We start from the raw sequence: 144,179 nt of genomic DNA on the forward strand, positions 1-144,179 counted from the left end.
ATTTTACACATTCAATTTTTAACATAGATGCTTAGATGGATCTCACTGCTGCATACGTGCATCTGTGACTTATTGATTTTATTTTCTCGGGTGCATACCCACTACCAGTGAGCCCTCTGTCATGCACTGATGCCCCCTTTGCACTGCACTGCTGCCACTGCTCTGCATCACCGCTGCTGCCGCTACCCTGCATGCCTACAGCCGTCTCGCACTCTGCACCTCCCAAACCACCTCCTGTGTGCTGTTCCCTCTTCCACCTGCTCTAGTGTACCATTTTGTTGCCCTTCTCCCCTGCAGGTGGCCCGGTTTGCTCATCCAAACCCTGATAGTTAATATATTTGAAAAAAGCTATGAAATTCCATAGACAAAAAACTTTACGGTTTCACATGTCCCATGCTTAGACATGATCTGAAAATTCACAAAACCTATTGAATTTCTGCCACTCCAACTCCACAAAGCAATGAAATTACGTTCATTAAGGCTAATGCCTTAATGGACATGTTCCTTGCGTAATACAGATATGGTAAGCCATGACACCATGTGGTTAACTGCAGATTCAGCACTCTCACAGAGTGAGATTGCTGTCACTCACAAAATGGTTGAGCTGCTAATTCACAGATTTGTGTGCTCATTGGAATACACACATGCAGTCTATGCTACTGAGGCCTGAGCAGTTATGTGGTACACACATTTCATTCCAGTGCCCACAATCTTCCCATTCAATCACCACAGTAATCCCACTGGGTTCCAACATCCTTCTAACACAATACATCCATCTCATTCATTATACACATTCAGCTTCCTAATTGCTAAAACTATCATATTCTGTCTATGCATGTACACTAACTTCGCCTCCATGCTGCTATAACTTCCCCAATCCCTACAGCTGTGTGTTCTCCCAACTGTGCTAGTCTGCATGCCCTCATCCACACCAATATGTATTTCCCTATGTGCACCTCCCTGTCTTCCTGCATCAATGCCACTGTGTTTCCTTCCATCTGCACCATTGCCTTTCCCCCAGCCACATCACTCTGTCTTCCACCCATCTCTGCCACTCTTTCTTCCTCCATCTGCACCACTCTGTCCTCCCCAAATGTACCACTCTGTCTTTCCACTCCCACCCACACCAATCCGTCTTCCCCAGTCCCTATTGTTGTGTGCTCTACCATTGTGCTATTCTGTATTCCTCATCCACACCAATCTGTCTTTACCCATCTGCGCTGCTCTATCTTCCTGTATCCATGCTACTCTGTATTCCCCATTCATGTTGCTCTGTACCCCCAAACCATGCCACTCTGTCTCTCCCCCCCCCCCCATTGTCGAAGCCGGATAATTGGCTGAGACAGGATTGGTTTAAAATTAAATCTGTGCAACGCCATTTTGCAAATGGCAATGAGACGCCATTTTGCGACTGGCTGCCCAGCACCATTTTAGTGAATCCCGCCCATTATAAGTACATTCAGCGTTGCTATTATTTAGCATTGTGCGACTCCCACGCAATAGAAAGAAGTTAAAAGTCCTCACCATATAAATACAGACAGTCACTAAAACATATACAATGATTAACCCTGCAAAACACGTACCATGGTGTTCTCCACAAACACGTAGTCGCACAACGCTAACTAGCGTCTTTTCTCAATTCTCCAATACTTATACACTGCACACTTACATGAAAAGGTTCCCTAGCATTAGAGTGTAATATTTAAGGTTTATTCAGTATTATTAATGTTGTGAAATAAATGTAATTTGATATCTAAGGTTTAGTACATGGTAAGCAGACCGTGTTTGGTGTTGTACTGATCCATTGTGTCTTTGCAGATTTCCGGTACCATTGGTGAGAAGATCGCATGGGCTATAGAGAGTTAAACAATAAAATGTACTTTGTAATGTAGCCAGCTTAGATTTATTATGCAGCGGGAAACAGGACACAAAGAGCTGTTGGAGGCTGGTTTGTGTCCATATGAATTGACCTATGAACTATACTGTAACAGAAGAACCAGGAAGAAGAACCAATGGAATTATGCCAAACTGTTCTATTGTATTGCCTATCTCTGCTAGAGTATATATGTGGGCTCTCTAAACTTGGATGCCAGTCTTCTTGCCTTGCTGTTGACGGAGGTTTCTATATTGATGCCAGTATCTGGGTCCAGAGTGCATGCGTATGTAACAACTGTACCTTGGGTCTGTATGATTTATTTGCGCTAATTGTATTTAGATCACAGCATGTAACCATCTGCTTTTATATTGAATAATAACTTTTTGTGCTTTGGAGCCACACTCAAAGTCTGAAAGCATTTATTTCTTGTGCGACTCATAACGCTAAATAGCGACAATTTTAGAAGGTATAGACAGGCAGGAATCAATAGTTTGGGACTCGCAGTGTGAAAATCGCTACCGGTCACTTGGTAACACTCGGTCAGCGAACTCTCAGCAAAAGGGTGGAGGCGCCATAGCAGGAGAACGCATTGTGTCTTCAAAAATCTGCTACCACTTTGTTGCCGAGAGTCCGCTACCCGTTATTGTGGCTTAAGGAGTGCTGATTAGAATCCAGGGACAAAGGAGGAAAAAGCTTATTTTCCTTCATTGATAGATTTTTATGTTTAAAAGAGGAATCACACAATAGCATAAGGGTAATAATACGTTTTGTGTAATAGTCGCATTATTGTGTATGTGACTAGTCGCACAATAGTGTATACGTATTTCCTATATTGCTGCCACGTGTTTTAAATAAAGCCGTTGAGAGTGCACGGTGATATTGATAGATAGCATTGTTGTAAATACCTTGATCAGTGTTGCCATAGTGTAGGAAAACGTGTATTTTTCTGCGCAGGAAAATGGTGTGTAACAGTGAATATTTGTTGGTAGGGGTAACGTGTTCCCTAGTTAAGGGTATCGTAGGACCCTTAAGTGCTAGGCGCCTGGTGTCGGCCTAGTGGCTCGGTAGTAGATACCGCAGTATATACACATAAGCAGGTGTAGTTGTCTTTGTTGTAGTTTTGGCTCTCAGTGTGATTACAGTAGTCAGTGATCAGTTAGGGTTATTTGAGCATTGTAATTGAACCGCACAGTTTTGGCTAAATTGTGATTGTGAACTGAGTAGAGGGTGTACGAAATCACTGAAAAGGGTAGGTGTTATTGGACTTCCTACATGCTAGCAGTTGAAAGGTAGTCAAAAAGGGATTAGGTGCGTGGAAGCAGCCTGGTTATTCTTCCATAGGTGTGTGGGCGCATCCTGTTAATATCATCCACAGGTAAGTGAAAGTATCTTGACTGTCTTTCACCAGTCTAAATCTCTATTGAAAAGCTTAGGGTTCTCCCAGAATGGGAGCCAAGCAAACGGTAGAGATGTTATATGATGTGCTGCTGTTGGAAGCGCCGCTTGGGTCGGCACGGCATATTATGCATACTAAGTATGGTGCTTATGCGACTAAGTACTGTAATGTATGGTTTAAAATGACGATGAAGAGTGTTAGACCTTTCCCCAGAATTGGCAGCTTTGATAAGGAGGTATTGAACAATGTCCGAGATAGCATCTGTATGGTGCGCTCTCGAATGAAAAAGGTAAAATATAATGAGTGTTTAAAGTTATGGAAGCATGAGAGGGATGCGTAGCTTAAAGGTGTGCACGCAACGCAAACAAGTGTCACAAGCACATTACAGGAGAGTGCGCGTGCAGCGCTAAACTGCGGTGCGTGCTCGACGTGAGATAGCGTGCATGTGCAGCAAGGTAGCATTGTGGAAGGTATTGCCAGTGGTTCACGCGCACCACCACTGCCCTATGCGGATGGGGGTGCAGGTACAGTCATTGTAAAAACCCATAACTTGTACCCTCTCTTGAGTAATCACAAAGAAAATGTTTATGATGCGGATGATGAACCTGTTGAATTGCCTGCCATTTCCCATGCTGTACACATGTTAGATGCTCCATCACAACAAGCACAAGTAGTGCCACCATTTTCATCAGTGATAGTACAGGAAGTGTTAACATCCACTGCACCCGTAGACTAAGGCCCTGATTCAGAGCCATACGCTCTGACAGAGCGCTCGCTCTGAATCATGGCCGTCCCTCTGAATTGGCCGCATAGCTGTGGGTGACCACCCACAGCTATAGCGAGCGGCCAAAATGATGGTCACGATGGTCAAGACCATCGTGACCATCGGGCTTGCGACGAGACCCTTGCGGTAGGGTCTCATTGCCGTAAGCCCTGGAGTGCTTTTGGCTCTATCAGAGCCAAAAGCACTCCCACTGACATCACTTGTGATGTCAGTGGGGCCGGCCCCAGATGGTAGGCGTTCCCAAGAGAACACCTCCGTCTGGGCAGCCACGCCCCCGGCATGCCCACCAAAGGGGGTGTGCTGTCACTCACCATCGACAGCATGCCCCCTTTGGTGCGAGACCCATAATGACGGCTTGGCCGTCGTTATTCGGGTCTCGCGCATGCGCACGACGGAGCCTCCTCCGTCGTGCGCATGTGCACTTGGCCAACATCAACCCGCTTGCGAGCGCTCAGCGCTTGCGAGCGGGTCTGAATTAGGCCCTAAATCCTCAGCCAGGTAACAAGGTAAAAAGTAGCAGTGCGGCCAGTCTGCATCCCATCCGGACAATAACTGTTCCGAACGGGAATGCGGATGTGAACGGTGTAGTGCCCACAAGGGAGGTAGCAATGCATTGTCCTTGGATAAGAGCAGAGCTAAATTCCATAATGAATGATTTCCCTGATCCTAAAAAGGAATTAGCCAAATGCCAAAGATTTTTTTAAAATTTGGGTAGTGCCCACGAGCCAACCAATAAAGATTGGCGAGTGGTGATAAGGGCTTGTCTTCCACACAATACTGATGTAAAAAAGTTTATCACGGATTGCGTATTGGATGGAGATGGTCCCATAACAGACGAGAGTAACCAAGGTAACATTACCCGCATAATAGCTCAATTGGGTGTATATTTTCCAGTAGTAGTTAACTGGAGTAAAATTTTCACCATAAAACAAAAAGAGAGTGAATCTGCAGAGGATTATTGTAACCGAGCTCTGCAGGCTATCACCCAGTACACTGAGATAGAGGATATTAAAGATAGCACTCATCACAGGGTAATGATCATCACTGTACTTATGGATGGTCTCAAACAGAATCTAAAGACCCAAGTTCAGACCTCAATACCTGGCTGGAGAGGAGTTACTGTAGACACGCTCATAGAATCCGCTATTGAACATGATAAAAACATCCTCAAAAAGAGAGAGACCCAGAGCGAGCAGCTAATGGCTGTTAGTATTCAAGCTCTAGAAGGAATGACGGTAACATCACAGCCACCAGACACACCAGCACCTGCACAGCTACATGTCCTCACCAATCCTGCACCACCTCAAACACAACCCTACCCCACTTATCACACACAGCCACAAAACCCATACTATCCACAACCACCATATCACCCTCAACATCCTTATCCACACCCACCATCTTTCCCTTCCGCTCAACCCACACAGCAACCCTTTCACCTACCCCACTCACAAAGGTGCTTTAACTGCAACCAAGTGGGACATATAAGTAAGAACTGTAAGGTGAAGAAGGTAGGACCCCCTAACCAGGGAGTAGCTGGATATCTCTATAAGGGATATACACAGAGTACAGGAAATTCACAACAGTCACCAGCTCCAATTGTGGCCTTAAATGCTTTATTGGAGAGTGAAAGTCAATGCTAGGGGTCCGGTCATACCTGTAGTCTACAGATAGTCAGGTTAACGGGAAGTACTAGAGAAGAACCGGTAATGATGGTTGATGTAGCTGGTACTAAATATCCTTTTCTTGTAGACACAGGGGCGACCATATCAGTGATAAAATCTCCAGCTAATTTACAGGTGACCAGCGAGACAGTACCAGCAATGGGTGTAATGGGTAAAGTGCAACATTATCCTTTAACCAAATCCACAGAGGTCACTATCGGGCCATTGCATACCAGGCATTCTTTCCTAATGGCAGCAGCGGCTCCTGCTAACCTACTGGGAAGGGATTTGTTATGTAAGATGGGATGTGTCATATATTGTACCCCTGATGGTATATTTCTAGATATCCCAGAGAGAGTTGCGCATGAGGTGAGGGATATGTTGGACACTCCCCAAAAGGATAATGTATCACTCTACCGATTCAAGTAAAAATCCATCTCAGGTAGATCAAATGTTATCCCAAATTCCAGATTCACTTTGGACCAAGGATGGACAGGACACTGGATTAATGGCAAATGTAGCTCCCGTAATGGTAAACCTAAAAAACAGTAGGCAAGCTGCAAAAATTCCCCAGTACCCATTAAAACAGGAGGTAGAGTTAGGGGTTTATCCAATAATTGAGCGATTATTACAGCAGGGAATTTTAGTCTGTAAAGCAAGTGTAGCCAACAGTCCCATCTTTCCTGTGAAGAAGAGTGGTGGGAGGGGTTATAGGCTGATACAAGACCTTAGAAGGGTTAATAAGGTAGTAGAGAGCCAATTTCCCATAGTGCCAAATCCAGCTGTCATTCTTATGCAGATCCCACCAAATGCAACCCATTTCACTGTCATTGACTTCTGTTCTGCTTTCTTCTCTGTACCTCTTCATCCTGACTGTCAGTACATATTCGCTTTTACATACAGGGGTGTACAATACACATGGACACGATTGCCCCAGGGTTTCAAAGAAAGCCCCAGTATCTTCTCCCAGGCCTTACACGACTGTTTACAATCTTTTCAACCTGCCAATGGATCTGTTCTAATACAATATGTGGACAATTTATTGTTATGTTCTGATTCATTTATGTCATGTTTAAATTATACTAATCTTTTATTGCTTCATCTCTCACAAACAGGACACAAGGTTGCTAAGGACAAACTACAGCCATGCCAGTCCAGGGTTAAATGCATGGGACATTGCCTAACCCAGGGGTTATGACATCTGACAAATGACAGAATCCAAGACATACAGAACATGACACTGCCGCAGAATCAACAGCAAATTCGTACCTTCTTGGGAATGTGTGGATACTGCAGAATGTGGATACCAGGTTTTTCTATTTTGGCCTTGCCATTACAGGACTTAGAGGGTCATTCAGACCTGGTCGCAAGCACCGATGTGCTCACAACTGGGTTGAAGGGTAGCCCTGCGCATGTGCAGCGGCCGCACTGCGTGCGCGCAAGCCCCACAGCGAGAGATTCCTTAAGGAATGCCTACCGTTTTGTGGGCGGCGCACTGATGTCAGTGGGGAGCATCCTGCTCCATCAGAGCAGAAAGCTCCCTGGGGCTTGCGAGTGCCCAGACCCAACCTTAGGGTCTGGTCGCAAGCCCCGATGGTCACTAGCTAAGCTGTGGGTGGTAACCCACAGCTTGGCTTGCGACCAGGAGGCCGCACCAAAAAAAAGAAGCACCCGCCCTCATTCAGAGAGAGTGATCGCTTCTTGCGACTGCCTCTGAATGAGGTCCTTAGTCTCTTCCTCAAAGCCCAATCGTGTCATACACACAGAGGAATCAGAGCAGGCTTTCCTTAATCTTAAGGATAGTCTGACAAGAGCACCTGCATTGGGAAAACCTGATTATGAAAAACCTTTTGATTTGTATTGTACGGAAGCTGATGGTTGTGCAGCAGGTGTCCTCACACAAAAACATGGTGATGCCAGTAGGCCCATAGCATACTACAGTACACAATTGGACACTGTGGCAAGATCACTCCCAACGTGTTTAAGAAGTGTAGCAGCAACTGCTCTATTGGTCAGTAAGAGTGAGGATGTGGTACTAGGCCATGATATGATTGTGTATACTCCCCATGCTGTATCTGCTTTGCTAAACTCTGCCCAAACCAGATTCACAAAATGGGAACTAGCCTTAATAGCACCTGCAAACATCACCATCAAAAGGTGTAGTATGTTAAATCCAGCTACGTATTTACCATATGTGCAACATGATGCACAAAGGGTGGAGAGAGGTGAGCCGCTGGCAAAAGGTGAGTTCTGCAGGTATATTGATGCACATGATTGTATGGAATATCTAAATCAAACCTTTACTGCAAGACCTGACATACGGGATACACCTTTAGAAAATGTATAAATGACATTTTACACAGATGGAAGTTGTCATAGACAAACTGACACTGGAGAGTTATGTACAGGTTATGCTGTGGTAAATGACGAGGTCGTTATAGAGGCCGAACCTTTAGGCCCACCACACTCGGCCCAAGTGGCGGAACTGGTGGCACTAAAGAGGGCGTGCGAATTAGCGGATAGTAAATCTGCTAATATCTACACTGACTCTAGGTACGCCTTCAGAGTAGTACATGATTTTGGCGCTCTATGGCATCTGAGAAAATTTATGACAGCAGCAGGCACACCAAATGCGCATTCCAGACATATAAAAGGACTACTGACAGCAATCCAATTGCCTAAAACAGTGGTGATAATTAAGTGTAAAGCTCATACATGTGAGGATGATCCGGTGTCACTGGGCAACAACAGGGCAGACGAAGCTGAATGTACCAATTGAACAAATGATGACTTTTCAAACAATTGACATGCTGAAATTAATTGAGATGCAAAATTTGTGTTCCATTCAGGAAAAGGCAGTCTGGAGGTGCAAGGGATGTGGGCAAGAGTCTTCTGGACTCTGGAGAGATGGACAAGGTAAGCCAGAGGCTCCCAAGGTGTACTACCCAAGCCTGGCAGTGCACGGTCTGACTCATTTGGGAAAGCAAGGTATGTGCAAATTGGTGAGAGTGTACTGGTGCACATCGGGTTTTTCTTCTCAAGTGAAAAAGAGAGCAATGTCCTGTTTGACCTGCTTGAGGAAAAACATTGGAAAAACGATCTCTACCGAACCATCCCACATTCCTCCAACTGACGGACCTTTTCAGGTAATACAAATTAATTTCATCCAATTACCACCCTGCAGGAATCTCATGTATGTATTAGTGTGCACTGATGTGTTTTCTAATTGGGTTGAGGCATACCCAGCTGCCACTAATACTGCTGCATTTACTGCCAAGAAAATTGTTCCGGAGTTTGTATGCAGATACGGTATCCCTAGAATTATTGAGAGTGATAGGGGTATTCATTCACAGGTGATGTTTTCCAAAATATGTGTAAGCTGATGGGTATTAATAGTCGGCTTCATACCCCCTACCGAAAGCAAGCCAGTGCCAAGGTGGAGAGGATGAACGGGACTATTAAAAACAAATTAGGTAAAATAATTTCGGAAACTGGACTGGGTTGGCCAGAAGCACTACCACTTGTCCTACATAGTATCAGGACAACTCCTAGGCCTCCTCTTAATCTGTCCCCCTTTGAAATACTGTTTGGTAGACAACCTCATTTTATTATAAGTACGCAAGAAGATTTGAAAGGTAACAATGAGGTAACTGTAAGGTATCTTATAATAATGAGTAAACAGTTAAAACAGCAACAGCAGAAACTGAAATTGTTGCACATGATATGCCTAAAACAAACTGTCATGATGTTGAACCTGGAGAACTTGTTATGATCAGAAATTTCTTGCATTCAGGTTGTTTGACTGATCGGTGGGAAGGTCCATATCAGGTGTTGCTGACGAGTACAACCTCATTGAAGGTGGCAGAGAGAGATACCTGGGTCCATTGCACTCACGGTAAGAAGGTCAATCAACCGGTGGAGATACAAGGCAGAGACGAGGCAGATAACGTGGACCTGTCGATCACAAGCTTGTTCTGGGAGGGTTAAAAGGTTACAGTGAGATACCTGAGCTAAAGAAATTTGTAGATCCTTGCTACGGCAATGGACTGGTCTGCTGTGTTCATTTTGTATTCTCTTCCAGAGTTTCCATCATCCTGGTTTGTTCAGGGATTTCTGGTTTCTGTGACAGGGGACCGATAGAGGAGATGGGAGCTAATGGCAGTATTGATGGAGTGTAGTCGAAAGGAGGAGTGCTATGCCAATCGGGAGTGTCTGACCAATAATTGTTAAGAGATCTGCTATTCTGGATACTCGGAGACAGTGTGAAGGTCTATCACCTGAGGATTATTGTATGTGTGAGTTCTGTGTGTCCGTAATTGATGAGAGATGCATCCAACAGTGTCAACCTAAGTATAACCAGTATTGGGGTGGGTATCCTTCAGAGGATTATCACACCATGGTGGGCAAAATTTTAAACCAAACCGACTGTTGGGTGTGCTCTCACGTTCCCCAAAGACAGCATAATGTAGGATTAGTGCCATTCCCATTAAATGTCTCTGAGGTTTTAGAATCACAAAGAGGGCATGCACTAGATGGAAAATTTCCAAACCACCTCGTTTTAAACTCCACCAGTACCAAGTAGATATATCACTTTTATGTTTAAACATCACCAACTCCAATGACCATGAAGTTGGGAGGTGACTGGGAATAACCAAACGATGACCTTCTCACAAAGAGCTGACCGTGAGCCTAAGAATTATGAACTGTTACGCACAATTAGGTTAGGTGGAAGACTTCCGGTATAAATATACACTGAGTAACACCAAAGAAATGATTGGTAGGGTACCAGAAGGGTATTGTGCCAAGATATTACAACGAGAAACTTGTATGAGTCAAATGGGAGAACCTGAAGTAGGATCACTTGCCAGGGAAATGTGTGCGACGATAAAGATGTTTACTATTCCTTATGTTCTCCCCGATGATGTATATTTTATATGTGGAAGGAAAGCGTATAAGTGGCTCTCTCCGAGTTCCGAAGGTTTGTGTTATCTGGGAAGAGTAGTTCCAGAAGTTATGACCCTCACACATGGTGAAATGCTGGGTATTCATAAAAACACACCATCACCATATCTTCACACACAGTATGAACACAGAGACAAAAGAAATATGATACCTGGTGATGTGCATAAAGCCACAAAGTTAATTAGTGAGACAACTGGCTTTCAAGTTTTGGTAGCATTGGATCCCACCAGGATCGCTCGGGATACACTAAATTTTAGATATATCCTAGATCTTGCTAAATTAATAGATACTATCACGAGATGTATGATGACACATTCAGGTATACAGTTAGGGAGTTGCAAGGCTTACAAGAAAGAACTTTAGCAACATAGATTAGTGTTAAATTATTTAACAGCTGTCACTGGAGGGTATTGCGTAACTTTGGCCACCCAATTTGGAGTAAAGTGTTGCACTTACATTACAAATGATACCAGCGATCCCAAGGAGGTGATAGACCGGAAGATGGATGAAATTCTGCAGCTGAAATGGGAATTTCGAAAGAACCATAATGTTCAGTAGCTGAAATAGAGGAATAGGTAGAGGAATGGGTTTCTTGGTTGAACCCAGTGACATGGTTCTCAGGTCTAGGAGAGTGGGTCCAGGAAATGATTGCGAGCATAGGTAAACTCCTGATCCTCATACTGGCTGGCATCATAGTAATTGGCCTATGTGTCAGGTGTGTTCCTACTGTGTTGAAATATGGAAAATGTAAAGATAAGGTAAACCGAAAGAATTAAATTATGATGGTGGTCAGTAGTAACAATTTGAATACTGAGGTAAATGTAGGACTGCATTACAACCCTGAACTAGAAGGTACCATCATATGATATATAAGATTTAGACATGCATAAAATGTGTTATTACAATGTTATTTCAAAACATCTTAAGTAATATAAGTCCATATTCCCCCTCAAAACTTCCTTTATAGGATTGGTGCATCCCCACATCTTTCCCATGATCTCCCAAGATCCGCGGTGTGCGTATAAGGGTAGTTTTATGTCCCCTCCTAGAGACACATTATCGATGGATTAAGAACCACCTTGTGCCATCCCATAATATAACATTAAATATGTCTTAATGTAAGCCTAAATTAATTTTAAAATCAGAGTATGATAGCATGTTGTTTGCTATCAAAGGGTGGTCTGTCGAAGCTGAATAATTGGCTGAGACAGGATTGGTTTAAAATTAAATCGCAACAACGCCATTTTGCAAATGGTAATGAGACGACACTTTGCGACTGGCCGCTCAGCGCCATTTTAGTGAATCTCGCCCATTATAAGTACATTCGGCGATGCTATTATTTAGCATTGTGCGATTCCCACGCAATAGAAAGAAGTTAAAAGTCCTCACCATATAAATACAGACAGTCACTAAAACATATACAATGATTAACCCTGCAAAACACGTAACCATGGTGTACTCCACAAACACGTAGTCGCACAACGCTAACTAGCGTCTTTTCTCAATTCCCCAATACTTATACACTGCACACTTACATGAAAAGGTTCCCTAGCATTAGAGTGTAATATTCAAGGTTTATTCAGTATTATTAATGTTGTGAAATAAATGTAATTTGATATCTAAGGTTTAGTACATGGTAAGCAGAACGTGTTTGGTGTTGTACTGATCCACTGTGTCTTTGCAGATTTCCGGTACCATTGGTGAGAAGATCGCAACATGTGTCTGCAAACTATGGAATATAGAGAGTTAGACATTAAAATGTACTTTGTAATGTAGACAGCTTAGATTTATTATGCAGCGGGAAACAGGACACAAAGAGCTGTTGGAGGCTGGTTTGTGTCCATACAAATTGACCTATGAACTATACTGTAACACAAGAACCAGGAAGAAGAACCAATGGAATCATGCCAAACTGTTCTATTGTATTGCCTATCTCTGCTAGAGTATATATGTGGGCTCTCTAAACTTGGATGCCAGTCTTCTTGCCTTGCTGTTGACGGAGGTTTCTATATTGATGCTGGTATCTGGGTCCAGAGCGTATGTAACAACTGTACCTTGAGTCTGTATGATTTATTTGCGCTAATTGTATTTAGATCACAGAGTGTAATATTTTAATTACACGCTGCTTTTATATTGAATAATAACTTTTTGTGCTTTGGAACCACACTCAAAGTCTGAAAGCATTTATTTCTTGTGCGACTCATAACGCTAAATAGCGACAATTTTAGAAGGTATAGACAGGCAGGAATTGATACCATGTGCACCACTGTTTTCAACTCATCTGCATCACTTTGGCTCACCCCCATCTGTACTGCTTAATCTTCCCCTCTGCACGCCTTTCTGTCTGCCCCATCCACAACGCCCTGTCTTCTCCCCCCATCCACAATACTCTTATCTCATTTGCGCAGCTCTATATTCTGCTCAGACCTCAGTTGCATAGACTGCATGTGTGTATTCCAATGACCACACAAATCTGTGAATTAGCAGCTCCACCATTTTGTGAGTGACAGCAATCTCACTCCATGAGAGTGCTGAATCTGCTGTTAACCACATGGTGTCATTTCATACCATATCAGTATTATGCAAGGAACACATCCATTAAGGCATCAGCCTTAATGATTGTAATTTCAGTGCTTTTTGAAGTTTGAGTGGCAGAAATTCAATAGGTTTTGTGAATTTTCAGATCATGTCTAAGCAGCCTTAATGGGACATGGGAAACCGTAAGGTTTTTTTGTCTATATATATATATATATATATATATATATATATATATATATACACACACATACATATAGATATGCACACACACATACGTACATTCACACATACACACATTTACCTTGCAGCATCTGCTGACTGCATGTTGTGGATGGGATGGGGACAAGACCTGGCAGGCAGGCACCATGTTATTAAGCTCTGCCCCATTCATGTAAAAATGCTGCGATTCGCAGGTCAATCAGAAAAGGGCAGGGCCAAATGACACAATTTTAATGGAATTGCATCATATTGGCGCCGCCTCCAACCAACTGACCTGTGAATCATGGCAAAATGCTGTGAGGTGGACGGGGCTTAATAAAATGGTGCCTACTCTGGTGCAGCTGCTGCTGTGTGGGGGCCCCCTGCGAGTGAGTGAGTGGGAATCAGTATGAAATACCGCCGGCCGCATGGCCAGTGATTCGATTCCCGGCAGCGCCTGGCCGACAAAAGTAGAGTTCCCGGCAGCAGAAGCCCAACAGCGCTGGAAATCCCGATCGTCGCTAAGGTAAGTATAAACTAACCTAACCCCCTAACTTTCCAAAGGGGTGCCTAACCCTAACCCCCCCAAGTGCCTAACCCTAATCCCCCCTCTAAGTGCCTAACCCTAACCCCCCCCTTCCCAACTGCCTAAACCTAAGTCCCCCGGGGGGGGTGCCTAACCCTAAGTCCCCTCCGGGTGCCCTAAACCTAACCCTCCCCCCGCAGCTGTCAACTCGCGGCACCCGACATCCCTTCGATCGGGATGCCGGGCGCCTGTCTCCCGGCGTCGGGAAAATGTCAGGCGTCTACATCTAGACGCCCGGCATTTCACCCTCACCGGTATATGACAGTCAGGAAGCCGGCTGTCGAGATTCCGGCAGCCGGCTTCCCGATTGTGTACCAGTGAGTGAGTTATTTATTGTAATCCTATTGCTTTTTAACTTGCGACCAGGGCCTTCCTACCTCTATTAGGAGTATTCAATATGGGAGCGATAACATCGTTTTTGTGTTAATATCGCAATTATGATGTCATTATCGCAGGTTTTAGTTTTACACCCTATTCAATTTCAAAGACTTATCGCAGTTTTGAGAAGTCTTTGATAAAAAACGGTAATAACATTTCACCATTGAATAGGTGTTGAAAAAAAGTGCAGAATTGGGGTTTAGGGGTGCAGGCTTAAAAAAAATAGCCTGCACCCCTGAGATTGACATTTAAAAAAGAACTGTTTCAAAAAAAGTAAAAAAAAAAAAATAGGGACACCCCAGAAAATTAACTTAAAAATTGGGGTGCAAAAAAAAAATGGGGAAAAATTGTTAAACAATAGGGAAATAGGTTCAGGGCTATTCTGCATTTATGCGGCAGGTGTTTTGAAGAATAGAATTATAGCGGCAGGTGCACAAATGCAGAATTTTTAAAAACTTACTTTAGGGACATTAAAATATGCTAGTACCCATTTTCATGTACCCCAAATTTGATGAGACCACTTAAAAAAATGAAAAAAATAACCTAAGTGCTCTTCTGCATCACTTCTTCAAAGTCGTGAAAAAAACACCTGCTGTGGCTATTTAAATCCCCGACTTTCAATTAAAGGCTAAAACGGGGGTACCCATAGTGTTCCCCCATGTTTTTACAACTTTAGGGGGATCTTACAATTATTTTAAGGAAAAATTCGTAACTTTACTCAAATCCAACTTCGGAGTTTCCCGTTTTCGTTAATTTTATAGTGAATACGGGGATAAGCGGGAGCACGCACCAGACTTAACGCAGAAAAAAACTCCGATATGAAACGTTAACTTCGACAGTGAGTTAACTTTTCATATTGAATACCCCTCTATGTCTATTGTTATTACCCAGTTTTGTTGTATTAATGTTTCCATTATATTTTTTGCTATATAATAGCCTGTTAATAGATAAATAATAAATAAATAAAGATTTACAATATACAGTGTGGTTTGTTTAATATTTTTTTCACAATGGGGCTACGGGTACCGCCAGCCTGCTGGCACTTGTAGTTCTACAAGTTCCAAAGGGCAGGCTTGCTGGTACCTGTAGTTCAACTGTGAAAAACAATATTAACTCATTTAATCCAATACCCCTGCATCCACCACCTCCAGGGATGCAGGGAAGAGCCCTCAGCTGCTGGTTGATGTTTAAGAGGGGGGACCCATTTTGGGGGAGTCCCACTTTCCAAGGATTTCCAGCCCTGAGCTGACCAGTTTGGGGCTAGTTTATTGCTTGGTAGGATAATACCATGTTGTGTGTCCTGTTGTGGCATGTTGGTGCTAGTTAACGGAAAATAGGGGGAACCCCATGCTGGTTTTTCCCCTGATTTTCCGCAACCAGAACAAGCTAAAAGGTCCAGGACTGTTAACAGGTTTAGGGGGGACCCCATGCTGTGTTTTTTAAAATTGTCCACTTTTTAGCCTCTGTTAACCGTAAGAAGCATACACAGATCATAGTGATCTGTGCACGCTTCTCCCAAACTTGCCTTCCTCAAGCAAGTGTATTGTTTGGGTGCTTTTAAAGTCAGATTGGAAGTTGATTTTTACTAGATTTCTAAAGCAACTGTTCATAAATGAGGGGCTCCTGTAGTCTTCTATGGGAAAGTATAGATGTTTGGTAGAGATTTTATAGTCCATTTTATATACAATTTTGCCTTTAGTATTGTAAATCCCTATTTTGCAAAATCGACTTAGAATCACCTATAAATACACCAAAAAGCCAAAATCATTGGTAAATCAATGGTAAAACTCTTCCTGGCTCACGGTCCAATCCACGCCAGCTCGGCCTGTGTCCAGACTATCTGTGCTCCTCAGAGGTTTGTTTCTGAGTTCTCTTCTGCGGAAAGTGCTTTCAGCTCTTGTTCCAGTTTGGTCCAACGAAATGTCACCATTCCTGATCAAGCCAAGTACGGAACCTGTCCAGTTAAGTCCAAATCCAGATGCAGTTTGGTTCAGTCTAAGTCCGTATCCAGTCTGGTTCAGTCCAAGTCCGGAACCTGTCCAGTTTAGTTCACGTCTGGATCCAGGCCGGTTCAGTCAAAGTATAGATCCAGTCTGGTTCAGTTCAAGTCTGAATCCAGTCCGGTCCAGTCCAAGTCTGACACCAGTAGGTTACAGTCCAAATTGCCCAAGTCTCGTACATTTGTTCGGACCCCAGCTATTTAGTTAGTTCTCACGAAATTCTCCAGCTTCCTTCTCCTATTCTCTTGCGCATCTTTCACACATACAAAGAAACTTCATCAAGCCAGCAAGTTTCCAGCATACTGTATCTTCTCCTATTTACCTCGCTGTACCCAGTCGGAATTCACAAAAACCCACCAGCATGACAACTACCAAATGACTGAGCAGTCTGGGGTATTTATAATCTGATGTTAGATAATATATTTTGCTAATACATTACATGTGCTTCGGTGAATGTTTCTATAAATATTCTGGATGAGTCTCCTATATCCAAAATGCTTGGGACCAGGGGTATTTTGGATATCGGAATAATCCGTATTTTGGAATATTTGCATACCATAATGAAATATCTTGGGAATGGGAAGCAAATATACACACAGAATGCATTTATGTTTTATATACACCTTATACACACAGTCTGCAGGTCATTTTATACAATATTTTCAATAATTTTGTGGCTCAAACAAAGTTTGTGTACATACGTAAAATTAATTTATGTTTAATATACACTGAGCCTGAAGGTAATTTTATACAATATTTTTATTAGTTTTGTGTCTTAAACAAAATTTGTGTACACTGAACCATCAAAAAGCAAACGTGTCACTATCTCAGTCATGCTAAAAAATGTCTGCATTTTGGAATATTTGGATATGGGATACTCAGACTGTATAACATGTTGAAGTTGAACATTTGCATTCTCTACTAAAGGTGCATACACACACAACGATTTTTTGAATGATTATCGTTAAACGATATCGTTTAACGATAATCGTTTGAAAAAATCGTTCACTTTCTGAGTCAAACGATGAACAATTATTGTTCATGCGCGTTCACGTTTGTAGTTTGTAGTTTGTAGTTTGTAGTTCAGTCAGACTTGTCAACTCAACGATTTTCATTAAGTTAATATGCAAAAATCGTTTGTAGTTCATAAAAATCGTTCATTACATTTAGTAAATGAACAACTTTAGTAAACGATTTTAGTTAATTTTTTCAAGGGAAAAAATCGTTTACTAAAATCGTTCATTAGCTAAATCATTGTGTGTGTATGCAGCTTTAAGCTGCATACACACACAACGATTTTTTGAACGATTATCGTTAAACGATATCGTTTAACGATAATCGTTTGAAAAAATCGTTCACTTTCTGAGTCAAATGATGAACGATTATTGTTCATGCGCGTTCACGTTTGTAGTTTGTAGTTCAGTCAGACTTGTCAACTCAACGATTTTCATTAAGTTAATATGCACAAATCATTTGTAGTTCATAAAAATCGTTCATTACATTTAAATGAACATAGTAAATGAACAACTTTAGTAAATGATTTTAGTTCATTTTTTCAAGGTAGAAAATCGTTTACTAAAATCGTTCATTAACTCAATCGTTGTGTGTGTATACAGCTTTAGTCATAGCCAAGAGGTGCTGGAGCAGCTAAAGTTAACAGCGTGTGTAATTGCAGAGAGAAACAAAGTTTATTAGTTACTCATTACAATATCAATCAAGGAATTGTTGCATATTATTACTATTTAATTTGTGCCATATTGAATGTCATTTGTATGCTAATCATTATTTTCTGTATACCTTTCCCTTGACAGTTGTCCTCTTACTCCCTATTAATAAAATCTACCTGCTTATCAAGGCTGTCACGTTAAGTTATTTTACTGTGAGTATGGACCTTATCTCTCTGCTACAGCATGATAAGGACAAGCTTGTGGAGTTGTTTCCAGAGAGAGAAAGAGAAAATCCACTTTGGTGGATCTTGGCCACTGGATTTAAAAGGCCAATAATGTTAACTACAAAACATGCCTAATTTTGTATGTAATCTTATAGCCCCTTTAAGTCCAGCTAGCGGAACCGCAGAAGACATCGCAGCACTAAAAAGGACGGCATAGTGAATTGACCCCAATGTTTGTTTTTTTTGCAACAAATATGGGCTAACCATATGGGCCCTTGCAGTTTTGCTATATTGAAGTGTAAGATCCAATTCATGATGTGATTTACTTTAAAGGTGGTTGTCAAATTTCTGTCTGTCTGGGGGGGGGGGATTATTAGGGTTAAACTGGTGTTTTCAGAGAGTCTAACATTGGATTTATTTAATAACAGTTATTTATATAGCTCATGTAATACGCAGAGTTAAACTGGGGCTTTCAAATGCTGTAGCTAATTTTTTTGCTGTGAGAACCTACAGTATTTCCTAAATATGCCACACTGGTTTATAAGGCATACCTGTCACAGGTGAAGAGATTTGAAGAGTACACCCCAAACGTCCACTTGACAACATAAAAAGATAACAAGAGGATTGATATGTTCTATTTCCTAAAAAGAAAAACATCATCTCAGATATCGCATTTTAGTTTATTTGTTTTTATAAATGAGCATCTTTGTCATAACACAAACAAAATTTCATCAGCCAAATATAAATGAGAACATTTATGCCGTGTTGTCCTCGGTGAAGTACTTTTAAAAATCAAATGTAATAAACAAAAAAGGGGTAGAACATTTATAAATAATATGAACGTTTGATGTATCTTTTAGTGAATGCTATGGTTTACAATTTTCAATTAAACAGCATTAAATAGTAATTTTTCTACATTAGTGTGATATGTTGAAAACAACGAATTTGCCTGTTTTTCTTAGGAGTATTGGGCCTAATTTTTCCCCTGCTGCATCAAACAATATTGTTGCCAGATCGCTAAGTAGCTGCACTTTCAAGAACTGTCCACGTCAAAAGAGAGAAAAATCCTCCTATTTCTGGGAACTGAAAGAATGTATCACCCTTACCGTTGTGTGGAAAACGTGTAAACAGCTCATTTAATAGAAGAAGATTTATAAATGATAACATCTTTTTTCTGGCAGAGAGATTATTGGATAATTTAAGGTAATTTAAGGATAATCGATATAATCTTTAGCATAATTTTAACACAGAAGTATCATTAATATAATACAATGACAATCATGTTTCTAATCTAATTAGTATATAATAATATATAGGAATATACAAATGATTAACAGAGAACCATAGGTGTTCACAAACCAGGGATTGAATTATAATCTTAATAAACAGGGGTTTAAGATATGAGGGGTCCTGTGTGCAGTCTCATCGTGGGCCGCCCCCTCTCTCGGCCAGGGCATACTCTACTAGCAGGGGTGTATCAACTCCTCCGAGAAGTGCCTCCTCCCCTTCCCAGCCCTGCGTCTTACCTTGCTTTGGCAAGCGGGTCTCTTCTCCGACACATCGGCATCTTCCTTCATAGTGATATTCGGGATGATGGAACATACGGTATGCAGTCGGGAAGCCGATGGACCTAATCCTGGCAGCCAGCTTCCCGACTGTCATATCCCGGCTAGGGTCTAAAGACAGGCGTCATTAGACATACGCCGGGAGCCCGATGCCCGACATCCCGATCGAAGGGATGCCGAGCGTTGATAGCCGTGATGGGGGATGGTTAGGTTTAGGGTTCCCGGGGGGGACTTAGGGTTAGGCACCCCCCCGGGAGGTTAGGTTTAGGCTAGGGGAAGGGGGTTAGCATTAGGCACCCCTGGGGGGGACTTAGGGTTAGGCCCCCCCGGGGGACTTAGGCGTAGGCGGCGGGGAAGGGGGGGTTAGGTTTAGGCACTTAGAGGGGGGATTAGGGTTAGGCACTGGGGAGGAAGGTAAGGGTTAGGCACCCCTAAGGGAGGGTTAGGGGGTAGAAATAGGTTAGTATATACTCACCTTTGATGATTGGGTTTTCCTCCTCTGCTGGGATGCCGCTGTCGGGATTCCAACTGCCGGGCATGGGTCCGGCGGTAAATCATACCGATTCCGCACATATGCAGAAGAGAGCAAAAGCTCTAGAGTCTTTGCTTTTACTTTGCAGAACTATCTTCACAAAGATGTCACTCTGAAGATGGCACCACGCAGGCGGAGGAATCCGCTTGCTGGCCCAAGGCAAGTATACTTTGGATGCAGAGTGTGCAGTGCAAGGCCCAGCGCCCTGTGTGCACCGTACATGCTGCACCCATTATAAATGGACCTATGTCGGCTACAGTCTTTTAGGCATGCACAGATCCTTAGGAAAATGGCGCTTGTGCCAATTTCCCAGTTATGTCTCTACTGTGCATGAGCAGATCATCTGTAAAATGTATATAGAGCAGTGGCGACTCCAGAGGTGGCACAAAATTCAAATAGGGGAGCCACACCAACTGCCACTGAGTCCTGGCTGGCGATGTTTAACAGCATTTGGGGTGACAGTGGTGCGGTTCCCCTATTTGAATTTTGCACTGCGCTGCAGCCCCACCTCTGGAGCCACCACTGACATACACTATGGGTGCAGAGTGTGCGGTGTGGGCCCCTATGGTCCCTGGAACCCCTTGTGCACTGAACACCCTGCACCAGTTTTAGTTACGCCCATGATCATAAGTGCATATCAAAATACAGACAAGGAAACTGAAGTGTGCAGACGCCCCTTTGCTCATACACAAATGGGGTATGTCTGTGTCCAGCTTACTATCAGGCTCTTCATGTCTATCCGATGAGTGAGCAACCAAGAATATTGTCCTCTCTCCAGCTCTCTTCGCTGTCCCTGACTAAATATCAGCAGGATTACTATTCTGAAAAATAAAACCATATTTGGAATACACAGCAGTCATTTGAGGTGGGCACGGTAGAGGTATGAAGAGAAAGCTCTGTGTGATATTGCATCTAAAGATAATAAAATAACAGTACATTTTATAGCCTGAGGTGATGTAGAGATCTCTGGCAGTTACTTTAGTCAATAAATGGAAAGTCGACGTGATCAGATAGATTTGTGCGTCACCAGCCACCGATTTATCTCCACTGCGGACAGATCGTCTGCAAACAAGCACTGAGGTACCTTTGTGGGCTGCTGCAGAATCAGGAGATGAGAGCAGGATTTTTCTTCCATAAAATTGCAGCTTTACAGTGTATGTATCACTAAGGGCTCATACACGTCATATACTGTATAAAGTATGTGGAAGTATACATGAATGGGTCGCTGTGCATGATAAGTTATATGTGATTTTTAAAAAAATCTGGAATAGCCAATGTCTTACTTTTACAAGATAGTACCTCTTGATACACCCTGTTTGAGGCACATGTGAACGCTATTTCAGTTCACACCTAATTCATACTTGCCTGCTCTCCCAGGAATGTTCAGTAGACTCCTTAATACACTCCAGAGACAGGAGACCAGCCTACTGGTTATGTCCACTTACCCAGTGAAGTGGGCAGTCCAGGAGCTCTATGGCGCAAAGTGAATCTAGTCATTGTGGCCCTGCCCCATAATGCACAATGCCATGAATTGCAGTATTATTATTTATCAAAATAGCGATTAGTTTAGAGTGTGAGTGGAACCTCACTATGCACTAGTGCATAGTTGTGCACTAGTTTTTGCACATATTTTATTGTACAGATTAGAATGAAAAAATAACTAGTACAGTAGGGAATGTGTTCCTGTTATAAGTTTCACAATGAGCATATATAAACAACATGCATATATAGAGACAATGGGGCAGATGTATTAACAGCTGCAGCTTGGCGGAGTTATCCTCACAGCAGGGACAGCGCTGTCCCTACTGCTGCGACTGCCGGCTCCAGGGCTGCACACGGGATCTCGCAATGCTTACGAGATCCCGTGCATGCTCAGTGGAGCTGGCAGGAAGTGATCACTCCCCCGCTCCAGCCGATGAGATATTAATACATCGTTAGTGCTTCCTGCTTTGCCTCAGTAAAGAGGTGAAGCAAGAAGTGTTATAGCAGCACGAAATGATCATTGGTGAATAGCACTGGCCATTCACCAATCATAGTGGTGGGAGGTCGCCACACACTGATTGTGGTTGGCAGGAGCTATCCTCCAATCAGACTGCGGCATACTGCCTATAAGCAACTGAAGATGGTTTAATAATTCAGGTGGTCCTATAGGTCTGAGGTCTGTTTTATATGGCAGTCACTGTGGTGTTCTTTGTTCTATGGTGGGTGAGATACAGTAGTGTAGTAAAGGCAGCGATACTTACTGTACCTTTGAAACAGTGGAGCATGCATGTTCCAATTAAAAGTGAAGACACGTCAAAACCACAGGATAAATGCAGCAGGTGCTGGCACCTTATTGTAATGTATTTTGCACCCACCTTAGAAACACTTCAGTCTTTACAATGTTAATGTCTGTATTCAAGCAAGCCAAGAGTAACTACTATGTATGGGGAGGGAGGGCGACAAGCTGAGTCTGGAGACAGAAAGCCTAGCTTCACCCCTGCTGTAAACATTGCTAGTCAGGTACTGGTGAGATCTACATGCACAGATCCCTTCCAGTGCCTCTTCACCTAGAGCTACTCTGTCACCACCTTCAGCCGACCTTGAACTTACACTGTTCAGGAACGCTTCTCATTTCCACATTTAGGAAAAGACATCCGGTTTAGCAAGTTTTCATATGAGAAAAGCCAACATTATTAGCAGATTAAGAGCTGGTGAGTTTTAAAATGATTCAGCCTGAGTCAGATTTGGGAATAGAGGAAGATAAGAGCAAGTAAATAAGTGGCTGATTCAGACCCGCTCACAAGCGCTATGCGCTCGCAAGCGGGTCGATGTTTACCCCCAGGACATGCGCCGCCTCTGGCGTGCGTACGCTCGAGACCCGGACAGCGACAGGCGCTCCATCGCTACGGGTCGCACCAAAACAGGGCGGCTGTCGATTGTGATTGACAGCTCGCCCCGTTTTGGAGGCGGGCAGGAGGGTGGCTGGACAAACGGAGGCATTCCCGAGGGAACGTCTTCCGTTTGTGGGCGGCCCTACTGACATCACTAGTGATGCCAGTAGGTGGACTTCCTGCATTATTAGAGCAGGAAGTCCACTGGGGCTTCTGATGAACGAGACTCTACCACAAGGGTCTCGTCGCAAGCCTGATGGTCGCGACCATCGCAACCATCACCTGGCCACTCACTAAAGCTGTGGGTGGTCACCCACAGCTTAGCGAGCGGCCAGGAGGCCGGCTCCAACAAAATAAAAAAAATGCCCTGATTCAGAGCGAGCGCTCTGAAAGAGTGTCCGGATCTGAATCAGGGCTAAGTACCTGGACTAACCATGTTGCAATACAAGGGGTGCAAATACAAATTTTTTTTGTATGCATGGTAAATATTGGCAGCTTCTGCATGCAGCCCCCCCCCCAGTAATAGTGTCCCCAGTAGTAGCACCCCCCACCCTCAGTAATAGTGTCCCAGTAGTAGCAACCCCTCCCAGTAATGGTGTCCCCAGTAGTAGCAGCCCCCCCAAGTGATAGTGTCCCCAGTAGTAGTAGCCCCCCCCAAGTGATAGTGTCCACAGTAGTAGCAGCCCCCCCAGTAATAGTGTCCCCAGTAGTAGTAGCCCCCCTCCCCCCCTGGTGTAAACACACAGGTTCAAAAAAATTACCCACTGCAGGAGCCGGACGGAAGCCCGGCTCTTGCAGTGGGCGCGCAGCAGTCAATGAGAGTCTATCTGACTCTCATTGGCTGCTGATTCACACACATCTCCGCCAGCGCTGGCGGAGGATGTGTGTGCAGCAGCAGCCAATGAGAGTCTGTCTGACTCTCATTGGCTGCTGAATAACACACACATTGCTGCCGTGCTTGCGGAGATGTGTGTGTTATGCACAGTCTGAGCCCACCTGCCAGCCTCCTCCTGGCGCTATTGGGCAAGCGCTCAGAGGGAGGGAAGGGGCTCTGCTGTGCAGTGCAGGACCAGCGCTGGAAGCCTAGCGCCGGTCCTGTGTAAATGTGTAGCGCTGACCACACACACTGCAGTCGGCGCTACACTGGCTAACTAGGGCGGGCTGGTACCGTGGCCGGCGGCACCCACCCTCCGGTCCCATAGCGCCCAGGGCACGTACCCCGCTCGCCCTGCCCTAGTTACGCCACTGGCCCCACCTGCTGTGTAACATGATTTTGCCAGAGTACACAGAGTCTGATTCAAAAATGGATACAAATGCAGCAGGTGGTGCCTGTAGAAAATAGACCCCTCTTGCATGCATCTGCGATCTGAGTGCAGCGTCCGTAGTCACTGCCTCGGATCACCATCGATCACGATGGTTGCTGCTTTGTCCAGGCTGCGTAGGCTGAGACTTACTCAGCCTGGACATTGTAAGTGGACAGTCGGGTCCAGGAAGTCTGCGTCTGCCAACACAGACCCTGGGCTCGGCACGCCTCCATAATAGGGCGACACGCCCTCAATTTGGATAACGGTTACGATCGCGGCCCCCCAAATGGGAAAGTATGTCAATCAAGCAGCGGCTAAGGGTGGTTTGTGAGCGAACACACAGGACCTATTCTGCACATGCGCAGACCCATAAACTTCGGAGATGAACGCAAACCATCAGGGTTTATGTAATATCTGAATCAGGCCCACAGTTACTTGCTCTTTCTTACATTATTCCCAAATTAGAATCAGGCCCTGACTTATGTTAATCTGTGAAATACAGCGTGTACAAGGAGGTCTACCCCATATGTGCTTGGGCAATAAATAATAAACAAACAAAATAAGACATAAGATCAAAAGAGTTTCCTACTGTGCTAGAATTACGCTTAGATCTTTATTGCACAAGAGTTCCCAAATTACATATTGCACATTAGAAATAGGGGGCGGATCAAACACGATGAAGTACAGCCAACGGTACACCTTATTTGGTGGGTACTCACATATAATATACTTAAACCATAATTCACCTACTATACTAAATTGAAATTCAATTTGAACAATATTTCTCATCTGAAAAGTTAAAGGAGGAGGCACCCTGTGCCTTTCTACTGTATTTAGCGGTGTGTCTCTCCAGCATCTCCACAAGCTGGAAGCCAGTACTGTCGGACACGTAACCACACCAGCCCTCGACCTTCCTTCCCAGGGTGGCTAAACTGGTTGCATACCCCTATTTATGGCCCTTTTACCACTTTTGAGGTTCTCTTTTCGCCACATTTATAATAAATAGTAATAGCATTGGATTCATGATTGGAGGTAACCCCTTGTGTGGAATACTAGAAATATCTGGCATATAATTAGGCATAAAGCTGGTTTCACATTTTCATAAATCCTTGTTTCTTCCATTTTTTAACAAACCGATTCCCAGGATGAGATGGTCGCACATCCATTTACACTGGTAAATAGGCGTTCACAACAAATTATAACGTTTGCTGAAGCAGTTGGAAGATACGAGACTCGAACAGGTTATCTCATGGCCTTCCTACAGGCAGGCCCGGCGACAGGGGGGACTAGGGGCACAGCCGTACCGGGCCCATGAGATTCTAGGGGCCCAGAGACTAACCCAGCGGCAACTGCTGCCTGCTCTGCTGCAGGCATGTACGGGCTCAGTGGCGTAAGTCCGGCGGTGCAGCCGTTGCATTGCACCGGGGCCCTCTGTAATGAGGGTGCCCATGTGGCATTGACAGCAGTACTGTAATGAGTCAGACTGACTCATTACAGTACATTGCTGTGGCCTTAGCTAAGAAGGAGGAGGTGATCTTACTCCCCTCTTCCCCTCCCAGCTCCCCCACTCCTCTTACCTTCTCTGTGACACTGCTGTTGCCGGGGGCCTGACGTCATACTCTAGTGACCGGCCCCGGCGCAAAAAGCAGAGGATAGGAGTCTGGCCTGTGTTCCTAGGGCATGCGGTCCTGGTCTCCTCCGTCACTCATAGGGCTCTGGCTTTGTCCTGCTGTGTTGGCCAGGGGAAGATGCCTGCTGTACATAGTGTCTCTGCACAAGGACTGGGTGAAAGGTGAGTTCCTTACTATTTTTTTATTTGTTTATTCTCTCTCTCTCTTTCTCTCTCTCTCTCTCTCTCTCTCTTTCTCAGATACTTTCCCTTCATGTCCCAGTAAACCCTTCCAACCCAATTAACCCCTCACTTACCCCCTGCCCCTACCCTTCACCCACTGCCTCTCTCCGTCACCCACTTCCTCTCACCCTCTACCGTCACCCACTGCCTCTCCATCACCCACGCCATTTCACCACCCTTACCCTGTCACCCACTGCTTCACCCTATCAACCTCTGTTTCTCCCTATTGTCCTCTGTTTGTCACCCTTTTCCGGTCACCTTCTGCTTCACCCTGTCACCCTCTTCCTATTACCTGCTGCCTCTCCCTGTTACCCTCTCCCTTTCACCCTTACCCTGTCACCCACTGTTTCTGGCCAAACCTCTGCTATATGACAGTCACATTGGTTAAATTCCTCGTAAACAGGCATCTTCCGAACCATGTGATTTCACTCATGAAAACTGAATACCGACTGCAATCCTAGGGATGAACAATTTCTTCAAAGGTTCCCCATTGCAGAGAAAACACATATAGGTAAGGCAGACTTTCAAGCAACTGGCCCGTACCTGACAGAGACCTGGGAATGGGGGGGGGGCTAAAAAAATGTATGTACCGAACCCCGTGATTTCTGTTGCCGGCCTTGCCTACAGGCTCTACATTGCATTAGCTCAGTGGTACAAGTGTTTGCGGATAGTGACTGGCAGGATCCTTCAGGAGTCTCCTGCAGGTTCCGGGCAGTAAGTATCTATGGGATGCACAAATCAGTTGTGGAAATTGAGTAAGCACCTATGAATGCACATTGAAATCAAAGAGGTGCAATAGATCTAATCTAAGATTGTATGCACTAAAATTCAACATTACTGTATTAAACCTGAAAATGTTTATTCACTGGTTGATTCACCCTATATCGGTGGTTGCCAAACTGGGTGCCGTGGCACCCTAGGGTGTCTCAGGGCACTTGCAGACGGGCCTCAGGTTGGTGGTCCAGTAAAGATAAAATGATATTTAGTCAGTGTGATAGGCAAAACCAGTGCTGGCTGCTGCCAATCAAAAAATATGTGGACAAAAAGAAGCGCAGCCCGGTCAACCATCACGTAACTGGACCTAAGGGTGACTACAGTATAAACACAATTTATTTCATTTCATTTTTGCTGAATTTTTGATGTGCTGTGGAAAAAATGCTGATACTCTAGGGCGCTGTGATTCGAAATAGTTTGGGAACCACAGAGTAGTACATGCAACGATACTTACTATTGAGTCTCAAGACAGTGGAGCTTGCATGGTCCATTTAAAAGTGAAGACACACCAGAATGGGTGTGATATGATATGTTGACATTTATAATGTCGACATTAATAAAGTTGACATTGACCATGTTGACATTCATCATGTAGACACTGATAAAATTTTGACATGTTAGAATGTTGACATATCATCCCTGGTGGCCCTAGCGGTGACTTACCTGCTCCTGATGCCTGCAGCATCTCCAGTGCAGCTTTTTGATCTCGGCAGTCATGTGACCATTACTTCTGAGTCAGACCTCCGATGCTCCAGCATTCCAGTAAGTATTCTCCAACCCTAATCCCTACCCCTAACCCTCCCTCTAGTGCCTAACCTTATCTTCCCCCTCAGCAGCCTAACTCTAACCTCCCCCCAGCAGCCTAACCCTAACCTCTCCCCAGCTTCCTAACTCTATCTTCCCCCACTGCCTAACCCTAACCTCACCCCTGCAGACTAACCCTAACCTCCTCCCCGCAACTTAACCCTACCCTCCCCCAACAACCTAACCCTATCTTCCCCGCAACCTAACGTCCCCCCAGCAGCCTAACCCTATCCTACCCCACAGCCTAATCCTAACCTCCCCCCAGCAGCCTAACCCTAACCTCACCCCAGCAGTCTAACTCTAACCTCCTCCCCCACACGCCTAACCCTAACCTCCCCCCAGCAGCCTAACCTTATTCTCCTCCCCTGCAGCCTAACTCTCCCTCTAGTGTCTAACCCTAACCTCCTCCCCTGCAGCCTAATCCAAACCTCCCCCTAGCAGCCTTACCCTAATGTCGATATTCTGGCAATGTTGACACATGTCGACATACTGATGGTGTTAGCTGCTGGTGCCAAGCTCCGGAATGTGCTTGGTAAATCCGACCATTTAGCAAAATCTTGCTTTTGCGGTCAGAAATAGAGCAACTGCTCAACCTTGTTACATCCAAGGGATGTTTAGATTTAGCAGTCAATTTTGGGGTATTTCCCTCAAAATAACTTTAGTGCATATGTCCCTTAGTTTCTCGGTAGCAGAGGGGGCGTTTTGAGGAGGAGGTGAGTTTCAGTGAGTGGTTTGTTCTATATAAGGGAATTTAAGAAATTAGGTATAGAGGTTATCTCTCCTCTCTAGCCTTGTTGCTATGTGCTGGGACCTTGCCTCAGTCTGGTCACTTTTTCTGGATAGGGCACTTTTAGTTACTGGTCAAGTTTGAAAGCTACTTCATAAATGTGTGTAGTATTAGGGTATAAATCCCTGTCTTTTTCCTGGTTAGTTTTAAGTGAGGAGGAGATTATGGGCATAACTGAAATGGTCCTTGGCCTGCTAGATAGTACTGTCTTTAATAGATTACAGTAGCTCAGTAGTTATTGTAAATTATATTATTTTCCTTTCTAGCCCTTTCTGAAAGAAATTCTGAATTGGTGCTTTTACTTGGTTAACTGTGCTGCGAAAGATACTCTTGTGGTGTGATCAGTGGTACTGTTTGCCATTGTATTGGGATAGCAAAATGGCTACTGACAGCCATTTCTATTCATGGTTCTTATGTGTGTATCAGACATGAAGTGTATCAGGCATGAAATGGTATAGGAATGTGGAAGCAGACAGGCCATAAATCCTTTAGGCGTTGTCTACTGCGATGTACGCTCGCGTTAAGTTTTAGAAGTCCTTATCAGTAGTTACCCAATAAAGTAGTTTGAAGTAGGGTTATGCCCATATTAGTATGTCACAAGCGTGGAATTTAGGAGCTGTGTTCCCGGACTGGGCCTTGAATCTGTATTACTTGGCGCAGACGCTCGCTGGAGGAGACTTGGCTTAACGAAGTTTCTCCGCATGAGAGGGTGAAGCGAACTGACAGGAGTTTGAGGAATGCGGCAGTAACGAGGTAACTAGGAAGCTACGTGGAGCGGCTGGATAGCCGAGGGTAGACGTTGGTAGCTGAGTGGCTACGTGGAGTGGCTGGATAGCCGTGGGTAGACGTTGGTAGCTGAGTGGCTATGTGGAGCGGCTGGATAGCCGTGGGTAGACGTTGGTAGCTGAGTGGCTATGTGGAGCGGCTGGTTAGCCGTGGGTAGACGTTGGTAGCTGAGTGGCTACGTGGAGCGGCTGGATAGCCATGGGTAGACGTTGGTAGCTGAGTGGCTACGTGGAGCGGCTGGATAGCCGTGGGTAGACGTTGGTAGCTGAGTGGCTACGTGGAGCGGCTGGTTAGCCGTGGGTAGACGTTGGTAGCTGAGCGGCTATGTGGAGCGGCTGGTTAGCCGTGGGTAGATGTTGGTAGCTGAGTGGCTACGTGGAGTGGCTGGATAGTCGTGGGTAGACGTTGGTAGCTGAGTGGCTACGTGGAGCGGCTGGATAGCCGTGGGTAGACGTTGGTAGCTGAGCGGCTACGTGGAGCTGCTGGATAGTCGTGGGTAGACGTTGGTAGCTGAGTGGCTACGTGGAGCGGCTGGATAGCCGTGGGTAGACGTTGGTAGCTGAGCGGCTACGTGGAGCGGCTGGTTAGCCATGGGTAGGCTTGCTTAGCTAAACTAAGAAACTAGTTGCACTGGCAACTTGTGTGAGCATTGGGGATCCTTTTATAGTGGACACTGGTAGCTGACAGGCTGAGAGAGAAGAAGAAGGCTCCTCATTGGTGGTAGTGGGGTCACATGGGCAATCCAAGATGGCCGCACCCATGGACCGGAGGACAGCGCTTCCTGGAGGTAGTCAGCGGGGACCAGCGGTCAGCAGGAGCCGGCGTGGGAGCAGCACAGCAGCGGGACCCTCCAGAGGACAACAGCGGAGACTGCCTTGGGAGAAGAGGAAGGAGCGTACAACACGGGAGCCGGAAGACAGCGCGGGTCAGCGACCGCACAGGTAAGCGACGGGGTCTGATTCTGGGGTCTCCAGGCCGGCGTGTGACATAGTAGAGTTAGATGGGTATGACAAGTAGGATACTATATAAACGAAGAACAAAGAAGCTTCCAGTGGCCTGCCCTATGCCTGGACCAGAGACTGCAGTTGGTGGCCAGGATATTGTTCATTCCAGCTCTATTCTGAGAGGAGGCTCCTGGATCGTGTAACCATCTTATATTCCGAAGCTAAGTAACTATTATTCTTCCATATCTTGTTATCTGTTGTAATAAATTATATCTTTTTTCAAGATACTGGTTTGTGTGGCTTAATTAACCGTCTGTATCCAAGAACCTTATCTCGTTCCACCGGGAACATTAAAGTGGTGTTAGAAGTGTGATACAGAGAGTTAATAGTCATAAATCTGCTTGGAATGTGTAGTCGATTGTTTTAGCATTGCTGTGCAAACGTAGTGTTGTTCAAATGCAGGGTTGTGCAAACCCATGTAAAAAATCCTCTGTCTCATAAGTGAATGAGGGAGGTGTGACCTGATCAGTCACAGAGTGTATACTGTGCGTCACAGTATATCTGTATGTTGTCTGTTTACTGTCTTTGTGTTTGTGTTGTTGAAACAAACAAGAATAATGCATTTTAAGATTTTCAAGAAATATGCAAATATGTTGAAAAATGAATTGGGATTTCAGCTGGCTGATTTCCAGAAAAAGCATAATGTTGGTTTTTCACTGCCTGGTATTGATAAGTGTAAAAATAGTGACATTTTGCGTAGACCAATATATGTTGAAAGAAGTGTAAAATCTGTTGAGAAGAATGCAGTGATAAGAAAACCTGTCTCACAGACAGAGAGAGTAAGCCTGAATTCACATTGTCCCAGAAATTCCATAGGGAGGGGGAGTGAATCCTCAGAAGTAAGAGCTGAGATGTCAGCTAGCACAGAAATAAGTGCTGATTTATTACACACAGAAAGTGTAGAAATTAGTGAGTTTGAGATACACAGAGAAGTGTGTCAGAAAGAACTTGAAACAGAAATTAAACAATGTATTCACACAACAGAAAATTTGTTTGATCAGAGCAGTGTGATTAAATTTTCTGATTTCACAAAATGTGAACAAAATGTTGAAATCCATGAATGCAGGGAATATGTCCAGAAATCAGATTCAAAATTGAATGCAGATGAGGTTTCTGATAACATGCCATTGGTTAGTGATATTTCTGAGCTGAATGATGATATGTCTGACTTGCCCTTGACTGTCCCATTTGCAATGCATTTTGAAATGATTGAAAAAAAGGATGTGTTTGCATGGCCATTCAAAGGGGTGTCGCTGAGTGAAGGGGTGGTGTTGATGCCTTTTGCCTTGCCCAATGAGACATGGGCATTGCCCAAAGCCAAGGGGTGGGAAATGGGCAGGATTTCAGTTAATGACCATGCCCCTGAGACTGAAGACTTCCCCCATGACAACATTAAATTTACATGGCATGATCAACGTGTCATTGTTGAGTTTAAGAATGCAAAAAGTGAAGAAGATGTGTTTTCCGATGAAACATCCACTGCAAATGATGTTCATGATTTACTTGCTCATTGTGAAGGAGGGGTTGGTGGGTACACACTGACTAACCACAAGGGGCATACATGCAGTACAGACACACTGACTGTGGGAATATTTTGTGACAAAGTTGCAGATTTTGTGTTTGGTAATGAAATTTGCATCCCAGTGTATTTCCTTTCAAAGCCTTACCAGCCAAAGGTTTTGAAGCAGCTGAAAGACATACAGTTGCTAATGACAACGGCAGAAATTCTCATGCTAATTGAGGAGATCAAAGCACTACTTGCTGGCTGAGTGAAATTTAAACCAATGTTTGAACTGTCCATACTGGATTTCTCTATGATCACAGCTCCACAGTTGTGGGAAGATTTCCAAGACAGAGAGCATTATTGGTTCATGGACTATGGTGTCGCCTTCACCCACACAGGATTGTTGTTGCCCATTGCTGAAGCAAAGCAGCTTTCTTTACAAGCTGACAGCCGACAGACAGAAGGGGCTAGTGAACTTGTTGCATCTATGACTGTTTTCCAAGTCACTGACAAGACAGGATGCCCTGTAAGTCTTCACACTGAGAAATGGACATTTGACACAAAGTCTATATGTGCTGCTGTCCAAAGCTGGAAGATCGACGTGGGACATGCTGATACACACACCTACAGCTTCAATGGTGTGTACACAAGTGAACTGAGAACAGAACATGATGTGCAATTCACCGCAAAGACAGCACTGATGATGCTAGAACTGTTATGCCATGACCGAGCTGACGCTGCATTCAAGCAAGCTCAATTCAAAGGGATTCCTTATATCCAAACCATGGTCCGAGACATTGCAAAAACCTGTTGTGTTTGCCAACAGATGGAACTGTGGCCTACCTTGCTTGCTACTGATAAAGGCCTCATATACTGTGAAATAATGACTGCACAAGTCTGGCAATTTGAATTCATCGTTTGCCACCAAGAAGATGGAGGACGAGTGCTGCACTGAACAGCTACAAGACATTCAGGAGTGAAGTTGTCTTAAGCAGAGTGATACAAGATAAGAGACTTTCCTGAAGATGTGACACAGACTGATTTGTTGATATTATGGGATGTCCAAGAAGATTCAAGCAGACAGACACCCATTTTACAGAAACAACATGGAGTATATTGGGTTTTAGTATGCTTCATACCATTCACAAAACTGACATCAGTATGATTGAATGAGTGAATGTGTTGTTTAGGAAACAGGAATGTTTATATATATATACAATGTTGGGGTTTTTAGAGCAGGCTGTATACAGTATATATATTTATATATAACCGGAGGGTGGTAAAAGGTTGAATTTTAAAGTAAGATATCTGGTGCACAGACACAAACACTTATGATAAGGTTGTTAAGAAATGTTTAGTAGGAAGAGAATAGAGACAGGTGTAAGAGATAATTGCAGCAGGATAAGTAAATGCGTATTTTATTTTGTTGTTATGGTTTATCTCACACTGTTTATTTGTTTAAGCCAACAGGTTGCTGGTTGGATCGTCGCTGGAGGTGAGAGAACGGCGCTGGCGTGCCTGAGATGACGATGGCCAGAGAGTGATTTCTTATACAGGAGAGAGGGTCCAAGAGGACAAAAGAGTTACAATATCTGACAGCACAACCATTACATACATTTATGTGTATTGTGCAAGACTGAACTTGTGCCTATATTGGTTGGATCCACACTCACCAATATTCTCAAGACTTTTTCAAGATTTCATTGCACTGAACTGAGTTTTACTTTACTGATATTATCTTAAAAGTAACTTATCTATTATATGTATTATTCACTGTTTTATTAGAGTATTCACATATAAAAGGGAATTGTTTATGTTTGAGTGCATGGTGGGTAGGAAGATATTTTAAATACGGGATGTAGGAGCTCAATTAGTTGATGTTGCCAGGGAATGGTGGGCTCTGTTAAACATTACACGTATTTGTAGTGATACCCCAGATATGATGCAATTAGCACCTGATCCTGATAAGAGCAGAGATCTTTTGGCCAATGTATACACTGTGGTGGCTAATATTCCATATATTCTTCCAGATGATGTGTATTACCTTTGTGGGAAAAAGGCCTACAAATGGTTGCCTTATGGGGGATTTGGTAAATGTACATTGGGACGTTTGATACCCACCACATTCTTTACAGATGGGAATCAAGTTAATACCAAACAGATTCCACATCATTTGTTAACCAAGAGAGCAGTGCAGCCTTTAAAACAGTATTATGAGGAAAGTTGGTTACAGTGGTTCAACCCTGTTCAGGAATAGGGGGTTGGTTCACTGGTTTACTGCTTATGCTTATTTATGGAATCATGATTATAATTAGGGGTGTGCACCGGCCACTTTTCGTGTTTTGTGTTTTGGTTTTGGATCTGGATCTTTCTTCGTGTTTTGGATCTGGATTGGTTTTGCCAAAACCACCCTTCCGTGTTTTGGGTTCTGGGTTTTGTGTTTTGGATCTGTATTTTTTTTTAAAAAAGCATAAAAACAGCTAAAATCACAGAATTTGTAGGTTTTTCTGCTCCTATGCTATTATTAACCTCAATAACCTTAATTTCCACTCATTTCCAGTCTATTCTGAACACCTCACACCTCACAATAGTGTTTTTATGTCCAAAACGTTGCACCGAGGTAGCTGGATGACTATGCTAAGCGACACGAGTGGGCGGCACAAACACGTGACCCATCTAGGCGTGAAACTGCAGTGGCAGACAGGATGGCAGTTTGAAAAACTAGGCCCCAAACTGTACATAATGCAAAGAAAAAAAAGAGGTGCAAGATGGAATTGTCCTTGGGCCCTCCCACCCACCCTTATGTTGTATAAACAGGACATGCACACTTTAACAAACCAATCATTTCAGCGCCAGGGTCTGCCACACAACTGTGGCTGAAATGATTGGTTCGTTTGGGCCCCCACAAAACAAGCTGGCAATTAATGTGTCCCTGCACAAACTGGCTCTATGGAGGCAAGATGTCATCCTCATCCTCCTCATCCACCGATTCCTCACCCTCTTCAGTGTGTACATCCTCATCCTCACAAAGTATTAACTCGTCCCCACTTGAATCCACCACCACAGGTCCCTCTGTACCTTCTGGAGGCTGGTCTCCCTGGAAGAGCTGATAATTCATTTTGATGAACATCATCTTCTCCACATTCTGTGGAAGCAACCTCCTACGCCTTTCGCTGACAAGGTTCCCGGCTGCACTAAACACTCTTTCGGAGTACACACTGGAGGGGGGGCAACTCAGGTAAAATAGAGCCAGTTTGTACAGGGGCCTCCAAATTGCCTCTTTTTCCTGCCAGTACAGGTATGGACTGTCTGCCATGCCTACTTGGATGCTGTCACCGATGTAATCCTCCACCATTCTGTCAATGGTGACAGTATCATATGCAGTGACAGTAGACATGTCAGAAATTGTTGCCAGGTCCTTCAGTCCGGACCAGATGTCCAAACTTGGTCCTGCCTGCCCTGCATCACCGCCAGCGGGTTGCTTAGGATACCTAAGTTTTTTCCTGGCAGCCCCAGTTGCAGGAGAAAATGAAGAAGGAGCCGTTGACGTGTCACGTTCCGCTTCAGCTGACAGTGTGTTCACCAGCAGGTCTTTGCACCTCTGCAGGCTTGTGTCGGCCGGAAAGAGAGACACCACATAGGCTTTAAACCTAGGATCGAGCACGGTGGCCAAAACGTAGTGGTCTGATTTCAACAGATTGACCACCCTGGAATCCTGGCAAAGCGAATGAAGGGCTTCATCCACAAGTCCCACATGCCGAGCGGAATCGCTCCGTCTTAGCTCCTCCTTCACTTTCTCCAGCTGCTTCTGCAAAAGCCTGATGAGGGGAATGACCTGACTCAAGCTGGCAGTGTCTGAACTGACTTCACGTGTGGCAAGTTCGAAGGGCTGGAGAACCTTGCACAACACGGAAATCATTCTCCACTGCGCTTGAGTCAGGTGCATACCCCCTCCTTTGCCTATGTCATAGGTGGATGTATAGGCTTGTATGGCCTTTTGCTGCTCCTCCATCCTCTGAAGCATATAGAGGGTTGAGTTCCACCGCGTCACAACCTCTTGCTTCAGGTGATGGCGGGGCAGGTTCAAGAGTGTTTGCTGGCGCTCCAGTCTTCGGCACGCAGTCGCTGAATGGCGAAAGTGGCCAGAAATTTTTCGGGCCACCCAAAGCGTCTCCTGCACGCCCCTGTCGCTTTTCAGAAAATTCTGCACCACCAAGTTTATTGTGTGAGCAAAACATGGGACGTGCTGGAATTTGCCCAGATGTAATGCCCGCACAATATTGGTGGCGTTGTCAGATATCACAAATCCCCAGGAGAGTCTAAGTGGGGTAAGCCACTGGGCGATGATTTCCCTCAGTTTCTCTAAGAGGTTGTCGGCGGTGTGCCTCTTACTGAAACCGGTGATACACAGCGTAGCCTGCCTTGTAACAAGCTGGCATTTCTGAGATGCTGCTACTGGTGACGCTGCTGCTGTTGCTGCGTAAGGTGATACATCTACCCAGTGGGCTGTCACAGTCATATAGTCCTTAGTCTGCCCTGTTCCACTTGTCCACATGTCCGTGGTTAAGTGGACATTGTGTACAATGGCATTTTTCAGGACACTGAGGACACTTTTTCTGACGTTTCTGTACAGTCTCGGTATCGCCTGCCTAGTGAAGTGGAATCTAGACGGGATTTGGAACCGGGGACACACTACCTCCATCAATTGTCTAAATCCCACTGCACTAATGGCGGATACCGGCCGCACGTCTAACACCAACATAGCAGTCAAGGCCTCAGTTATACGTTTTGCTTCAGGATGACTGCTGTCGTACTTCATCCTCCTCGCTAAGGACTGTTGGAGGGTCAATTGTTTAGTAAAAGTAGTGGTGTTCCTACTTCCTCTCTGGGATGATGAACGACTCCCAGCAGCAGCAACAGCAGCAGCGACAGCAGTAGGCGTAGCAATGCAGGATCCTCCGGAGGAATCCCGGATAGGAGAGTCAGTCATGCCAGTGACATGGCCTGCAGGACTACTTCCGATCCTAACTAAGGAGGAAATTGACGAGGAGGGAGTTGACGGTGTGGTTTGCAGGCGCTTGGATACAACAGGACAACGGGATTTAGGTGTCCCTGGACTGCTTACGGTCTTAGCCAAAGTTTCTGAACTTGACAGTAACTTTTTATGAACGCGCTGCAGGTGCCGTATAAGGGAGGATGTTCCTAGGTGGTTGACGTCCCTACCCCTACTTATTTCACCTTTACATATGGTACATATGGCAAGACAGTTGTTGTCCGGATTTGGATAGAAATATTGCCAGACCAAAGAGGTGGAATGTTTGGTCTTCTGCCCAGGCATGACCGTGATGGGCTTTTTCATCCCACGGACAACAACTGTCTCCGACGGAGCCTGATTTAAACAAACCACATCACCATCAGAATCCTCCTCGCCAACTTCCTCCTCAGCGCCAGCTACACCAGTATCCTCATCCTGTTGTACTTCAACAGTGACATCTTCAATTTGCATATCAGCAAGTGGACTGTGGGTGCTCCTTTCAGCACTTGCAGGGGGCGTGCAAATGGTGGAAAGAGCCACCTCTTCCCGTCCAGTGCTGGGAAGGTCAGGCATCGCAACCACCACCACACTTGGACTCTCCTTGGGGATTTGTGATATCTTCTTAGAAAGCACAGTTCTTCGCTGTGCTTTTGCCAGCTTAACTCTTTTGATTTTTTTAGTGGGAGGAGGGCTTCCATCGTCATGTGAAGCTGAACCACTAGTCATGAACATACTAGGGATCGACCTTAGCCGTTCCTTGCCACTTCGTGTCGTAAATGGCATATTGGCAAGTTTACGTTTCTCTTCAGCTGATTTAAATGTCTTTTTCAAGGTCATTTTCCTGAACTTTGCCATTTGGGATTGTATGTGCCCTCTACTATGACATTGGGCATCGGCCTTGGCAGACGACGTTGATGGCATGTTATCGTCTATGTCATGACTAGTGGCAGCAGCTTCAGCACTAGGAGGAAGTGGTTCTTGATCTTTCTCTATTTTATTTTTATCGGAGAAAGTTTGGTCCTCCATTTATGTTATATCGATTTGATATATACGTGCGGCTAAACACAGAAAATAATTTTTTTTTGGGTTTGGACTGGAGTGTACTTTGTGGGTTACAGCACCCTTTAACGGTCAAGCCAGCCGGCCCTTTACTTATGACACAGGCGCACGCTTGGCACTACTTTGTTGATGCACGTGCGGCTACTGCGCACACAATTCAAAAACACAGAAAATAATTTTTTTTTGGTTTGGACTGGAGTGTACTTTCGGGGGTTACAGCACCCTTTAACGGTCAAGCCAGCCGGCCCTTTACTTATGACACAGGCGCACGCTTGGCACTACTTTGTTGATGCACGTGCGGCTACTGCGCACACAATTCACAAACACAGAAAATAATTTTTTTTTTGGTTTGGACTGGAGTGTACTTTCGGGGGTTACAGCACCCTTAACGGTCAAGCCAGCCGGCCCTTTACTTATGACACAGGCGCACGCTTGGCACTACTGTGTTGATGCACGTGCGGCTACTGCGCACACAATTCACAAACACAGAAAATAATTTTTTTTTTGGTTTGGACTGGAGTGTACTTTCGGGGGTTACAGCACCCTTAACGGTCAAGCCAGCCGGCCCTTTACTTATGACACAGGCGCACGCTTGGCACTACTTTGTTGATGCACGTGCGGCTACTGCGCACACAATTCACAAACACAGAAAATAATTTTTTTTTTGGTTTGGACTGGAGTGTACTTTCGGGGGTTACAGCACCCTTAACGGTCAAGCCAGCCGGCCCTTTACTTATGACACAGGCGCACGCTTGGCACTACTTTGTTGATGCACGTGCGGCTACTGCGCACACAATTCACAAACACAGAAAATAATTTTTTTTTTGGTTTGGACTGGAGTGTACTTTCGGGGGTTACAGCACCCTTAACGGTCAAGCCAGCCGGCCCTTTACTTATGACACAGGCGCACGCTTGGCACTACTTTGTTGATGCACGTGCGGCTACTGCGCACACAATTCACAAACACAGAAAATAATTTTTTTTTTGGTTTGGACTGGAGTGTACTTTCGGGGGTTACAGCACCCTTAACGGTCAAGCCAGCCGGCCCTTTACTTATGACACAGGCGCACGCTTGGCACTACTTTGTTGATGCACGTGCGGCTACTGCGCACACAATTCACAAACACAGAAAATAATTTTTTTTTTGGTTTGGACTGGAGTGTACTTTCGGGGGTTACAGCACCCTTAACGGTCAAGCCAGCCGGCCCTTTACTTATGACACAGGCGCACGCTTGGCACTACTTTGTTGATGCACGTGCGGCTACTGCGCACACAATTCACAAACACAGAAAATATATTATATTTTTAGCACTTGGGGGGAGCACCCCTGATGGACAGAGCACCCCCTGGACAACACTACAGCACCTCTTTAGGACTGGGACACTGCACAGGACTTTGGAGTGGACACAGCCCCTATGGAGAACTGACTGCACAACACAGTCCAGCCAGCCCCTATGGACTTTGAAGTAGTGGACACAGCCCCTATTAACAACAGCAGCACAGCACAACACAGCCAGCCCCTATGGACTTTGAAGTAGTGGACAACAGCAGCACTACACTACACTACACTACACAGCCCTAACTCCCACCCTCCCTCTTCACTGTCCACAGCCGAGTGAGAAAATGGCGCCGACGTGGGTACCTTATATAGGATCCAAAACCCGCGAGACTCGGAAGGCGGGAAGATGACGTTTTGCCTCGATTTCAGAATCCGAGTCAGGCGGGAAAAGTCGAGCCTGACTCGAATCGGACTCGGATCGGGGGGGCTCGGGGGGGTTCGGATTTCAGAAATCCGAACCCGCTCACCCCTAATTATAATATGTATGTATCTTGGAATCAAGGTATTATTTCTTTGTGTAAGAAAATGTTGTAACATGCTGGATTCTGTTAAATTAATGCAGATTAGGAGGAAAGATTCCTATGAGAACATGATATACATGTCTTCCACACCATAAGCCCAAGGGTGGATTGTATTGGGATAGCAAAATGGCTATTGACAGCCATTTCTGTTCATGGTTCTTATGTGTGTATCAGACATGAAGTGGTATCAGGCATGAAATGGTATAGGAATGTGGAAGCAGACAGGCCATAAATCCTTTAGGCATTGTCTACTGCGATGTACGCTTGCGTTAAGTTTTAGAAGTCCTTATCAGTAGTTAACCAATAAAGTAGTTTGAAGTAGGGTTATGCCCATATTAGTAGAGTTAGATGGGTATGACAAGTAGGATACTATATAAACGAAGAACAAAGAAGCTTCCAGTGGCCTGCCCTATGCCTGGACCAGAGACTGCAGCTGGTGGCCAGGATATTGTTCATTCCAGCTCTATTCTGAGAGGAGGCTCCTGGATCGTGTAACCATCTTATATTCCGAAGCTAAGTAACTATTATTCTTCCATATCTTGTTATCTGTTGTAATAAATTATATCTTTTTTCAAGATACTGGTTTGTGTGGCTTAATTAACCTTCTGTATCCAAGAACCTTATCTCGTTCCACTGGGAACAGCCATGGAGCTAGGGATCTGAAGGGTTAGGTGGTGGTTCTATGTGTCACTATGATTTTAAAGGTTGAGGTTTCCGGTCCATTAAAATATTATGGGTGGGTTTTTTTGGACCTGAACTGGACTGGATCATTTCATCCTTTTCCTTCAACCCCTGTCTGTAAAGTGTGAATTGGGGCTGGGTATCTTGGCCAGGTTGGATGAGAAGTTGTATACTGTAAGTTCATCTGTGGTGGTTGAGGCACTCATGCTTCAGGCTCACATTAGTGATCTTTCCACTCGGTGATCCTCCCGATGTAATTTGTGAACATTATTTTAATCTGGAGCAGGTGTGCCATTGCTGCCTTTGTTTCCTTCCTATGCCACAAGGAGCCGTTCACAGAATGGATCAGCCTAATAGGCGAACCACATCAGTACTTTACCACTGCAAATGTTGTCACTAGCATGCCAACCTCCTGATGCTCACTCTTCAAAGAGCTATAACATAGAACGTGTCATACCATTGCCAATAGCAACAAGAATTTAAAAAGGACAGAACCACTGCATAGGTAGACCTACCCACTGATTAATAATGCTGCCCATGGCTTGGGTGATCTGAGGATCCTACTTTTTTTTTAAGCATTTCTCAAATAACTTATTTGAACAGGTCCTAAAGCTACAAATAGCAATAAATTGACTAACTTACAATCACAAAAGATGTTAATCAAAACTAAAGCAAGGTGGAAAAGTTTGCTTCTCTCAGGTCAGAATGCGAAAAGAAACCCATAGGTTTCTATTGGGCAACGCCCACCGGGTCCAAGCTACGGAAAGCTTTGAGAAATGCGGTCAAACCCCCGAAAAACTGCATTTTAGGCGATTTTACCACATATTAGATAAAATGCATCCCACCCATTAAGCTTCAGGGAATGGGACAGGGGTGCGGGGCTCAGGGCCGTCTCTTCCATTGGGCTTGTTGGGCAGTTGCACAAGGGCCCGAAGTTTCAAGGGACCCGTCAACCCAACCCCTTGCAACCCCTTGCAGCCACGGGCAGTTGGTTGATGCGCGAGCCGTAGCAGCTCCGCCCAGGTCAGGCAGTTTGGGCGTTGCCTGCCGTGAGAGCTGCTGCTGGCTCCTTCTATGTGTGTCGCTCAGCCGCTGCCGCCGCCGCCTCCTGCGTAGTCTGGTGTCCCGTCCCGGTCTTAGCCTCTTCAGGACTCAGGAGACTCCTCTGCCAGCCACTGCCCCTGTCCCGGTGACTCCCGACCCAGCCACAGGCGCCCGCACCGCAAAGGTAAGGGCTGATCTAAGCTGTGCAGCATGAATGAAATTACTGCGCAATCCTATAATTATAACATGACAAAATCTCAGTATGACGGGGCTTATTGCTGCAATAATACCATATCATACTATGATATGGTATTATACCATATCAGAGTATGATATGGTATTATTGCATCAATAAGCCCCATCATCATAGTGAGATATTGTTATGTTATAATTATAGGATTGCGCAGTAATTTGATATTATTGCAGCAATAAGCCCCGGGGAGCAGTGTGAGAGACATAACTGCTCATACATGGCAGCCTATCTCCAGTGCTGCAGCTGCTATGGGAAATTGATTTACTTGTGGGGACAAAAAAGTTGCAGGTACATGATTTGACTGCAACTCCACTCCTCTGATTTAATCTTATAAATTTTTCTCCAATGAGTGGGTGGGTAGGGGCCCCACTGCATTGCTTTGCCCAGGGCCCACACTGCTGTTAAGACAGCCCTGGTGGGGCTCATTCTTCATTCAGTATCTTCATGAGCTCATCACAGAAAATACATTTATATTTTTTATTTCTGTCTATGAATAGAGATGCTCAACACTGTCAAACCTGTTTAAAATTCTGTCAAATGTCACCAGTTCAATAGTCTAGAACAGGGGTGGGCATATTTGGTCATGCTAAAACTGTTGCAGAGCAGCTTATCCCTGGTATAGAACCAGTTTGACGTATAATCTGCAATATGTGCTGATTCTGTTTTGAAATTCATAATGTGTGTCCTTTAAAATTTGCAGTTCTCATTTAGAGTTTTTCCATTTGCATTATAAGTAGTGGAAATGGTACTGGGTTCCTTGCGCACTGGATAATAAGGGTTGCGGGGTTTGCTGCAGGTAAGATAGAGGTGCCTAACCTCTTGGTTAATAATATGGAGCGAGGTTTGTTACCGCGCTATACCCCTATATGTGGTGTATGTACATCAGTCTAAAAAAGACTTAGATGGATATTAGTGAAAATCTATTTTTTGGTTAAAGGCACTGTTACCCACAGATTTGTATCACATATATGTAAAAGAAGTTGTACACATAATTATGATAAGAAACTGTTAAAGTTAAAGCACAATATTACAAACATGTAGTATATGCACATATAGATGAGGTTGTACACAAAAAACAGATTAAATGAACACTGTTGAGCACAAAAAAAAAATGAATCACAATAATGTAGGTAGATGTGCACACTGAATTAGACAGAATGCTTGTGAATGGTGATGCTATATAGGTCTATTGTTCATATAGTGATGTAGGAGAAGCGGCGTCCCACTTAACTTGATGGGTCCGTTCCGTACAATCCTGGGTACTGGAAGGGTGATGCTGGGCTTAATCAGCCATTTTGGTGTGGTTTGCACACCTCTAATTATAAGTGTTAAAAAGTATCCATTTAAATTCAAACAAGTTCACCCATGTGCAAACTAGCTTGATGGTATATAGTCAAAATGTCGACATTCAACATGTCGACATTGTCTGAATGTTGGAATTCAGAATGTCAACATGGACATTATGTCGACAGTCTACATTGTCATAATGTCGAAAGCGCATGTTAGGGTCAGGCTGCCATTAGGGTTAGGCTGCGATTAGGGATAGGGCTGAAATACATGAAAAACGCTGTTCACGGTGTTGACATTCTGGCAATGTTGACATTCTTTTTGTTTTTTTAATAGATCGAAACTTCAAAAATGAGTACTTCTCATTGAACAATATCAAAATCTTTTATTAATCACAAATACTTTTGGTACCTTGGGGGAAGGAAGACAAAGTGACATGTCAAAGTCCACAAATATTGTAGCCAACGTTTCGATTGAACCTGGTAGGTCTCCGGCAAGTGTCTCAGAGCCATTGGTATACAGTAAGTTCATTTTACCACTCAGCTGCCTCTTTCTTCTATTCCTTACTACAGTCCTGAAATACATTTAACCTTTTATGAAGATTTTATCAGTTCAGACAAAGGATTTCTGTAACCAATTTCCATTTTTTTTCAGTGTCCCCGTGGATTTGAAGTCAGCTAAAACTGAACGCAATGAATCATCATTTATCTTCCTAATACTGTTGTACACAAGTTCTGCATTATTTTACAGTTGTTCTTGCAATGAAACTTTGAGTAGCACTAAAAGATCTCAAAGATATCATGAAAAAGAAAAGTTCAGTTAGTATATAGTACCGTATATGGTCATTTAGAATGATAGTAGTAGCACTTAAATGATTATTTTGCTCATAGAGTGAAGCTTGTAGGAAAGGGACCTTGACAATGGCCTTAGAAGGTTTTAGAAAAGGTCACCCCACTGGGGACATGGGGCCCAATGCAGAGTTGAACATAATCCGGCCGCAATTAAACCCATATTGCGTGCATGAAGAGAAATGTGGATAATTGGTTGTAGGTGAGCTTTACGCATCTCTGCAACTGCACCGTCACCCATCGATATGCTTGCGATGGATTGCACCGATGTCCTGTTCCGCCAACATCAGGGCTGGGGACAGGGAATATTCACCATGATGAAAAATCTGGATTCCCCAATCCTGACCAGACAATGGTCTGAATCGGCGAGTCAGGGATTTTCAGCATGTTGAATTTCCCCCGATCCGCTAATGAACTGCCGATTATTGATGGATCAGTGATTATGGTCACCGATCTGTGGATCAGGCCAGCGTCAGCAGAAAGAGGAATCCACGTTCAGGTGTATGGGACCCTTTAGACTCTGAATAGCCTGTACTTGCATATGCTCTGCTCCTGAGCAATCTGGGGGTACAAAAACACACAAGATCCATCCCCAAAACTGACTTTGTTTTTTTTTTACATATTTGACCTATTTCTGTCCAAACCTAAAAGCTTAGGGCCTGATTCAGACCCACTCGCGAGCGGCTGTCCGCTCGCAAGTGGGTCGATGGTCTGCACTGAGCATGCGCATAATAAATAAATAATAAATTAATAAAAAATATTTAAAGAAGACCTCTCAAATACTCTTTTCTTTCTAATTTCAACTCCTAACATCACTAAATATGCCCCACAGCCATTTAATACCAATCCCTTTTTATGCTTTAAAAAAAAAAAACAGTCACATGTATCATTAAAATAAGAAATAGGGGTCTATTTACTAAGCCTTGGATGGAGATCAAATGGATGGCGATAAGATGCCAGCCAACCAGCTCCTGACATTTTTTAAACACAGCCTGTGACATGGTAGTTAGCAGCTGATTGGTTGGGACTTTATCTCCATTCACTTTATCTCCATCCAAGGATTAGTAAAAAGACCCCATAGTTATGTAAATAATATAGCTGTAAAAGAATTAGAATAAAAATGCAAATTAATTTATTGTATATATCTTAAAGAAAACCTAAATTTAAGCTAAAAAAAGAATATACAGTATATCTAAAAAATATATCTATAAACAATAGATAAAATAAATATAGTGTAGACTGGTAATAGGCAACCTCATACACGTCATGGGCAAGGGTGGCCCTATTACCTTCATAAGGGCCATACATTATCCTTAATCTCAGTAATATGTTAATACAAAGAAAGAGGGAATAACAGGCATTTAAACAAGTTTTACAACTGTAACAAAAAAACTGACAATAAATCAGGAATAATATAGGGGCAACTGGGGATGGCTTGGTGGTCCCTATCAGGCCTTACAGCTACCAGTTGCACATCAACTGCATAGACCCTGCAGAGATTAAGGGGCCGATAGGGAGTAAAGTGTGCGCTCGCTTCTATGTTTTCTCATCACTCATGCTTCTGAGCTAAGCTCATGCACATACAGACAATGCAGCGTCGTACTCACTGCAATTGGATCTCCACTTACAACTAATTGTGCTTGCGCCAGAGATCCCATTGCAACCCCCAGAGCTGGCAGCCATCACAGCGCCGACGTGCCGACAGTGCCGCAAGTGTGTAGATTAAAACCCCACTTTAGAAACTAGCAGTGAGCTGTTTAAAAGTCATGAGATCACTATAGTGTTTGTCTGGGGACAGCGCCGACATTGACGCAAGTGTGCGGATTAAAACGCACAGTCGGTTTGTAATACAGAGACCCCTCTTTCAAACAGAGCCCGGTACTAGTTCCTAAAGTAATGTAATCACTATAGTCTGGGACAGCGCCGATAATGCCGACAATGACGCAAGTGTGCAGCTTCAAATGCCCAGTCAGTGTGTAATACAGAGCTGTGCGTGTGTGTGAAATATTTTTATAAAATAGTACAGGACTCACACACTTAATGTAATGTGTTAAAACTTTATTAGACATTCTTCTACAGCCCTGATTCCATAGGAAAATGCTGTACTATAGTGCACCGAATCACTGCTTCTGTCAGTGAATCATCGGGCGGTGATACAGAAAATGCATTGGAAATCTGACGCATGTGCTATGTAGTTTAGGAAAAGTGACACCTGGTGGACAAAAATTTGTATTACACTTTATGACTTTTTTCCCATGCTACGCTACGTTCCGTTACGAAACATTCTGTGTGGAGCGACTCCTGGCGTAGGGTGTGGCGCGAGATGCATGGCACGCTATATGGCATATGGAGCAACAAACTAGCTGAGCACATCTGTAGGCAATGTTCTGTTAGGGGGTCACCAGAGTTTGCAAGTGTGCACTGATACTGATGATGACAGGTGTCAAATCAAACATATCCAGATGGGTTGGGATGGCCCACTCACAAAGATGCAGACAGCACTTCGGACAGGCAAGTATAAGCATTTGCTCCAGTGGACACAATGCAGGAGCTATTATGGCCAACTTGCATTCAAATGTGCACCAACCCCTAAATGGGTTAGCACCCTGACTGTGGAATTTAGTGGTTCTTTACAAAAGGTCGACAATAATTTGGTCGACAACAGAAGGTCGACATGGAATAAGGTCGGCAGTACTGAAGGTTGACAGGTACAAAAGGTCTACAGGTTGAAAATGTCGACATGGTAATGGTAGATGCAGAAATGGTCAACACATGTTTTTTAACATTTTTAGGGTTAGGGCTAAACACTTACTGGAGGGTTAGGCAGTGGCAAACGCAGGATTTCTAGAGGGGGGTTTCCAAATGCTGGATTTTAAAGCGAGTGTGGCCAGTCCGTGAAGAGGGCAGAATTAGTACTCAACCAGTTTTAATATGCGTCATACATAGTGTATTGTGTATCCTAATTCCAGCATATACAGGACCAGTGATCACAATAAGTCATTAGATGCGGCAGTAGGGCCGTCCTTCCTGAGCTGGATGTTTTAATTTTAGATGTGGGCTCCATTCCAGACTATTGGAACAAGTCCGGGAGCCTGGAGGAGCAGCAGCAGAACCTAGCACTGCCCTGGACATATTGGGCTCTATAGCAGTGCATCCCTAATAGTGCATGTTTTCCAGATCCCCTAGTTGGTGCACAGGTTATTTATTACTGTCTGATACATCTTAAAAGATCCACAAGTGGTGCTAATTATTTCATTTGTTATACTGAGAAGAACGTGCAACACTAGCAAAATTCTATTATATTACTATTTCTACTGTGGTCATGTGTGTGCTGGGGAGGGGGGTTTCCAGGCAGACGGAACCCCCCCCCTGCGTTTGCCTATGGGTTAGGGTTAGGCACTAGAAGGGGCAGTTAGGGTTAGGCACCAAGGTGAGGGTTAGGGTGAAGATTAGGTCAAGAAAAAAAAAAACACAAGTTGACCATTTCCATGTCGATCGTTTGTACCTGTCGTCCTTTTGCATCATATAATGTTTCCATGTTGACCATTTTTCCATGTCGACCTTTTGGTGTTGACCTTTTGTATCACACCCAAATTTAGAAACACTGGCACCATTTGCAACTAATTAAATATTTGTATTCATTTTTTGAAGGGCCATAAAAATATGACAGATAGATTGTGATTAGTTGCTATAGGTAACCCCACAGTTTTCCTGTGTACTGTAGTTACACTCATAAATGCCTTACAAGGTATTAGCCCGTTACATTCAATCAATTATTTTTTTTACCGACGGATATGTGTGCCCCAACACAACCACTTTCTTAATCTAGATAAAGTGCGAAATAATAGAATAAGTAAGAATGCAACTTAAAAATGTTGAACTTCAATTTACAGAAGGGAATTGAAGAAAACATAAGTAATGTAGCCATAATGTAGAACAAAGTACAGTCACTAAAATTCTGCCCCCCCTAGACCAAGACTCATGCGACCTATTCACCAAACCAGGATTGCTGAGAAATACTTATCAAGTAAAAAGTGTACTAAATATGAATACATTTGAAAGCCAAATAGAAATAAGGCTAATACGTCTAATTTGAAATTATTTCCTTTTCTTTCTCCACACACTAGTATCGTTGGACTGGTCATAGACCTCAACCTAGACATACCAATGAAAGAAGGCACCTAAATATCATCATCTACTGACAGTTTGTTACTACGGCTGTAGTATGTATATCTTTAAAAGCAAGTAACTGTGGGCCTACAATGAATATGATGCTTTGTGTTGTTATGTACAATTTGTAATCAAATGAGCTTGATTATGTACGACACACAATTACTTTGCTTATAAAAATGGCAGCCTCTGCAGGGGTGCAGTCTTCATGTTCTCATAGACACTAAATACATGTTTTTTAAGCACGTGTGCCTTATGTACAGGCAGGGGCTTCGAGAGGGGAGGGAGCAGGTGCATGTTACCCGGGAATAAACATTCTACTTGGAATACCGTGATTATGCCTCCTGGTGTTTGCACCCCATAGTCATGTATACAAAGAGAGAGTAGCTGTGCTAGTGGCTATGCTACCCTCCACAACCTGGACCAACCCAAAAGCCCCCGCGGCCCTGGTTACAGTACTTCCAAATATATTTAACTGAGGCAGAGGGTGCATTTATGGGGGTTTAGCCTGGTTTACTTGAGGACTCTGAGCATTTTTCTGGTGTATGAATATAAACAGAGAGGGTTGGTGGGCAGACTAGTGCTAGGTACTCCTCCTCCACAGCTGGGTCATTCATCCTCTGGCAGTGGCACACACTGGACCACACGGTTGGCATACCACCTTGATCAAAATTTGCCATCCTTGCCCTGGAGTAGTGATAACGAGAACTGCAATATTCTTTACTTCTTTTATACCGCGTACACACTAGACGATAAAAGTGAACGATAACAATATCGTTCATATCGTCTAGTGTGTATGGTCCGAACGACAAATGATGCACGCTCCTGTCAGTTTGCGGCCCGGGATCGGCCGTATTTCACCTATGTACCGGCGCCTTCAATCTCTCAGGTGGTCAGATGCCAGGTGCGTGGGTGAATAGTGGCCTGAGTATTATCCTCCGGGTCTGTTAGGACCTCCATGCTGCGTCTCCGTGTAGCAATCACGTTAATGGGCGCAGCCATGTTGGTCTGTGTCATCTGATCTGGTCCCTTCCAATGGTAGTCTTGCCGTCACTCAGCAGATCTCTGCATCCAATGACCAGCTACCTGAGGGTATTTAAGTCCGGCTTCGTGAACAGGAAATTGCCTGTGCAACTTTGCTTCTCTGGTGATTATTTGCTGCATCCAAGGCTCTGCACTATTCTCTAGTGTCTCTATCAAGTTATTATTTTTTGTGTTACCCATCGCTGTTCAGCGTCTGGATACCCAGTTACCTATCCTTTGCTATACAGCGTCAGGATCACCGGAGCTGTTACCCATCACTATTCAACGTCTGGATACCCAGTTACCTATTCTTAGCTATACAGTGTCACAATCACCAGAGCTGTTACCCATCACTATTCAGCATCTGGATACCCAGTTACATATCCTTTGCTATACAGTGTCACAATCACCGGAGCTGTTACCTATCTCTATTCAGCGTATGGATACTCAGTTACCTATCCTTTGCTATACAGTGTCAGAATCACCGGAGCTGTTACCCATCACTATTCAGCGTCTGGATACCCAGTTACCTATCCTTTGCTATACAGCGTCAGGATCACCGGAGCTGTTACCCATCACTATTCAACGTCTGGATACCCAGTTACCTATTCTTAGCTATACAGTGTCACAATCACCAGAGCTGTTACCCATCACTATTCAGCATCTGGATACCCAGTTACATATCCTTTGCTATACAGTGTCACAATCACCGGAGCTGTTACCTATCTCTATTCAGCGTATGGATACTCAGTTACCTATCCTTTGCTATACAGTGTCAGAATCACCGGAGCTGTTACCCATCACTATTCAGCGTCTGGATACCCAGTTACCTATCCTTTGCTATACAGCATCAGGATCACCGAAGCTGTTACCCATCACTATTCAGCGTCTGGATACCCAGTTACCTATCCGTTGCTATACAGCATCAGGATCACCAAAGCTGTTACCCATCACTATTCAGCGTCTGGATACCCAGTTACCTATCCTTAGCTATACAGTGTCACAATCACCGGAGCTGTTACCTATCTCTATTCAGCGTCTGGATACCCAGTTACCTATCCTTTGCTATACAGTGTCAGGATCACCGGAGCTGTTACCCATCACTATTCAGCGTCTGGATACCCAGTTACATATCCTTAGCTATACAGTGTCAGAATCACCGGAGCTGTTACCCATCACTATTCAGCGTCTGGATACCCAGTTACCTATCCTTTGCTATACAGCATCAGGATCACCGAAGCTGTTACCCATCACTATTCAGCGTCTGGATACCCAGTTACCTATCCGTTGCTATACAGCATCAGGATCACCAAAGCTGTTACCCATCACTATTCAGTGTCTGGATACCCAGTTACCTATCCTTAGCTATACAGTATCACAATCACCGGAGCTGTTACCCATCACTATTCAGCGTCTGGAAACCCAGTTACCTATCCTTTGCTATACAGCATCAGGATCACCGGAGCTGTTACCCATCACTATTAAGCGTCTGGATACCCAGTTACCTATCCTTTGCTATACAGCATCAGGATCACCGGAGCTGTTACCCATCACTATTCAGCATCTGGATACCCAGTTACCTATCCGTTGCTATACAGTGTCACAATCACCGGAGCTGTTACCCATCACTATTCAGCGTCTGGATACCCAGTTACCTATCCTTAGCTATACAGTGTCATAATCACCGGAGCTGTTACCTATCTCTATTCAGCGTCTGGATACCCAGTTACCTATCCTTTGCTATACAGCGTCATGATCACCGGAGCTGTTACCCATCACTATTCAGCGTCTGGATACCCAGTTACCTATCCTTTGCTATACAGCATCAGGATCACCGAAGCTGTTACCCATCACTATTCAGCGTCTGGATACCCAGTTACCTATCCTTTGCTATACAGCATCAGGATCACCGGAGCTGTTACCCATCACTATTCAGCGTCTGGATACCCAGTTACCTATCCTTAGCTATACAGTGTCTCAATCACCGGAGCTGTTACCCATCACTATTCAGCATCTGGATACAAAGTTACCTATCCTTTGCTATACAGCGTCAAGATCACGGGAGCTGTTACCCATCACTATTCAGCGTCTGGATACCCAGTTACCTAACCTTAGCTATACAGTGTCACAATCACCGGAGCTTTTACCCATCACTATTCAGCGTCTGGATACCCAGTTACCTAACCTTAGCTATACAGTGTCACAATCACCGGAGCTGTTACCATCACTATTCAGCATCTGGATACCCAGTTACATATCCTTTGCTATACAATGTCACAATCACCGGAGCTGTTACCTATCTCTATTCAGCGTCTGGTTACCCAGTTACCTATCCTTTACTATACAGTGTCACAATCACCGAAGCTGTTACCCATCACTATTCAGCATCTGGATACCCAGTTACCTATCCTTTGCTATACAGTGTCACAATCACCGGAGCTGTTACCCATTGCTATTCAGTGTCTGGATACCCAGTTACCTATCCTTTGCTATACAGTGTCAGAATCACCGGAGCTGTTACCCATCACTATTCAGCATCTGGATACCCAGTTACCTATCCTTTGCTATACAGTGTCAGGTTCACTGTCGCTGTAACCCATCACTTTTCAGCGTCTGGATACCCAGTTACCTATCCTTTGCTATACAGCGTCAGGATCACCGGAGCTGTTACCCATCACTATTCAGCATCTGGATACCCAGTTACCTATCCTTTGCTATACAGCGTCATGATCACCGGAGCTGTTACCCATCACTATTCAGCGTCTGGATACCCAGTTACCTATCCTTTGCTATACAGCATCAGGATCACCGAAGCTGTTACCCATCACTATTCAGCGTCTGGATACCCAGTTACCTATCCTTTGCTATACAGCATCAGGATCACCGGAGCTGTTACCCATCACTATTCAGCGTCTGGATACCCAGTTACCTATCCTTAGCTATACAGTGTCACAATCACCGGAGCTGTTACCCATCACTATTCAGCATCTGGATACAAAGTTACCTATCCTTTGCTATACAGCATCAAGATCACCGGACTGTTACCCATCACTATTCAGCGTCTGGATACCCAGTTACCTAACCTTAGCTATACAGTGTCACAATCACCGGAGCTTTTACCCATCAGTATTCAGCGTCTGGATACCCAGTTACCTAACCTTAGCTATACAGTGTCACAATCACCGGAGCTGTTACCCATCACTATTCAGCATCTGGATACCCAGTTACATATCCTTTGCTATACAATGTCACTATCACCGGAGCTGTTACCTATCACTATTCAGCATCTGGATACCCAGTTACTTATCCTTAGCTATACAGCGTCACAATCACCGGAGCTGTTACCCATCACTATTCAGCATCTGGATACCCAGTTACATATCCTTTGCTATACAGTTTCACAATCACCGGAGCTGTTACCTATCTCTATTCAGCATCTGGTTACCCACTTACCTATCCTTTGCTATACAGAATCAGGATCACCGGAGCTGTTACCCATCACTATTCAGCGTCTGGTTACCCAGTTACATATCCTTTACTATACAGTGTCACAATCACCGGAGCTGTTACCCATCACTATTCAGCATCTGGATACCCAGTTACCTATTCTTTGCTATACAGTTTCAGGATCACCGAAGCTGTTACCCATCACTCTTCAGCGTCTGGATACACAGTTACCTATCCTTTGCTATACTGTGTCAGAATCACCGGAGCTGTTACCCATTACTATTCAGCGTTTGGATACCCAGTTACCTATCCTTTGCTATACAGTGCCAGAATCACCTGAGCTGTTACCCATCACTATTCAGCATCTAGATACCCAGTTACCTATCCTTTGCTATACTGTGTCAGGTTCACTGTCGCTGTAACCCATCACTTTTCAGTGTCTGGATACCCAGTTACCTATCCTTTGCTATACAGCGTCAGGATTACTGGAGCTGTTACACATCACTATTCAACATCTGGATACCCTGTTACCTATTCTTTGCTATACAGTGTCACAATCACCGGAGCTGTTACCCATCACTATTCAGCGTCAGTATACCAAGTTACATATCCTTTGCTATACAGCGTCAGGATCACCAGAGCTGTTACCCATCACTATTCAGCATCTGGATACCCAATTACCTATACTTTGCTATACAGCATCAGGATCACCAGAGCTGTTACCCATCACTATTCAGCGTCTGGATACACAGTTACCTATCCTTTGCTATACAGTGTCACAATCACCGGAGCTGTTACCCATCACTATTCAGCGTCTGGATACCAAGTTACCTATCCTTTGCTATACAGTGTCAGGATCACCGGAGCTGTTGCCCATTGCTATTCAGCGTCTGGATACCAAGTTACCTATCCTTTGCTATACAGCATCAGGATCACCGGAGCTGTTACCCATCACTATTCAGCATCTGGATACCCAGTTACCTACCCTTTTCTATACAGCATCAGGATCACCGGAGCTGTTACCCATCACTATTCAGCATCTGGATACCCAGTTACCTATCCTTTGCTATACAGCGTCAGGATTACCGGAGCTGTTACCCATCACTATTCAGCATCTGGATAAAAAGTTACCTATCCTTTGTTATGCAGCATCAGGATCACCGAAGCTGTTACCCATCACTATTCAGCGTCTGGATACCAAATTACCTATCCTTTGCTATACAGTGTCACTATTTCCGGAGCTGTTACCCATCACTATTCAGCGTCAGGATACCAAGTTACATATCCTTTGCTATACAGCGTCAGGATCACCGGAGCTGTTACCCATCACTATTCAGCATCTGGATACCTAGTTACCTATCCTTTGCTATACAGCATCAGGATCACCAGAGCTGTTAACCATCACTATTCAGCATCTGGATACCCAGTTACCTATCCTTTTCTATACAGTGTCACAATCACCAGAGCTGTTACCCATCACTATTCAGCGTCTGGATACCAAGTTACCTATCCTTTGCTATACAGCATCAGGATCACCGGAGCTGTTACCCATTGCTATTCAGCGTCTGGATACCCAGTTACCTATCCTTTGCTATACAGCATCAGGATCACCGGAGCTGTTACCCAGCACTATTCAGCGTCTGGATACCCAGTTACCTATCCTTTGCTATACAGTGTCAGAATCACCAGAGCTGTTACCCATCACTATTCAGTGTCTAGATTCCCAGTACAGCTACTCATGACCAAACAGTATCAGGATCTCTGGAGTTGTCCCTAACGCTAATCAGCATCTGATTCATCATAGTAGATATTCCTCAAGTACATTCCACCATCATTTCTCAACTCTTCCTCGATTCTGACAGTACCAGTTCCTACATTCTGAGTTCTGTCCCTTGTTTTCTCACTTCTCTCAAATGCCTACTCTGGGTGCCGTGATCCATTCACTTTATGCAGCGAAACCCATATTCCACTTGCAGGGGTCACTGGTGAATACCATAAAGTGGATTAGACTGTGCCTCAGACTAGGCCTCGTCAACATCTGAGAGTAGCCCATGAGGAAGACTTATATATTGCCTCCTTGTCTTTTACCATCAACTCACCCAAGCACACCGGCCACTGTACCTGCAACTTAGGACAATCAACACCAGGGCCTGACAAATAACGATGCCTGCTGTCATCAGAACATGCAGGTCAATCTGACGATATCGTCAGGAACTGCCTGTTCACTGATGTGGCTGGATGATGTCACTGAACAATATCGTTAGCAATATTGTTTAGTGTGTATGCACTATGTCGTTTGGCCAGCAGTTCAAAGGCAAACACTGCCAATGTCACTCATGGAGCATCGAATGTGTATGAGCTCTTAGACAATGCCTCCCAAATGTCACATTTTTGGAGGTCAAAATGGTAGACTGTCTCGGTGATAAAATGGGATTGAGGCAGGGTTAAGGTAAATCGAGGGCCTTATTCTTCTTGATCTTGCAACCAGAAATGTTGTGAGGTTTGTGAGACTTCCTCAACCTACTATGACAGTTTGGGGGTGATCCTGAGTTGGACCAATCTCTGTGCATGAATACAAATTGTGAGTTTTTTGCACACTGCTCATGCGTAGTAGAGGTGTGCGCTGACCCTCGTGTTTTGGTTTTGGACTGGATCTCCCCTGGTTTTGGATCTGGATTGGTTTTTCCAAAACCTCACCTCCGTGTTTTGTTTTTTGATTTTGGACCTGGATTTTTTTCTTAAAAAATCATAAAAACAGCTAAAATCACATAAAATGGCCCTTTTTTTGTTCCTACAGTATTATTAACCTCAATAACATTTATTTACACTCGTTTCCAGTTAATTTTGACCACCTCACTATATTGTTTTCATACAGTTTAGGCCGAGAATTTGCACCAAGCTAGCTGGCTGACTAATCTTTGAGGCAGCAGTGGGCAGCACAAAAATGTGGCAGTTCAACTTCCAACATGGCACATCAGGAAACAAATGTTTTTATTATTCAAGTAGTGGGTGGATTTAGCAGTAGCGGATGGGTAGCGGGTGGGTTTAAACTAGAGATGTGCGCCGACCTTTGTGTTTTGGTTTTGGATCGGGATCTCCCCTGGTTTTCAATCTGGATTGATTTTGCCAAAACCTCACCTCCGAATTTGTTTTTCGGTTTTGGTTTTGGATCTGGATTTTTTTCTTAAAGAATCATAAAAACAGCTAAAATCACATAAAATGGGCCTGTTTATGTTCCTACAGTATTATTAACCTCAATAACATTTATTTCCACTCGTTTCCAGTTAATTTTCTCCACCTCATAGTTCACTATATTGTTTTCATCCAGTTTAGGCTCGAAATTTGCACCAAGCTAGCTGGCTGACTAAGCTAAGCGGCAGCAGTGGGCAGCACAAACACCTGGCAGTTCAACTTCCAACATGGCACATCAGGAAACAATGGCCCTGATTCAGAGCCACTCGTTAACAGCAGTACGCTCGTTGCGTTCCGATGTTCAATAACCGCGCATGCGTCAGAGTAACACTGCGCATGTGCGTACTGCAGATTGCGAGTTTTTTGGGACTCGTTCCTAAAATAGCGTACAGGAAGTGACATGTCAAATGTGATTGACAGAACAGGGCGTTTTAGGTTGTTGACGAGGGTGGAGATGGAAAAACGCAGGCGTGGCGAGGTGTTTTTGGGGCGTACATACATTAGCAGATGCGAGCGTAAAATGTGTACGGACCGACTCCTACGTCACTGGATGATCCTCTTTCCCTTCCAAATGCTCGCACAGCTTAGGGTCTGGATTACTCGACCACATTGGCGATGGCCTTCTCCTCCGTCCCTGGACTCCACGATGTTGTTGCGATTAATCGCGGGCGGGCAGAAAAGCAATTAGTGTTGGATTGAGAACCGGCTTGGTATGTGTTTTGAAATCAGTTTTTTGGGATAGCACAAAACGTACGCAGGTGGAACTCAGAGCTGCTAATGTCAGGATGACACAGTCAACTTGCGTACATTTGGGGGGGTTTATTTGGGCAGCAATTTGGTGGTTAGGGCCTATTGTAACAATAATTTCATCATGTTTTCAGTTTCGCACCATTTTATTTGTGCCTCTTGAATTTGCCGAATTATATGAATTTTTAAACGTTCCTTAAAGAGCCCTTTTTTTTTTTTTTTTGGCCGAGTTTTTGCCTTTTGGCCCAGGATTAAATGTAACCCATTTGTACAATAATTTCACAATCCAATGTCATTGTTTAATTTCCAATTTATTGCTCAAACAAAAAAACTTATTTTTAAAATTTTGGGGACATCTTTTTTGCCCAAAGATATGTTCCCAAATCAAACAAATTGGCCCAACATAACTGTTGACATAAACATACATCAAAAAAATAAAAACATTTCACAAGAAAGGAGAGGGAAGTTTTGACCCGAAAGGAATATGAGCCAAGCACAGAAGGATTGTGGGAAAAGTCACCATTGCTGTCACCGTTTTTTCACCCGTTTGGATGGGGGAGGGAGGGCGCCAGACCGGGTCCGGGATGTCATCGGGCTGGCCTGTCCAGAGGCAGATGTTGTGGCCTCTGGACTAGGCACAGGGCTAGGCACATTTGGAGGATTGGCTGATGTTGTGCCAGAGGTGGAGGATCCTGATGTTCCGGCAGGAAGGGAGGTCGGCTCCACCATGTGCTGGCGAACGAGCTGCTCCAGGGCATTGGCGATGCGGATGTTGGCCCTGGTATTTGCCGCCAGGGCCTGACCAATGGTCTCGTTGGCCGCAGCATTTTGCTCCAGGGCCTCAGCCACCCGTAGCAGACTGGCGTCCATCCTCTGCAGAATCTCCGTATGGGAATCCGATTTGAAATTGAGTTCTGTGAGGAGGGCCACTGCCTGCGAGGGGGATTGTCCTGGACTGGCTTCTGCAGGGTCCTCAGCCGGATGTACTGGTTCCTCCCCTGCAGAGCCAGCAGAAATTCGGCGGCCAAGGCTCCCCTCTGGAGCAGACTCATCTGCCTGTGTCTCTGTTAGGAAAAAAGAGAAAAGCCTCACATTAGAATCTACATATTGGCACAATAACATTTCAGAGTTGATGACATCCAAAGATTTACCTGGGACAACATGAGGAGCCGCAAAGTCTGGCATGTCCGTATCCATGTTGGACACGCCAAACACCTCCACAGGCTGCACACACCCCTGTGCCAGCTCTTCTAAATCCGTCAACTCCAATGACACAGGGGTGGGACCCCCACCTGTCCCCCTTGCATGCCTAGCCCTGTCCGCGAGTTTTTGTTTTAAGCGATATTTGAAGTCGCCCCATCTGTGGGTAAAAATGGAAGCCATTATCCTTTGGTTTAAAATGGGGTTTGTTTTTAGGGGGGGCAAGGGTTTACTTACCGCCGTTTGACATCCCGGGCTAGACGGACATAATCACCCACCCTATTGACAGCAATGGCTACCTCTTCCCACATTCTCCACTTCTGGCTTACACTCATATTCCTGTCTGCCTGTGGCAGGATGTCCACACACTTCTGGATCAAAACCTCCATCTCCTTTCTTGTGAAATGTGGCTGCCTTTTTTTTTTTGGCTGCTTTGGCCGGAATACTGGGCCCAGCAGCCTCTTCCATGTCATCCTCCTCACCTATTTGTGTAAATTTACAGAATTCACAAAATCACAACTTGCCTAATCTTATGTTTCAAATTAATCGTTGATAGAAAATGCATGAAAGACTTACCGCCTGACTCTTGGGCATTTTTTCCCTGGTCTGTCGCCATGTCTGAGGTCCAAACAAGAAATACAACAGAATTTGAATGTGTTTTCGTGACGTATTTATACATGCGTCCTTATTTTGCGGCCGCATCATTGATTGTGCGGCCCTATGATCCCTCCTTAATTTGTGCGGAAACGAAACACTATTTATGGCTTGGTGTGTCTCAAGTCGAGGTGGCGTTTTTGGATTGTTGGAGGTTATCTTGGCTGGAGTTTATTGATTGCGTAGAAAGGAGTTGGCGGTTGTAGATTCGTTTGTTGGTTTGATTTGCGTTTTTTTTTTCCGTTATCTTTGTTGGTTTATATTTTTTGGACCTCGTTTCTTGATTTGGTAAGTTTTGTGAAGTCTAACTTTTGTTCAATTGTTGTTTCATTGTGTTTCTTATTTTTTTTTAATTTTGGATCCATAATTTCTTCTATTTTAGATTTTGTTTATTTTCGACCCAAAAGACCTTTTGTTTTTGACTCTTATATATTTGCTCTTGGTAAGTCCATTTTTTATCTTGTATTTGCGAACTAATTAGCGCATTTTTAGTAGTTACTCTTGTGACTTGTATTAGCGAACTAATTAGCGCATTTTTAGTAGTTACTCTTGTGACTTGTATTAGCGAACTAATTAGCGCATTTTTAGTAGTTACTCTTGTGACTTGTATTAGCGAACTAATTAGCGCATTTTTAGTAGTTACTCTTGTGACTTGTATTAGCGAACTAATTAGCGCATTTTTAGTAGTTACTCTTGTGACTTGTATTAGCGAACTAATTAGCGCATTTTTAACAGCTTAATAATCATTCTAACTTTTTGGTGGTTTCTCTTTCGCTTTTTGGGCCAACATTTCGACCCATTTTGATGTACTGTGTTAAATGTCGCTTTGCTGTTTTGCTAAATGGGTGTTTGGCATATTTTAACTTTGGTCTAGCACAAAATTTGTAAACAAAAATGCACAGAGTGAAATGTGTCAAGTAATTTTGGTGTTTATTTTCAGTTTGGACGTATCATGACAATACCCCGGCATGTAAGCAGCAATGGATGGTATCATCAAGCTAAGTTGTTTTAATATAGTTTTGGGGTGGGTCAAAAGCCTTACTTTAAAATCTTTGAATTTCAGGTTGATCTGGGGCGGATTGTTCTGGCCATGCTCCCGGAAGCCGACCAACCTCAATCTCGTCCCTGGCGTAGGCATCGTAGGCATGCAAGGCCCCAGATATTTCGAACACGTGTCACCCTTTTTGGAATGCCCGATGATGAGGTTTTAAGACGCTACCGTCTACCTCCCAAAATCATCATAGACACTCTCTCATTAATAGAAAGTGATCTTGAGCGGCAAATTGACAGTCCAACAGCAATACCACCACTTACGCAATTTATGGCGGTGTTACATTTCTGTGCCTCAGGATCGTTTCAAACAATGGTGGGAATAGTGGCGGGCATCTCCCAATCCTCCTTTTCCCGGATCCTGAGGGCAGTGATGGAGGCACTTTTCAAGCACCTCCATCATTTTATTCAAATGCCTTTGGATATGGGTGCCCTTAGTGTGGCCAAGGCCAATTTTTACCAAATAGCTGCCTTCCCACACATCATAGGGGTTGTGGATGGTACTCACATACCACTTCAGCCTCCAGCCCGGCTGGAGGCCATATTTAGAAACAGGAAACACTATCACTCCCTGAATGTAATGGTGGTATGTGATGCCTCCCTCCAGATCCTGTCCCTGAATGCTAAATTACCCGGAAGTGCACATGACTCCTTCGTCATCCGGCAATCAGGGATATGGCACAAATTAACCAACCTACAAGCTGGTGATGCGTGGCTTCTGGGTAAGTGGAGACCTTTAGTACATAACAATGTTAAGCTTGATACACAGTGTTCCTGATGTTGTCAATTCTTTTCCATAGGAGACAGTGGATATCCTTGCATGTCCTGGCTGCTCACTCCTTATTTGGCTCCCACACCAGGGCCACAAAGTGAGTATAATTCCGCACTTACAGCCACCAGGCAAGTGGTGGAGCGCTGTATCGGCCTTTTAAAAGGCCGATTCAGATGCCTCCACCGCTCTGGTGGCAAGCTCATGTATTTGCCGGATATGGTGTCGAAAATTGTGGTCCTGTGTGGGATATTTCACAACATCGCCATAAGGAGTGGTGTCCCAATGCAGCCAGAGGATGCCTTACCTGAGGATGGCCCCCCCGAGGTTGGTCGGAGGTCAGTATGTGGGGGGGCCATACGCGATGATGTGGTGGCCAGATTTTTTAGGTAAGTTTGAACAAAACAGTGTTTTAACCTAATGTGTTTGTGTTTGTTTGCGAACATCTAATTTTGTTTTCTTTTTTTCAACATCTTCGGTTTGTTCACACAATCTTTGGCCCTACAACGCTCACTACTTCATGCTACCCTTACCAAACCTGGATCTGCTCATTTTGGGAATATATTCTGGAACCCATATCGCAATGCCATGTTTGTGGAATCATTTTGGCATGGTCCTTCCTCAACCAGTTCTTTTTTTTTTTTTTTTTTTTTTTTTTATTGGGTATGTGTTGTATTTGAGATTCTCACTGTGTGTTTTTTTTGTGAGTGACCACTTTGATTTCTCAGTTATGTTGTGAATAAATGTTTGGAGAGTTAAATGTTCTTCCTCTTTTTGGACGTTACCAGCAAGTTTAATCAGGTTAACACACCTTACATTTGACTAAGGGGTAATCCAGTACTGACGCCAGTTGAGCAAAAATGAAATATGTTTTCAGGTTCCCAACCCACACCAAAAGGAAGCCTGTCCAATCATTTGGCTTTGTAAGATTCGCCTAAGCAGCTTGCCCACCAACTAGGAACCTGTAAAATGTAGAAATATCTAATTGCCACTACACACAAAAAGGGAAATGACATTGTTACTGTTATGTGTTTCTTGAGGGTGTTTGACATACAAATACAAAACCCACTCTAATTTTTTAAAAATGCAAAACCTTGCAGGAACAGTCTACTTATGTCAGGGTTAACTATCTTTGGTTATCCATGGGCGTGTCATGGGTGTGCATCTAAAGCTCCGTGTGATTCTGAGTCCTGCATGCGGGGAAGGGAAGCCTGTTTCTGATGGATCTCTTGCACTTGTCATGGGGCTGGAGCAAGTGTTGATACTAATAGCAACAGGTAGAGATGGCCGATGTAAAATCAATGGTCAGTGCAGGTTTCCAGTTGCAGGTGCACAGATCCTTGGATTAGCCCTAGGGATTCTGCATTAGCAATAAGTAGTGCATCAGGCTTCTGCAGCTGCCCACAACTACAGCCCCCAATACCTTCAGTCTGTCACTGAGAATATCACTACCAGTAATATACAAATAACTACAAGTCTGACTATAAACTTGGGGTCTATATACTAAGCAGTGATAAGAGACAGAGTGAAAAGTGATAAGTCTGTGATAAGGTGCCAGACAGTCAGCTCCCAACTGTCATTTTTCAAACACAGCCTGTGAGATGGCATTTGGGAGCTGATTGGCTGGCACCTTATCACTTTTCACTCTGTCTCTTATCACTGCTTAGTACATAGACCCCTACATGCTGTATGGACCACAGGAAGGACTATATACAGTAGGTACAAGAAGTTATTTTGTAGAAAAAAAACATCTTTTTTTAGAGAGCTGGTGCAATTCTGCTAAATTCTTGCCCTTCATTTAAACCTTGAACACTTTAGTAAATCTCAGTCTTATGCCTGAGGTAGAGAGTACAGAAATTTTGTTTTTCTCCCACTTAGCTTTCTTTGTGGTTGGATCACATACCTGCCTGTTGAACACCAGACCCATGGAAGGTAAATATCTAAACACCACTAATCTCTGCTGCCTCTTTGCTAAGCACATGGAGGATAAAGCAGGAATAAGCAAACATGCCACACTAGGCAATCCACCCCTCTGCTGTCAAAATGTGCTCCTATTCTGCAAAAAGCAAACACATCTTGGTTTATACTATGTATCTTGGAGAATGAGTGACAGATTGGGTTTAGGTAATCAACTGGTAAAACTGCTGAAAGATTTATATTGCCTTATCCTAGACTTATGCCACCTGCAGCTCGTCAACCGTTGTGGAACTACAAATGCCATCGTGCAGGGACTTGTAGTCCTACAATGACTGAAGAGTCACTTTGCCTAAGCCTTACACATTTTAGTAACATAACATGTGAAAAAATTATATTTATTTATATTTTTATTTTTTACTTCCTTAATTACATTTTCTTTCAGCAAAAAAGAAAGTGAAAAGCTAAGTGGAGTAATTAAATAAAAAATGCATATAGAGCTTAAATGTGTACAGCAGATACAAAACATTTTGTAAGCATGTATAATTGTTTACAGAGATATCTATAGGTCATATGTTCATACTCTCCCGGCCGGGACACCCAAGGAGAACCCCCAGGAGAAGCGGACACCAGAGGGGTATGGGGCTGATAAAAATTACACGGGCTCTTCCAGAGGCCTGGGCTTGCCGGGGAAGCATGCAAATGCTCCCCAAGATGGTACAACCAAGCCCTCTTCATCTAACATGATGCCAGAGAAAATCAGAGTAAACAAAAAAAGGGGAATGGCCAGGCCTCTACTTTGCAATACCCCCTCCAGCATTGAGACTTTCATCAGCAGTGTCATGGAGAGCAGTTCGCCATGAAAAGTTACTAGTCAAATCTGCTGGACAGAGGGGAAGAGGGGGTGTAGTGATGGAATTCCCAGCTGAGTCAATTTTGCCCTGACACCTCTGTATAATGCCTATGTAAAGTGGTAGCATATCTTCTAAAAGCTGCAGTCTTTACAGTCATGTATTGTCTCAAATGCCCTAAATACAATAGATGGAAATAAATTGACATTTGGTGGAGTCATTTTTATCAAATGTATATTGATTATATATCATTAGGCAATCACAGCAGGTCATTTTTAGATTGTTATTACTATTATATAATCGCTTTATAAGAACAGTGTTTTGCAAACTCATTGATTTGAGAGAGCCTCACTGAAAAATTGCCTTTTAAAAGATAAAAAACGTTTTCATAAATAATTCCATCGAAAAAATTTAAAAAAGTTGAACAAAACTACATTACAACAACACAATAACCTTAAAATGTAACTTTTGGCCCAAGCTCACTAAATGGCCAGCAAACCTAACAGCGGGAGCTTAACTCATCTTTAAGTAATGTCTCAGCTCACATAAGAACATGATAACCTCTTCAGTGGTAAGGATTAGTGGTACTTGTCCTGCACATACACCTCAAAAATGCTAAGGACAAGTCCCACACATTGGAGGAGTTCAAATATGTTCCCAGCAAGTGGCCACCAACAATTACTGTACTGCCATTGGAGTGTGGGAGAAGGTAGAACTTGATGTTACCATTACACTGGTGCACGGAGATGACATCAGCTGCTGCCTCTTTCTGCCAATACATGCCAAGACACACAAAACAATTTAAAGAGCAAGGGGATGGGTATAGGGTTATGGTCCCTGTAAGCCCTTTAAATCCAAAACTTAAAATCGTAAATCCTCTGTAGTTTTTGTCACCGTTTTAGGATTACATTAGTAAACATTCAGTAAAAAAGTTGGTTGTAAGTAAATATTTGTGATAATGTCATTGGAAAATAATTGCAAACTGCAGATTCACTAATTTTTTCCACAGTTTACCAAGGGCCTGATTCAGAGAAGTCCCCTACGCTGATATTTTTGCAGTTGAGAGATTATCGATATAATGCACGTGTGTAAGGAGCACTGCGCATGTGTCAAAGTACTTTACCTTATTAGCGAGCTGCGACTTTTTACTCGCAGTGTGATTGACAAGCCGGCAGCATTTGGAGGAGGTAACAGAGAGTGTCACAGGTGTGCCGTGACCATTTTCAGTGCCTGCATCTGCGATCCTGTACGCAGGAAACATGACTCTGGGGTCTCACCTACCACGGCCATTCTGTGGGACTTACGACAATCGAATAATCTGTTGCTGATGCTGCGTATGTGTACGCAGATGTTGCCACTTTCTGCGCAGGTGCTTGGATTTCAAAGCGGCAGGAGGGCATTTTAATACATCTCTCAGCAGCCATAGTCAAACGCAGGGTGGATTTCCGTCTGCCTGGAAGCCCCCCTCCCCAGCCCACACCATGATCACAATAGAAATAGTAATATTATGGCCCTAGGCAAATTTTGGACTGGTGCACAGTAGCAGATAATACCACCAGCAATCTTATGTCGGGTACACACTAGACGATGTCTAGTGTACCCGACCTCGTCAGCGACTGGACCTGGTGGGGGAGCTGGCGTCGCCAAGTGCAATACAGACCTGCAGATGCCAAAGTCCAGGAATGATGATGTTCGTCCATGTAAGATGACGTTTTGCCTCGTTCTGAGTTCCGTTTTTTTGGAGGGAAAAATCCGAACTCCACGTGCAAACTCGAACCTATCCGAGCCTGCACATCCCTAATATATATACATATATATATATATACACATATTCACATATATATATACACATATATATATATATATATATATATTATATACATATATGCCCCCAGTAAGTGCCTGCCCCTGATGCAGCTAGTGCTAATACAGTACCTTGATGCAGCTAATGCTGCTGTTGAAAATGCAGCCTGGTCCAGTCTCCATTGCTGGGCGACGGGCATTTGGACAGGTGGCGCCGGCTATTGTGTGTTATATGGAGCTGAAGGCAGAGACGTCAACTCACGTCTCTGCTCCACAAAGGCACATGGGAGGAGTGGCCGCTGCTGGGCATGCGCGGCATGCCCTACCGCAGCCATCTTGTTTTCTCCTCCTGTAGTCTAGCCAGAATGATCTTCTGTGCAGAAGCTCATTCTGACCTGGCTCACGCTGCACTGCCCGATCAGCGGCAGGTGAGGGACAGCTGCCGCCAGTGGGGGGAGTGTATGAAATGTATCACGCGATAGGGGGGCAGTGGCAGGCGGGGGGGATAGTTAGTTGCAGGGCCCTGGATGCCCCCTAGGCGTTCAAGTCGCCCCTAGGCATTTGCTTATTATGCCTATGCCTAGGGCCGGCTCTGCTCAATGTTATTCTCAGTATCACGAATGAAATAATTAGCACTACCTGTGGATCTTTCAACATGTATCAGCTAGTAATAAATAACTTGTGCACCAACTAGGAGATCTACAAAACATTCTCTGTTAGGGATGTGCTGCTATAGAGCCCAATATGTACATATATATGTCCAGGGCAGTGCTAGGTTATTCTGCTGCTCCCAGACTTGCTCTAATGCTGTGAAATGGTGCCCACATCTAAAATAAAAACATTCAGCTCAGACAGGATGGCCCTACTGCTGCATTTAATGGCTTATTGTGATCACTGGTCCTGTATATGCTGGAATTATGACACACAATAGCCTTTGTATATAACACATATTAAAGCTGGTTAGGTGCTAAGTATACCTGTCACGATTGGCGTCTCAGCGTTAGCTGACTCAGGTGTTGAACTGGATTCAGCGGAGACCGGCTTGACTGGAACCATGGATAATGTAAATAGCTCTGTTTGCATAAGAATTATATGGCAGTGAGAACTGCCTTTGATGATAAATGACAGGAACAGGTAACGCTGGAGTGGAACCAGAGGGAAACTTGGAGGAACCAGACTGGGACCGGCAGGAAAGCTTGCTGAGCTGGATGGGATATCAGTAGGTAGACTTGGTGCGGCTGGGAAGCCATAAGGAGAATGACCTTGGAATTGGCTCCGGACTGGAGTAATGTAGATTGAACTTGGAATTGACTCCGGACTGGCGTAACGTGGATTTAACTTGGAATTGACTCTGGACTTGAGTAATGTGGAATGAACTTGGAATTAACTCCAGACTGGAGTAGAGTAGACTGTAATGGGTAACTTAGAACTTGAATCTGGCTACCGGACTGGAGTAGAATGTTATGGGTAGCTTGTAACTTGGAACTGACTCTGCGCTGGAGCAGCATGGAATGACCTTGTAACTTGGAACGGACTCCGCACTGGAGCAGCGTGGAATGACCTTGTAACTTGGAACCGACTCCGCACTGGAGTAGCGTGGAAGACCTTGTAACTTGGAACTGACTCCGCACTGGAGTAGCGTGGAATGACCTTGTAACTTGGAACTGACTCCGCACTGGAGTAGCATGGAATGAACGTGTAACTTGGAAGAAAAGGTTTCACACTAGGAACTCAGGAACACAGGTCATGCTGCATCATGACTTCTGAATATGCCAGGTATTGCTGTAAGCAGGATTTCTGGTTATACCAGGTATTGCAGTTAGCACGATTTCTGGATATGCCAGGTATTGCTGTAAGCAGGATTTCTGGATATACCAGGTATTGCAGTTAGCAGGATTTCCGAATGAACTGGTCTAGGAACCAGCAGGAGCAAGAGCCTGGGGTACCCTTGTACTCAGAAGTAGCACGAACTATACACCACGAGAAGTAATGAGATGTTCAGGCCCAGAATGCTATCAGAGGAAGATATTTATACCCTGGGTCTCATAGGAATTGGTGGATACAGTCAGGTGGTCTGGTGGTAGCACTTTGAGTGGTGGAGGGCAGAACATGTAGAGGGAGCAATCATCTCAGCAGTACTGAGAATCAGAACTACACCTGCGACTCCAAACAAGATCAGCAGTGCTCACAGGCAGAGGAGAGCCCAGGTGAACAATTACTGTGGAAAGCAGAGCACAGTCTAAAAGCATACACAGAGAAGTTACAGCCAGCAGGATATAGAGCAGATCTCCCAGGCGAATTGCACACACAGATCCACGGAGTAGCTGGCAGAGGCAAGTCTCAAGGCAAAAGGTAACAACTAGCCTGGGTTGTGACAATACCCTCTTCATGGACTGGCTACACTCACTCTAAAATTAAGCATTTGGAAACCTCCCTCTAGAAATCCTGCATTTGCCACTGGCAGCTGCAACATTTTATATATTTTCGCATAGCAGCTACACACGCAGCAGCAATGCCATCAGCATACTTCTCTGAATCAAGCCCCAAATTACTCCATTTGTTCCATCTACTGTATACTGAACATGCTAATGAAAATGACACACATTGGAATAAAGCACTGGTCACAGACAGGCTTACTGGGACAGGAGCCTGCCCATCAAATTAGATGAACGAGTGATTTGAAGAGGCAGTTGATAAAATTATTATTAATATTATTATTATCATTTATTTAAATGGTGCCACAAGTGTTCCGCAGTGCCTCACAAAGTACATAAACAAATTGTAGACAAGCGACTTAAGGGGGGTATCCACTACAAGATCTGAAAACGACTGCACGATTACGACATTGTAATCATTCAGTCATTGATGAACCTGCACTGAACGAGCAGATGTTCAGTGCAGGGTCATCAATCATCCGGAAACATGCTGAACCTGACAATATCGTCAGGTTGACCAGCATGTTTTAAAGATGACAGATGTCTAAACGACCAGCGGGTACACGCTGGTCGTTTTAGACACTTTTGCAAACGATTTGCAAACAATTTGCAAATGATTGAACGATCGAACGATCATTATCGTTCAATCGTTCAACTTAATCGTCTAGTGGATACCCCCTTTTACAGATCAATACAATACAGGACCAGGACATGGATAATATATATTGCTACATTAGCGTCCATAACACCCAGATAAGCAACAGAGCATAAGCAACCAAGTGTTAGGTGCCCTAGTGGTGAGTAAGAGGTAGATGAAACTAAAGTAGGGAGAAGCACAAGAGGGTAGAGGGCCCTGCTCATAAGAGCTTACATTCTAAAATGAATGACAAGTAATACACAGGGATACAATGGAAGAGTGAGATGACTGTAGTACCAGCAAACACAGCTCTGTCATCGCTGACTGAACATTTACTCTCGTGGACCCGCTAGGACAGTATGTTTTCAGAAGCAAAACACATAAGAATTGTCCGGCTTTGTTCCTGGGAATTTGCTACCGGAAGTAGCGTGTACTTTACAGGTGATTACATTAGCACAAGGCTAGATGACCAGCCTCCAAAATGTTTCAGTTGTTTTTAAAGACCCATTTAATTAGTGTCTCTACTGATATTGTCTGAAAACAATAAAACTAAATTTAGGAACATATTTATCAATTATGGGGTTTTAGACCCGATTATTGTAATCTCTTATTGCCACTATTTGCGGCAACAATAAATTAAGATTTGCCCGAATGTAATAATATAAACACAAGTGCTCAAAAAGGAGCCTATACCTGTAACGTGTAAGAAGTGAAGTGATCATAGTTACTCTGCTGACTACAGAACCCTCTCCAGGTCATTTGTGCAGAGTGTAGCCCACAGGCTGCAGATGAAGATGGCATTAGCTGCCATGGACAAGCTCTTGAAGGCTTGGCCCTAGAGATATCTGCTGCAGTCCCTCTTTCTTACATCCTGGGAATCTGTCATATTTGCAGGAACCACCAAAAACGGGTCTTTTTGTGGAATATCCCTCAAATGTTCCCAGAGTCTATAAGTGCGGTGCTGGCCCCGCACCGCTCAGTGTGCAGCCAGATGGATAGGAGGGGGCCCATGTCGGAGACTGCACACGGCCCACTCCTCTCTAGAAACGCCCCTGGTGTAGATATATTATTATTATTATTGTTATTTATCATGCACCATCAATTGTACAGAGGTTATTTGTAGTTTACACTAGACCCACTGGAGATTACAGTCTAAGGGGTCAATACAATTAGGTGCGAGATGAGAGGTGCATTTTGCCGTTTTCTCTGCAAACTCAGGGCCTGATTCAGGGGGTCATTCAGACCCGCTCGTGAGCGGCAGTACGCTCGCAAGCGGGTCGATGTCCCCCACTGCGCATGCGCACGATGGAGGGAGCTCCGTCGTGCACATGAGCGAGACCCGGAGAGCGACAGGCTCTCCATCGCTCCGGATCTCGCACCAAAGGGGGCGTGCTGTCGATGTTGATTGACAGCACGCCCCCTTTAGTGGGCGTGCTGGGGGCGTGCCTACCAGACGGAGGCGTTCCCATGGGAGCGCCTACCGTCTGAATCCGGCCCCACTGACATCACTAGTGATGTCAGTGGGAGTGATTTTGGCTCTGACAGAGCCAAAATCACTCCAGAGTCTCCGTTGTAAGCCCGATAGTCCAACATCATGGACGCTCACTATAGCTGTGGGTGGTAACCCACAGCTATGCGAGCGTCCATGAGGACGTTCCAAAAAAAGGTAGGAGGGCCCTGATTCAGAGCGAGCGCTCTGGTCAGAGCGTTCAGCTCTGAATCAGGCCCTCAGACCCGCTCACGAGCACTATGCGCTCACAAGCGGGTCGATGGTGGCCCAGTGCGCATGCGCATGACGGAGCCGGCTCCATCGTGCGCATGCGCGAGACCCGGATAGCGACGGGCAATCCGTCGCTCCGGGTCTCGTACCAAAGGGGGCATGCTGTCGATGTTGAGTGACAGCACGCCCCCTTTGGTGGGTGAGCCGGGGGCGTGGCTGCCCAGATGGAGGCGTGGCTGCCCCTACCGTCTGGGGCCGGCCCCATTGACATCACTAGTGATGTCAGTGGGAGTGCTTTCGGCTCTGTTAGAGCCAAAAGCACTCTAGGGCTTGTGGCAACGAGACCCTACCACAAGGGTCTCGTCGCAAGCCCGATGGTCACGATGGTTTTGACCATCGCGACCATCTTTCTGGCCGCTCACTATAGCTGTGGGTGGTCACCCACAGCTATGCGAGCGGCCAGGAGGTCGCTCTAAAAAAATAGAAGGCCGGCCCTGATTCAGAGCAAGCGCTCTGTCAGAGCGTCCGGCTCTAAATCAGGCCCTCATTTTGCAATCCGATTAGCAACTCGCAGTGAACCAGTCAGAGTAAATTCCTATTTTTCCTTTTACACCTCCCTGAGGGGAAGAAATGGTAGGGACATCTTTATTTTATGTTTAAAATGTCGGGACACCATGCAGAACACCTTAGTCACGTAATGACTAATAGGAAGTTTCCAATTAGATTATTTAGTTCAATAATTACATATTATTTTGGGTTGTAAAACATGCCCTCAAATAACCCCAAAATCAACTATTTCATTGCTTTATGCAACTCAATTTTTTTTAAATAATTGCCTTTTATATTTTTTTTACCTAAATGTACAACAAAAATATATTTTTTCCTACTTGTTTTCGTATGAAAGTAAACAAAAAGTTTGTTGTTTAAATGCACAAATCAGTCATTTGACACTGTTTAAATACTTCCAGTATTTTCTTTATGCCCACTAACAGCTTTCTGCATGATTCTGCAAATGAAACTATCAGTTTTTTGGAGTCCAGGATGGTATTTCATGCACTTCTCTCACATCGCATTTGGCTGACAATTCGCAAACCCGAATTGCATAGGAGAATTCTCTGGTGCACACACTTGTGCGAAGTCTGCGAGTTTCATTCAACAATCCGTATAAAAACTCTGTACAAACTCTATACAAACTGCATTTTCTGTATTACTTTATTATTGCCACTATATTTTCCATCAAGAGTACAATTAATATGATTACTATTCTCCATCACTTAATTTTTTATTTTTTTTTATAAAACTGGGTTTTACTGTAATGACTTGGAAAAAGCCGCACATCGTAATGAACACGTCTTACTCAGAAAACAGGAAGTTTTTAGCATAAAGAGATATTATTGGAAATTTGTTTTCTCCTGCTAAAGGTAATTTAGTTAATTATTGAATGTGCTGTCATTTGCGGAAGACTGTGCACAGGATGCATTAGGAATGCTGTTATTGTGAGCTGTAAATAAAGCCTGTTACACTTAGCGCATTTATATGTATTACTATGTAATAAATTATTGATCACAGAAAAACATGACCACCGTGTGTGTGGGTGTGTTCATAATAATAATAAATATTAGTGGTAATATATATATATTCTGATGACAGTGCACATTAAATAGGGACTGAAACGTTATTCTCTGATTGTGTGAAGGAGTTTTGCTACGAGTGCTGCACCTACTGTGGATCTATATTAGAGATGTGCGCCGAACCCCGTGTTTTGGGTTTCGTTCTGTAGCTCCTTGTGTTTTGGATCTGGATTTGGTTTTGCCAAAACCACCCCTTGCGTATTTTGGTTTTGGCATTGGATCTGTATTTTTTTTTACAAAAATTTATAAAAACATAGTTTGGTGTTTTTTTGTGTTCCTACAAACCTCAATAATATCAATGTACACTCAATTTTGACCAACTCACAGCTCACAATATTGTTTACATCTGGTTTAGGCCCAAAATTTGCACCAACCTAGCTTACTAACTAAGCTAAGCGGCAGCAGTGGGCGGCACAAACACGTGGCAGTTCAACTTCCAACATGACACATAAGGAAATATATGTTTTCATTAATCAAGAGGCCTGAGGGAGTTGGAGTATGTGTGTAGTTGAAGGTAGGGACAGGAATGGTTCATTCGTAGTACATTTTTTGATACTGAAGCAAATTTATGAGGGAGGATAAGAGAGCATGGGTTGAACAATATGCCCACGAAATCAACTTGGCGGTTCAGAATATTTTTTTTTAATTAAAGGGGCATGCAGGAGATGCTGTCTGTGGCCATAAACATTTCTGGACATTTTTGGCATTCGGCAACTGCATGTCAAAGATTGCAGTGGCAGTTCAACTTCTAACATGGCACATCAGGAAACAAATGTTTTTATTATTCAAGAGGCCTGAAGGAGTTGGAGTATGTATGTAGCTGAAGGCAGGGAAAGGAAGATTTAGTAAATTTGATTGAATTTTTTGATTTACAAAAAATATTTTACTCATTCACATCAGTCCTTGCCCCAGAAGAATCCTTTAGCGCTATGCCTGCTGCTGATGCTGGGAGTGGATTTTCATCCCAGAAGGGGACCAGGAAGACTACTAGTAGTACTTTAAAAAACAATTGACTGTTAAATAATCCTTTGCAAGGGGGCGCAAGTATGACAGCAGTCACCCAGTTGCATAGCAGATCACTAATTCCATAACATCTATGCTGGTATTAGATGAACGTCCAATATCCGCCAATAATTCAGTTGGTTTTAGACAGTTAATTGAGGTCCTGTGTACCCGCTACCAAATCCCATCAAGATTCCACTTCACTAGAAAAGCAATTCCCAACCTGTACAGGGACATTAAAAAAACGTAATTAGTGGCCTCCAAAATGCCGTTGTACTCACTGTCCACTCAGCCACAGACATGTGGACAAGCTAAACAGATCAAATGCAAGATTTAAGATATAAGCTTTAAGTCATACGTTGTGTTCTTCTTCCCAATGGACACAGATCTGAAGAGAGGCAAAGAGCTGTTAATAAGCAAATTGTCAGCTCAAGTGGCATGTGATGCAGTGATGGCTTCTCCTTCAGTTTCTCCAGCAAGTGCATTTGCCGGTGATGCAGATGAGTCAACAAAAATAACAATAAAAATGTCAGGCGCTAGCCCTCCAACCAATTGAGTGAGAACATTTTTTATTGCTTTCTTATAGATAATTTTAGATCAATGGACTAGTGTCCAATGTCCAATGACAGCAGCCCCTGCATTCAATGTGGAGAAACTGGATCTCCAACGATATAACATACAAAACTAAAAATTATGCAGGAGGTGCTAGTCAGTTAAACAGATTTTATTCACAAAAACACACAAATATAATATCCCAAGCAAAAAATCAAGAAGATTTTTGTAAAAAAAAACCATAAAAAATCACAGATAGTATCACATATACATATATGCTTAGAAGGTTAAACTTCCAGGGTAAATATCCCCAGCCTCATACTTAGTAAAACACAAGTATTGATCTGAATGCCCTATCTTGAGCAGCATTTAAAAACATTACCAGGCTTTAAAAATGGCAACTTATTGCAATGATGTTTCTCTTTGTATCCATAAAAAACAGACACTCCATAATAAATGTAACAACTTCTTTGTATGGGGAAATCTTCTCCAGTAAGTATGTAATTATTTGAACAGCTTGTTCCTCTGTATAGGTAGTATAGTCCACCTTTATAATATGGTCAATCCACTGGAACAGATATATAATTGAAAGCATAAGATGACAGCTCCTAAATCTCAGTAAGAGATAGTAAAATCCTTTCCAGCCGGATAATATTCCACTAAAGACGGTTCAAATCCCATTACTTATATTACTGTATAGTCCAGAACCTTTTGCATAAGATGTATATATGCAAAGAAACAAAAAATATCTTTGTGGATCAATACTTTGTATTGTGGCAGGGAGGGAAAAAATGGAATGGTGGTTGACAAGTACTATTTTAGCATGCATGCATCTAACCACATAATAACTCCTTCACTAGCTTCGCCTCTCCCATGTATTCTCTGACTTGTGGTATATTACTAGGCACAGTTGTTTTGTAAGGTCAGCATATTACCACTCCTGCTTAGAGCCATATTCAATTTGAGCCGAGCTGCGATACTTTTTCGCGGCCCGGACTTTTCGCCTACATCGCGTGTTTTATAGGCGGAAAAGTATCGCGCGCTTGCCCGCTTGAACTTGAACAGGCAGAAAGTACTGTCTGTCAGAATTGGGGAAATCAGCCTGACACCCCCCAAAACATGCTAAGACATGGGGGTTCACTATGGATTTGGCTTGCTGAAGGTATTTGGTGTTTTTAAACGGGCTCAATAGCTGCTAAATAGCGTTTTTCTATACGTGATGCAGAGTAGCATTCAGCAGTATTTTTTGCAGAAAATAAGTTATCCCAGCAAAATTGGGGTACTTGAAAATGGGGGTCAGCATATTTAAAAGTTGCTAAAGTGAAGTTGAAAAAATCATGAAAAATCCACCTGCCGCAAAGACCTGCAATCAAAAAAACACTTGGGGCATACTTGGGGACCCCCCCCAAGAGTCAAGTTCGCTAGTTTTTAACTTTGTCCCCCAACTTTTTTTTTTGCCCCCTTTTTCAAAGTAATTTTTTGGGGTATTCTTAAGTGTTTTACAACAAAAATTTGACACAGTTTACCTTTGGGGGACTGTCTGAAGGCTGCAGAGGGGTTCCCGCAATGTTGCACCCCAAAACCCCAATTCTGCACTTTTTTCCATCTGCTATTCATAGGCGAAACTTTTTTCGCCTACTACATTGCATTGACTTTCCGCCTAGGTGGAAAGTCTTTCAAATTGAATACAGGGTAAAAGCAAAACAGGCAAAAGTGACGTCATCGGCGAAAAAGTATTGCGGATCCGGACTTTTTGCCTCAAATTGAATACGGGCCTAAAGCTGGGTACACACGTAAAGATTTTCTGTCCAACCATCAAACTAGTTGATTGGTTGGAATGAAAATCTGGTAAGGTATGAAAGCAAATGACAATCAGCAATTTGCTCCCAAACGCCGGAAAATGGACAAAAACTGTTGTTTGAACAAATTGTTTAGATCAAACAATTAACAAACTTGTCTGACGACCATTTTCATCTGTGTTCTGGCATTTAGGAGCAAATTGCTGATCATCATTTACTCCCATACATTATCAGATTTTCATTCCAACCAATCAACTAGTTGGATGGTTGGACAGAAAATCTTTACGTGTGTATGCAGCATTAGTTGGAGAACTCCATAGTCAGCACAATCTTGTGCCAGCAGAGATGGTCAGACATCAGGAGGCTAATGCGCTGAGTATTCTGCTTAGTGCCATGTGTACTGCCTTGGTTTGCTCTGTGCCTGGTTTTTGCAGTGGCCGTCATGGATGCAGCCATGACAGTTTGCATCACCTGATGACTCCATACCCAATGGTAGCATGGTGCTGGTCAGCGGACGCTGTACACCAATGATCTGCTACTGCAGGGGATAAAGCCAGACTCCGGATCACAGGAAGTTGCCTGTGCAACGTTGTCGCTACCTGTATGTTTTGCTACTATTCCGTTCCAGGTTCCCTCGAGTTTCTGGTGACTAAGTACTGACCTTTTCTGCAACAGTGTGATCTACATCTAGCCTGTGTGCAAGTCCATAAAAAACTCTCTCTCTACAACTGTGTTCTTACCATCTGACCTGTGAGCATCGAGTACCAACTACAGCGCAGCAGTGTTCTTACCATCTAACCTGTGTGCCCGACACAGTAACACCTCACTCTGCAACAGTGCGCTTACACCTGACCTGTGTGCATCGAGTACCTACTACAGTGCAACAGTGCATCTAAACACCCAGCCTGTGTACATCAAGTGTCAATCTACAGCGCTATTGTGCGTCCTATCATCTAGCCTGTGAGCACTTACCCCACAGCGTCCCCTGACGCAAGAGTCACCCTCAAGAATTTCCATTGGCATTCTGGCACCCCAGGTCTCCTTTCCTCCTCCTGTGCCATACTTTTATTTGAAGTATATCTCCACGGGCCATCGTATATTGTACTCCATTCCCACGGTATCAGACACCAGTGCAAAGGACCGTGACCTGCCAGTTGGGTGCAGCTAAACCCATATCCTGGGGTCACTGGTGAACACCTCCCGGCTGGTTAGACTCCGCACCTTTGTACTGGTCTCACCAACGTCTGATATTTGTGGATGAGGAAGTCTTATATACAGGCCCCACTCCTCCGGTTCTTTCCCAAACCCGGGACCCCAGCTTTCACCCCAGTAACTGGGGAAACCTCTTCCATGTCCGTGACATACAGACTCTAAGAAACCTGCTTCAGCTATGGCGGCTGCCGCTTCCTTCTCGGCAGTGAGCTTCTCACTAATTGGCTTCCCGACTGTCTAATCCCGGCAAGGTACAAATGTCATTTTACCTACGCTGGGAGCCTGATACCCGACATCCCGATTGAAGGTAAGCTGGGCGGGGATAGGTTAGGTTTAGGGCTCCTGGGGGGGATTTAGGATTAGTCCCCCCTCCGGGAGGGTTAGGTTTAGGCTAGGGAAAGAGGGGGTTTGGGTTAGGCACCCCTCGGGGGGAGGTTAGGGTTAGGCACCCCTAAGGGAGGGTTAGGGGGACAGATTAGGGTTACTTACCTTTAGCAGCGGTCGGTATCTTCACCCCTGCCAGGCATGAGCTGTTGGGATTTGAACCACCAGCCATGCGGCCAGCAGTAATACATACCGATCCCATATGGTGGTCACTGATGCTCTCTGTATTGTATGTTCGGTCACTGATGCTGTCTGTATTATATGGCGGCCAGTCACTGAGGATGTCTGGTCACTGAGTTGAGTCTTTTGCCCCAGGTGACAGAAAGCCTAGCTTCACCCCTGGAAAAAAGTACAGTTTCAGAAATATTCCATATTACTGTTTATTGAACTTCAAAATAGAACAATGTATTGTATAACTATATGTTTGAGCTATTGTGTTTGCCATGTGGGTCCAATGAAATCCTAGCAGGTAAGCTAAACTTCTTAGACTGAGAATACAAAGACTATAACAGATAGGACAAAAAGAAATGTACAAATTGCATTTTCTGTATTACTTTATTGTTTTTACTTTATTTTTTGTTGACTCTAAAATTTCCATCTAGACTTGTATATAATTATTTCCCACATTCCCACATTTATTTTCTTTGAAATAAATCTGGATTTACTGTAATTACTAGAAAAAAGCCACACGTCGTTATGATGAACAATTCCTACTGAGAACACAGGAAGTATGGAAGATAAAGAGATGTCAGGAAATGATTCTTCTATAGTTAAAAATGATGTAAAAGTGAATAAATAATAATTGGTTGTGCTGTCTTTTGCAGAAGACTGTGCAGAGAATGCATTATCAACTGTAAATAAAGCCTATTATACGTAGCATATTGATATGTATATGTAATAAATTATTGATCAAAGGAAAACATAACCACCTTACCCGGAAAATACAACATCTCCTGGACCAATTACACACAGTTATAGTAGATGACTGTAAGCATGATATCCAAGCACTGAATTACATATATTCTCTACACATGCACAACCCAAGATACAGGTGCACACTTAGGAATCGGTATGAAATTGCCGTCAGCGGCAGCCCGACATGAGCAGAGTTCGGAGCAGCGGAAGCCCGACAGCGCTGGAAATCCCGATCGTGGATAGGTGAGTATCTACTAACCTAACCCCCCTAACCCTAACCCTCCTTAGGGGTGCCTAACCCTAACTTCCCCCCCAAGTGCCTAACCCTAATCCCCCCTCTAAGTGCCTAACCCTAACCACCCCCTTCCCCGCTGCCTAAACCTAAGTCCCCCGGGGGGATGCCTAACCCTAAGTCCCCCCCCGGGGGTGCCTAACCCTAACCCTCCGTCCCCCTAGCCTATCCCTAACCCTCCCGGGGGGGTGCCTAACCCTGTCCCCCCGGGAGCCCTAAACCTAACCCTCCCCCCCGTGGCTGTCCGATCGCGGCGCCGGGCATCACTACGATTGGGATGCTGGGCGCCGGTCTCCCGTGTCGGGGAAATGCAGGCATCTACATCTAGACGCCCGGCATTTCACCCTTGCCGGGATATGACAGTCGGCTTCCCGATTGCATACCCACACTTATGATGCTACTGTAAGACAATAATGTAATAGCTGTTGAACTATGCAAAAAATATAGTTTATATAAACTGACTTTTATAATAAGCACAAATGCACATTTTGACCATATTGTAGAGGCCCATCTACCACGGCAGACGACCTCTGTCAGATGGGAACCTACATTAAGGGGTAAATTTACTAACAATCGATTTTCCCTGCTTGCAAATTTACTAAAGGCAAAGTCGGGTGAGTTAGAAAGAGATTTATCTCATCTCCCTCGTAAAACTCGGGTGAGATAGCAATCTCGAATCAAATCACCATCAGGCCAAATCGGAAGTACTTTTCACCTAAAACATACATCTCTCAAATTTACTAAAAATTGGGATGGCAAGCTCGGGTGAGATAGGAGCAAACTCTCTTGCAAAATCACTTTTCAAACTCTCAACCCCCTGAGCTGTGAGATGGTCAGAAACATACACAAATCATTGTGATTTGTGTATGTTTCTTTCTGTAACTGTGAAAAATAGGGATAAATTGTGAGAAAAAATTATGTGAGGTCCCCCCCCAAAACATTAGCGGCCGCTCATTGGCAAGGACCCACGTGGGCTTAGTCAATGAGCGGCTCCTCCACATGGGTACCAGCCAATGAGCGGCCGCTAATGTTAGCCGCCGCTGATTGGCCGGCGGCCCGCGACTGAAGTCTGCTCGTTCCCACGAGCAGACAGTAGCGCAGTGTGACAGCATGTAGAAACATGCTGTTACATTGTATCCAGGGCCCGTCTTGGATTTCTGCGGAGAACATCGTGGGACACAAAGGTGAGTATTGGATCTTTTTTTGCAGGTAATTCCAATAGGATACTTTACGTTGACAATTTGACGTGAACATCTGGAAACAGGTGAGTATGTATGTGTATGCATGTATGTAATAAAGCTTTATTTTACAGGTGTGTTGTGTTTTTTGTAACCATTTCTTTACAGGTGAACTACAGGTAACAGTGGGCCCTTAATGCTCCGCATGCTGGTACTTGTGGTTCTCCAAGTACCCAAGTACCAGCATGCGGGGGAGGCTTGCTGGGACGTGTAGTTCCACTGTAAAGACAATGATGATACATCTATTTTTTACACTTCACCTAACACAATCAACCCGCCACCCACCACCAAGGGGTGGCGGGGATTGCCCCGGGCTATCAGCCTAGGCCAGGGGTGCCCTGGAGAGGGTGAACCCTTTATTGGGGGGGTCACTAACTCCCCAGGGATCCCTCGCCTGGGCTGACTAACGGTCAGGGCTGATGCTGCAGCTGGGGGGCCCGGTGAAAGGGCACCCCTGGCTGTGGCATCAGCCCCCCGTTAGAAAGGGTCCAGGGCTGGTTTTAAATATACGGTGGACCTCACGTCATTTTTTTTCGCCGTATATTTAAAACCAGCTCTGTCCCTGCTGCCTTGTACTGGTTCTTACATTACAGGGGATCCCTACACATTTTTTTCCCTGGTTAGTGTTTTGGGGGGGGACCTCACGTCATTTTTTTTTTAAACATTTTTCAAATTTTTACAAGGGTAAAAACACAAGCAGCAAGCACATATCTCACTGATATGTGCTGGCTGCTAGCTCAGGAGAGATATGCAAAGAGAAAACACTGCAATCTTGGGTGACCAATCTCATGCAAAACGAGTTACTTGGGAGAGATATCTCATTCTGCTTCACCATCGTCAAACTCGCTGAGCCTCAAATCACCTGTTGGTAAATTTGGTAAAAGAAAAGAGATTAAATCACCCGAATTTGGGCGAATTCCAGCAAGATAAATCACTTTGAAAATCGGGACCATCTCAAATCTTAGTAAATTTACCCCTAATACTTTATCATTTGAATGTGAGACTTACTGTACCATGCTTTGTGCCCCTGAAATACAATTTACAGCAAGTTGGTAGGAATCATATTAAATAAATAGATAGGTGCATAATTAGTACATTCTATATGGACAGATGGGTGGGGTACTGGTTCTACATATCATATGTGTTTTATTAAAATTGCTGAGATGTAACTGCTCTATCTACCCAGCTAAAGGAAAAGGTTAACACCTGCTACCAGGCCGTGGGTATCAATCATTTATATATAAATATGCCCACTATGAATTTATTTTCCACCCAAGACTCTTAGGGGTCTATGTACTAAGCAGTGTTAGGAGACAAAGTGAAAAGTGATAAGAAAGTGATAAGGTGCCAGCCAATCAGCTCCCAACTGTCATTTTTGAAACACAGCCTGTGAGATAGCAGTTTGGAGCTGATTGGCTGGCACCTTAACACTTTTCACTCTCTGTCCTAACACAGCTTAGTAAATAGACCCCTCATACATCTATCGCCAACTGAAATTGCTTCTCTCTGCTTCCAGATTCGCTCTGCCTCCCAGCAACAACCGATGCGAAGCATTGTAACTTTTACACATTTATTTACCAGTTATTTATATAGCGCACACATATTCCGCAGCGCTTTTACAGAGAATATTGGCCATTCACATCACTCCCTGCCCCAGTGGAGCTTACAATCTATATTCCCTACCAAATGTACACACACATGCACACTAGGGGTCATTTTTAGTTAGGAGCCAATTACCTACCAGTATATTTTTTTGGCGTGTGGGAGGAAACTGGAGTACCTGGAGGATACCCACGCAAGCACAGGGAGAATATACAAACTCCACACAGTTAGGGCTGTAGTGGGTATCGAACCAATGAACCAATGACCAGTGAATGTTCCCTATAGATAGACTGCCTTTGATATTGGACCTAATCAGGGCTTACTGTACACCCTGTCCCTGCTATGTCCTTAAATAATATTGGTAGGATCAAGTGTGTGCACACACATAGTATCAGGGGCGTAACTAGAACTTTTTGGGCCTCATAGCAACATTTTTAAGGGCCCCCCTAACTTAGGTCTTACACAATGCCGACAGTAGTAGTTCCCTTAAAACACTAAATGTCCACTTGTAATGGTCTCCCTTATGCAATGCCCACTGTAATGGTGTCCCTTATGCAGTGCCCCCAGTAGTAATAATGCCCCCTGTAGTAATGCCCCTAAAAGTAATGCCCCCTGTAGTAGTGCCCCCAGTAGTAATGCCCCCTGCAGTGCCCCAGTAGTAAAGGCCCCTTGAAGAGCCCGCAGTAGTGCCCCCAGTCGTAGTGCTCTCAATAGTGCTCCCAGTAGTAAGGCCCCTGTAGTGCCCCCAGAAGTAAGGCCCCTGTAGTGCCCCCAGTAGTAAGGCCCCTGTAGTGCCCCCAGTAGTAAGGCCCCTGTAGCACCCCCAATAGTGAGGTCCCTGTAGTGCCCCCATATGATGCCCCCAGTAGTAAGGCCCCGGTAGTGCCCCCAGTAGTAAGGCCTCTGTAGCGCCCCCAATAGTAAGGCCCCTGTAGTGCCCCCAATAGTAAGGCCCCTGTAGCGCCCCCAATAGTAAGGCCCCTGTAGTGCCCCCAGTAGTAAGGCCCCTGTAGTGCCCCCAATAGTAAGACCCCTGTAATGCCCCCTGTAGTAACCCCCCGTGCACTCACATAAACACATTAAAAAAAAACCACTTACCTTAAACCTCGCTCCAGTGCCTGCTGCCGTCTGTGCCCGGTGCCCACTCCTCGGAACTATGGGAGTGACGTCATGACGTCACTCCCATAGTACACTGCGGGACCCGGAAGACGGAGCTCGGGAGTGAGCTCCATCCTCCGGCTGCCGCTCCCGCCGTATAGTGACACCATTGCATTCAGCATGTTTTATTCAAAACATAGAAAAAAAAATCTGAGGCAGTGACTATAAAATCAGGGCTTCTGGTGATTGAAATGAAACTTGCCAGAAAAGTTAAAGAAATTTATAAATTTTACCAATTTGAAGGCTATCAGACTTTATAAGTAGATCATTGGTCACTTTTGTGAGGATAACCTCAGTGGAGTGTGGAAGTCTAACTGACTGTTGATTATTATGTAGATTTGTGTAATAGTTGGAGGGTATGCTGGTCCTTCTAGTGCCATATTGGAGGTTCCTGGAGTGCCTCCAGGTTAACTTAGCTCTCAATTTAGATATATATAAATGTATGTGTTATTATCATATAGCATAAGAAAATGCATAAATGTATGACCCAAAATGGATGCTATTATAATTTTGCGCTAGGAGGACCACCAAGAGTAGAGACGCCTTGTTCTGAAAGGCATGGATGGGATCAGCAGTTGGAGCCAATGACAAAGACTATACATAGTATAAGTAGTATTTGTGACTTCCGGTGCAATTTATATTACATCATATACTATTTTTATTATAAGTGTGCATTATATAGTGTATTAAAAATGTGTACTTGAGCATGAAGAGATATATGAGCTCAGGCAGAAGAAGCCAATGGAAGACATTTAATCAACAAGTAACTAACCTAACATTCCATGTCAGAAAAAAAACAGGGTTACGTCTCTAGAAAATTAATAGAACTACAGTATATCTGCTGGAAGGACTACTTTCCTTCTCCATGCGCTAGTGAGCATCTATAGCCCATAGGCTACAGCGGCTAATGCCATCTGGAGATGGAATTAGCTACCGTGGCTAAGCTCTGGAAGGCATCACAATCCAGAGCTTGCTTAATACGGCAAAAAAGTAGCCCCATAGAAATAGGGATTGTTTTAATGAGTGCACCTATTTTGTTTGAAAAAATCAGTTATTTTCGGAAGAAACCGGTCAGAAGGTGTGCTTGGGAAATTCATTATCTCTACCTGCTGCTATCCATGACAGTATACACTAGAGATGAGCGAATCCGAACCGCTCCGGACATAGGGGATCCGAGTCCACCCGAACCCTGTTCGGGTGTGCCCCGCCTGACTCGGATCCCCGTTCGGGGCTGAACGGCGGCCTCCTGATATCAGATTCTCACGAGAGAATCCGACGTCAGGGCTCCTCTAGTGTAGGGCAGATCTACCCTACTCTGACACAAACACACAGCCGCCAGCGGCAACTGTGTGTTTGTAATAGCAGCCAATGAGAGTCACACAGACTCTCATTGGCTGCTGCACGGAGGGAGCCGATTGGAGCTCACTCATGAGCTCCATAATTCGGCTCCCTCCGCGCATAATAGAGCAGTAGAGCGGGACGGACGGCGGTAGGAGCGGGGATTCAGGTACGTTTTTATTTTATGTGTGTGTTTAAGGGGGCGCTACTGGGGGGCATGCTAATGGGGGCACTGCTACTGGGGGGCATGCTAATGGGGGCACTACTACTGGGGGGCATACTAATGGGGGGCATGCTAATGGGGGCACTGCTACTGGTGGCAATGCTAATGGAGGCACAACTACTGGGGGCCATACTACTGGGCGCATGCTAATGGGGGCACTGCTACTGGGGGGCATACTACTGGGGGGCATGCTAATGGGGGCACTGCTACTGGGGGGCATGCTAATGGGGGCACTACTACGGGGGGGCATACTAATGGGGGGCATGCTAATGGGGGCACTGCTACTGCGGGGCACTACTACTGGGGGACATACTACTGGGGGGCATACTACTGGACACATGCTAATGGGGGCACTGCTACTGGGGTGCATGCTAATGGGGGCACTGCTACTGGGGGGCATGCTAATGGGGGCACTACTACTGGGAGGCATACTACTGGGGGGCATATTACTGGGTGCATGCTAATGGGGGGCATACTACTAGGGGGCACTGCTACTGGAGGGCATGCTAATGGGGGCACTACTACTGGGGGGCATACTACTGGGGGGCATACTACTGGGCGCATGCTAATGGGGGCACTTCTACTGGGGGGCATACTACTGGGGGCACTGCTACTGGGGGGCATACTACAGGGGGGCATACTACAGTGGGGCATACTAATGGGGGAACTGCTACTGGGGGGCACTACTACTGGGGGCACTGCTACTGGGGGTATGCTAATGGAGGCACTACTAATGGGGGGCATTATACTGGGGGCATGCTAATGGGGCACTGCTACTGGGGGCATACTACTGGGGGAATGCTAATGGGGCACTGCTACTGGGAGGCATACTACTGGGGGGCATACTACTACTGGGGGCACTGCATAGGGGGCCCTACTACTAAAGGGACTGCATAGGGGGCACCACTACTGGGGGCATTGTGTAAGGGACACCACTGCTGGGGGCATTGTATAAGTGGCACTACTACTGTGGGCATTGTATAAGGGGCATTACTACTGTGGGCTTTGTGTATAAGGGTCACTACTGTGGGCATTGTGTAAAAGGGTCACTACTGTGGGCATTGTGTAAAAGGGGCACTACTGTGTGTCGTAAACATAAATAAGAGACCCTACTTTATGGTGTAATGTGAATCAGGGACACTATGTGCGGTGTAATGTGAATAAGATTGTGCACTGTGACTCCTAGGGCGGTAGCCCACTTTGTTAACAAGTACTGTGACTCTGCTGGCCGTACCCCACTGGGTAGGTGGACTACTTTTCATTTCTGCCACTGGTGTGTGGCAATGTGTCATAGATGTGCTTTAATCTGTGGTGTCTGTGCCGCTGCTTTTTCACTTGGTAACCAGTCAGCTCACTGCAACCTTTGGCCAATAATGGTGAAAACTATAATTTAAAATGTGAGGTGGTCTAAATTGACTGTAAATGACTGGAAATTAAGGTTATTGAGGTTAATAATACTCTAGGAAGAAAAAAAAGCCCAATTTATGTGGATTTTACCTTTTTTTTTGTTCATTTTTGTAAAAAAATCCAAATCCAAATCCAAAGCCAGTCACCACAGTTTGGCAAATCCAAATCCAAAGCCGGACGATGAATTAGAACCAAATCCATATCTGGCAAAAATGGTCCGGCGCACATCCCTAGTATACACACTGGTGTGCTGTTATCTAGGAGCATAATTATTTGCATGTTGTCGCACCGCTGAGGTTACGCTACATAAAGATCCAGTATTCATGAGACCAGGGGGTCTTAGTCGCATCGGAGCTACATTTGGCAGGTCGCAAGCCAGCTCCACTGGCCCCCTCATTACCACAATTCTCATTATCTGGAGACCAGTGAGAGTGTATAAGGGAGGTATTAGGGGATACAATCGCATAGGAGCGTCATCTGGTAGGCCGCAAGCCAGCTCCGTTTGCCCCTTTAATACACCACAGTGGTTGGAAACCGGCGGTGAGTGACTGTATTGGAGCACACGGCAGGTCGCAAGCCGGCTCCATCAATCATTTTGCTTACATATTTATTAGCAAAGACTGCTTTCTGGGTTTTCTCTTACATTGCTCTGGACTGAACTTAACAAATCATTGAGCTAATTATGAATAGATTTTTATATATTCACACACAGATTGCTATACATATTGGTTGATATAATTCGTATGTACACTGTATGTTTGCAAATAAGTTTTTGTACAGGATGCTTATGGTTATAGGTTGAATAATAGAATATTTAATATATTTTTTAATAAGTAAGGTATTTTACCCCTATGTATTTGTGATTTACATCAATATAGCGCTGCTTATATTTTCTTTGTGTTTTTCCGAGTGAAGTCTGGGTACAACATCAGATATTTCCAATTCCTGCCACGGCTCCCCCTAGATACATTCATTTGATAATGTAATTTTGCGGATATGCAGTTTTACTTTAGTAAATAGGCCCTTTAGTCTGAGACTTTGACAAACTGTCACTGGAAAAACAAGGAAAGAAAAATAACATAAACAGAGCCGACCTGGAAGCCCTGCAGTCATGAAGCAATTAAGTGAACATATAAAAGAACAAAATAAACTGCAGAAAGAGATAAACTGGCAAAAAAAGGTTTGCTTGGGAGGAGTATGAAAAATATAAATATTTGAGAACTCTTAGAAGAAGTAGTAGTGTACTACCGGAAAAGATCAAAACTTTGAAACAGCAAGGAGTGAAAATTAACAGTTTAAAAGCAAGTAGACTTACAGCAGTACAGTAGCGGGTGGGTTTATTTATTTATATATATATATATATATATATATATATATACATACACATACATACCGTGTGTGTGTGTGTGTACATACTGTATATACAGCCATGGCCAAAAGTTTTGAGAATGACACAAGTATTGGTTTTCACAAAGTTTGCTGCTTCAATGAGGAGTATTCAAAATGAAACGTAAACTTTGCTGTCGAAGTTTACGGTTCATATCGGAGTTTTTACCTGCGTTACAGTATCGGGCGCGCGCCCGCTTATCCCCGTATTCAATATGAAATTAACGAAAACGGGAGCCTGCGAAGTTGGATTTGCGTAAAGTTACGAATTTTTCCTTAAAAAAATTGTAGGACCCCCCTAAAGTTGTAAAAACATGGGGGATCACTCTGGGTACCCCGTTTAAGCCTGTAAGTGAAAGTCGGGGATTTAAATAGCCGCAGCAGGTGTTTTTTCCCGACATTGAAGAAGTGATGCAGAAGAGCACTTAGGTTATTTTTTTTCGTTTTTTAAGTGGTCCCATCAAATTTGGGGTACATGAAAATGGGTACTAGCATATTTTGATGTCCCTAAAGTAAGTTTTTAAAAATTATGCAATTGTGCACCTGCCGCTATAATTCTATTCTTCAAAACACCTGCCGCATACTTGCAGAATAGCCCTGAACCTATTTCCCTATTGTTAAACAATTTTTTCCCATTTTTTTTTTTTCACCCCAATTTTTAAATACATTTTTTGGGGTGTCCCTATTTTTTTAAAAAACTTTTTTTGACACAGTTCTTTTTTAAATTTCATTCCCAGGGGTGCAGGCTATTTTTTTTAAGCCTGCACCCCTAAAACCCCAATTCTGCACTTTTTTTCGACACCTATTCAATGGTAAAAAGTTATCCCCGTTTTTTATCAAAGACTTTTCGAACCTGCGAAAAGTCTTTGAAATTGAATACGGTGTAAAACTAAAACCTGCGATAATGACGTCATAGGTGCGATAGTAACGCAAAAACGATGTTTTCGCTCCCATATTGAATACCCCTAAATGTCTTCAGACCTTTTTGTCAGATGTTACTATGGTATAATGAAGTCAAATTACAAGCATTTCATAGGTGTCAAAGGCTTTTATTGACAATTACATTAAGTTTATGCAAAGAGTCAATAATTGCAGTGTGACCCTTCTTTTTCAAGACCTCTGCAATTCGCCCTGGCATGCTGTCAATCAACTTATTCTTTATTCATGGCTGTGTTCCTAGGCAAAATTGTGAGTGAGCCCATTCCCTTGGCTGAGAAGCAACCCCACACATGTTGGCATGACACAGGACTGATGGTAGTGCTCACCTTTCCTTCTCCAGACCAGTGTTTTTCTAGATGCCCCAAACAATCTGAAAGGGGATTCATCAAAGAAAATAACTTTACCCCAGTCCTCAGCATTCCAATCCCTGTAACTTTTGCAGAATATCAGTCTGTCCCTGGTGTTTTTCCTGGAGAGAAGTGGCTTCTTTGCTGCTCTTCTTGACACCTAGCCATCCTGTAAAAGTCTTTGTCCTGTGTCATGCCAACAGTAAAGCATACTGAGACCATTCATGTGCGGGGGCTGCTTCTCTGCCAAGGGAGTGGGATCACTCATAATTTTGCCTAAGAACACAGCCATGAATAAAGAATGGTACCAAAACATCCTCCAAGAGCAACTTCTCCCAACCATCCAAGAACAGTTTGGTGATGAACAATGCCTTTTCCAGCATGATGGAGCACCTTTCCATAAGGCAAAAGAGATAACTTAGTGGCTCGGGGAACAAACCATCAAAATTTTGAGTCCATGGCCAGGAAACTCCTCACACCTTAATCCCATTGAGAACTTGTGGTGAATCCTCAAGAGGCGGGTGGACAAACAAAAACCCACAAATCTGCCAAACTCCAAGCATTGATTAGGCAAGAATGGGCGGCCCAGAAGTTGATTGACAGCATGCCAGGGCGAATTGCAGAGGTCTTGAAAAAAAAGGGTCACCACTGCAAATATTGACTCTTTGCATAAACTTAATGTAATTGTCAATAAAAGCCTTTAACACTTATGAAATGTTTGTAATTTTACTTCTTTATACCATAGTAACATCTGACAAAAAGGTCTGAAAACACTGAAGCAGCAAACTTTGTGAAAACTAATACTTGTGTCATTCTCAAAACTTTTGGCCATGGCTGTATATATATATATATATATATATATATATATACATATAAAGCCGGCACTCCACAGGTTAAATGAAATACTGAACAGGCCAAAATGTATACATGCAATAACAGCGGCACTCACAGGACTTGCAAAGAAGACTCCAGACTCCCAAGGTCAAGTTCAATGTTTCAGTCAAACGACTTTTAGCAAGGTTCTTGATAAAAGTCGTTTGACTGAAACGTTGAACTTGACCTTGGGAGTCTGGAGTCTTCCTTGCAAGTCCTGTGAGTGCCGCTGTTATTGCATGTATATATATATATATATATATATATTATATATATACAAATAAAACGTCTACATCATGGATCAAAGTTGTCATTATGGAATTTGACAAGCATATGGAAAAGCTACTGTATAAAATATCTTTTCAGTGTAATTGGTGAACCAGATTTTCTAAATAGACACGGAAAAAAGTTTCAACATAAACATACTCACCAAAGATGGTCTCTGTGACATTTAGCAGGGGCTGCTTTTATTTCTCACAAAAGTTACTATTTTCCTGAAATAAAGATCCTTGTCTGTGAAGACTTTGTGTATTCTCACAAGAATGACATTACCGCTGCTGTGTTCCTGGGGCTTCTATTAGTAAATGTCAGAGAGTTTCTCTCACTCATCTAGTTCCTATCATATTTTTAACTCAAGGTATAACTATTTTGTTTGTGCAATATCCTGGTGCATATTGGTTCTTACATCTTTGATTATCAAAAACACATAGAAGTAGTTGTGGGGTACTGAATCTTTCTGAACAGTGGCGTAACTATAAAGGGTGCAAGGGGTATGCTTGCTATGGGGCCTGGTGGCTTAGGGGGCCCGCCGGCCCAGCAAGCAGCAACCCCATGCACCCTGAAATTTTGAATCAGGCGGCGGTCACGAACCAATAGGAATTTGTGGACCAACAGTGGCTTCTGGTTCGCGAGTTCCGATTGGCTCGCGACTAGCGCCTGATTAAAAATGACATCGGCTTACCTCTGATAAGTCTAAGAGAAGCTGGGAGGAGGCGTGGCTATGATGACATCCCTGGACCATGGCCACTCCCAGCTTCAGTGAGGAGAGATGATGCGCCGGGCTCAGGAGGAGTTAAGTAGTGCAGGGCTGGAGCAGGGTGGTGGGGGGGCAATGAGTAGAATAGGTAGACCTATGGGGGCCTGAGGAAATTGGCGCTAGCCAGACCAAATGATTCCGCGGGCCTTATACGATCCCCAGTCATAAGGTTCCCCATTCCTGCTGTAAATAGAGGAGAGGTACATTTGTCCTTTAGGTTTATTTCTCTCCTTCTATCTATCCACGTTTCCCCGATCCCCCCCCCCCCCACACACACACACACACTTTCTCACCTTCACTTTGTATGTTTGTATGTATGCACATTTATCTGGTACTCTCTGTGAGGATGTGTGACTTTTCTACAAAATGTGCCCTGGGAGAAATGCATTAAATAGTGGGGGAGCCATCCTGGACCCCCAAAAAGTGACAACTGAGATACTGTAGCTGGACCATATAGAAGGCTGTTAGTGGCCATAAGGAGAAGTGTCAAATGGCAGATTTTTTCTAATGGTGGAAAAATGATAACCAGCACAAGTTTTTCATCAAATTAAAAGTCTTTACAGCATTTTGGGGTATAAGAAAATGTTTGTATAGAAATTTTTCAGCGGTTTAATACAGAGTTCTGCAAGATATAAAGCCCCTCTCCCATCAATACAACACCCCCACATACCTGTCCCACATCATTACACCTACACATACCTTTCCCACATCATTTACACCACCACATACCTGGCCCACATAACTTATACCACCCCTAACCGTCCCACATTATTTATACCTACACATACCTGACCACATCATTACACCTACACATACCTTTCCCACATCATTTACACCACCACATACCTGGCCCACATCATTTATAACACCACATACCTGTCCCACATTATTTATACCTACACATACCTGACCACATCATTACACCTACACATACCTGTCCCACATCATTTACACCTACACATACCTGTCCACATCATTTATACCACCACATACCTGTCCCACATTATTTATACCTACATATACCTGTCCCACATAATTTACACCTACATATACCTGTCCCATATTATTTATACCTACACATACCTGTCCCACATCATTACACCTACACATACCTCTCCCACATCATTTACACCCCCACATACCTGTCCCACATCATTTTCACCTCCACATACCTGTCCCATATCATTACACCTACACATACCTGTCTCACATCATTTACACCACCACATACCTGTCCCACATTATTTATACCTACATATATCTGTTCTACATCATTTACACCTACATACACCTGTCCCACATCATTTACACCACCACATACCTGTCCCACATCATTAAACCTACACATACCTGTCCCACATCATTTACACCCTGTCGAAGCTGAATAATTGAGACAAGTTCAGTTTAAAATTTAATCGCGGCGACGCCATCTTGCAAATGGCCGCAAGACTCCATTTTGGAAATGAGATCGCAAGACACCATTTTGTGGCCAGCGTCAATTCAAGTTATAACTCAGGAGCTAAGAACAGATGGCAATGTTTTTGTTAACCTACCAAGGGCAACTGGAAAAACAAGCTTTCTGAGTAAAAGTAAATAAGAATAGACAATGGGTATTTTTACATACAAATTGGGAATCCCTGGATGCAGATAAAGTATAGTTGTGGCAATTGTAATATAATCCAGGCATTGATCTACACAATTGGATTTGTCTGAATCCTAGACAGGATGGCCCCAAACTCCACAGCTTGAGGTGGTAATACATTTCACACAAGAGTCTGTGAGAACAAAAGAGGTTTTGTTTTCCTTTGAACACACAACAGGTGGGGGCCTGCTGACAGAGGGCATGTAGAACTACAACCCTCAGCCATCCACACTGCTGGATGTTCACTTCGTATATGAGAGATTATGCACTTAAATCTCACCCATTAATAACTAGCGTCCTTATACTAAACCCCGAATACCCACACACTACATATTCGCACACAAGGTTCCATTAGCATCAAATTGTATGATTCAAGTTGGTTAAGTTAGTTAAAATGCTAAGAAATAGAGGTTTTTGATAACTAAGGTATTAAACATGATAAACAAGGTGTGTTTGGTTTCGTTCTGATGTGTACGCTTTTTACAGCATCCCGGTGTTATCGGTGGAGAGATCGCATCATGCAAACTCAAGTTACGGATCGCAGAACTTACAAGCAACAAAATGTTTACCTGATGGAATGTTACAGGAGGCGTTACTAGAAAGACCCCTGTTGTCGGAGCCAGGGAAAGTCTATTTGAAACAACCTGTTAAATGTGCCGTAACATATGCTTCTCCTCTGGGAACCAATGAGATCAGCAGGAAGTTTTCTCTTTGTCCTGTTTCAGTCTGGGGGGGAATAAATACATGTGTCCAAATACTGGTTTGCCAGTTCATGCTGAATTTTGGGTGTACTGAGGATATCTAGTCTGAGGTCTATCTCTGGGTCCAGAGGCGCAGCGTATGTATAACTGTACTTGGATCTGTATTATTTCCTTTTACGCCTAACTTGTGTATGTATAGATTGCGTGTAACTGACTGTACTTTTACCTGAATAATACTTGTGCATTGGAAACACAGATTCCACTACTGTCTTTATTTGCGGTTATACTGCGTACGCAATTAGCGTTCTGTTTAGAGGTTATAGGCAGGTTTTTGTCTTAGAGGTTCTAGGCAGGTGAATCTTAGAGGTTTATAGGCAGGAATATATTAAAGGTTAATGCTGACGATTCAACAGTTGGGGGCTCATAGGTTTATCACGCTATCTGATACACGATAACACTCGGTCAGTCCTCTCTCAGCAAAAGGGTGGAGGCGCCTTTTGAGAGACGCGTTAGTCTTTCATTACCACAGTGTTGCTGAGAGCGTACTGCCGGTTATTGTGTAGAGGAAGCGCTGATTAGAATCCAGGGACAAGAGAGAAAAAAAAAAGTTTGTTTTTCCTCTGTTGATAGAACCTTGTGTTTAGAGGGGTGCTGCAGTATTGCGTACGCAGCTAAAACGCATTTTTGCGTACGCAGTTAAAAAAGTAATTATATGCTTGTGTGGTAGTCGCATAATTGTGTATGCGGCCGATCGCACAATAGCATATACGCACTTCCAGTTCTGCTGCCATGTGTTTGAACAAAGCCATTGAGGTTTACATTTTTTTTTCTATCTACCAATATCTAGGTTAACGTTTATTTTCTGCGCAGGAAAAAGTGTGTAATAGTGAGTGTATTGTTGGTAGGGGTAATTTATTGCCTAAAGTTAAGGGTACCATATGATCCTTAAGGGCTAGGTGCAAGGGTTAGCCTAGTCGCTCGGTAAGCAGCTTTACCGTTCTAAACACAGTAGCAGGTGTACATGTTGTCTTTGTTGTATAGAGGTGCGTGAGAGTGGCCGACATATAAACTCTCATAGGTCTGGAAGTTACCTTACTAAAGCTTATCCGGGTCTGGAAGTTGCCTGTTTCAAAACTTATCTAGGTATGGAAGTTGCCTTATCAAATCTTATCCAGGTGTGTGGACGCCGCCGACTTAAATCGTTCACAGGTAAGTGAAAGTATCTTGATTGTCTTTCACCAGCTTAAATTTTTATTGAAAAGTGTAGGAGTTGTCTCAGAATGGGAGCCACCCAAACAGTAGAAATGTTAGGCAATGATGTGCTGCTAATGGAAGCGCCGATCGGGTCGGCCCGTCGTATCATGCATACCAAGTACGGTACTTATGCAATAAGGTATTGTGATATATGGTTTAATATGACGAGAAAGAGTGTTAGACCGTTTCCCAGAATTGGTAGTTTTGACAAAAATGTGTTAGATAATGTCCAGGATCACATCAGTATGGTGCTATCCCGAGAGAAAAAGATTAACTATTTTGAATGTTTAAATATATGGCAGCATGAAGGGGATGCTTGGCTTAAAAATGTGCAAACGACGCAAACTAGCGTTGCGAACGCATTGCCAGAAAATACATCCACGACGCTGAGTTGCAATACGGGCGAGCCGCAAATTGGCGCGCACGTGCGGCAAAGTAGCATCGTTGAGAGTATTGCCAGCAGTTCACACTCACCTCCCCCACCTTATGTGGATGGAGGTGCAAGTACAGTTACCAAAAATACCAATAAAAATGTAACAAGTAATTTGTACCCCCTCTTAAGTAACCATAAAGAAAATGTTTATGATGTAGAAGATGAGCCTATTGTAATGTCTGCCATTTCCCATGCTGTGCAAATGAAAGATGCTGCATCACCACAATCACGGGTGGTGCCGCCATCTCCATCGGTAACAGCAAGGGAAGTGTTAATACACTCTGCACCCATTGAGGAAGTTGTTAATACCATACGTAGCAGCAGCAGATTAAACCCCCAGCCAGGTAACCAGGTCAGAGGTAGCAGCGCTGCCGGTCTGCATCCCATTCGGACAATAACTGTTCCGAATGGAAATGCGGATGCAAACGGTATAGTACCCACGAGGGAAGTAGTGATGCATTGTCCATGGACAAGGGCAGAACTAAATTCCATCATAAATGATTTCCCTGATCCAAAAAAAGACTTAGCCAAATGTCAAAGATTTTTGAGAAATTTGGGTAGTTCTCATGTGCCCACAAATAAAGATTGGCGTGTGGTGTTAAGGGCCTGCCTGCAACGCAATACCGATGTGACAAAATTTATCACGGACTGTGTATTGGATGGCGATGTTCCCTTAACAGACCAAGTAAACCAAGGTAACATTTCCCGCATTGTGACTCAATTGGGTGTATATTTTCCAGTAGTAGTTAACTGGAACAAAATCTTCACAATCAAACAAAAAGAGAGTGAATCTGCAGAAGAATATTGCGACCGGGCTCTGCAGGCTATCATCCAGTACACTGGGATAGAAGAGATTAAAGATAGCATTCACCACAGAGGAATGATAGTCACGATATTAATGGATGGCTTAAAAGAGAATTTAAAAACTCGGGTTCAGACCTCACAGCCTGGCTGGCGGGGACTTACAATAGATAACCTCATAGAGTCTGCCATAGAACATGACAAAACATCTCAAAAAGAGGGAGACCCAGAGCGAAAAATTAATGGCTGTCAGTATACAAGCTCTGGAGAGAATGACGTTAACATCACAGCCAACAGACACGCTTGCACTTGCACACACACTCATGTCAGAACAAGTTGCTCTCACTAACCCCACTCAACAACAAACACAATTCTATCCCACTAACCCAATGCAACCACAGGTCCCAGGATATCCACCCACGTAATTTCCCCCACAATACCCTTACCCTCCCTATCCTTACCCATATCCACCACCTTTACCCTCTGCTCAAACTTCACAACAACACATGCTTTCACCTGAATCACGGACATGTTTTAATTGCAAACAAACAGGACACTTAAGTAGAAACTGCACAGTAAAAAGAGTATGGACCCCATATCAAGGAAAATCTGGACACCCCCATAAGGGATATGCACAGAGACCAGCAAATGCTCAGCAAGCACCAGCTTCAATTGTAGCCGTAAATGCTTTATTGGAGAATGGTAGCCAACGCTAGGGGTCAGGTCATACCTGTAGTCTACAGATAGTCAGGTTACCGGGAAGTACTAGGGAAGAACCGGTCTTGATGGTTGATGTAGTTGGTACTGAATATCCTTTTCTTGTAGACACAGGGGCGACCAAGTCAGTGATGAAATCTCCCGTTAATTTACAGGTGACCAACGAGACAATACCAACAATGGGTGTGACAGGTAAAGTGGAACGTTATCCTTTAACAAGGCCCGCAGAGGTTAGCATTGGGCCGTTGCATACCAGACATTCTTTTCTTCTGGCTGCCGCGGCTCCTACTAACCTGCTGGGCAGAGACTTGTTATGTAAAATGGGATGTGTCATATATTGCACCCCTGATGGTGTATATTTAGATATCCCAGAGAGAATGGTATACGAGGTGCGGGATATGTTAGACACCCCTCAAAGGATAATGTACCACTCTACAGTTTTAAAAGAAAATCCATCACAAGTAGATGAAATGTTGTCCCAAATTCCAGATTCCCTTTGGACAAAAGATGGACAGGACACTGGATTAATGGCAAACGTAAGCCCGGTAATGATAAACTTAAAAAGCGGTAGGCAAGCTCCAAAAATTCCCCAGTACCCACTTAAACGGGAAGTGGAACTAGGGGTGTTTCCAATAATCGAGCGATTATTGCAACAAGGAATTTTAGTTCGTACAGCTAGTGTAGCCAACAGTCCCATCTTTCCAGTAAAGAAGAGTGGTAGGAGGGGTTATAGGCTGGTACAAGACCTTAGAGGTGTTAATAAGGTAGTAGAGAGCCAATTCCCTGTAGTGCCAAATCCAGCTGTCATCCTGATGCAGATCCCACCAAATTCAACCCATTTCACTGTCATTGACCTCTGTTCTGCTTTCTTCTCTGTGCCTCTCCATCCTGACTGTCAGTACCTATTCGCATTCACATACAGAGGTGTGCAATATACATGGACACGATTGCCCCAAGGTTTCATAGACAGCCCCAGTATTTTCTCCCAGGCATTGCATGACTGTTTACAAGCTTTTCAACCTGCCAATGGATCAGTTCTAATTCAATATGTGGACGATTTATTGATATGTTCTGACTCTTTTATGTCATGTGTGAATGATACTAAACTTTTGTTACTTCATCTCTCGCAAACAGGACACAAAGTGGCTAAGGACAAGTTACAGCCGTGCCAGCCCAGAGTAAAATATTTGGGACACTGCCTAACCCAGGGGTTACGACATCTCACAAATGATAGAATCCAGGCCATACAAAACATGACACTGCCGCAGAATCAACAGCAAATTCGTACCTTCTTGGGAATGTGTGGATATTGCCGAATGTGGATACCAGGTTTTTCTATTTTGGCCTTGCCTTTCCAGGAACTAGTCTCTTCCTCAAAGCCCGATCGCGTCATACACACTGAGGAATCAGAACAGGCTTTTCTTAATCTTAAGGATAGTCTGACAAAAGCTCCTGCATTGGGAAAACCCGATTATGAAAAACCTTTTGATTTATATTGTACGGAAGCCAATGGTTGTGCTGCAGGTGTCCTTACACAAAAACATGGTGATGCCAGTAGGCCCGTAGCATACTACAGTACCCAATTGGACATGGTAGCAAGATCACTCCCCACCTGTTTGAGAAGTGTAGCAGCTACCGCTTTACTGGGGAGTAAAAGTGAGGACGTAGTATTGGGCCATGATATGATTGTCTACACTCCCCATGCTGTATCTGCCCTGTTGAACTCAGGTCAAACCAGACACGTCTCCTCGGCTAGGTTCACCAAATGGGAACTAGCCCTAATCGCTCATGCAAATATTACAGTTAAACATTGCAGTACGCTGAATCCAGCAACATACCTGCCATATGTACAACATGATGTACAAAGGGTGGAAGGAGAGGAGTTGCTGGCGGGAGGTGAGTTCGGCAGACATGATGATACTCACGATTGTATGACATATCTGAATCAGACCTTTACTGCTAGACCTGACATACATGACACACCTTTAGAGAATGTGGATGTAACTTTCTATATGGATGGGAGTTGTCATAGACAAACAGACACAGGTGAATTATGTACAGGTTATGCTGTTGTAAATGACACAGACATCATGGAAGCTAAACTTCTCGGTCCTCCTCACTCAGCCCAGGTGGCAGAGTTAGTAGCACTGACTAGAGCATATGAACTGGCAGCAGGCAAATCTGCTAACATTTACACTGACTCGAGGTACGCGTTCGGGGTGGTGCACGACTTTGGGGCCCTATGGCGTCTGAGAAATTTTATGACAGCAGCAGGGACACCAGTTGCACACTCCCGACACATAAAACATCTCTTAGAAGCAATCCAACTGCCCAAAGCAGTGGCAGTAATTAAATGCAAAGCCCACACATGTGAGGATGACCCAGTGTCACTGGGCAACAACAGAGCTGACGAAGCTGCAAAATGGGCAGCGGGGTTAAAAATGCCTTCTCCAATTGAAACAATTATGTCATTCCAAACCATTGATATGCTGAAATTAATGGAGATGCAAAATTTGTGTTCAATTCAGGAAAAATCCATTTGGAAGTCCAAGGGGTGTGGGCAAGAGTCCTCCGGGCTCTGGAGGGACGGACATGGTAAGCCAGTAGCCCCCAAGGCATATTACCCCAGCCTGGCTGAAGCAGCACACGGTCTGACTCATCTGGGTAAACAGGGCATGTGCAAGTTGGTGAGGGCATACTGGTGCGCACCATGGTTTTCTTCACAAGCAGAGAAGATAGCAATGTCCTGTCTGACCTGCTTGAGAAAGAACATAGGGAAAGCGATCCCTACCGAACCGTCCCACATTCCACCGACTGATGGACCTTTCCAGGTGATACAAATTGATTTCATCCAATTACCACCCTGCAGGAACCTTAAGTATGTATTAGTGTGCACAGACGTATTCTCTAACTGGGTTGAGGCCTACCCAGCAGCCACTAATACTGCTGCGTTTACTGCCAAGAAAATAGTTCAGGAATTTGTATGCAGGTACGGTATCCCTAGAATCATCGAAAGTGATAGGGGTACCCATTTCACAGGTGATGTTTTCCAAAATATGTGTAAGCTGATGGGTATTAATAGCCGACTTCACACCCCCTACCGACCGCAAGCCAGTGCCATGGTAGAGAGGATGAACGGGACTATTAAAAATAAGCTAAGTAAAATCATGCTGGAGACTGGACTGGGATGGCCAGAAGCTTTACCTTTGGTCCTACATAGTATAAGGACCACTCCTAGATTTCCTCTGAATCTGTCCCCATTTGAAATATTGTTTGGTAGACAACCTCATTTGATTATAAGTCCACAGGAAGATCTAAAGGGTAACAACGAGGTAACTGTGAAGTATCTTATATCAATGAGTAAGCAGTTAAAGCAACAGCAGCAGAAACTGAAATTGTTGTCCCATGATATGCCTGAAATGAACTGCCATAATGTTGAACCAGGAGAATATGTAATGATCCGAAATTTCTTACGTTCAGGTTGTTTGACTGATCGGTGGGAAGGTCCGTACCAGGTGCTGCTGACAAGTACTACATCTTTGAAGGTGGCCGAGAGAGATACCTGGGTCCATTCCACTCACTGCAAAAAGGTCAATCAACCGGTGGAGAAACAAGTCGGAGACAAAGCTGACAGTGTGGATCTGTCACTCGCAAGCTTGTTCCGGGAGGATTGAAAAGGTTGTAGTGAGATACCTGAACTGAGAGAAATTTGCAGGTCTTGTTGTGACAATGGACGGGCCTGCTGTGTTCATTCTCATATTCTCTTTTAGAGTGTTCACCATCCTAGTCAGTTCGGGAATATCCAGCGTCTGTGATGGGGGACCTATTGAGGAAACAGGAGCTGATGGCTGTGCTGATGGAGTGGAGAAAGGAGGAGTGCAATGCCAATCAGGGGAGTGTCTGACCAATCTTAGTACTGTTATTGTTAAGAGAGCTGTCATTCCTGATACTCGGGGAAGGTGTGAAGGGTTATCGTCTGAAGATTCCTGAATTTGTGAGTTTTGTGGGTCCCTAGTTGATGAGAACTGTATTCAACGGTGCCAACCTAAATATTACCCGTACTGGGGAGGGTATCCTTTAGAGGATTATCACAGCATGGTAGGCAAAGTGTTAAATCAAACCGATTGCTGGGTGTGTTCACATGTGCCACAGGGACAGCATAATGCAGGGTTGGTGCCATTTCCGCTGAATATCACGGAAATTTTAGAACTACAAAAGGGGAAAACATTGGATGGAGAATTCCTCTCATCCAAACCGCCTCATTTCAAACTCTATCAATTTCAAGTAGATAAATCACTTTTGTGTTTAAACATAACCAACCCCAATAAACCCGGAGGTTGGGAAGTGACGGGGAATAATCAGACGATGACCTTCTCACAAAGAGCTGATAATGAGTCCATAAACTATGATCTGCTACGCTCAATTAAATCAAGTGGGAAATATTTTAGGTACCGGTATACATTGAGTTCCACCAAAGAAATGATTGGTAAAGTACCAGATGGTTATTGTGCTAAAATAATACAACCAGAAACTTGCATATACCAGATGGAAGAGCCTGAGATAGGATTGTTTGCAAGAGAAATGTGTTTAATGATAATGATGCATACCATTCCTTATATTCTCCCTGAAAATGTATATTTTATATGTGGAAGAAAAGCGTATAAATGGCTCTCCCCGAGTTCCGAAGGTTTGTGTTATCAGGGAAGAGTAGTCCCAGAAGTTATGACCCTCACACATGTTGAAATGTTGGGAATACATAAAAACACACCGTCACCATATCTTCACACATAATATGAACACAGAGGCAAGAGAAATATGATACCTGGTGATATGCATAAAGCCGCTTAGTTAATCAGTGAGATAACTGGCTTCCAAGTTTTAGTCACCCTGGATCCCACCAGAATTGCTAGGGGTACATTAAATTTTAGATATATCCAGGAACTTGCTAAATTAATAGATAATATCACCGAGATGTACGATGACAACAAGAGATATGGTAAGAACTTACCTTTGTTATCTCTGTTTCTACGAAGTCCATAGGGTCCACAGGGTTGACCTTGGGGATATAGCTGGATCAGGATCCATGGGCACCACACAGTTAAGCTTTGCTGCTCCCAGGATGCACTTGGGTCCTCCTCTATATCCCGCCCCCGAGCCACAGGCACCTCAGTTGGTAAGCAGCCTAGGCCGGAGGAGAATATGGAACCGAGAGAAGGAAGACTGGAACACACAAGAAACCATACTCACAGAAAAAGGAGACTGAAACACCGGTGACCAGCAACACAGCCCATTTGAAGCCAGGTGCATCAGGGCGGGCGCCCTGTGGACCCTATGGACTTCGTAGAAACAGAGATAACAAAGGTAAGTTCTTACCATATCTCTTGTTTTCTACTTCAGGGTCCATAGGGGGTCCACAGGGTTGACCTTGGGGATATCCCAAAGCAGTTCAACTAAGGGCGGGGACGCTCCTGTGCAGAAAGGAGAATCCTGCGCCCGAAGGATGCATCCTGAGAGGCAAAGGTGTCAAACGCGTAAAATCTTAGAAACGTTTGAACCGAAGACCAAGTGGCTGCCTTACACAGCTGAACAGCTGAGGCACCACGTTTAGCAGCCCAAGAAGGGCCCACAGAACGAGTGGAATGAGCCTTAACAGAGGCTGGAACAGGTAAATGCTCTCGTTTCTAAGCCTCCCTAATAACAGAACAAAACCAACGGGCCAAAGTCTGTTTGTTGGCAGGCCAACCCCTCTTATGAAAACCAAAGAGGACAAACAAGGAGTCGGACTTTCGAACAGAAGCAGTCCGATCAACATAAACTCTGAGAGCACGGACAATGTCCAACGAAGTCTCCCCTGCTGTAAGATCAGGGGACTGAAAGGCTGGGATCACCAGTTCCTGATTGATATGGAACTTAGAGACAATCTTAGGTAAAAACTCAGGACGATTGCAAAGCACTGCTCTGTCCTGGAGAAAATAATTAAGAAGGGGGGACTACATGAAAGTGCCCCCAACTCGGAAACCCTCCTTGCTGAAGCAATAGCCAGGAGAAACACAGTTTTAAGCGTTAACCATTTGAGGTCAACTGACTCAAGAGGCTCAAAGGGAGGTCCTTGCAGAACTCAAAGAACCACCGCCAAATCCCACGGTGCCACCGGAGGCACAAAGGGTGGCTGAATCCTGAGAACACCCTGGAAAAAAGTCTGTACGTCCGGTAACATAGCAATTCTACGTTGGTACCAAACCGATAAAGCAGACACGTGCACCTTCAGAGAGGAAAGGCGTAAACCTAAGTCCAAACCCGACTGAAGAAAAGCCAGAATCCTTGAAACTCTGAATACCTGAGGATCGTAAGTTTCTGGACTCACACCACTGAAAATACGTGTGCCACACTCTATGGTAAATCCTTGCAGAAGCAGGCTTGCGTGCCCTCAGCATGGTAGAAATAACGGAACTAGAAAAGCCCCGGGACCTTAAGACGGCCGTCTCAAGAGCCATGCCATCAAAGACAGATGATCCAGATCCGGGTAAAGGTAGGGCCCCTGAGACAACAAGTCCTGCCGCTGAGAAGGAAGGTACGGAACGTCGATGGACAGACTCTGTAGGTTGGAGTACCACGGACGTCTTGGCCACGCTGGGGCCACCAGTACCAGAGTGCCTCCGTCCTGCTAGAACTTGCGCAGGACCCAAGGCAGAAGGGATATCGGAGGAAACAGATATACCAGCTGAAACGTCCATCTGACCTACAGAGCGTCCACCAGACTGGCGCCGTCGTCCCTTGTCCTTGACCCGTACACGGGCAACTTGTGATTGTGACAAGAGGCCATCAAGTCCATCTCTGGCAGTCCCTACTTGTCCATGAGTAGTTGGAATACCTCTGGATGAAGCGACCATTCCCCTGGATGCACGTCGTAACGGCTGAGGAAGTCTGCCTCCCAATTGAGGATTCCGGGAATGAAGACTGCCGAGATCGCTGGAAGGTGGCACTCCGCCCAGGTTAGGATGTGAGACACTTCTGCCATCACAGCCCGGCTGCGAGTTCCTCCCTGGTGATTGATGTATGCCACCGTGGTGGCGTTGTCTGACTGCACTTGCACTGCCCTTCCGTGAAGAGTGGTGCCGGCCGACTGCAGAGCCCTGTACACGGCTCTTAGTTCCAGAACATTGATGGGGAGAGTCGCTTCCTCCGCTGTCCAACAACCCTGAAGTGACAAGGAGCCTGTCACCGCCCCCCAACCCCGAAGACTGGCATCTGTCGTGAGCAGAACCCAATCCGGGATCCAAAAGGGGCGAACCTCGAGGAGGTGAGCTGTTTAAAGCCACCAATTCAGGGACTGTCGTACATCCGGATATAACACCAGCATCTGTGACCAGATCCGGTGAGGCAACCCATTCCAGTTTGCTAGAATCAGCCTCTGCAGAGGCCTGGAGTGAAACTGGGCAAATTCCACCATGTCGAATGCCGACACCATGGAACCAAGCACTCTCATTGCCGAGTGTACCGAAAGACTGGCACAATCCAGGCAACTGCGTATCCGCAACTGTAGGGAAGATACCTTTTCTGGAGTTAGAAAGATCAGCTGCTGACGAGAGTCTAGGAGGGCCCCCAGATGGACCATCTGCTGAGATGGGATCAGGGATGACTTCCTCCAATTTATTAACCACCCGTGCATCTGCAGACAAGCCACCGTCAGTTGGAGATGTTGCAGCAGAACCTCCGGAGAGATTGCCAGCAATAGGAGGTCGTCCAGATACGCTAACAACCGTACCCCCTGGTTCCGAAGGTGGGCAGCCATAACTGCCATCACCTTGGTGAACACCCTCGGCGCTGTGGAGAGCCCGGAACTGGTAGTGATGGTGCAACAGAGCGAACCGCAGATACCTCTGATGTGACGTTGCTATCGGCACATGGAGGTAAGCGTCCTGGATATCCAGGGAGACCATGTAATCCCCTGGTTCCATAGCCAGAATTATGGAACGCAAGGTTTCCATTCTGAACCTGGGAATCCTGAGAAACCTGTTCAGAGACTTTAAATTTAGAACGGGTCGATGGGAGCCATTGGGTTTCTGTACCAGAAACAGCAGAATAGTACCCCATCCCATGCTGAGATTGTGGAACAGGTACAATGACCCCTGCAGTCAGCAAGGAGTCTATAGGCCTGATCAGCATAGCCTTGGCTATGTCCTGAGAAGGACTCGTGCAGAAAAACTGGTGAGGCGGTCTGCGCCGAAAAGACAGGGCGTACCCCTGGGAGACCACTTCTCGCACCCAGGCATCGGTGGTAGTATTGAACCAGCTCTGGGCGAATTGAAGAAGTCGGCCTCCCACTCTGGGATCCCCCAGAGGGAGGCCCGTCCCATCAGGCGGAAGGCTTATCTTCCTGTTTTGGAAGAGGGACGCCTGGCACTCTAAGCTTGTTTCTTGGACCTAGCCAGTCTATCCACGATCCTATCCAAGTCTGGACCAAAAAGTAATTCCCCATTAAAAGGTAAGGCCTCCAGGCCCTTCTTTGAATCAGCGTCTGCTCTCCAGGACCTCAGCCATAAGGAGCGGCGGGCATGCACAGCCGCAGCCGATACCCTAGAGGTTAGCAGACTAGCGTCCAAGGAAGCTTCTCCAATATAAGAAGCCGCATCACTCATCTGTCCTAGTAATGCCCTCTGGACTTCCTGAGTATCCTCAGGAAAAGTGTCCTCTAAGGCATTGGCCCAACCCTCAATGGCCTTAGCCACCCAGGAAATGGCCATGGACGGGCGAGCAATTGCTCCCGAGAGGGAATAAATAGACTTAAGGCAAGCCTCAACCTTTCTGTCCGTGGGATCCTTTAACGAGGAAACTGATGGTATTGGCAGCGTAGCACTCCTAATAAGGCGTGTGACGTGGCAATCCACCGCCGGTGGAGCTTCCCACTTCCTACAATGCGCCTCCGGGAATGGATAATTGGAAGCCAACCTCTTTTGAGGCACAAATCTCTTACTGGGTGTCTGCCAAGCCACCGCCATATGATCCGTTAATTGATCAGATAGGGGGAATACCGCCGAAGTCACCTTAGTTTTCTTTTTTTTTTTTTAAACTAGGGAATTTCTACTTAGGTTCAGGTGCCTCATCCTCTATTAGGAGAATGGCACGCACCGCCCTAACCAGAGCTCGTACATTAATAGACGACCGAGATTCCAACTCCTGAGCCGAGGTGTACGAATCAGAGTCGTCCTGGATATCACCCTCATCTGAGGACCCCTCAGTGTCCGAAATCTGCGCCGCATGCAACTTATGTGCACGCTTAGACGCCCCTGCAGACCTGTCATTGTGCAGCATTGACTGAAAAGTCGAAGATGCAGCTGCCAGACTCTGGACTGAACTGGAGAGCACGTCCACCCATGGTGGAGGAGCTGCCACATTGGAGTGGCCTGAAAATAGATAGGCAATCCTGAATAAGGGTCCACAGTCTGTGACCCAGAGGAACTCTGCAATAATTGCGGGGTACACTGGTAGTGGGAAATGGTAGGCTGGGACAGAGTCCTCGTAGGGACAGCAGACGGAGCCGCAAGGCGGTCCGCCAGAGACACCAGCACCTGTGAAAACATAGCCCATGGTGGCTCCTGTGTCATAGGGGGTCTGGATTGACCAGGAGTCAACTGACACCGCTCACAAAGGCCATCCAGAGATGCCTCTTCCCTATGTGATCCCGCAGAGCAGCGCCTGCAGGAAAACAACACTGGAGTCCCGGAGTGCTCAACTTCAACCTCAGACATGACCAAATATAATGTACAGACAAAATTTATATGGCAATAGAGGAAAAAAGAATTGCACTTCCCTGTGTGCTGAACAACAGTCCTGAATATGGCACTGTGTAGCACACAACTGTATGTGACAGACCTCACAAATACTTGATTTATATATGTGAGGTTAGTAGAAAAGCCCCTCCTCCACACCTGTAGGGCTAAGGAAGAAGGAAAGAGATAGATATAAGCTGACAGTAATAAGAGAAAAATACAGACAGCAGCACTAGCAAAAGTCACATACCATGCAGGAAGATATACTCACTGCACCTTTACACTACACTCAACCGCCCAGATTCAGTGTCTGGGAGGGCTATAGTGCTGTGTACGCCGTCCTAACAGGGGAGAGGTACACAGGGAGACCGGTCCGCGTGCTCCCTGAGGGATCTGCGCTGCCACATGTAGAAAAAAATGGCCGCCAGAGACCTCAGAGGAGGAGTGGCCGAGTGAACTGCAGCTCAGGGACTCTAGACATGCAGGCTGAAAAGCGCGCTGAGCTGAGGGGAGGAGCCGCTGAACAGGGAAGGCTTCCTCCCCTGGCTGGCCATTAACCCCAGGGATGCTGGCTTCCCGCTTGCCGGTTATCCCTGGTGGTCTAGTGGTCCCACGGGTTATGGGGGGGGGCCCGCTGCCACTGCCAGCAGCCTCTGGTCTGTCCCCAGGACCGGAGGCTAAAGGACTGCATTTTAAGGCATTCCGCGCGCCGCCGCTAGCCAGTGACGCGCGGCTTACCTGAATCCCCGGCGACTCCGGCAGCAGTCCTGGGAGGTAGACAGAGTCCGGCTAGTACGGACTCTGTCCTCCCGCCGTGATCCCCAGATCAGTACTGGCGTTGCGGCGCCAGTCGGGGATCAGAGCGGCAGCGTGGGCGTCTGTACAGACAGCCCTTCGCTACCATCTGTAGTAAAAAGAGAAACTAAAATAAATAAAATCTATTAGAAAATAAAAAGCTTCAGGGGGCTGCTCCTGCAGCCCCCCAGCGCGGTGACCGACTCCGGCCGGGCACCAACTTACACTGAGGTGCCTGTGGCTCGGGGGCGGGATATAGAGGAGGACCCAAGTGCATCCTGGGAGCTAAAAGCTTAACTGTGTGGTGCCCATGGATCCTGATCCAGCTATATCCCCAAGGTCAACCCTGTGGACACCCTATTGACCCTGAAGTAGAAACATTCAGGTACACAGGGAGAGAATTGCAAGCGTACAAGAAAGAACTAGTGCAACACAGGCTAGTGTTGAATTATTTAACTGCTGTTACTGGAGGGTATTGCGTAACGTTAGCCACCCAATTTGGAGTAAAGTGTTGCATTTATGTCACCAATGATACCAGCGACCCTAAGGAGGTGATAGACCAGAAGATGGATGAGATTCGGCAGCTAAAGTGGGAATTTCGTAAGAACCATAACGCATCAGTGGCTGAAGCAGGGGAAAAGATAGAAGGATGGGTGTCATGGCTGAACCCAGTGAAATGGTTCTCAGGTCTAGGAGAGTGGGTCCAGGAAGTGGTCGCCAGCGTAGGCAAATTCTTGATCCTTATACTGATTGTCATCATAGTAATTGGCATATGCGTCCGGTGTGTTCCTATTGTGTTGAAGTGTGGAAAATGTGAAAACAGAGTGAAACGAAGGAATGAAACTATGATGGTGGTCAGAATTGATAATATGTATACCGAGGTAGATACAGAGCTGCACTACAACCCTGAGCTAGGAAGTACCATCATTTAAATGTATAATATTTAGACATGCATAGAAGATATTATTGAAATGTTATTTATAGAACACCCAGACAATGTAAAGTCTCAAATTCCCCTTCAAAACTGCTGTTATAAGACTGGTGCATTCCCACATCTGTCACATGATTTCCCAAGATCCGCGGTGTGCGTATAATAGTAGTTTTATGCCCCCGCCTAGAGACACATTATTGATGGATTAAGAACCACCTTGTGCTATCCCATAATAACACCAAATAATATGTAAATGTAAGCCTAAATTAAATTCTAATAGCAGATTGTGATAGCATGTTGTTTGCTATCAAAGGGTGGACTGTCGAAGCTGAATAATTGGCTGAGACAAGTTCAGTTTAAAATTTAATCGCGGCGACGCCATCTTGCAAATGGCCGCAAGACTCCATTTTGGAAATGAGATCGCAAGACACCATTTTGTGGCCAGCGTCAATTCAAGTTATAACTCAGGAGCTAAGAACAGATGGCAATGTTTTTGTTAACCTACCAAGGGCAACTGGAAAAACAAGCTTTCTGAGTAAAAGTAAATAATAATAGACAATGGGTATTTTTACATACAAATTGGGAATCCCTGGATGCAGATAAAGTATAGTTGTGGCAATTGTAATATAATCCAGGCATTGATCTACACAATTGGATTTGTCTGAATCCTAGACAGGATGGCCCCAAACTCCACAGCTTGAGGTGGTAATACATTTGCATTTCACACAAGAGTCTGTGAGAACAAAAGAGGTTTTGTTTTCCTTTGAACACACAACAGGTGGGGGCCTGCTGACAGAGGGCATGTAGAACTACAACCCTCAGCCATCCACACTGCTGGATGTTCACTTCGTGTATGAGAGATTATGCACTTAAATCTCACCCATTAATAACTAGCGTCCTTATACCAAACCCCGAATACCCACACACTACATAATCGCACACAAGGTTCCATTAGCATCAAATTGTATGATTCAAGTTGGTTAAGTTAGTTTAAATGCTAAGAAATAGAGGTTTTTGATAACTAAGGTATTATACATGATAAGCAAGGTGTGTTTGGTTTCGTTGTGATGCGTACGCTTTTTACAGCATCCCGGTGTTATCGGTGGAGAGATCGCATCATGCAAACTCAAGTTACGGATCGCAGAACTTACAAGCAACAAAATGTTTAGCTGATGGAATGTTACAGGAGGCGTTACTAGAAAGACCCCTGTTGTCGGAGGCAAGGAAAGTCTATTTGAAACAACCTGTTAAATGTGCCATAACATATGCTTCTCCTCTGGGAACCAATGAGATCAGCAGGAAGTTTTCCCTTTGTCCTGTTTCAGTCTGGGGGGGAATAAATACATGTGTCCAAATACTGGTTTGCCAGTTCATGCTGAATTTTGGGTGTACTGAGGATATCTAGTCTGAGGTCTATCTCTGGGTCCTGAGGCGCAGCGTATGTATAACTGTACTTGGGTCTGTATTATTTCCTTTTACGCCTAACTTGTGTAAGTATAGATTGCGTGTAACTGACTGTACTTTTACCTGAATAATACTTGTGCGTTGGAAACACAGATTCCACTCCTGTCTTTATTTGCAGTTATACTGCGTACGCAATTAGCGTTCTGTTTAGAGGTTATAGGCAGGTTTTTGTCTTAGAGGTTCTAGGCAGGTGAATCTTAGAGGTTTATAGGCAGGAATATATTAAAGGTTAATACTGACGATTCAACAACCCCCACATACCTGTCCCACATCATTTTCACCTCCACATACCTGTCCTACATCATTACACCTACACATACCTGTCTCACATCATTTATACCACCACATACCTGTCCCACATCATTACACCACCACATACCTGTCCCACATTATTTATACCTACATATATCTGTCACACATCATTTACACTTCCACATACCTGTCCCACATCATTTACACCTACACATACCTGTCCAACATTATTTATACCTACACATACCTGTCCCACATCATTTACACCACCACATACCTGTCCAACATTATTTATACCTACACATACCTGTCCTACATCATTTACACCTACACATGCCTGTCCTACATCATTTACACTTACATATACCTGTCCTACATCATTTATACCACCACATACCAGTCCCACATTATTTATACCTACACATACCTCTCCCACATCATTTACACCCCCACATACCTGTCCCACATCATTTTCACCTCCACATACCTGTCCCATATCATTACACCTACACATACCTATCTCACATCATTTACACTTCCACATACCTACCCCACATAATTTCAATCTCCACATACCTGTCCCACATAATTTACTACTCCACATACCTGTACTACATCATCTACTCCCACGTACCTGTCCCACATAATTTTCACCTCCACATACCTGTCCTACATCATTTACACCTACACATGCCTGTCCTACATCATTTACACTTACATATACCTGTCCTACATCATTTATACCACCACATACCAGTCCCACATTATTTATACCTGCATATATCTGTCCTACATCATTTACACCTACATATACCTGTCCCACATCATTTTCACCTCCACATACCTGTCCCACATTATTTATACCTACACATACCTCTCCCACATCATTTACACCCCCACATACCTGTCCCACATCATTTTCACCTCCACATACCTGTCCCATATCATTACACCTACACATACCTATCTCACATCATTTACACTTCCACATACCTACCCCACATAATTTCAATCTCCACATACATGTCCCACATAATTTACTACTCCACATACCTGTACTACATCATCTACTCCCACGTACCTGTCCCACATAATTTTCACCTCCACATACCTGTCCTACATCATTTACACCTCCACATACCTATCCCACATAATTTACACCTCCACATTCCTGTCCTACATCATTTACACCTCCACATACCTGTCCTACATCATTTGCACCTACACATACCTGTCCCACATAATTTACACCTCCACATACCTGTCCTACACAATTTACATCTCAACATACCTGTTACATCATTTACCCCTCCACATACCTGTCCTACATATTGTACACCTCCACATACCTGCGTGTGGCATAATGTGTTATACAGGGCATTACTGCATGTGGCACAATGTGTTTATAAAGGGCATTACTGCTTGTGGCATAATGTGTTATACAGGGCATTACTGCGTGTGGCATAATGTGTTATACAATGCTTTACTGCGTGTGGCATAATGTGTTATACAGGGCTTTACTGCGTGTGGCATAATGTGTTTATAAAGGGCATTACTGTGTAAGGCGCATTACTGCACATGGCAATTATTCGCCACGAGGGGAGAGCTTGGGGGAAGCACAGCACCTTCTTAAGTGCTGGGCACGCCCCACAGTGTGATGAATTGGGGGTGTTCAGCAAGGACACGCCCCCTTTCCAGAAGCGAGTGTGCTTTCAGCGCGTGCAGAGGAACGTCATCTACAAAAAGTTGTTTGTTTGGTTTTTTGGGGGGGGCGCAACTGTGAACTTTCGCCCTGAGCTCCGCAATGTCTAGAACCGGCCCTGCCTCCCCACATACCTGTCCCACATCATTTACACCTCCACATACCTGTCCTACATATTGTACACCTCCACATACCTGTCACACATCACTTACACCTCCACATACCTGTCCCACATCATTTACACTTCCACATACCTGTCCCACATCATTTACACCTCCACATACCTGTCACACATCATTTACACCTCCACATACCTGTCCCACATCATTTACACCTCAACATACCTGTCCTACATCATTTACACTTCCACATACCTGTCCTACATATTGTACACCTCCACATACCTGTCACACATCATTTACAGCTCCACATACCTGTCCCACATCATATACACCTCCACATACCTGTCCCACATCATTTACACTTCTACATACCTGTCCTACATCATTTACACTTCCACATACCTGTCCTACATATTGTACACCTCCACATACCTGTCACACATCATTTACAGCTCCACATACCTGTCCCACATAATTTGAATCTCCTCATACCTGTCCCACATAATTTACCACTCCACATACCTATCCAACATCATTTACACCCACGTACCTGTCTCACATCTTTTACTCCTCCACAAACCTGTCCAACATCATTTAAACCTCCACATACCTTTCCCACATTATTTAAAGCTCCACCTAACTGAAACACATCATTTACACCTTCACCTACCTGTCCCACGTCAATTACACCTCCACCTAACTTCCCGCGTCATTTACACCTCCACCTAAGTGTCCCACATCATTTACACATCCACTTTCCTGTCCCACATCATTTACACCGCCACATAATATATCCCATTACTGCGCTTTTTAGAGAAATTCATTAAAAACTGACAGGTCTTTATTGGACAAATGATGCTACTTAAATCCCTCCAAGCAGGGCCGCAACTAGGGGGGGGCTGGAGGTGCACGTGCACCGGGTGAGCCGCTGTACCTGGTGCCAGTGACCTCCAGCCCGGCGCTGCAGAGAGGCTCCAAGCCGGACGTCCGCTGGTAAGATTTATTACCAGCGGGCGCCCGGCTCCTTCTCTGCAGCGACGCGGTGTAGCCGGAGCCGGAGGCTGGAGTTCTCTCCCGAACTCCAGCTTCCGGCTCTCCCCACGGGCACTATGGGGGAGACGTCATGACATCTCCCCCATAGTTCCAAGGAGCAGCCGGCGGACCGGACGCGACGCTGGATGCAGGAGCGGGGTTCAAGCTAAGTATTTTTTTTTTTAATAAGCTGCACTACAGGGGCATTATTATGGGGGCAGGGGCATTACCACAGGGGCATTACTATGGGGGCATAGGCAATAAGGGGCATTACTAATGGGGCATGAGCACTACAGGGGCATTACTATTGGGGCATTGGCACTACAGGGGCATTACCACAGGGGCATTACTGTGGGGGCATGAGCACTACAGGGGCATTACTGTAAGGGCACTACAGGGATATTACTATGGGGGCATGGACAATACAGGGGCATTACTATGAGAGCATGGGCACTACAGGGGCATTACTATGAAAGCATGGGCACTACAGGGGCATTAATATGGGAGCATGGGCACTACAGGGGCATTACTGTATGGTGGGCACTACAGGGGCATTACTATGGGGGTATTAACATATGGGCATTACTATGGGGGCATTACAATATGGGCACTACTGCAGGGGGAATTACATGGGGGGCGCCAAATTACTGTCTTGCCCCTGGTGACAAAAATCCTAGTTTCGGCCCTGCCTCCAAGTGCATAATTATTCATTGTGAGGGGTGTACCACAGGTTTTGCACTGTATCCTGACATTTTTACCTTCAAATACAGATTGGTTTAATTTTCTACTGCTTAGGGGGTGCTCACTAAAAAGCAATGCAAGTTTGGAATTGATTTGAATTGAAAATTCAATTTGTGGTGCGAGTTCACCGTGAGAATGGCTCAGAGGACTCATAATTAAATTGACCCCATAAAATAATTTTATTGAACAAAACTTAATCTAATTTTGTGACTCATCAAAGTAGTCTCCCTGTGTTCTTCCCAACACTGTTGCAGGCATTCCCACAAATGTTTTGCGGCAGTGCAGGCATTAGTCTCCGGGGGCAGCCCAGCATCTCCTGGGATGCTGGACATGCCCCTGGAGTGATGCAATTAGGATTTCCCTAAAGGCTGAGGTGCGCACCAGGTGTCACCAGACCCAGTGACACCTCTGGGTTTCTGTGCTTTCACCCTACTGTCCTGTTCATCTGAAACCAGTTTCATGGGGTTTAAGTCTGGAGACTGTGGTGGCCATTCTATGATTTGAAGTATGCCATCTTGTTTTTTTCCTCAAAGGTAGTCCTGACATAGCTCGAGGTATGCATTGGGTCCAGGGCTTAAAGTGGTCCTAGAGAGGTGGTGGATCTCACCTCTCCCCCACTCCCTCTCCCCCTCCCACACACACACACAACTAGGGTTGATGGTGCTCAGAGCAAATGAAAAAACAGGTTACTCCTTGAAAATTGTTCTTTAAAATTCTGACACCATACTTATATGTATTGGTCCTGAAATACACATTGGAAACACAAATAAGGGAAGTGTGAGTGCAAGATTAAACATCAATATCACTGGGATAAATACTACATGCACACACTTTTGTATATAGGAAAATCTAAAGTGAATGGGAACTGTGATAGTGTGAAATACATTTTAGATGCTTTTTTAGCACTCCCACTACCAGCTGAGACTACACTGTTAGGTCACTTAAAAAGAAATAAATGTTCTATGCATGGGCATAACTAGACCGCACCATCTCTGGGCCTGACTCAGAGCCGGACGCTCTTACCAGAGCGCTCGCTCTGAATCAGGGCCCTCCTACCTAAACTTGGAGCGGCCTCTTGGACGCTCGCATAGCTGTGGGTTACCACCCACAGCTTATGCGAGCGTCCATGATGATGGTCACGATGGTCAAGACCATCGCGACCATTGGGCTTGCGACGAGACCCTGCGGTAGGGTATCGGTGACCGCAAGCCCTGGAGTGATTTTGGCTCTATCAGAGCCAAAATCACTCACACTGACATCACTAGTGATGTCAGTGGGGCCGGACCCAGATGGTAGGCGTTCCCATGGGAGCGCCTCCATCTGGCAGCCACGCCTCCGGCACGCCCACCAAAGGGGGCAAGCTGTCAATCAACATCGACGTCAACATCAACATCAACACCCGTCGCTCCCCGGGTCTCGCTCATGCGCACGACGGAGCTCCCTCCGTCGTGCGCATGCGCACTAGGGCACCATCGACCCACTTGCGAGCGCTCAGCGCTCGCGGGCGGGTCTGAATCAGGCCCTATGTCTCTTCTCTAGTGATGGGTAGATCACGAATTATCAGTTCAAAATGAACTAATCTTCAAAGTGAACTAGTTCATTTAGATCACAGCTCTGGCAAAGATGAGTTCATCAGGAACGAAAAAAAAAAGGGAATGGAGTTAGACACAGTGAGAGAGAGCACAGCAGCTCCATTAGGCATGAGTCAGTACTGCTAAAATACCACAGGTGGCACTGCTGTGCTCAGGCATTGTGAGGACAGTGGAGCTAATTGAACTAGATTGTCATAATGACTCATGAGTCATTCTCTTGGCATCTAGTTCAGTAGATCGGTTAGGCCAGTGGATCATGTAGTTCAAAAGTCACATGATACATTCCCCATCATTTCAAGACACAGTGCTGAGTGCTGCATGATATGTATCATGATATGTATCATGATATGTATCAAACCTTCAAGCGCGACCAAGTGGAAAAGTTGACCCTGTCATTTTATAGACTGTGCTAGATAAATGACAGAAGCTGGCATGCACAACCCCTACACTATCAGACCCAAAATTTCCTTAAATACTTAATAAATAGAAAAAATATATATTTTTGAGAGGAAAGCAGAAATGCAATTATAATACTTGTGATTGATGGTAGACTGTGTGTCAGCTAGGCGGCTGGGTATCATAATGCTGTAATGATAATGGGAAAAATGTTATGTGGAGTCCTGGAGCTGTAGTCCCATCCACCCAATGTTTAATCTAGCCCTGGTGCGCATTTAGTGACATTAGTGGGTGCAATTGAAAAAAATAAGATTGTGGTAAAGGTAAGGGGTTTTCTTTCAATTATTATTGTATTTCCAATTACTGTTGTGAGGTTACGGCCTAGGATCTGCCATTACTCACCCCTGACTTCTCGAGTGATCAGACGTCAGGTGCGGCGGCGGGTGACGCACTGAGGATTATGCCTTAGGACCGCTTGGACTTCCATGTGCTGCCCCGTGACTTGGTTACTGCGGTTGCCATCATGCGCGCAGCCATGACAGTCTTCTTCACCTGACGGATCCCTTACCAAATGGTACTGTGGTTGCGGTCAGCTGACGCTGTCCTCCAATGGACTACTACCTTAGGGTATATAACTTGGCTCTGGACAGCAGGAAGTTGCCTGTACAACATTGTTTCTTCTAGTGTAAACTTGCCGTTACTTCATTCCAGGTTCCGTGCTCATCTCTTGTCAGAGCTACTTCTAGTGTTATCCTCAGCATCTGTGCTGCGACTTCAGCCACCGCGTGTGTACTCTGTACCATCATCAAGTGCATCTCGTGATACTGTTCCTCAGCGTCAGTGCTGTGACTCCAGCCACCGCGTGTGTACTCTGGGCCTGATTTTGACCCGCTCGCGAGCGCTGAGTGCTCGCAAGCGGGTCGATGGTGCCCAAGTGCACAAGTGCGCATCACTAGTGATGTCACTGGGAGTGCTTTTGGCTCTGATAGAGCCAAAAACACTCCTGGGCTTGCGGCAGCGAGATCCTACCGCAGGGTCTCGTCGCAAGCCCGATGGTCGCGATGGTCTTGACCATCGCGACCATCATTTTGGCCGCTCGCTATAGTTGTGGGTGGTCACCCACAGCTATGCGAGCGGCCAGGAGGCCGCTCCAAAAAGGAGCAGGGACGGCCTTGATTCAGAGCGAGCGCTCTGTCAGAGCGCCCGGCTCTGAATCAGGGCCTCTGTACCATCATCAAGTGCATCTCGTCATACTGTTTCTCAGTGTCTGTACTGCGTCTCCAGCCACAGCATGTATACTTAGGACCTGATTCAGACCCGCTCACTAGGATGCATTCGCATGCAGCCAGCCGATTGTTTGCAATGTGCATGCGCGAACCAGTGCGAGCGATCGGGAAGCGTTCACTCGCTGCGCATAGACTGCTCGGCAGAATGAGTGACAAGAGATGCGAACACAGGCTTGCCTGTGCATCTTAACACCATTTCAGAGGCGTGCATAATTAAGAGGCAGCGTCATAGTACACGTCACTTGGTTGTATTTCACACTGAAGCACTCGCAGTGCTTGCGGCAGGGTATGGTCAGCCAAAAGTGCTGCGTTCGCATTCGATGGTACTTGATGTTACCGATGGTTGCATACACTCCCTGGAGATGACGTGCGCAAGTGGGCATCTAAAGACAGGCTGGTAGGCATCTGCATACACAATGCGAACGCACGTTAAGACATAGTGGGTGTGTTAATGCCTTGCCATGTGATCTCCTGCCTTGCCGAATTTGCATACGCATCTAGCGAGCAGGTTTGAATCAGGTCCTTAGTACCATCATTAAGCACATCTTGTGATACCTATATCCTCAGCAACTGTGCTGTGCCTCCAGCCACAGCATGTATACTCTGTACCATCATCAAGTACATCTCATGATACCATTCCTCAGCATCTGCGCTGCAACTCTAACCACAGTGTGTACTCAGGCCCTGATTCAAAGCCGATGTTTCTGCACTGCGCATGCGCCGTGTCCGGCATGCGCGTGTGCGAGCCCCACTGAGCGACTGAAGTTCAGTCGCTACAGGGCTTGCAACAAGATGGGGCGACTGAGGGGGGGTGACTGGACAAACGCAGGCTTTCCCCTAGGAACTCCTGGCGTTTGTTGGGAGGTCTTACTGACGTCACTACTGATGTCAGTAGTGGACTTCCTGCTCTATTAGAGCAAGAAGTCCACTCGGCCTTGCAGCAGCCTAGACCCTACCGTAGGGTCTCGTCGCAATGGTTTCCTGGCCACTCGCACAATCTGTGGGTGGTCTCCCTGGAGAAAAAAAAAACCACCCACACACCCAGTGAGCGCCCAGCGGCAGTGAGCGGTTCTGAATCAGGGCCTCAGTACCTTCATCCCGTACATCTCGGGATACCATTTCTCAGTGTCTGTGATTGTGCCCTTTATTCCCACGGGTACCGGATAATTGACCAAAGGGCCGCAAACTGCCTGCTGGGTGCAGCTTAAACTTAAATCCCGATTGGAGGGTCACTGGTGAACACCTCCTGGCAGGTTAGACTCTGCGCCTTTGGTCAGGTCTCACCAACATCCAGCACTTGTGGATGTGGAGGAGGTACATCCAGGCCCCTCACCTCCAATTAATTTCCCAACCCGGTACCTTGACTTCCAACTCCTCAATAGGAAATCTCCTTAATAGGAGCGTGACAACTGTGTTTTAAATTTCTATATTTTATAACATTGCAGAGCTAAACATGTCACTACCAGATTGTTGTATTATATGTCATTGCTAAAATATTAAGAGACTCATCTCATCCAATGAGCTAGTAGTAGAAATGCCTACTGTATTTGTAATGGCCTAGTTCTGTTTCCAGTCACTTATCCAGCAGTATTTCAGAGCTAGTGATGTAATGACCTAAATTAACTACAGGAACTTATCTTTTGAACTAATCTTTTGAGTGAACTAGTTCATAATGAACTAGCAACCAAAATGAACTAGATTTCCCATCACTACTCTCCTCACTGACTGATGCTGGGAGGAGGTGTGGCCCTGGTCTAGGGATGTCCCAGCAGATTCGGCACTAGTGAGTAGAGACAGAGCCGACCGGTAGAGAATATGTGTCTGCAGTGCAGCAGCACACTGCTAAGAAAGTAGAAGATGCCCACAGGGATCAGGAGGTGAGCATGTGGCTGGCAGTGTAACTGGGTGCAGGGGGAGGGACAGGCCCCAGAGCGGGCGCAAGAGCCATAACAGCAGCATGATTCTATGCCATCAGTGTCACTCTTAATTATTTTTCTGCCACACTCTGAGTGTTTTTAATAGGGTCACAAGTCTTTTTCAACCCCTGTCCTTGAGTTTTTTCTTACCTATATGGTGGTTTGTCTACAACGGGGGGGGGCTCTTAATGAAATTGAGCCTCTCTAGGCAGACACTGTCTTGAGCCGATATTCAGTATGCATTAGAGATGTGCAGTTCGGTTCTCCAGAAATCTGAATCCACCCGAATTTCGTGAACATGGGTAAATACGAGTCGCAGTTCTAATCTCCTGAGGAGATGCGGGTAAATCCGGGTCGTGGTTCTGAGCTTTTTGCGGTTTGGAATTCGGATTTTAAATCCGAATTTTGGGGTTTGGATTACATAAATTACATGATTTTATCTGTTTTTAAAACTTTTTATCTATATTTTATTTTAAAAATTCAGATCCAAAACCAAAAAACTTGAGGGTGGTTTGCAAAACCAAATCCAGATTCAAAACCTTGAAGAAGATACAGATCCAAAACCAAAACACGGAGGTCGGCGCACATCCCTAGTATGCATATAGGAGATCATGTGGTACGGAAGTCACCTGTTTGCATAGGAATAATCTTCATACAAGAGTAATAGAAGTTTTGGAGCAGGGCAAAATGTGAACTTCCCTAAGACATCCTAGAGAGATACTATTCTCCTACATCTCTCCAGTTCCACACTCTCTTCCCCCAGCATCTTCACAACTTCATCCCACTGCATCTCTCCAGCACCATCCTTCCTTTGTCTCTCCAGCCCCATCCTTTCTGTGTCTCACCAGCGTCATCTACCCCCTGCATCTCTTCAGTGCCAACCCCCTTCATCTTTTCAGCACCATCTTCCTGTGTCTCCCCAGTAGCTCATTCCACCTGTGTCCCTCCAGCAGTTCACCCCAATTGTGTCTCTCCAGCAGCTCACCCCCTCTGTTACTCTACTCCAGTCCCCCCTGACCTTCTTTGTTTTCTCTTCTGCACATAGTGCCTGCTCCTCTTCACTTCAGTAGCATGACATCATGACATCACTTATGCCGTGCCTCAAAATGGAGACCCCAGGATCCGAGGAGGGGAAAAAAGGCAGACAGGTGCAGCACCCCCCAGTGCCATACCTAACATATTTTTCACCCTGAGTATCCCTTAGCCCCCCAATATACCACACAATGCCCGCCTGTATGCCACACAGTGCCACTCAATATGCCCCACTGTGCCTCTTCTGTATGCTATACAGTGCTTCCTCCAATATGATCTATGGTGCCCACCTGTATGCCCCACAATATGCTCCACAGTGCCCTCCTATAAGCCACCAAATATGCCCCTATGTGCCCGCTCTGTATGCCATACAGTGCTTCCCCCAATATGACCTACAGTGCCCCATTGTATGCTACATATTGCCCCTCCTCCCTCTCTCCAGTGCTCCCGACTACTCCCATGGCTGGCCCCTCTTGAATCCTCTAGCTCTGTTTTCTGCATACACAGTGCATACAGTGCAGAGTGGCTCTCAAGTCCCTTCATTAGCATCACGGATGTGATGTATCATGTGTCGCTGATGAGGAGTCTCGTGAGCAGCACTATGCTGTATGCATTATGCATGCTGAATGCAGATCAGCAGCAGCCCATGTACTGTACTCAGCAATTGCCAGATTAGATCGTGGCCGTCCGCATCATCTAATGTGATCATCATCAGAGCCTGGTGTGCTCTGGCACAGCATGGGCAGTTGGGGAGGAAGAAGAACTAGTTTCACCAATACAGGTGATGGAGCGCAATTCAGCCCCATTCCAGCTCATCTTAAACCGTGATTGGGTCATTATCGTGCTGTAGTATAAATCCTTAACCAACTAAGGGCTGTATTCAGTTTGAAGTGTTAAGTCCGGATTCGCGGTAATTTACCGCCGATGACGTCATTATCGCCTGCTTTAGTTTTCCTCCGTATTCAATTTGAAAGATTTTCCGCCTAGGCGTTAAGTCAATGCAATGTAATAGGCTGTAAAGTATCGCCTATGAATGGCAGGCGTTAAAAAGTGCAGAATTGGGGTTTTGCGGTGCAACATTTCGGTAACCCCCGTGCAGCCTTCAGACAGTCCCCCAAAGCTAATCTGTGTAAAAAAAATAAAAATAAAAAAATGAAGGGCACCCCAAATATTGACTTTGAAAAGGGGGCAAAAAAAAAAAAAAGTTGAGGTACAAACTTAAAAAATAGTGAACTTTACTCTGGGGGGGTCCCCAAGTATGCCCCAAGTATTTTTTTGATTGCAGGTGTTTGCGGCAGGTGGGTTTTTTCACATTTTTTTTAAGTCACTTTAGCAACTTTAAAATATGCTGAACCCCATTTTTAAGTACCCCAAATTTGATGCCAATAGTTGTTTTGCCCCCAAAAAACTTCTAAATGCTCTTCTGCATCACCTTACTCAAAGCCGCATTTATGCACCTGCCGCGGCTATTAGAAACCCCGACTTCCTTCAGTAGTTAAAAATGGGGGTACCCAAAATGATCCCCCATGTCTACACATCTTTAGGGGGGTCCCTAGAATATTTCCCGAAAATTCCCGTTTTTTTTAACATGTTAAAAAAAGTATTAAAAATATACAAAAAAAATGACATAAGGTCCCCCCCCAAAAGCCAAACCAGCCCCAGGCTTGCCAGCCAGTGGTGGTTTCTAAAAATACGGGAAACAAAATGTGTAGGGTTCCACCGTATTTTAGAAACCAACACCAGGCTGCAGGGACTAGTGCTGGTATTAAATATAGGGGCAAAAAAGACGTGGGGTACCCCCTATATTTAAGACCAGCACCAGACCCAACCGACCGGGGTGTAATGCCACAGGCCGAAGACCCAATCACCGGGGCTCCAGGTCCAAAGCATTACACCCCAAGTTGGTCAGCCCAAGCCGGTGATCTCAGAGAGTCGGGGACCCCCCCAAAAAGGGTCCCCCCTCTCCCAAGCACCACAGGCTTACAATGAAGCCTGGGGCTCATCCCCATACCCCTGGAGAGGTGGGTATGAGGGTAATAGGGTAATAGGGGGGCCAAATAATGTAACACTATTGTACTTTACAGTGGAACTACAAGTGCCAGCAGACATGCGTAATTTCACTGTAAAATACGCAGACATGTGTAATTTCACTGTAAAATAGTTAAAAAAACACAGAACACACACCGTGACAGTATAACTTTATTACACACACCTACCCATTCACACATACTTACCTCTACCAGATGAATCTTTCCCCTTCTCCACGTAGAGTGTCCCAAAAACATGGCCCTGCAAATAAAAAATCATACTCACCTATATCCTGGTCTCCGCAGTAATCCACGTACTTGAAAGAAAAAAAAAAAACGACTACACAATAAACGCAACAGCTATGAGTATGTGTGTTGCCACACATACTCATAGCTCCCGAATGCCAGCTGATAGCACATCCACGGAGCTGGCAGTCCCGAGAGCCAATCAGCGGCCTTGCTGACTGTAGAGCGGCCGCTGATTGGCTCCGGCTACTGACAGTTCCCACGTGGTGTGACTCGTGGTGTTCTCTATTAGAGCCAGAAGCTCTCTGTGGCTTGCGGCCACGAGACCCTACCACAAGGGTCTCGTCGCAAGCCCGATGATCGCAATGGTCTTGACCATCGCGACCATCATCCTGGTCGCTCGCATAAGCTGTGGGTGGTAACCCACAGCTATGCGAGTGGCCAAGAGGCCGCAACTAAAAAAACAAGCGCCCGCCCTGATTCAGAGCGAGCGCTCGCTTTTTGTGAGCGCCTCTGATTCAGGGCCTGAGAACCATCCTTCTGCCTATTCATCAACCTACAAAAACCATGTGAGATGAACCAAACATTTAAAACTTTGATTCATCAGTCCATAAGACTTTCTTTCAGGCTTCAGTATTCCACTGGCAGTGCTTAGTGGCCCAGATAAGCCTCTTTTTCATTGTAAGTTCTTAAACAATTGTTTGTTCCCTGAAAAAGGACTTATGACTCTCAAATGACATTATTTTTCAGTTTTTGCAATCAGAGCGATTGCACTGATTCTGCCCCCCCTGGATCTGCCCCTGGCTGAGGGGTACATGGAGCCCCCTGTTTAGCATAATTATGTAGAGAAGACAAAGTGGAGGGGGCATGGTTCGGGATCGGTATGAAATACCGCGGGCCCCCTGGCTGGCAGTTCGATTCCCGACAGCGCCTGGTCAACAAAAGCAGAGTTCCCAGCAGCGGAAGCCCGACAGCGCTGGAAATCCCGATCGTCGTTAAGGTAAGTATAAACTAACCTAACCTAACCCCTAACCCTCCTTAGGGGTGCCTAACCCTAACCTCCCCCCCAAGTGGCTAACCCTAATCCCCCTCTAAGTGCTTAACCCTAACCCCCCTCCCCCGTTGCCTAAACCTAAGTCCCCCGGGGGGTGCCTAACCCTAAGTCCCCCCCGGGGGTGCCTAACCCTAACCCTCCCTCCCTCTAGCCTAACCCTAACCCTCCCGGGGGGGGTGCTTAACCCTAAGTCCCCCCCGGGTGCCCTAAACCTAACCCTCCCCCTCACGGCTGTCTGTTCGCGGCGCCCGGCATCCCTTTGATCGGTCTGTAAAGTGAGGGCCCAAAGGCAGGGCCGTAGCTAGGGTAGTGTGGCCGGTGCCATCGCACAGGGGGTCAGGGGTCAGGGGGCGCAGGTCAGGGGGCGCTGTTTTGGCCTGTCAAATTTCTATTTATTAACATTCTTGCTTGTAGCTTCCTCTTATTTCATCCCCAGCATCTCCTGGCTTCTCCTATCTCTTCCCTGGCCCTTCCCCATGAAGCCATGGCCCTTTTTTGGGTGTATTATGTCCCTTTGAAAATGAGGGAGGCTCCAATGCTCTTTCTGGCACAGGGCACCAAAAAGTCTAGTTACGGCTCTGCCCAAAGACACCATTCAAGCCTGCGCTTATAGATATTAGATATGATTTTTTACTTTGAGGTCTCTACTGGATGCACTCTACTGGATGCACTCTACTGAATGCAGTAGAGCACAGGTTCTCAAACTCGGTCCTCGGGACCCCAAACGGTGCATGTTTTGCAGGCCTCCTGACAAAATCAAAAGTGAAATTAGCTCCACCTGTGGATCTTTTAAAATGTGTCAGTGAGTAAAGAACACACCTGTGCACCTGCTGGGTGACCTGGAAAACGTGACCTGTGTGGGGTCCTAAGGACCGAGTTTGAGAACCACTGCAGTAGAGTGATTTTTTTGCCACTGGGTATGCTTCACAGTCGCACTGCATATGCGCGTCAATTGATTATCTACGGCAGATGTAGTGGGAATTTATTTGCAAAGTCAGTGACAGGAAAGTGATTGTTTGGGGGAGGTACAGAAAGGTGCAAATAGTCGCCACCATTTTCTGGGCGTCTCCTAGTCAGCTACTACAAATTTGTTCTTAGTTGGACTGGCCCCGGTATCTTAACTGACACTGACATTCTGAGGGTTATATATAAACAAGGGGGACAAGGGAAGGGAGACACAATTGCACAGGAGTAAATTACACCAATTAGTATCAGGTATTAGGGAAATACAGAAATCAGGGGGTGCTCCCTGAAGTATATGTAACAGTATAAAGAATAGAGATGAGCGGGTTCGGTTCCCAGAGAACCGACTCCACCCGAATTTAGCATATCCAAGTCTGATCCAAGCAGGCTCGGAGGTTCCCGCCATACTCGGATCTCGAAACCGAGGCAAAACCATAGAGTCGGAAATCTCGTCGTTCGCGAGCTTTCGTCTCTATGATCAATGTACTATATAAGGGACCACGTGACGGAAGCTATTTCCACTCCGGCTGTGTAAAGTGAACAGGGAGGGTGGGCAGTGTAGGGCTGGGAGAGGTGCTGCTGTGTCCGGGGCTGGTGACTGCTGATCCATTCTGGTCTCTGGTCACGGTGCTGTCACTATCACTGTGCTGTCTGTTGATCTATCTGGTCTCTGGTCACAGTGCTGTCACTATCACTGTGCTGTCTGCTGATCCATTCTGGTCTCTGGTCACTGTCACTGTGCTGTCTCCTGATCCATTCTGGTCTCTGGTCACGGTGCTGTCACTATCACTGTGCTGTCTGTTGATCCATCTGGTCTCTGGTCACAGTGCTGTCACTATCACTGTGCTGTCTGCTGATTCATTCTGGTCTCTGGTCACTGTCACTGTGCTGTCTCCTGATCCATTCTGGTCTCTGATCACGGTACTGTCACTATCACTGTGCTGTCTCTGATCCATTCTGGTCTCTGGTCACGGTGCTGTCACTGTAACTGTGCTGTCTCCTGATCCATTCTGGTCAGGGTGCTGTCTCTATCACTGTGCTGTCTGTGCTGATCCATTCTGGTCTCTGGTCACGGTGCTGTCACTATCACTGTGCTGTCTGCTGATCCATTCCGGTCTCTGGTCACGGTGCTGTCACTGTCACTGTGCTGTCTGCTGATCCATTCCGGTCTCTGGTCATGGTGCTGTCACTATCACTGTGCTGTCTGCTGATCCATTCCGGTCTCTGGTCACGGTGCTGTCACTGTCACTGTGCTGTCTGCTGATCCATTCCGGTCTCTGGTGATGGTGCTGTCACTATCACTGTGCTGTCTGTTGATCCATCTGGTCTCTGGTCACAGTGCTGTCACTATCACTGTGCTGTCTCCTGATCCATTCTGGTCTCTGGTCACGGTGCTGTCACTATCACTGTGCTGTCTGCTGATCCATTCTGGTCTCTGGTCACGGTGCTGTCACTATCACTGTGCTGTCTCCTGATCCATTCTGGTCTCAGGTCACGGTGCTGTCACTATCACTGTGCTGTCTCCTGATCCATTCTGGTCTCTGGTCACGGTGCTGTCACTATCACTGTGCTGTCTGTGCTGATCCATTCTGGTCTCTGGTCACGGTGCTGTCACTATCACTGTGCTGTCTGTTGATCCATTCCGGTCTCTGCTCACGGTGCTGTCACTATCACTGTGCTGTCTGCTGATCCATTCTATTCTTTAGTAACGGTGCTGTCACTGTCACTGTGCTGTCTGCTGATCCATTCCGGTCTCTGGTCATGGTGCTGTCACTATCACTGTGCTGTCTGCTGATCCATTCTGGTCTCTGGTCACGGTGCTGTCACTGTCACTGTGCTGTCTCCTGATCCATTCTGTTCTCTGGTCACGGTGCTGTCACTATCACTGTGCTGTCTGTGCTGATCCATTCTGGTCTCTGGTCACGGTGCTGTCACTGTGCTGTCTGCTGATCCATTCCGGTCTCTGCTCACGGTGCTGTCACTATCACTGTGCTGTCTGCTGATCCATTCTATTCTCTAGTAACGGTGCTGTCACTGTCACTGTGCTGTCTGCTGATCCATTCCAGTCTCTGGTCATGGTGCTGTCACTATCACTGTGCTGTCTGTTGATCCATATGGTCTCTGGTCACAGTGCTGTCACTGTCACTGTGCTGTCTGCTGATCCATTCTGGTCTCTGGTCACGGTGCTGTCACTGTCACTGTGCTGTCTCCTGATCCATTCTGTTCTCTGGTCACAGTGCTGTCACTATCACTGTGCTGTCTGTGCTGATCCATTCTGGTCTCTGGTCACGGTACTGTCACTGTCACTGAGCTGTCTGCTGATCCATTCCGGTTTCTGCTCACGGTGCTGTCACTATCACTGTGCTGTCTGCTGATCCATTCTATTCTCTAGTAACGGTGCTGTCACTATCACTGTGCTGTCTGCTGATCCATTCCAGTCTCTGGTCATGGTGCTGTCACTATCACTGTGCTGTCTGTTGATCCATATGGTCTCTGGTCACAGTGCTGTCACTGTCACTGTGCTGTCTGCTGATCCATTCTGGTCTCTGGTCACGGTGCTGTCACTGTCACTGTGCTGTCTCCTGATCCATTCTGTTCTCTGGTCACAGTGCTGTCACTATCACTGTGCTGTCTGTGCTGATCCATTCTGGTCTCTGGTCATGGTGCTGTCACTGTCACTGTGCTGTCTGCTGATCCATTCCGGTTTCTGCTCACGGTGCTGTCACTATCACTGTGCTGTCTGCTGATCCATTCTATTCTCTAGTAACGGTGCTGTCACTGTCACTGTGCTGTCTACTGATCCATTCCGGTCTCTGGTCATGGTGCTGTCACTATCACTGTGCTGTCTGTTGATCCATCTGGTCTCTGGTCACAGTGCTGTCACTATCACTGTGCTGTCTGCTGATCCATTCTGGTCTCTGGTCACGGTGCTGTCACTATCACTGTGCTGTCTCCTGATCCATTCTGGTCTCTGGTCACGGTGCTGTCACTGTCACTGTGCTGTCTCCTGATCCATTCTGTTCTCTGGTCACGGTGCTGTCACTATCAATGTGCTCTGTGCTGATCCATTCTGGTCTCTGGTCACGGTGCTGTCACTGTGCTGTCTGCTGATCCATTCCGGTCTCTGCTCACGGTGCTGTCACTATCACTGTGCTGTCTGTGCTGATCCATTCTGGTCTCTGGTCACGGTGCTGTCACTGTGCTGTCTGCTGATCCATCTGGTCTCTGGTCACGGTGCTGTCACTATCACTGTGTTGTCTCCTGATCCATTCCGGACTCTGGTCACGTTGCTGTCACTATCACTGTGCTGTCTGCTGATCCATTCTGGTCTCTGGTCACTGTCACTGTGCTGTCTCCTGATCCATTCTGGTCTCTGATCACGGTACTGTCACTATCACTGTGCTGTCTCTGATCCATTCTGGTCTCTGGTCACGGTGCTGTCACTGTCACTGTGCTGTCTCCTGATCCATTCTGGTCAGGGTGCTGTCTCTATCACTGTGCTGTCTGTGCTGATCCATTCTGGTCTCTGGTCACGGTGCTGTCACTGTTACTGTGCTGTCTGCTGATCCATTCCGGTCTCTGGTCATGGTGCTGTCACTATCACTGTGCTGTCTGCTGATCCATTCCGGTCTCTGGTCACGGTGCTGTCACTGTCACTGTGCTGTCTGCTGATCCATTCCGGTCTCTGGTGATGGTGCTGTCACTATCACTGTGCTGTCTGTTGATCCATCTGGTCTCTGGTCACAGTGCTGTCACTATCACTGTGCTGTCTCCTGATCCATTCTGGTCTCTGGTCACGGTGCTGTCACTATCACTGTGCTGTCTGCTGATCCATTCTGGTCTCTGGTCATGGTGCTGTCACTATTACTGTGCTGTCTCCTGATCCATTCTGGTCTCTGGTCACGGTGCTGTCACTATCACTGTGCTGTCTGTGCTGATCCATTCTGGTCTCTGGTCACGGTGCTGTCACTATCACTGTGCTGTCTGCTGATCCATTCTATTCTTTAGAAACGGTGCTGTCACTGTCACTGTGCTGTCTGCAGATCCATTCCGGTCTTTGGTCATGGTGCTGTCACTATCACTGTGCTGTCTGCAGATCCATCTGGTCTCTGGTCACAGTGCTGTCACTATCACTATGCTGTCTGCTGATCCATTCTGGTCTCTGGTCACGGTGCTGTCACTATCACTGTGCTGTCTCCTGATCCATTCTGGTCTCTGGTCACGGTGCTGTCACTGTCACTGTGCTGTCTCCTGATCCATTCTGTTCTCTGGTCAAGGTGCTGTCACTATCACTGTGCTGTCTGTGCTGATCCATTCTGGTCTCTGGTCACGGTGCTGTCACTGTGCTGTCTGCTGATCCATTCCGGTCTCTGCTCACGGTGCTGTCACTATCACTGTGCTGTCTGCTGATCCATTCTATTCTCTAGTAACGGTGCTGTCACTGTCACTGTGCTGTCTGCTGATCCATTCCAGTCTCTGGTCATGGTGCTGTCACTATCACTGTGCTGTCTGTTGATCCATATGGTCTCTGGTCACAGTGCTGTCACTGTCACTGTGCTGTCTGCTGATCCATTCTGGTCTCTGGTCACGGTGCTGTCACTGTCACTGTGCTGTCTCCTGATCCATTCTGTTCTCTGGTCACGGTGCTGTCACTATCACTGTGCTGTCTGTGCTGATCCATTCTGGTCTCTGGTCACGGTGCTGTCACTGTCACTGTGCTGTCTGCTGATCCATTCCGGTCTCTGCTCACGGTGCTGTCACTATCACTGTGCTGTCTGCTGATTCATTCTATTCTCTAGTAACGGTGCTGTCACTGTCACTGTGCTGTCTACTGATCCATTCCGGTCTCTGGTCATGGTGCTGTCACTATCACTGTGCTGTCTGTTGATCCATCTGGTCTCTGGTCACAGTGCTGTCACTATCACTGTGCTGTCTGCTGATCCATTCTGGTCTCTGGTCACGGTCCTGTCACTATCACTGTGCTGTCTCCTGATCCATTCGGTTCTCTGGTCACAGTGCTGTCACTATCACTGTGCTGTCTGTGCTGATCCATTCTGGTCTCTGGTCACGGTGCTGTCACTGTCACTGTGCTGTCTGCTGATCCATTCCGGTTTCTGCTCACGGTGCTGTCACTATCACTGTGCTGTCTGCTGATCCATTCTATTCTCTAGTAATGGTGCTGTCACTGTCACTGTGCTGTCTGCTGATCCATTCTGGTCTCTGGTCATGGTGCTGTCACTATCACTGTGCTGTCTGTTGATCCATCTGGTCTCTGGTCACAGTGCTGTCACTGTCACTGTGCTGTCTGTGCTGATCCATTCTGGTCTCTGGTCACGGTGCTGTCACTGTCACTGTGCTGTCTGCTGATCCATTCTGGTCTCTGGTCACGGTGCTGTCACTGTCACTGTGCTGTCTGCTGATCCATTCTATTGTCTAATAACGGTGCTGTCACTGTCACTGTGCTGTCTGCTGATCCATTCTGGTCTCTGGTCATGGTGCTGTCACTATCACTGTGCTGTCTGCTGATCCATTCTGGTCGCTGGTCACGGTGCTGTCACTGTCACTGTGCTGTCTCCTGATCCATTCTGGTCACGGTACTGTCTCTATCTCTGTGCTGTCTGTGCTGATCCATTCAGGTCCCTGGTCATGGTGCTGTCACTATCACTGTGCTGTCTGTTGATCCATCTGGTCTCTGGTCACAGTGCTGTCACTATCACTGTGCTGTCTGCTGATCCATACTGGTCTCTGGTCACGGTGCTGTCACTGTCACTGTGCTGTCTGTTGATCCATTCTGGTCTCTGGTCACGGTGCTGTCACTATCACTGTGCTGTCTGTGCTGATCCATTCTGGTCTCTGGTCACGGTGCTGTCACTGTCACTGTGCTGTCTCCTGATCCATTCTGTTCTCTGGTCACGGTGCTGTCACTATCACTGTGCTGTCTGTGCTGATCCATTCCGGTCTCTGCTCACGTTGCTGTCACTATCACTGTGCTGTCTGCTGATCCATTCTATTCTCTAGTAACGATGCTGTCACTGACACTGTGCTGTCTGCTGATCCATTCCGGTCTCTGGTCATGGTGCTGTCACTATCACTGTGCTGTCTGTTGATCCATCTGGTCTCTGGTCACAGTGCTGTCACTATCACTGTGCTGTCTGCTGATCCATTCTGGTCTCTGGTCACGGTGCTGTCACTATGACTGTGCTGTCTGCTGATCCATTCTGTTCTCTGGTCACGGTGCTGTCACTATCACTGTGCTGTCTCCTGATCCATTCTATTCTCTAGTAACGCTGCTGCATACTTGCCAACTCTCCCTCATTGTCAGGGAGACTCCCTAAAATAGCAGCAATCTCCCTGACTCCCTGAAGCGTCTACCAATCTCCCTCATTTCACCTTACCCCCATTATGACACTGTTCTATAAAAGAAGAAACAGAGATATATACATTTAAATTGGATAATTAGTATAATTTCCCTGCATTGGTTTTAAGTAGGGGTGTGCACCGGACACTTTTCGTGTTTTGTGTTTTGGTTTTGGATCTGGATCTTTCTTCGTGTTTTGGATCTGGATTGGTTTTGCCAAAACCACCCTTCCGTGTTTTGGGTTCTGGGTTTTGTGTTTTGGATCTGGATTTTTTCTTAAAAAATAAAAAAAACCCGCTAAAATCACATAAATGGGCCTTTTTTTGTTCCTACGCTATTAATAACCCCAATAACATTAATTTCCACTCATTTCCACTCTATTCTGAACACCTCACACCTCACAATATTGTTTTTAGGCCAAAAGGTTGTACCGAGGAAGCTGGATGACTATGCTAAGCGACACAAGGGGGCGGCACAAACACGTGGCCCATCTAGGAGTGGCACTGCAGTGGCAGACAGGAAGCCAATCAGCGTTATGGTGCCCATTTGCATGTAGCACGAACCCGGGAGATCCGTGCTACATGCATCTGTGTGATTGGCACAGAGCAATGACAGGTCCGTGAGACCCGTCTGTGCTGCTGTGGTAAAAAAAAAAAAAAAAACCTGTGTAAAAAAAGAAAAAAATGGCGTGCACCCCCCCAAAAAAGAGCAACCAGCCCCGGGCATTAGTAACCCAGTGCTGGGTGTGCTTAAATACAGGGGACAAACGACGTAGGGGTCCCCTGTACTTAAGCACAACCAGCACCGGGCTAGTCAGAACCAGCGCTGGTTGCCAAAATACGGGGGACAAACGACGTAGGGGTCCCCTGTATTCTGCGCAACCAGCTCTGGGCTCTGATCCGGTCCTGGTTCTGGAAATATAGGGGACAAAAAATGAGTAGGGTTCCCCTGTATGTTCCAGAACCAGCACTGGACTTTTTCTAGCGGGGGGCTGATGCCACAGCCAGGGGAGCCCTTTCACCGGGCCCCCCAGCCGCAGCATCAACCCTGACCGCTAGTCAGCCCAGGCCGGGGATCCCTGGAGAGCTGGGGACCCCCCCAATAAAGGGGTCACCCTCTCCAGGGCACCCCAGGCCCAGGCTGATAGCCCGGGGCTATCCCCGCCACCCCTGGTGGCGGTGGGTGGCGGGTTGATTGTGTGGTGTGGTGTAAATAAAGAATATCAAACATTGTCTTTACAAGTAGAACTGCAAGTCCCAGCTAGCCTGCCCCGCATGCTGGTACTTGGAGAACCACAAGTACCAGCATGCAGGGCATTAAGGGCCCACTAGTACCTGTAGTTCACCTGTAAAAAAAATGTTTAAAAAAACACAGGACACACACACCGTGACAGTATAAGTTTATTAAACATACATACACACACACACATGTACACATACTCACCTATGTAACCTGTAGCATCGGTCCACTTGTCCGGTAAAGTATCCCTAGGGGACCTGTGAAAAAAAACATACTCACCATCTCCTATGCGAGGTTCTGTCCTCTTCGTTCCAAAGTAGGCATCCCCGGACTTGGCAAAAAAAAAAAACGAAAACGCGATCCACGAACTTAGTACCGTTCTATAGAACGGTACTTCCCGAATGAGAGCTTAGCGGCGGGGTATCACCATGGAAACCCCGCTGCTAAGCGTTCATTGGCTGAGAGAGGTCATCTCCCGTCTCTCAGCCAATGAACGGCTCCCTCCATTGTAGTCAATGGTGGGAACCGCAGGGTAAACTTTAATAACCTTGCGGCTCCCAGCATTGACTACAATGGAGGGAGCCGTTCATTGGCTGAGAGAGACGGGAGATGGCCTCTCTCAGCCAATGAACGCTTAGCAGCGGGGTTTCCATGGTGATACCCCGCCGCTAAGCTCTCATTCGGGAAGTACCGTTCTATAGAACGGTACTAAGTTCGTGGATCGCGTTTTCGTTTTTTTTTTTTTGCCAAGTCCGGGGATGCCTACTTTGGAACGAAGAGGACAGAACCTCGCATAGGAGATGGTGAGTATGTTTTTTTTCACAGGTCCCCTATGGATACTTTACCGGACAAGTGGACCGATGCTACAGGGTTACATAGGTGAGTATGTGTACATGTGTGTGTGTGTGTGTGTGTGTGTATGTATGTTTAATAAACTTATACTGTCACGGTGTGTGTGTCCTGTGTTTTTTTTAAACATTTTTTTACAGGTGAACTACAGGTACTAGTGGGCCCTTAATGCCCTGCATGCTGGTACTTGTGGTTCTCCAAGTACCAGCATGCGGGGCAGGCTTGCTGGGACTTGCAGTTCTACTTGTAAAGACAATGTTTGATATTCTTTATTTACACCACACCACACAATCAACCCGCCACCCACCGCCACCAGGGGTGGCGGGGATAGCCCCGGGCTATCAGCCTGGGCCTGGGGTGCCCTGGAGAGGGTGACCCCTTTATTGGGGGGGTCCCCAGCTCTCCAGGGATCCCCGGCCTGGGCTGACTAGCGGTCAGGGCTGATGCTGCGGCTGGGGGGCCCGGTGAAAGGGCTCCCCTGGCTGTGGCATCAGCCCCCCGCTAGAAAAAGTCCAGTGCTGGTTCTGGAACATACAGGGGAACCCTACTCATTTTTTTCCCCTGTATTTCCAGAACCAGGACCGGATCAGAGCCCAGAGCTGGTTGCGCAGAATACGGGGGACCCCTACGTCGTTTGTCCCCCGTATTTTGGCAACCAGCTCTGGTTCTGACTAGCCCGGTGCTGGTTGTGTTTAAGTACAGGGGACCCCTATGTCGTTTGTCCCCTGTATTTAAGCACACCCAGCACTGGGTCACTAATGCCCGGGGCTGGTTGCTCTTTTTTTGGGGGGGAGGACGCCATTTTTTTCTCTTTTTACACAGGTTTTTTTTTTTTTATTTACCACAGCAGCACAGACGGGTCTCACGGACCCGTTAGTGCTCTGTGTCAATGACACAGATGCAAGTAGCACGGATCTCCTGGTCCGTGCGTGCATCTGTGTCATTGAAATACACAGCAGCACAGACGGGTCTCACTGACCCATCTGTGCTCTGTGTCACTGTCAATCACACAGATGCATGTAGCACGGATCTCACGAGTCCGTGCTACATGCAAATGAGCACCATAATGCTGATTGGCTGAGAGCCGTGACAGACGGCTCTGTCAGCCAATCAGCACTTTGCCCATTAAAGGCAAAGGCATTTTTTTTTAAATGGCCGCTCGAGGCAAAACCTCGAGATCCGACAGCAGATCTCGAGGTTTTGCCTCGGGAGAGGGATCCGGGGCAGACAGGGAGATCCGAGCTTGGGCTCGGATCGCCTCGGATCCCCGAAGTTCGGGTGGGTTCGGTTCTCAGGGAACCGAACCCGCTCATCCCTGGTTTTAAGGCACAATGATCCCTATGGTTACATGTATTTTCTGAGAAGTATCAGTGTGTTTTCATCAACAAGTAGATCTTACTAACTGCTTTGGGGCTCATTTACATGTGGATGTAAATCACGTTTATGACACGCCTCTCAGATGTATCAGTACACGCCCACTTACCGCCGCGCTCATAGGTGCTGCTTTCACAATCTCCCTGAAATGCTTTTTCAAAAGTAGGCAAGTATGCGGTGCTGTCACTGTCACTGTGCTGTCTGCTGATCTATTCCGGTTTCTGCTCACGGTGCTGTCACTATCACTGTGCTGTCTGCTGATCCATTCTATTCTCTAGTAACGGTGCTGTCACTGTCACTGTGCTGTCTGCTGATCCATTCCGGTCTCTGGTCACGGTGCTGTCACTATCACTGTGCTGTCTGTTGATCCATCTGGTCTCTGGTCACAGTGCTGTCACTATCACTGTGCTGTCTGCTGATCCATTCTGGTCTCTGGTCACGGTGCTGTCACTATCACTGTGCTGTCTCCTGATCCATTCTGGTCTCTGGTCACGGTGCTGTCACTATCACTGTGCTGTCTGCTGATCCATTCTGGTCTCTGGTCACGGTGCTGTCACTATCACTGTACTGTCTCCTGATCCATTCTGGTCTCTGGTCACGGTGCTGTCACTGTCACTGTGCTGTCTCCTGATCCATTCTGGTCTCTGGTCACGGTGCTGTCACTATCACTGTCCTGTCTGCTGATCCATTCCGGTCTCTGGTCACAGTGCTGTCACTGTCACTGTGCTGTCTGCTGATCCATCTGGTCTCTGGTCACGGTGCTGTCACTATCACTGTGCTGTCTGTTGATCCATCTGGTCTCTGGTCACAGTGCTGTCACTGTCACTGTGCTGTCTGCTGATCCATTCTGGTTTCTGGTCACGGTGCTGTCACTATCACTGTGCTGTCTACTGATCCATTCTGGTCTCTGGTCTCGGTGCTGTCACTATCACTGTGCTGTCTCCTGATCCATTCTGGTCTCTGGTCACAGTGCTGTCACTATCACTGTGCTGTCTCCTGATCCATTCTTGTCTCTGGTCACGGTGCTGTCTGCTGATCCATTCTGGTCTCTGGTCACGGTGCTGTCACTGTCACTGTGCTGTCTGCTGATCCATTCAGGTCTCTGGTCATGGTGCTGTCACTATCACTGTGCTGTCTGTTGATCCATCTGGTCTCAGGTCACAGTGCTGTCACTATCACTGTGCTGTCTGCTGATCCATTCTGGTCTCTGGTCTCTGGTCACGGTGCTGTCACTATCACTGTGCTGTCTAATGATCAATTCTGTTCTCTGGTCACGGTGCTGTCACTATCACTGTGCTGTCTGCTGATCCATTCTGGTCTCTGATCACGGTGCTGTCACTATCACTGTGCTGTCTGTTGATCCATCCGGTCTCTGGTCACGGTGCTGTCACTATCACTGTGCTGTCTGTTGATCCATTCCGGTCTCTGGTCACGGTGCTGTCACTGTCACTGTGCTGTCTGATGATCCATTCTGGTCTCTGGTCACTGTGCTGTCACTATCACTGTGCTGTCTGCTGATCCATCCGGTCTCTGGTCAGGGTGCTGTCACTGTCACTGTGCTGTCTGCTGATCCATTCTGGTCTCTGGTCACGGTGCTGTCACTGTCACTGTGCTGTCTGTTGATCCATCTTGGCTCTCTGCTGTGTCCTTGACTTGTGCTGTGTCCATCTCTGGGCCCAAGTTCTGAACTCCAAAAAAAAATAAAAATTTAAATGGATTTTATATTTTTCTGTGTGTGCTCGTGGGTGTAAGGCTTAAACGTAGTAGCGCACAAGAGTCAGCCAGCAACATACGATGCAACCTTGTGCTGCCCGAGTACTGTCGTGGTCCAAAAAAAACCAATAAAAGTCTTATATTTTTTTCTTCTGTGTGTGCACGTGGGTGTTAGGCTTAACTGCAGAAGCGCACAAGAGCCAGCCAGCAACGTACTTTGCAACAACCTTGTGCTGCCCGACTACTGTTGTGTTAAAAAAAAACAATAACAGTGTCTTATATTTTTTTCTTCTGTGTTTGCTCGTGGGTGTGAGGCTTAACCGCAGAAGCGCACAATATCCAGCTAGCAACGCAACTTGCAATATCCTTCTGCTGCCTAACTACTGTCGTGCTAAAAGAAAAAAACAAAAATAGTGTCTTATATTTTTTTCTTCTGTGTGTGCTCGTGGGTGTTAGGCTTAACCGCAGTAGCACACAAGAGACAGCCAGCAACGCACGTTGCAACAACCTTGTGCTGCCCGACTACTGTCGTGCTAAAAAAAAAACAATAAAAGTGTCTTATATTTTTTTCTTCTGTGTGTGCTCGTGGGTGTTAGGCTTAACTGCAGTAGCGCACAAGAGCCAGCCAGCAACGCAAGTTGCAACAACCTTGTGTTGCCCGACTACTGTCGTGCTCCAAAAAAAACGAAAACCAATAAAAGTGTCATATTTTTTTCTTCTGTGTGAGCTCGTGGGTGTTAGGCTTAACCGCAGTAGCGCACAAGAGCCAGCCAGCAATGCACGTTGCAACAACCTTGTGCTGCCCGATTACTGTCGTGCTAAAAAAATTAAAAAAAATAAGTGTCTTTTATTTTTTTCTTCTGTGTGTGCATGGGTGTGAGGCTTAACCACAGTAGTGCACAAAATACAGCCAGCAACGCACGTTGCAACAACCTTGTGCTGCCCGACTACTGTCGTGGTAAAAACAAAAACTAATAAAAGTGTCTTATATTTTTTTCTTCTGTGTGTGCTCGTGGGTGTTAGGCTTAACCGCAGTAGCGCACAAGAGCCAGCCAGCAATGCACGTTGCAACAACCTTGTGCTGCCCGACTACTGTCGTGCTAAAAAAATAAAAAAAAATAAGTGTCTTATATTTTTTTCTTCTGTGTGTGCTCGTGGGTGTGAGGCTTAACCACAGTAGTGCACAAAATACAGCCAGCAACGCACGTTGCAACAACCTTGTGCTGCCCGACTACTGTCGTGGTAAAAACAAAAACTAATAAAAGTGTCTTATATTTTTTTCTTCTGTGTGTGCTCGTGGGTGTTAGGCTTAACTGCAATAGCGCACAATATCCAGCTAGTAACGCAAGTTGCAACAATCTTATGCTGCCCGACTACTGTCATGCTCCAAAAAAAACGAAAACCAATAAAAGTGTCTTATATTTTTTTCTTCTGTGTGTGCTCGTGGGTGTTAGGCTTAACCACAGTAGCGCACAAGAGCCAGCCAGCAATGCACGTTGCAACAACCTTGTGCTGCCCGACTACTGTCGTGCTAAAAAAATAAAAAAAAATAAGTGTCTTATATTTTTTTCTTCTGTGTGTGCTCGTGGGTGTGAGGCTTAACCACAGTAGTGCACAAAATACAGCCAGCAACGCACGTTGCAACAACCTTGTGCTGCCCGACTACTGTCGTGGTAAAAACAAAAACTAATAAAAGTGTCTTATATTTTTTTCTTCTGTGTGTGCTCGTGGGTGTTAGGCTTAACCTCAGTAGCGCACAAGAGCCAGCCAGCAACGCATATTGCAACAACCTTGTGCTGCCCGACTACTGTCATGCTCCAAAAAAAGGAAAACCAATAAAAGTGTCTTAGATTTTTTTCTTCTGTGTGTGCTCGTGGGTGTTAGGCGTAATCGCAGTAGCGCACAAGAGCCAGCCAGCAACGCATGTTGCAACATCCTTGTGCTGCCCAACTACTGTAAGGCATCCATAACTTTATTGCAATTAAACACAATATATAACAGCTTACACTAACTTATACTAAAAATAAAGACATGTACACAGACTGCTTTGGTTAAATGGTCATAACTTGCTTTTATTAAAGGTATGACCCTGAATTATACTTTAATTATTGAATTTAATTTATTGGGAGGCAAAGAAGGATGCTACAACCAATCAGCTCCAGCCATATGATCTTAGCCAATATTAGGGAATGACTGATACGCCCCCCCTGTGGCCATTGTGACCAATATTAGGGAGCAACTGAAATGCCCCTCCTGCGGTCATTGTTAGCTAAGCTGCGAAGACTCACAACCCGTATGATATTGCATAGTACGAGCGTGTCCGCAGAGACAGACGCCCAAAGTCCTCCCGCAGGGGTAGGCCATACTACGACCATTTAAAGGATATGTGCTCCACAACAAAATATTCTTACACTTTATGTGGCCGCTGGATTGTAGCACCTTCTCGCCACCGCCAGGTTCCAAAGAACCGCAGCCTGCCACCCAAACCAAAACACTAGACCGCATCCGATTCCAAACAGGAAAAAACATCACCCAAAAACACACCTAACCCCAAATCTGATAAATGCACCCCATCAGGGTGAAAAAATGGAGCCTGTTCTAAACGTAAACTTGGGTGCCGAACCACCAAACCACCTGACCCGGAGACAAAATGAGAAACAGCCTTGTTAATCTTCCTGCGAGCCTTATCCAAAGCCAACAGGTCCCTCGAACCCCTCCATACATGGCAAGGGATAATTTCCGACCAGACCAAGCGCACCTCCGGCCACCGGGACCGAAGGGCGCACAAATCAGCCTGCATCCGCAAGATCAGATCTATACACTTAGACTGCCCCACATCATTGCCTCTGAGGTGAATCACCAGCCATGCCGGGCGCCCACAGCGCATCTCCTGCCGAAACAAGAATTCTAAAAGAGCTGGCCACCGCATGACCCTGACTCCAAACCACCGAACCTGACGCCCCCCTAACAACAGGGATGCCCTTTTTGCCATCGCATTCCTTTCAGCCCAATAAATAAACGAATGGCCCACAAGCCAGACTTGCTCAGAAGACACGGACATAGCTGTAAAAGAGCAAAAAGAACTAAAACGTCAGTAAAGAAACATTATATAAAGAGGATAGAGTGGTAACTTAGGAGGAGAATGTTAGTAACAATGCCCAGGCGAAGGAGAAAATCCAAAAAACCTCCTTTTTGTCTTTGTGATCCATGAGCCGTGTATAATAAGCCAATTGAATTATGGCCCTTTTTTGGAGGAAAAATTAAAAAATCTCTTCACACCCTCAATTTTTGAATGCTAGCCATTCAAAAACTGGCGGGTAAACTACGTTTCTGGGTGAGAAAAACACAACTTAAAGCTTATCACATCTAACATATGATTTATAGGCGGATGACCTCCATCTCCCAATCGCTTGAATGGCAGACGGAGGCAACCCGCTAGCTGCTGCACAAGTAGCCGCGCCAATACGGAAAGAATGCGTACCGTAATGCGCAACACAAAAACCCAGCTGACCCAAACAGCGCTTAAACACAGCAGCAAACTGAAACTTAGTCAAAGGGGAGGAGTCAGCATGTAATAACCATTGCGCGCCAACTGACGGGTGCAGACCCGCATATATCCCAGCCAAGCGCAAAGGGCAAATCTCAGAATTAGCATGAGGCTTGATGGTAACCCAACGCCCACGTCCTAACTGATCAGTTTTGGAACGTGGAATTTTGCACAGGATAGCCCCCGCCTGGATTACCACATGCTTAAATAATAGCCCTGAATCAGCAGACTTCTTACTAGATGCCACAAGCTCACTAATCCAAAACGCGCCAAAAAAGCAAGCGCAAACGCTAAACGTAACAAAAAAGACTCAAATTCGGAAGATGTAATCAACGAAACTACCCCTATCAACCGCTGTAGCAGTGCCAGGTCAATTGGCCGGCGAGAATCAGCCACCATGGGACTTTCTTTAGCCCAACCCTTAAGGGCCTTAGACAGCACAAAGGACTTTGTGGGATCATGACTGCCGTGAAGGCGAGAGAAAAAAGCAATACCTGCAAGGGCAGAAGCCATGGCCGCCTTAGATCGGCCCCTCTGATAATGGTCCCACACAAATTCAACTAAACGCTGATCTAAAGACGTACCCACTGCAGGATGCCTAACCCGATAAGCCTCCCAGTCGCGCCAAGCTGCCTCGTAAACTCGCAAAGTTGACAGAGCCAGGGACTTCTGGGCCAGGCCAATTAGTCCGGTTCGACAATCTGCCAGACAGAAGACGGACACGTCATCCCAATCGGATTAGCCTCAGGGGCCAACACCCGAAACCTATCAAATTGAAAGTGGGATAATGAATCCGCTATCCCGTTTTCAATGCCCGGTACAATCCACGCCCTAAAGACAATATTCGCCTTCAAACATCTCAAAACTAAAAACCTCAACAGACGCAGCGCCATAGGAGAAGAAGAACGCTGATTATTAATAGCATGCACCACGCCCAGGTTGTCACACCAAAAAATTATGTTCCGGTTAGACAAACTGTCAGCCCACAAATCCACAGCCACTATTATCGGAAAAAGTTTCAATAACAACAGGTTATACTGCAATCCGCGAGCTATCCATGGTGCCAGCCATGGAGCAGCGCACCATTCCCCCTGAAAATATGCCCCAAAGCCAGTTGAACCTGCAGCATCGGTGAACAACTGCAACTCAGCATTGTCAACCGGCTGCAATGGCCAATTCAACTCGAGGTTGAATTCCAACAAAAATTAAGCCCACACCAGGAGGTCATCTAGGTTTTCCCTGGAAAGGCGAACACTAAAATGCGGGTTGGAGACCCCCGCAATGGCCCGCTCCAATTTACGGCAAAACACCCTCCCCATCGGGATGATCCGGCACGCAAAGTGAAATGAACCGAGAACCGACTACACCTGGCGCAATTTAACCCGCCGAGAATCTAAACAACATTGAATCTGACCTAGCAATCGCTGCACCTTATCGTCCGGCAAACGGCAGCACCCAGCAACTGTGTCCACTTCGATACCTAGGTAAGACAAGCAAGAAGTCAGGCCCTCTGTCTTGTCTGTGGCCACAGGAATGCCGAGCACCCGAAAAAGGGCCTGTGCAGAAAACAACACTTCCCCACAAACTGTGCTATCATGTGGGCGGACGAACAAAAAGTCGTCCAAATAATGTGCGATGTCAGCATGGCCAGTGCCAGCCTGGATACACCAATGCAAAAAGGTGCTGAACTTTTCAAAATAAGCACACAAGATAGCACAGCCCATGTGGAGGCACCTGTCAGCAAAAAATTGACCGTCTAACATAAAACCCATAAAACGTAGGGACTCGGGGTGCAACGGAAGCAGGCGGAACGCAGATTCCACATCCAATTTTGCCATCAAAGCCCCAGGACCAAAACCCCTAATCATAGCGAGCGCCTCATCAAATAGCTGGTACTGGACCTGGCAAAGCGAGTGGGGGATTGCATCGTTCACAGAGCCCCCATGAGGGTACGATAAATGCTGTATCAAACGGAATTTACCCTGGACCTTTTTGGGCACGACTCCAAGAGGAGAAATGCATAGGTCCTGCAAAGGAGGGGAGGGAAAAGGCCCGGACATACGGCCCAACGCCACTTCAGCAAAGACTTTCTGTCGTACCACATGGGGAAGCTCTCTGGCCGACCGCAAGTTCCGGGAGGAGACTACATGCAAAGCGCCAGCTACGGGTAATCGGAAACCTAAACGAAAACCATCCAGCAAAAATTGGAAATCGTCCCGCAAAGGATACCAGCCCAACCATTTCGCTAACTCGTCTATTACCACCGGAGAATAGGCCTTACTTGTCAACTCCAGTAGAGTCAGACCTGCCCCCCGAACCACCCTATACTCCTGACTTACAGTCTTTAGCGGGGTGACTACCATTACAGATGCGGCAGGAGTGACGAAAACTACACCCTGACCCCCGGGAACACAGAGAGTCATTATAGGCGAAGCACTTCCCTTTACCGAGCATGTTCGCTCCAGCACGCGAAGGGAGAGAAGCCTTCCTACCCTGTGCCCCTTCCGCAGGCGCCTTAGTTTCCTGGGTAACAGCTAACCAGACCTCCACATCCTTACGGCCCAGAGGCATAACCAGCTGACCGTCCTGCTTCCTACGAAACTGTTCGTCTAATCTCTCCAAACAGAGCCCTTGGATTTGATAAAAATATCATACACCAAATGAATATACTTTATTACATTACGGTGCTCCGTTGGGCGCGTTTCAAGGTAGCAGGCTGAAAAAACCAGTATACCGCTAAGCCAATGATGAAAACCATGGCAAGAAACCTTCCCACCACCCCCAGGTTTTTTGGCTTTATGTAAAGCTTTCTTCATGTCATCGGTTAGAGAAAAAACACCCACAAACTTACCCTTGCGAATCTTGTCCCTAACTCGCTTACGCAAACCCCTGTCTACTGCCGTATTGGCACAGTGAACCATATCCGCATCTTCAACAGGCGCTACAACAGCAGCTGGAGCTGACTGACGCTTAGCTGCTTTCCTAACCAAACGCTGCGCAACCAGTTTAGTTAATTTTCGCGGGCGCGGCGGAGAGCTAGACGAGGAGCTACTATCGCTAGACCCTGAAGATTCCGTATCGAACTGCAAAGGAGGGACAGCAGACTCACCACCAGCCAGACCCGGCATCCCATCACCGACAGCCTGCGGCACCGCAACATCAGGGGCAACGATCACATCACCTGTAGCAGGACCGGCCACGGCGCTACCACTCGAGATCCCAGCACCACCAGAAGCCATCACTGGAGCACTAGGCAAAACACGGCGGCGAGACATAGAGGATGGTAAATCACTGGACACCACAGCAGGGGGTACTCAGAACTGCCGCTGGGTGAAAAACCGGGACAGGAGGAGAAGGAGTTAAAGGGGGAGGGGCGGCGCAAACCGCACTGAGAGAAGGCGCTGGTGGGCGTGGGGCAGGACCCTGTGGGGGAACAAACTGTTGCAGCCAAGATGGGGCGGAAGGAGAATTAACGGGCACAGGGTAATTTGGGAAAGGATAAGGCTGGGCAAAAGAGGGGTGCCAATAAGGAAAAGGGGCCCGCGCAGAAGGATAAAGAGGGTAATTGGAAAATTGGCCAGGAAAAGTAGGAAAAACTGAAGGTTGGGAAACTGAAGGAAAAACTGGGGAGGACCATGAAGTGAGGGAAGGAGCAGATGAAAAAACAGGGAAAGAAGGATGGGCTGCTGAAAGAGGAAAGGGGGGGAGGGAGGAAACGGGCTGGGAGAGGAGGCTGGGAGGAATGGGGGGGTTATAGAGAGGGGGGGCAGCACCCACCCCGGCAGAAACTGTAGGGTGGTAAGGAACAGGACCCCCAGGGTAATTGGCCCCCATGTAAATAGGGCCTGGAGGCTGGTGATATGGGGCGGGGCCCGGAGGCAAAATGGCGGCCGCGGGGGGAAGGGGGGGCGGCGCTGGCCGCATGGAGGACTGGGCCCCCCACAGCTTGATACAGCATCGCGGGGGTGAAGGGGCGTGCAGCGCTGGCCGCAAGGTGGACCGGGCCCCCCGCAGCCTTATCCGGCACCGCGGGGGGTACCCGGCAGAGGGGGACAGAAGGAGGCCAGGAGCGGAGGGAGGAAGGCCCTGGCTGGAGCTGCACGCGGGCGCAATGAGGACCGGGCCCCCCGCAGCTTTATATAGCGCCGCAGGTGGGCACCCGGCAGCGGGGAACAGAAGGAGGCCAGGAGCGGAGGGAGGAAGGGCCTGGACGGAGCTGCGCGCGGGCGCCGGAGGTGACCGTGCACCCGCGAGGTAGTGGTGAGGGGTTGCCGGAGTGAGCAGTGACCCCGCAGGAGACGGGGACCGCTCGCCCGGGGAGGAAAAGGGCCCGTCAGGAAAGAGCACATAGTCGGCGGCGGGGGGCGTGGCCGGTCCCCAGGCAGCATTGGAGACTTCTGCCAGGAACAAAATGGACGGTAAACTAAGGCGGCGCCGTGCAGCAGGAGGTGGGGGGGGGCAGGTGAATCCATGAATCGGCAGGGGGGGGTACTGAAGGTTTTGGGCGGGGCATGAAAAAAGGGGGGGTGGGCTAGAGGTGAAAGAGAAAGGCAAAGGGGTTAATGGAACAAGAGTGAAAATAAGAAAAATGAAAAACCAGAGGGGAAGAAAACAGACAGGAGGGGCACAAAAAACAAGAGAATACAAGGGGCAGGGAGAAGAAAACAGACAAGGAGAGACAAAAGACAGGGAGATACAAGTATAAATGTCACAGTATACAGTTCCTGAGGATGGCACCCAGGACAAACTCCGTCCAGAAAAGGAAGTTGCTGGGCGTACACCAGCCTTATAAAGTCCACCAAGCCACTCCCACGAGCTCCCACATGGTCAGCGACCAACCAACCATGATAACCCCGCCAAACTACTCTACCTAGCAACTGCTGACAAATTCCAACCAATTACAAAAAACTAAGGCCCTCATTCAGAGCCGTACGCTCTGAGCAGAGCGCACGCTCTGAATGAGGGCCGCCCTCCATAAAAATGGAGCGTCCTCCTGGACGCTCGTATAGCTGTGGGTCACCACCCCCAGCCTATACGAGCGTGCAGTTTGTTGGCCGCGATGGTCGTGACCATCGCGACCATCGAAACTGCGAGCCGGAGCCTGCGGTTGAGGTTTTCAACCGCAAGCTCGGGAGTGATTTTGGCTCTATCAGAGCCAAAATCACTCCCACTGACATCACTAGTGATGTCAGTGGGCCGGCTTCTGACGGGAGGCGTTCCCGTGGGAACGCCCCCGTCAGGGAGGCACGCCCCGGCACGCCCACCAAAGGGGGCGTACTGTCAATCAACATCAACAGCACGCCCCCTTTGATCAGACACAACGAGCGAAGGACTTTCCTTCGCTCGTCGCGTCTGGCGCATGCGCACGATGGAGCTCCCTCCGTCGTGCGCATGCTCAGTGCAGAACATCGACCCACTTGCGAGCGGACAGCCGCTCGCGAGTGGGACTGAATCAGGGCCTAAGGACTCATATAGATTTAAACTTAATCAGATCTCATTTCTTCTTGTGCTCCAAAAAAAAACCAATAAAAGTGTCTTATATTTTTTTCTTCTGTGTGTGCATGGGTGTGAGGCTTAACCACAGTAGTGCACAAAATACAGCCAGCAACGCACGTTGCAACAACCTTGTGCTGCCCGACTACTGTCGTGCTAAAAAAAAATAATAATAAAAGTGTCTTATATTTTTTTCTTCTGTGTGTGTTCGTGGGTGTTAGGCTTAACCCAGAGTTGCCGACTTTCTGGCTGCTCCTTCCGGGAGGGAGCAGCCAGATCGGCAGGGCAGCGGGGGGCGTGGCCGAAAAAGGGGGCGTGTCCGGACGGGTGCCTGCCGTTTGTAGGCGTCACAGGGGCGGGGTAACGCGTCATTTTGGCCCCGCCCCCGCCACACAATGCCGATAATACAGGCATTGTGAGGCAGGGGGCGGGGTCAAAATGACGTGAATCGCGTCACTGGCTGCCCTCAAAGCGGGGGTTAAGAGTAAGTTGCGGGGGATGTCGGGGGGATCGCCGGCTGCCTGAAGGCTTGCCTGCCTTTCCAGGGGGGCGGGAGCTGCACACGATTATCGAGATGGCTCCCGCCCAAATCGGGAGGGTAGGCAACCCTGGCTTAACCACAGTAGCGCACAAGAGCCAGCCAGCAACGCACATTGCAACATCCTTGTGCTGCCCGACTACTGTCGTGCTCCAAATAAAAAACAATAAAAGTGTCTTATATTTTTTTCTTCTGTGTGTGCACGTGGGTATTAGGCTTAACCATAGTAGCGCACAAGAGCCAGCCAGCAACGCACATTGCAAAATCCTTGTGCTGCCCGACTACTGTCGTGCTCCAAATAAAAAACAATAAAAGTGTCTTATATTTTTTTCTTCTGTGTGTGCATGGGTGTGAGGCTTAACCACAGTAGTGCACAAAATACAGCCAGCAACGCACATTGCAACAATCTTGTGCTGCCCGGCTAGTGTCGTGCTGCAAAAAAAAAACAATAAAAGTGTCTTATATTTTTTTCTTCTGTGTGTGCTCGTGGGTGTTAGGCTTAACCGCAGTAGCGCACAGGAGCCAGCCAGCAACGCACGTTGCAACAACCTTGTGCTGCCCGACTACTGTCTTGCTAAAAAATAAAAAAAAATAAGTGTCTTATATTTTTTTCTTCTGTGTGTGCATGGGTGTGAGGCTTAACCACAGTAGTGCACAAAATACAGCCAGCAACGCACGTTGCAGCAAACTGGTGCTGCCCGACTACTGTCGTGCTAAAAGAAAAAAATTATAAAAGCGTCTTATATTTTTTCTTCTGTGTGTGCTCGTGGGTGTTAGGCTTAACCGCAGTAGCACACAAGAGCCAGCCAGCAATGCACATTGCAACATCCTTGTGCTGCCCGACTACTGTCATGCTCCAAAAAAAAAACAATAAAAGTGTCTTATATTTTTTTCTTCTGTGTGTGTGCTCGTGGGTGTTAGGCTTAACCGCAGTAGCGCACAAGAGCCAGCCAGCAATGCACATTGCAACATCCTTGTGCTGCCCGACTACTGTCGTGCTCCAAAAAAAATAACAATAAAAGTGTCTTATATTTTTTTCTTCTGTGTGTGCTCGTGGGTGTGAGGCTTAGCCACAGTAGTGCACAAAATACAGCCAGCAACGCACGTTGCAACAACCTTGTGCTGCCC

Source organism: Taudactylus pleione, unplaced genomic scaffold (genome assembly GCF_031769625.1).
Source record: "Taudactylus pleione unplaced genomic scaffold, aTauple2 ptg000468l, whole genome shotgun sequence".
Classification (NCBI taxonomy): domain Eukaryota; kingdom Metazoa; phylum Chordata; class Amphibia; order Anura; family Myobatrachidae; genus Taudactylus; species Taudactylus pleione.